Source organism: Lactuca virosa, chromosome 9 (assembly GCF_052849685.1).
Source record: "Lactuca virosa cultivar CGN04683 chromosome 9, Lactuca_virosa_CGN04683_v6, whole genome shotgun sequence".
NCBI lineage: Eukaryota > Viridiplantae > Streptophyta > Magnoliopsida > Asterales > Asteraceae > Lactuca > Lactuca virosa.
The window spans coordinates 234,781,103-234,925,281 of NC_136434.1; positions in this window are offsets into that span (position 1 = coordinate 234,781,103).

Consider the following 144,179-nt stretch of genomic DNA (forward strand, 5'->3'; position numbering starts at 1 on the left):
CACACCCCCAAACCGATACGGCGGAAACGTTCGGGGGCGGAGGACGTCAAGTACAATATCATCACAAATGTATAATAGTAATCCAAGCAACAACAACCATTGTATTGATAATATAGTGTTTACATTGTATTCGAAACATAGCTTGAATGACTCCAAATGTATATAGTAAAAACTAAGACTAGAAGCTATTATACTCCGTCTTCTTGAAAACTTGTGCGTGTACCTGCCTACTGGTTTCCTGAGAATACAAGTAATTTTGAAAGAGTATCAACATTTAAGTTGGTGAGTTCATAAGCATTTTGTTTTAGAAAACGAGTTCCTTGTTCATTGAAAATGTTCGTATGTTCCTCCAGAAAATCGTATATATTTTCTTAGTAAAATGGAATGTAGCCTTAGTCCCTTCAGACCAAAATGTATAATTGTTATCGTATTCTTAAGTAGTAAGATTACGTAGATTTTTAATCTATATAAAATCCATTTGGATGTATGATTTTCGAAATGAAAGTTATTCTGTTTTAGAAATAGTGCAATGTAGTTTTATGATGATGCAACCCTTATGTATGCATGCTCCCGGGTAAAAGTTACTTCAGATATGTAAGTTCCTGTGTTATGAAATAGTGTACTCCTAGAAAGACTTATAGCTTCCTTCTAAAATCCAGTGTATATAAGTTATATAAAAATCAAGATCGAATAAACCGTCGAATTTAATGGGTCAGCCCTAAGCCCACAGCCAAACAAGGAACAAGATCTAAGACGGACCCAGTCATTTCCAAGTCAATCGTGTCTAAATTTTATATAACTCTGCCGTATACACGTAGCAATTATGGACGGAATCTAACAATCCTAGACGGAATGTAGTCTTAACTACCCTAAGACCTATAGGTGTGAATGTTTGTTCGTGAAAATAGTATATTGTAGTAGTACATAGATAAAACTTCTCTCTTTATAAATGTAGTGTATGGTCAAGAAAAATCCAATATTTTCCTTATAAACTGAGTTGTAGTCTTGAGACCCAAGACCGAAATGTACAAATATTTTCCATACTTATGATAGTAAGTGCAGTTTTAAATAAATAAAACCCTTATGAATGTAAGAATCCCCGTAAACTATATGTGTCGTTGTTTCCCTATGTGAGTTATTATAACCGTGCAATTGACATAATAATGCCTGTTACGACGTTCTTCAGGCGTCAAAATGTTTTGATATTTGTCACCCTAGACTTGCCGGTCTAGCTGTTGTAAGCAGCTTAGGTGCGGGATTGTCAGTCCCAATATAGATCTATACACAAGTATCACGCTATCCCTACAAGAGATTATGGTTATAATACAGGACTTAACCAGTACTCTAAAGAGTACAATAAAGTAGAGTCTCACAAATTTGATTCAACGTATGTGTCGTTGTTTCCCTATATGAGTTATTATAACCATGCAATTGACATAATAATGCCTGTTACGACGTTCTTCAGGCATCGGAATGTTTTGACATTTGTCACCCTAGACTTGCCGGTCTAGCTGTTGTAAGTAGCTTAGGTGCGGGATTGTCAGTCCCAATATAGATCTATACACAAGTATCACGCTCTCCCTACAAGAGATTATGGTTATAATACAAACCAGTACTCTAAAGAGTATAACGAAGTAGAGTCTCACAATTTTGATTCAACGAGTTTACGTGTAGTGTGAATGAAAACCCATTTTTGTAGTGCAAGTGAAACCTTCCTTAGTATGTTCGTAGTGTTAGTGTACCCTAAACTATACCTATTATAGTTTACCATATGTGTACCTTCCTTAGTATGTTCGTAGTGTTAATGTACCATAATTACACCTATTATAGTGTATCATATGTGTACCTTCCTTAGTATGTTCGTAGTGTTAGGGTACTATAAAATATACTTATTATGGTTTATCATATGTGTTGGTAATGATGAAAGACCCTTATGTGAATGTCTATTTTTGTTTCATCGAAGTAAACTAACATGAAATACAATCCACATTGTAGCTATTTATTGCTATACACTTTGCTCAACATGTTACAAAGTGTCAATGAGTTTATAAACTATTTTACTAGTTTTAACTTTTCTATCACTGTTATTAAAAAAATCATAGAAAAATCACTGTAATACGAAAACTGAATCCGTAAACTCTAGGAATTCAGAAGATGTGTCTAGTTTGTTCATAATTTTTATTATGATTTTTAGTGATCTCTAACTAGTATGAAAATGTCCATATTCACAGACTGGTCCGAAATCATTTATGAAATGATAGGCAGTTTTGTAAAAATCGCCATAAATTGTACAAAAATCGTATGAATCTGTGCAGCTAGTCATTAGAAAGGTATAAACCTGAAATAAATGCATATTGAACAGTTTTGAAAAATATTAAGTTTAAGATGGTCAAAACAATTCGTGAATAGACCATAACTTTTCTGTTGAAAGCTGTTGATTTAGTTTAGAATATGTTTTGGGTGTTGTAACTTGTATTCCCACCCTAAAACTAGAAGAAAACATGAAAATGTAGGGGTATGAACTCACCTTTTGTGATTTCTTGTGGAGGAAGGTTTAAGAAGGGGAGTTTCAAGTTAAGAACACTTGAAGGATGCTTGAAGATTTGAAGATCCTAAGAACAAATATGTCGATATTTGTATGAATGCTCCATGATTTGTATGATGAAGTGTAGAATATTTAGGAGCTAAATGAAGAAACTTAACAAGAATGGAGGAAAACTCAAGAATACTCCTTGTCCAGAAGATCGTAATCTGAGAGAGAGAGAGAGAGAGAGAGAGAGAGAGAGAGAGAGAGAGAGAGAGAGAAATGTGTTTTTGGTGAAGGTAAATGAGACTTTGAGTGTAAATAATAAAGATCCCTTGGGTGGATTTGGTTAAGGCAAATTTGAGGGAGTGTTGGGAGGGTTGAAAAAGGACAATGATTTAACTAGGTAGTGTGTGAATAGTGATGTAAAATGGGTGATTATTTTATGCATAAAATAATATGAGCCTCAAACGTTATTCTATGAAAATGTGATCTGACTCTTCAAGTTTGGCATAAAATAGGAGTTTACAGGGTTTAAGTCATGAAAAAGGCGAGTTTGAGGAAGTTCCCGGCGTCAAAGACTCCTAAAATTGCAAAAAGGTCCGAAATGGTCAAAAATCCGGAATGGGGTCCGAGTCTGTGAGGGTTTCGGGGTCAAGAAGTCATTTCCGGAGTAAAAAGATGAGTTCCGAAGTTGGCCTTCATGTTTCAGAGTCGAATCAGCACAATCCGGAGTCAGGAGTGTCAGGAGTGTCCGGAGTCAGAAGCGTCCGTCTGGAGTCAGGAGTGTCCGGATGTCAGGAGCGTTCATCCGGAGTCAGGAGTGTCAGGAGTGTCCGGAGTCAGGAGCATCTGTCCGGAGTCAGGAGTGTCAGGAGTGTCCGTAGTCAGGAGTGTCCGTCTTGAGTCAGGAGTGTCAGGAGCGTCCGGAGTCAGGAGCGTTCGTACGGAGTGTCAGGAGTGTCCGGAGTCAGGAGTGTTCGTCCAGAGTCAGGAGTGTCCCGAGTCAGGAGCAAAATTGTCCGGTTCTTGAGTAGGTGTTCCGATTCAAGAGGGTTCCGGACCAAGAGGGTCCTTTTGGTTTTTCTCCTTTGGTTTTGAGCTGTTTTCAACAAAGGAAGGGGTTGGGATAGTACGGCTGTTTATAAAAAGTAGAGAGAGATCTGGGAGAGATTTGGGACAGATTTAGGAGAGAGAGAGAGATAGAGGGGGAGAGATTGAGAGAGACTTTGTTTGTGACTTTTGTTAGTGTTTGGACCCGTAATGCATAGTTTGTTAACCACATTATGCCTTGTTATGAGTGTTATTCACCCCCGAAGGGTACGTAATAGTGTTTTATCTAGTCGTTACATCACTCACCCTGATTAGGGTTTAGATTTTTCTGATCATTCGACACTTCCGAGTGATACTTTGTATTAAGATAGAGAGTTGTACACTAGTAAATGTAGAGTAAGTCCTATCATACAAGTATTAGTTGAGTTTACCGGTTTGACTCGTTGACTTTATTTGACTTTGACTTGACCAGAAATTGACGGTTGTCATAGGCGGTGTTGCAGGTGTTAACACATCGTTATGGGCATTCCACATCGACAAAAATGGGGGTTAACAACTATTCTTGTGATAGGTTAACACCGGTTTATTAATTAAGAGAAACACCTTTTAATGTATGACTTTAATTCAACTGAAGGATTGTTGATTCACCAACTTTAATTCAAATTAAAGCTTGGGTAGTCTAGAATTACAATTACGAAGATGCAAATTAAAGACTATCTAATTATATTAGCTAACATACAAAAAAAACTTTTAATAGAAAGTCTGTGTACAATCAACCAATAATCATGGCGTGTAAGAGATTAAGACGTGGATATATATTAACAAACTAGCCCATACTAACATATGACAAGGGTAGTGTATGACAACTCATCTCGTGTCAATATCGAAAGGAGTAACCAATGTCAACAACGATTGACTTTATTATGTGTGACTAAATATAAACAAAATCATGATAATTGATTAAACATGTAACTAAATGTAAACAACAGTTATGACAATTGATTAATTTGTTTTGTTAAAACTATAGTTGTTACTATAGGTATTTTATTGTGATAGATTATTTTTGCATGATTAAATTGTTTTGTTAAAAATCAACTAAATCGAGTTTATCTACGCGTGCCATTCGATAATTACCTTTGTTTGTTAAAAATATAGTACTATATTCCTCACCATCGTCTTCATATACATCTAAATAACTTTTTGGAGATTTCATGACCACGATCGAGTTTTTCTTATTAGCATGGTCTTTTAGAGAAACTATAGGTCGTCCTTGTGAGACCAATATGGACGGTCATCCTTATGCCATAATGTATCAAGTTCAACCAAGATGTAGTCAAGACGATCTTTTTTAACCTTTTTTTTTTATCATGAACCCAATCACACTTTAATAGAGGAATTTTTTGATATGATAATGTAGAACACATACCTCTTGTAGAACACCATAATAAAAGGCCTTGTCATAGGATACAAATCTTATATAAATGTATTTCGTGGGACATGCACAATTATACGAAATCTGTAATACTTTGGGTAACGTTACCGTAACTGGATTTTATACGAAAGAGGTAGCCATTGGTGTGATATACACCATATTTCATAACGTTGTATTGTGGGACATGAGAAACCCACCTTATATCCACTGAAATACTATTTATATCGATCACTATCTCTCACTAACTGAAATATCGAATGCCAACATAAGGGGTTGATCGATCAATTATTGTTTTGTTCAACCTATTGACAAATTCAAGGAAAATTTTAAAAATTCTTTCGAAACATAACTTAACTTGGATCATTTTGTACCTCATCTTTTAATCACCGCCCAAACTCTTCATTGTGCTCTTTCTCTAGCCATACTTTTCGTGTACAAGTTTATTTAATTTTCAGAACTACCAAGTGTCTCCTATATGTACAGTGATGAAAAGGAAAGTTCGAAGATAATTCTATTTGAATTAGTGAACCATATGGGTTAAACACTTATTACAGATGGCTATATATGGTTGTTTCTTTTTCAGCCAATGTCGACAACATAAGTAAATGGGTTAAGACAATATGCATGGCTTAATATATTATGACCCTAATATACTTTATGTATACATCAATATGCTAATGTATTATACAGGTATCCATATTATGGACTTAACATAGTTATCCGTATTACGTAATTAATTTTCTTTACATCTATCTAAATTAGCTGCTTAATATAATAATGTATTAATAAATTAAGCTCTTAATTTGGATAGTTGTATAAAATAATAGATAATTAATCAAACAAATAATAAACATACAAGTACTATTTAATATATATACAACTCCACTTTAGGTGTATTTTGCAATAGAAATAAATCTATTTTATTGAAGAGTTCTAGACAAACTTCAACCACATAACGAATTGATAGTGATATTCTGTTATTATCAATTATATTATGCTTATTCATAGAACATGTAAAGTGACCAAAGATATCCGATGGTGGTTTTTATATGAAGTTGAACTCATCCTACAAAGTGAACTTATCAAATATTAAAGTGATCCGACAAACATATTCTATTCGAGGAGTTGGCCAATCCGATATTTCAAGATTTTTTGTCTTTTATTGTGTCTTAGATAAGGTAACAAGATCAACATGATATCAAATGTCACTTGTATGATTTTTGATGATCAAACTTTTTAATGTACCTTTATTCCTTTTGGGTCTTAGCAAGATTGTGTATTCCCTATATAAAGGCAAATAAACATCCTTGAATTATGTACCTTTTTATGAACACTTTTGATCAATACCACATCATATCAAATTTCTCTTAAAACATTAATTCTGATGTGTCCCCAATTATAGATATTTTATGGACATTTTATGCACTTTTATAGATGTTTCCATATTAAAAATAGATCAAAAAGTACTTAATTCCTTCATGTTTGTATTTTGCTGGTAAAATGTGTGCATTGTTTAAAAAGAAGCTGAAAATGTCTTAAAAATAAATAGAATGCATGAAATTCGAGAATATATTGGAATTTATCCCATGCGCCACAAAAAGAAGGAAAACACATCTAAGAGATCTAGATCGGAGAATACGCTGAAGCTGTCCCACACACCATGGAGATCCTTGCACAAGTCATGTATTTTACGAAGTATGTAAATACAATGAGAATTTTGACCTAATTAATACATTACACACCAGAAGAAGATACAACGCCAAAAAGGTAGAAGGGGTTGGCCAAGAAGGGCTGTTTTGACTTTTGATAGTACATAGGCTATATCAGCTGGTAGGATGATATATACATAGAGATCTAAAAATCAAGAGAAGAATCACTAGGTTATCAAATTGTTTACTTTTTTTTTATCTTTAATCAGTCTACTATATGATCTCTTACATGTTCTTTTTCATGATTTGGGATCAAACCCTATGAGTATTTGATATTTATCAAAACCAATTTTTAATGTTGATTGCAATTTGGTTATTGAGATTTGTTTAATTATTACGAATGCTTGATTTAGGATCCATGCATATTAATATTGGTAGTTGTAACGCCTGTGTTTCTAGGCTAAGCATTAATAGTATGATGTAATAGTTAGGGTCGACAGTTGTAACCTATTTTGAAGTAATAAAGAGAAATTATTTGAATATTATGTGATTTATGTGATTTTGTGTGCATTATACTTATTTATAATGATGTAATAAAATAATAATAAAAATAAACGTCAAAAATAAAATAATAGATAGACCAAATATCTATGAAGAAAGTTGAAGTAGTCGTAACAAGGATTTCGGGGATATAAGGAACGCTGACATCCGACTTGTAACGAAGAAGTATGGTCTGTCAAAGTTTTGCGGCAAAACCGACACGACACCCTGAATCGTAAGAAGTGAGTTTGCGATAAAATACTTTTTAGCCTTAATGATCTAAACGAAAGTCATAATATACATTAAACCGAGAGCGTGCATAAAAAGAATGTCCAAATCTGACTTCGTATGAAAAAGTTATGATTTTTCTAAGATTTAGCATAGTAGTGCACAGCCTGGAATTCGAATTTTAGATCGACCGATTGTTAGCCGATAAAATCTAAACGAGAATCAAATATCTCGTTAATAAGAACTCAACTATATATAGACAGACGAAAACGGACGTCGGATGACAAAGTTATGAATTTTTAACGGACTTTACCTGTCCAGGCCTGTTAAAATATAACTTTAAAAATAAAGTCAAAATTAGCCAACTGAGTCTAAAGAAAAGTTGTAGAGTATGTCGCCACCTACGCGTGGATATAAAGAACGTCGAAAACGAAGCTTGTATGCGAAAGTTACGGAATTTAGAAGTCGGAAATAGGCTGATGCGAGGAGGGTGACGCAGATTAATCTGGACCATTGCTTGCTCCCCACGGCCTCGCTTCGGATGACTGACAGCTGCCCCGTCGTACGCGCAGCGTACTCCGAGGACTACGCCCAGCGTAGTCCAAGGCGAGCTACTATAAATAGGTGCGAGGTTCTCCTCAATTCTTCACACCTTCACCCTTCTTTCTCTCTCAACACTCCAAAAATATCCCTCCCATTTCCAAGTACTTCCTAAGTGCTAGAGGCGAGTCCCGGAGTGCCAAAAGGCTCCGAGAAGAAGATCTTTCGGCTCGGAAGTTCTGCCCCCGCAAAGCCCGGTTCCTAGCCAAACCTCCTTGTAAGTAAGTTATACCTACCCTACTTTAAGTATAGCTTATGTTTAAGTTCAATATCGTTATTATGAACCTATAAACAATATATGTATTATAAAATATAATATACAAAGTCTTATTATAATATCTTTTAACTACTCGCGGTACGGGTATTCTGGTTTGAAGGGCCGCATAGGGTTGTTGGATTTCAGAAGTGTTTAAATGCCAAAATGGTCTTACCCTCCGGTGTTTCATGTCTAGCACTTGTTTGTACATAGTGGTTGAAAAGTATTATTTAACCCTTATAAAACTATATCGCTCGTAAATAGTCGTAATGAATATTAGACTAAAATCTAGCGGTAATGATACTAGGTTTCATCGAAGGAAAATAGAATTGTTAGAAGCGAAGCGTTGCCCGAGTTTGGAATCATAACTTTAACAAGTGAGTGCGTAGTTACTTTCATCTTACACATAGATATGAAGTATTTATCATAAATTACATGCTATGTATGCATATTATCTGTGTACTTGATATTTTTGTTGGATGAACAAAATATACATGTTTTATTTGATTTAAACTATGTATATGTATTTTATACCTATAATTATGATGGGTAAAGATGGGTAGATGATATAGATGATGAAATAAATGATGAGAGGCCTCGATGTTTAAGATGATCCAGTCATCTATCTGAGTATAGATGACGACCATGGACTATTCTAGATAGTCTAGTGGAACGTTGGTAGGCTCGTAACCTGTAGGTGTTTTTGAACTAAGTGTTCACCAGGTGTACTCCATCCCCTCATGGTTGCCTTATTTGACATGTAATTCTAAGGAATCCCCTAAGCAGTGTTGTCATCCCAATGAAAATACTTAGGCTACGTCCCTACCTTTAGGTGCTTTAGGGGCAGAAAGTGAGGATAACGGGAATGCGTAATCAGGTTATTTGATTTGATGAAATTAATAAACTTAATTATTATGGGTTGAAAACCCTATGTGCTCACCAGGCTCCCAATCCTGACCCACTCAGTTTCTTTTATACAGGTAGTGGCAAGAGAGCACAGGAGTGATGGTCTGATGAGAGATCAACGGATTATAGCCCACTAGAATATTGGATGTTGTAAGGCCTATGTTGTTTCTATTTATGATTTTGATCTGTATTGACAATGACATGCCAAGGTTTTTAATATAATGAAAATATATTTCTTCGGAAATGCTTTGATAAATTCTTTATCATATTTTTGGGAACAAATTCCGGAAATATATCTTCAAAAGTATACTCTGATTTTCAAATAAAGCATAAACGAATTGGTCTTTTCTGGCCATGAAATTGGGGATGTCACAGTTGGTATCAGAGCATTAGTTTAAGCGAACTAGGAATTTGTAGGATTTGTAGACTTAAACTTAGAATGGTAAGCGATGATTATGAGATGAGTGTCTACTATATTTTAGACATGAGCACCAGCTTATTTTAGGAAAGATGCCTGAACTGCTTTTATGTGCTAAATGACTTATGTTATAGCTATAAAGATGCCTTATATGCTATTATTTGATCAGATCTATGGTCTGTTGCTAACCGGATCTGGAAACTTTTTATGTTCAGATTTCTAAACGTTCGACTACGATATTAGAACTGACATCTAACTTTTCAGAGTGGCAAGGAGGATTTAAACGTCTATCGTAAATAAAGATCTAAATTCACCTACTTTGGTGTATAGATCAACATGGCGAGAACCTAAAGCGGATTCGGAAATGCTAATGGAAATTCTAATCAGTAGCCTATGATTTAGCGTGCATCGGAAGTAGTAGCTGCACTTGAGCCAATCACAATGGCAGGAGTCCACGCAATAATTAGGGATATGATGGCCGACCAAAGAAAGGAGATGCGACATATGTTGCATGACAGTGATGAACCTAATGTACGCATCGTACAACCTGACCTATCAGACGAAGGAAACTATAGTCAGAATGTTAGTTAAGTTGAGCCATGAGTGGGTAGAAGAATCCACCCCAATGGAGGAAATGATGGACGTGGGTGCAAGTACAAGGATTTCATGACATCCAAACCACCAAGTCTTTCTGGAAGCCCAACACTGGTGGAAGTCATGGATTGGATCTCCAATATGGATATGATGTTTGAAAGTTGCGACTGCAGCAACAAACAGAAAATCGCCCTCTCGGTTACACTATTAAAGTCAGGAGTACTGAGCTGGTGGAAGTTGCTAGCTGATACCATGCCCAAGGGAGAAGCTAGCAAGATGTATTCGGAAGACTTTTTGGTAAAACTGAAAATGCAGTACTTCCCAGAGCAGGATCTGCTGGAGATCAACAACGAATTTCAGAACCTAAAAAAGGGAAGAATGAGCATCACCGACTATGCAGCAAGTTTTACGGAGAATATGAAGCTTGTTCCTTACCTAATTCTGACTGAACTCTCCAAGGTCAACAAGTTTTCTAATGGATTGCCAGTGGACTTCGATCCGATGGTCAAGCAAACAACCACTTTGAAAGCCGCCATCTGGGCAGCTAAGAATGTTGAGACGCAGATAAGGGAGAAGGGTCTGGAGAGAGCTGAGGTTGGCAAGAAACGGAAGTTTGATGGATCTTCAAGGTCCAACAAGAAAAGAAAATTATCGAAGTCTGGTTCCAAGAAGTTTGGAGGAGGAGGAGGTGAAGCAAGATGGTGCGAGAAGTGCAAGAAGAAGTACTCTGGAAAATGTAGCAAGGAGGTGACTTGTTACAAGTGTGGGAAGACTGGACATTACGCCAATGAGTGTATACTCAGTAAGAGGGTATGTTGTGGGTGCAATGAATAAGGGAACATTGCTAAGGATTTCACGAAAAAGAAAGAGGCGGAAAGGCCTAACATTCTATTGAGGCCAAAGGCGAGAGCATTGTAGATGACCCTAGAAGCAGCAAGGGATGAAGCAGATGTCGCTTCAGGTACCTTTCTTGTAAATGGATTAGCTGCCAATATATTGTTTTATTCGGGAGCAAATTAATCCTTTATATCGCACAAATTTGGTGGAAGACTATCATTGTCTGTAGATAAACTTGATCATGCTCTAGTTGTAGAAGTTGCCAGTGGCAAATTCATAACTGTTATCAATTGTATTAAAAACATCATCATCGACTTGAATGGGAATAAATTCCATGAGGAGTTATTGCTCATTGAGTGGAACGGTTTCAACATTGTACTGGGAATGGATTGGCTTAGTGCAAACGATGCCGAAATACTATACAGGAAGAAGATGGTGATAGTAAACCCACCTGGAAAAGAGTTATTTATGGTGTATGGGGACAAACGCAGAGTAAATTCTGGAATCATCTCCTTGATGAAAGCCAGAAAATATTTGTCTAAAGGATGTACATCATACTTGGTTTTGTGATTGATGCAAAGAAGGAGAAGAAAGAGATACATAGAATACCAGTGGTGTGCGAGTATCCAAAAGTCTTTCCCGAAGATCTTCCTGTATTGCCCCCTGATAGACAAGTGGAGTTTCGAATAGACTTGTTGCTACGATCGACACCAATAGCAAAAGCACCATACCGGTTAGCACCGACGGAGATGAAGGAGCTTATGATGCAACTTTAGGAGTTGTTGGACAACGGTTTCATTAGACCTAGTTCATCACCCTGGGGAGCTTCAGTGTTATTCGTAAAGAAGAAGGATGGAAGCATGAGGATGTGCAAAGACTATAGGGAGCTGAACAAGGCAACAATGAAGAACAAGTATCCATTGGCAAGGATTGATGACCTGTTCGATCAGCTGCAAGGTTCGAGCTATTTCTCAAAGATCGATCTCAGGAAAGGATATCATCAGTTGTAGGTGAGAGAACAAGATATTGAGAAGACCGCATTCAGAACGAGACACGGACAATATGAGTTCTTGGTTATGTCATTTGGACTAACCAATGCTCCAGAAACATTTTATGGATTTGATGAATAGGGTTTATAAACCATTCCTCGATAAATTTGTGATAGTGTTCATAGATGACATTCTGATTTACTCAAAGAGCCAGCAGGAGCATAGCAAGCACCTCTGAGAAGTATTAGAAGCTCTGAAGAAAGAGAAGTTGTATGCAACATTCTCCGAATGTGATTTCTGGATTCGAGAAGTCCAATTCTTGAGTCATGTGGTTAACCAAGAGGGAATAGTGGTTGACCCATCAAAGATTGAAGCTGTGATGAAATGGGAACGACCAAAAAGTCCCATCAAGATTCAAAGCTTTCTGGGATTAGCTGGATATTAACGAAGGTTTATCCAAGGTTTTTCTTCAATAGCTGCAACATTGACAACTTTGACCCATAAAGGAGCTACATATACATGGAGTGAGAAACATGAAGAAGCATTCGAGAAATTAAAGAAGAAGTTGTGTGAATGACCGATTCTTTCTTTATCTGACAGATTTGAATACTTCGTAGTCTATAGCGATGCATCTGGAATTGGGTTAGGTTGTGTTCTGACCTAGTGAGATAAGGTGATAGCATATGCATCTCGACAATTGAAAGAGCACGAGAAGAACTACCCCACCCATGTTCTAGAGTTGGCAGCGGTAGTATTTGCATTGAAGATATGGAGGCATTATCTTTATGGCACGAAGTGCAAGCTCTTCGCTAATCATTAAAGTATCTAGTATCTCTTTGATCAAAATGAATTGAATATGACGTAACGACGCGGGCTAGAGTTACTCAAGGATTATGACTGCGAGATACTTTACCACTGTGGTAAGCAAATATCGTAGCTGATGCTCTAAGTCGAAAAGTAAATCTGAAAAGAAAAAGGCCAAGAGCGTTCAGAATATAAGTTGTCTCAACGATTGTGGAAAGCATCAAGAATGCTCAGGAAGAAGTTTTGGAGAAAAATGAACGAAAGGAAGAACGTTTAGGCAAAACGTTGGTATTCGGTACAAATAGTCAAGGATTGAATGTATTCCAAGATAGGATTTGGGTGCCTAAGGTGGGAGGAATATGGGATCTTCTGATGGAAGAAGCTCACAAGACCATGCACTCAATTCATGCCGGCAACACTAAGATGTATAGGGATCTAAAACCTTACTATTGGTGGCTGACGATGAAGCTTGATGTTGCAAAGTATGTGGCAGAGTGTGTAACATGTGCGAGAGTTAAAGCACAACATCAAAAACCGTATGGGAGATAGAACCTTTACCCGTAACCATGGGTAAATGGGAAGACATCCCCATCGATTTTGTGACTAAACTGCCCAGGACGAAGAACGGTCACGACATGATTTGGGTAGTCATGGATCGGTTCACAAAGAGTGCACACTTCAGAGCTTCCAATGAGAGATGGTCTATGGATAAGCTTGCAAATGCTTACGTGAAGGAGGTAGTGAGACTTCACGGTGTTCCTTTAACGATTGTATCAGATCGTGATAGTCGTTTCACATCATGATTTCGAAGTAGTCTACAAGAGTAAATGGGTACGAAGTTGTGTTTAAGTATAGCCTACCATCCGCAGACTGATGGTCAGAGCGAAAGAACGATTCAAACACTAAAGATATGCTAAGAGCATGTACCCTAGAATTTCAAGGTAACTGGGATGAGGTTTTACTCCTGGTAGAGTTTTCCTACAGCTGTAACATCCATAAAATTCAAGCCAATTTCAAACTTTTTAAACATTTCAAAACCAATGATTATTACAAAACTTGTTTTCAAAATAGTATAGTGTCAGAGTATCCCAGAATCAAATAATAAAACAATAGGAGGTGCACGATAACGCCTTTGCCTTCCCGCCATCATCAGAAGTACTTAAAACAAAATCAACAATTGTAAGCCCAAAGGTTAGTGAGTTCCCCCAAAATACCAACGCCATACAAATATAACCATATCATATAAACAAACACAACATGCATAATAAGCCGTCAGTCTGACTGGACCGCCTCACAGGCCATCAGTCTATCTGGCCCACTCTCCGTACCATCATCACGTCTGTACCGCCTCTCAGGGCCTTCAGCCTATCCGGACCACTCACCGGGCCTTCGGCCTGACTAGTATGCCATAACCGGGTCTGCTGTCTATCCGGTCTGCTCTGGGTATCTTGGCCTACAGCACAAAGCAGGACCTGACTCAACCTAATTCCCCAAACCAACAAACATGTGCACATAAATATCATACACTAGCATGCAAGTACAAATAGTCATACAGATCTAGCAGATCACTATGGTAACCATCCTATAACCAGGATACCGATGTAACTGATCAATAACATAGCAACCATCCTATAACCAGGATACCGATCTCTAACATAGCAACGATTCTATACCCAGGATACCGATCTAACAGATCACTAATATAGCAACCATCCAATAACTAGGATGTAAATCATAAAGGGCCGACCTTGGTGTCGTAGACCCTGTTGATATAGTGAGAAGAACTCACCTCACAAGTGTCGAACTGTAACGATAAGATCAAACTCCCGACTCACTGTCACGAACTCAACCACCTATAACCACCATAGGACCAAGTCCATCAGAATCCCAATTTACCAAAATACCCTCAAAAGTCCAACTGGTCAACCCTTGGTCAAAGTAAAAGTCAAAGGTCAAAGTCAACAGTCCATGTTGACCCGACTCATCGAGTGTAGCTAGCAACTCGTCGAGTTCCTTAAGAACTCAGGAAGGCATAAAACCCAAACTGACTCGCTGAGTTTCCATCCAACTCGTCAAGTCCATGCGTGTCCAGATGTCGGGGAAAATCCTAACTGACTCGTCGAGTCCTCTTAGTGTGTCACAACTTTCAATTTTAAACCTAGCAAAGCCTAAACCCTAACCTAGCACAAATGAATCTACATTGCACTCCTTGTTGCATTGTAGCCTCTATAGCTATTAGGGCTTGTTTATAAGCTGAATATCTAAGCCTAGATATAAACCTAAGTTAATTTAGGTTAGCTTAATGTAATATAAATCAAGGATAAAGGGGTTAAAACATAAATATACTCCATAGATAAGAGAATTCGGTCCATAATCCAAGGAAAAAAAAGGGAATTCGGTCATGAAAAGGAATTAAACCATAAATTCGGTTTTTGGAATCTTTTCCAAATGTTATTTTCGGCCACTAAATCATTCCAAGAAGTGTGTTCGGTCAAGGTAAGACCGAATTCTCCCCAAAGATGGCCCATTAAGACCTAATTCTCCTAAGGCCCAATCCACTAAGACCGATTTCCCATTCCTTTATATATGTGTTCGACCGAATTCAATTTCATTTCCCCACTTTGCACACCGAGTCCTTGCCAAATTTTCTCTCAAAACTCATAAGTTTATGCCCAGAAGATCTTCAAATCTTCATAACTTTATCAAGAACACACCTAGAACACCAAGAACGCCAAGAACATTCAACCAAATCTTCAAATCTTCAAGCCTTGGCCGGAAACACCATATCCCCACCGAAAACCCAATTTTCCACCGAATTTACACTTCAACAATTCCAATAATTCCAAATTAATTTTGTAAGTATTATTTACATAATTAATTATTTAACCCATTATTTAAATCAATTTATTATTAATTTAAATGCAACGTCAAACATAATTATTTTTAGGATATGACCACCATTACGTATTCTAGTCCGAGGAGCATTCGCAATCACTTTGAGTCCGATCAAGCACGCACACTAGAGGTGAGTTCATACCCCCTACGTTTTCAATATTTTTCAATGATTTTAGGGGGGGGGGGGGAATATACGTACAACACAATTAAATTTGTGTAAACATTCAAACGATTTCAATGATTTCAATGGTTAACAAACAATTTCAAATGTCTATAAACTATTTCAAACAGTTGCAACCATCATTCTTACAATAACATACTTTTATATATAAATCTTGTTATTTATATAAACACGAGTACAATCCTTTTAATCGTTTGTAATATGCTGAGCAAAGGAAAACTTTTTAGAATAAACACATTTCCAATGGATCATTTTTATAAACTATAGTAGGTGTAGCTTATGGAACACCGACATCATATTTACAAAATACAGAGATACAAAACAAACAAACACATAAACTATAATTGGTATAGTTTATGGAACATAAGTAACCTCTTACCAAGTACAAGTTTTATCACAGTAACGAACATATAAACTATATTAGGTATAGTTTATGGAACATGTAAACAAACATTCATTTCAAAGGATTTTCTAATATTCTATACTTAACCGTCGATATAGCTTTGTGAGATAACGTCTTCAAGTACTTATTTTAAGTGCCATCAAAAGTCATGACCTTAATAATCAGAGTCTCCTGGAGGGAGAGCGTGAGATTTGTGTATAGATCTATACGGGATTGACAACCCCGCACCCTGACTGATAGCTACAGTTGGAACGGAAGTTCAGGGGTGACAAATGTCATGAGCGATTTTCGACGCCTGAAGAACGTCGAGTCGGGCCATCCGTCATATTATGTATGGTTATGAGAACTCACAATTTGGTATCAGTAGTACGATTAGTGTATGAATATATAAACAAACTTCACATAGTTTTATTATTTATAAAACTACACAAAGGGCTTTACGAACCAGTAGGATCTAAAGGACTCTTATTGTTAACTCTAAGGTTTCTTGGTTTATATATCAGGGTTATATATAGATACTATCCGATAGGTAGTGGGATGGGTGCTTTCCGCCTTACTTCCTGTTCCTTGTTTGGTTGTGGGCTTAGAGCAAATACATTCAATCAAATGTCCGTTTGATCTTGGGGATATATAATTCATATGCACTAAGTAATCATAGGAGGAACAGATATGGGTCATACCAACGCGTACCTATATAACATACCTTTTTCTAGATCAGAACTTACAACTATGGGAAACATATATCAAAGCACTTTTATCAAATAACCGAATAACAAGTATACGAATCTAGCGTACATCAACATGCAAACATTTTGGTCTTAGGGTTTAAGACAAATTCTTAAGTAAATTAAGTATGGTATTTATACTTGAACTTTTCCGTTTGGAACATTAGAGACAACAATTCAATTTTATGGAAAATATAGGATTTTCCAGGGTCAACATCATTATTTTACAAGCAAACTGTTTACCATTTAACTTACGAACTATCATTGTTAATTCTATGATTCCTTAAGTTTGTGCATCCAGGTTATATATGAAGAATATCCGCAAGGCAGTGAAATGTGTGGTTTCCGCCTCATTTCCTGTTCGTTGTTTGGTTGTGGGCTTAGGGCAGATCTACACATTCAACTGTCCGTTCGATATTGGTTTATATATAGCTAGTATAAATTAAGTGGTTACAGAAGGAACTGGCATCATTCATCACATCAGAAAATATAGGATTTTCTGGAGGAAAACATTTACATTTTCAAAGAACAAAGAACATACTTTCCAAAACAAAATGCTTATGAACTCACCAACTTTAATGTTGACACTCTTTCAAAAACCAATTGTATTCTCAGGACACTAGTAGACAGGTACACGCACCGGGTTCCTAGAAGATGGAGCATAGTAGCTTCAAGTCTTTACTTTGCTATTTACTTTTGGAGTCAATCATATGTGATTCGAATACAATGTAAACATTTTAATATCAATACAATGGTTGTTGTTGCTTTAATTACTATTATACAATTGTTGTGATACTGTACATGACGTCTGATGTGTATTGAATACACTAGTTTTAATCCTACTAACTTAGACACAAAATAAATACACGAAAGGCAGTGTACCTATCGATTAGTAATTAGTTCAAGCAAGTAGGGTATCGAACACAGGGAACGGTAAACAATTAAAATAAATGCTAATATTATCTAAATATAACAAGTAACAGAAAGGGGATTTTCTATAGTTTGGCAAGACTAGAAACTTAAGCAATCAAATAACACGCAAACTAAGCAACTAACAGCTAAAGCAAATAAACAATCAACTAAATTCAATAATGGAGAAGACTTCTGTTTAGGTTCGATTCATTTACTTCTATGGTTGATTTTATGGCAAGTGCAATGGATTAATACTTATTGGTTACCGATTAAAGTGATTAGATTCACATTCGCTATTACCAATCCTTAGAAAACAAATTAATTTAAGCAGTGATCAAGTGATTAAACTAATGAATTTCCTAGTTAATTATTCGGGTTAAATAAGACTTGTAATTAGCTAATCAAATTACTAATTCAATTAACCTCTTGTTGATGGTTTGTCACACAAGCTCACACATTAATTTACCCACTTTCTAGTTAATCCTAGTTTCACGTTCGTTAATCCTAGGCACATAACAATGTTTTCACATAAATCACATGAGTTAAGCAATTAAGAGATGTTCATGCAGCTTAATTACTTGATAATTAACAGAAAATAGTTATGGTTAATGCATAAGGTTCTTTAACAAGCTTAATAAAACCAAATTCACCAATAAACAATTAATCCAACCACAAATCAATCCATAGTCATAAATTCATCTACCCTAAACAGAAGATATGAGTTTTAACTCATGATTACAGCAGAAAGTAACTCAAAAACGAAATCAATTGATGCAAACATAGTTTAAACAAAAGATTAAGTAAAGAGTAACCTAAATTGGCTTTGATCTTCTCAAAATTGGAATCTAAGTTGAAATCTCGAAAACCACAGCTTCTAAGAACCCTTCTGGCCTCTAAAAATCGTCCATAGCTTCCCCCATTAGTTAGGGTTCGAATGAGAAGAGTTTCTATATATACATTCTGAAAACAGGGGCTACTCGGCGAGTCCATCACTTAAAATCCCGTGTACAGCAAGGCAAAGTCAAGAATCGCAAAACTTCTGACCAACTCGTCGAGTTGATGGCCTACTCGTCGAGTCCGTTTGGAATCAACATTTTCTCAAAACATGAAAGTCGTCCTAAATTGTGTCTAGTTTTCAGAACATTTTGAATCTCGTCAATCAGAGTTATGGTTCATGAGATATGGCCAAAACACTGACGAGGGGTCAAGCTGTCCAGCAACATCCTTCTTTTTTCAAAATCCAAGATCCAAGCTTCCAATTGCTAAATCCGCTTCCTTTTCCTTTCGAGCATGTCTTTGTTGCTGAAAATGAAATATTTAAGCTAATTAAGCACCTTTGGTTCATTATTTGAGATAAAATTAACATAAAGTATTAAGATCATGCATGATTTTTATGACTAAATAAGCCCATATCAACGTCCTCCGCCCCCGAACGTTTCCGTCGTTCCGGTTTGGGGGTGTGACATATTGACTCGCCGAGTTCATGCATAATCAAATACGTGAAATCTTCATCCGACTCGCCGAGTCGGCTATACGAATCGTCGAGTTTATGCAGTCCATTTCTGATACAAACATTTTTAAGCTACTCCAAATCTCAAACTTGTAGATCTAGCTTCCTAAGGCACAGATTCCACATAAAGTTGCAAACCTTACATGCATGCAAGGTGTTAAAGGCTTAGAATACCAAAACCAAGTCTAGAATGAGGTTTAGGGCATGGTGAGGGTTAATACTAGATCAATTTAATATCTTTCCGAATTTGGGACCTAGAGGAGTCCAGATCTGAGACCATATCTTCTGGACAAGTTCAAATCTGAGAATGACCCCATTTTGCCACAAAAATTACCATGTTCATGCATGAGAGAAGATCTAAGAAATGGAAAGCCAAGGTAAAGGCTTTTTACCTTCAAATAAATGTCAAAATGAAGTGGATGTTGGACCTACAGGCTCCTTCTCGTTCCAAGCTTCTAAGTCTTCAAATCTCTTCAAGAAATGCACCAAAACACACTCTTTTAGCCTCACACACTAAAAAAATGGAGAGTTAGCTTGCTAGGGTTTGTTTCTGGACAATAGGCTGGTAAGGGAGGATGCGGAGAGGATTTAAGGTTCTTTAAATAGGGGGCAAACCCTAAAAATTAGGGTTTCCATGCACAACCTCTACTCGTCGAGTCGGGGTCCTTCGACTCGTCGAGTAAGAGTCAAAAACCACGCGGGATGACTAGGTTCGACACGACGAGTTGGGGCCTCCAACTCGTCGAGTTCCTTCAATAAAATGAATAAGAAGCTTTTAAAATATACCTGGGAGTCAGGGTGTTACAACAACAATAGTTACCATTCGAGCATCAAGATGGCAACTTATCAAGCCTTGTAAGGACATAAGTGTCATACGCCGTCTTGTTGTCTTGAGGCCGGAGAGAAGCAGTTTATGGGCCCCGAGATAGTCCATCAGACTGCTGAAAAGTTAAAAGTAATTAGAGAAAGGATCTTAGCAGCTCAGGATCGCCAAAATAGCTATGCTGACAAGAAACGATGACCGATGACATTTGAAGTTGGAGATTCGGTATTACTCAAAGTCTCACCGTGGAAGGGACTTACACGATTTGGAAATAGAGGAAAGTTGACTTCAAGGTTTATTGCACCATTCAAGGTTCTTCATAGGATTGGGAACCAAGCTTAAAAGCTGGAATTGCCATAAGAACTAGATGGAGTTCATAACAATTTCCATTTGTGTTATTTGAGGAAGTTTATGGGAGAAATTCTGGATATAATTCCACTTTCGGAGTTAAGGACGGATGAAAATAAGAGACTAATCGAAGAGCCTGAGGAAATTGTTGATCGTAAGACAAAGAAATTACGACGCAAGATGGTCGACTTAGTGTTTGTGCAATGGAAACATACGAATGGGCCGAACCTTAACTGGGAAAGAGAGAGTGACATGATGAGTCGCTATCTACATCTGTTTGCTGATGCATGATTCCAAGACGGAATCATCCTAAGGAGGAGAGAATTATAACGCCCGTGTTTCTAGGCTAAGCGTTAATAGTATGATGTAATAGTTAGGGTAGACAACTGTAACCTATTTTGATGTAATAAAGAGGAATTATTTGAATATTATGTGATTTATGTGATTTTGTGTGCATTATACTTATTTATAACGATGTAATAAAATAATAATAAAAATAAGCATAAAAAATAAAATAATATATATACCCAATATCTATGAAGAAAGTTGAGGTAGTCGCAACAAGGGTTTCGTGGATATAAGGAACGCTGAAATCTGACTTATAACGAAGAAGTTACGGTCTGTCGAAGTTTTGCGGCAAAACCGACACGACACCGGCAATCGTACAAAGTGAGTTTGTGATAAAATACTTTTTAGCCTTAAAAATCTAAAAAAAAAGTCGTAGTATACGTTAAACCGAAAGCATGCATAAAAAGAACGTCCAAATCTGACTTCGTATGAAGAAGTTATGATTTTTCTAAGATTTAGCACACAGCAGTGCACAACCCAAAATTCGAATTTTAGATCGACCAATTTTTAGCGGAAGCAATCTAAACGAGAATCAACGATCTTGTTAATAAGAACTCAACAATATAAAGACAGACGAAAACGAACGTCAGATGACAAAGTTATGAATTTTTAACAGACTTTACGTGTCCAGGCCTGTTAAAATATAACATTAAAAATAAATTCAAATTTAGCTAACAGAGTCTAAACTAAAGTTGTAGAGTACATCACCACCTACGCGTGGATATAAAGAATGTTGAAAACAGAGATCGTATGCAAAATTTACGAAATATAAAAATCGGAAATAGGCTACTGCGAGGAAGGAGGGTGACGTGGCTTAATCTGGACCATTTCTTGCTCCCCACGGCCTCGCTTCGGATGACTGACAGCTGCCCCCTCATACGCGCATTGTAGCCTCGTACGCACAGCGTACTCCGAGGAGTACGCCCAGCATAGTCCGAGGCCAGCTCCTATAAATAGGTGTGAGGTTCTCCTCAATTCTTCACACCTTCACCCTTCTTTCTCTCTCAAGACTCCAAAAGTATCCCTCCCCTTCCCTAGTACTTCCTAAGTGTTAGAGGCGAGTCCCGGAGCGCGAGAAGGCTCCGAGAAGAAGAGCTTTCTGCTCAGAAGTTCTTTCCCATAGAGCCCGGTTCCTAGCCAAACCACCTAGTAAGTAAGTTATGCTTACCCTACTTTAAGTATAACTTATGTTTAAGTTCAATATCGTTATTATGAACCTATAAACAATCTATGTATTATAAAATATAATATACAAAGTGTTATTATAATATCTTTTAATTACTCGCGGTACGAGGAATCTGGTTTGAAGGGCCGCATAGGGTTGTTGGATTTCAGAAGTACTTAAATGCCAAAATGGGCCTGCCCTCCGGTGTTTCATGTCTGGCCCCTGTCTGTACATAGTGGTTGAAAAGTATTGTTTCACACTTATCAAACGATATCACTCGTAAATATTCGCAATAAATATTAGACTAAAATCTAGCGGTAATGATACTAGGTTTCGTCGAAGGAAAGTAGAATTGTTAGAAGTGAAGCACTGCCCGAGTTTGGAATCATCACTTTAACAAGCGAGTGCATAGTTACTTTCATCTTACACACAGATATGAAGTATTTATTATAAATTACATGCTATGTGTTAGAAAATCGGGATAATAATAGCCTTGGAAATTCTGAGAATTGTGTATACACTTTCAGATTAAAGTATTTGGGTGGTACTCCCAACCTTTAATCGGATAAGACTCAGAAATGAGAACAAGAACAGAAAATCTGGGCGTTATGAATTTCATATGTACCATCAAATGAAGACAAAAATTAGTTAAGTAAGTATTCCATCAGAAAACTGTCATCAGACAGTTGTATGTCTGAAAAATGTTACAAAAAACAGTTTGATGTCTGAAAACTGTTACTAATCTGGGTTATTTATATAAGGGTCATAACAAAGTCAAAAAATCTGGGTTACTAATCGACCCCAGCCCGGGGCTCTGCCCCTTGGACCCCGCCAGGGGCTGCCACCCCTTGGACCCCGCTCCCAGGGGCGCTGCCCCTGGACCGCCGTTCGTTTAGGGAATTCTCCCCCTAAATAACAATATACTTTAAATCTTGAATGAACTTAAACAAGTGTGCACTCCGCACCTTCCTTACTTGTTTAATATTCATCAAGATTGAATTTTGGTCAACAAGTCAATCCATTACACATAAATACACATTGATGATACAAAATCACCAATAAACCTCCCCCATTTAAGTGTAATCTTGATTAACTTAAACAAAACATAACAACAACAAACTGATGCATAAATGAAATTTCGTGACGATTGAATTTCACATTAGTATATTATTCAATCCAAATATTCAAATATCAGGGTGTCACTAAGGATTGGACCCTTTCTATCCATAATGAATACATGAAGATAATACACACAACAATTTACATTCTCATAAATTCTAACTTGACACTATATTTTACTAGCTTGTGTCCCATCCTTTAATAAGCATATTAAAGCCAAGTCCTAACTTCTTGAAGCAGCTACACTTCATGCTTATATAGGTAGTCATTTTATTCTTGCACCTGCAAATGCATTTTTTCAAAAGAACTATTAAGAATATAAATTCAATCTCTTTTACTTGCAGTACTGAACACATACCTTGGGATGATGATAATAATGTGTTCCAATCTTCAAATATCAAGCTTTCCACATTGAATTCAGCATCTAATATTACATTAGATGGGAATTGGGTATCTCAATATAAAAGATTTTAAGTGGACTTTAAACCCATCCCTACAACCGCCTTGTGCACAAGATCTCTTGCTAACCCTTTGGTTAGATGATCAGCTAAATTCAACTGAGTTCTTACAAACTCCACAGATATCACACCAGTCATGATGAGCTCACGAATCATGCTATGTCTAACACCTAAATGTCTAGACTTTCCATTGTACACTTGACTATAAGCCTTAGCCAAGGTTGCAGCACTATCACATCTGATAGAAATGGTAGATATCGGTTTGGGCCATAATGGAATTTCATAAATCAAATTCCTTAGCCACTCAGCTTCTTTACCAACAGCAGACAATGCAATAAACCCAGACTCCATGGTTGAGTTAGTAATACAAGTCTATTTCTTAGATGCCCAAGAAATGGCTCCTCCTCCAAGAAGAAATACCCAACCACTTGTAGAATAGTGATCTTCTAAGTTGGTAATCCAGCTGGCATATGAATAACCTTCCAAAACAGAAGGATATCCACTATAAGTCAACCATAATTCTTGGTTCCTTTCAAATACTTGAATACTCTATTCACTGCTTGCCAATGATGTGTACTATGATTACTAGTATATCTACTAAGCTTTCCCACAGCAAAAGCTATATCAGGCCTAATACTAATCATGGCATACATAAGACAACCAATTGCTCTTGAATATTCAAGTTGAGACACTGGAGATCCTTTATTTGGTAGAAGCTTAAGATTAGGATCTATAGGAGTGCTTACAGGAGAATAAGTCTCAAAGTTAAACTTTTTCAATATCTTCTCAATGTAATGAGATTGAGAAATTGAAATTCCATTGTTCTCTTTTCTAATTCTTATACCAAGAATTACCTCAGCCTCCCCCATGTCTTTTATATCAAAACTAGATGATAAGAATTTCTTGGTTTTATCAACTTCACCTTGATTGGTACCAAAAATTAACATATCATCAACATATAAACAAATTATAACTCCTTTACCATAAGAATCAAAATTGCTATATATACATTTATCTGCCCGGTTTAATGCAAAACCATTAGACAATATCACATCATCAAACTTTTGATGCCATTGTTTTGGTGCTTGTTTCAAACCATCTAATGATTTCTTCAACTTGCACACCTTATGTTCATTACCAGGCATCACAAACCCTTCAGGTTGTTTCATGTAAATTTCCTCATCCAAGTCCCCATTTAAGAATGCAGTTTTCACATCCATTTGGTTAATCACAAGCTTATGTATAGCTGCAAGAGCTAACAACAATCTAATTTTGGAAATTCTAGCAACAGGAGCATAAGTATCAAAGAAGTCAGTGCCTTCCTTTTGTCTAAAGCCTTGGATAACCAACCTGGATTTATACTTATCTATTGTTCCATCCACCTTCATTTTCCTTTTGAGGATCCACCTACTTCCCAATGCCTTTTAACCAGGAGGTAAATCAGATAATTCCCAAGTATTGTTATGCATGCTAGAATCAATTTCATCCCGAATTGCTTCTTTCCAGAAATGAACATCCCTAGAAGCCATAGCTTCACTAAAAGTCTTTGGATCCTCCTTAATATTAAAACAATATTGATGTTGACATATAGTCTCATACCTTGTTCCTTCAACTAGATAAAGTTGAAAATCAGATCCAAAAGGCTTAGCTTTTCTAGCTCTTGTGCTTTTCCTAGGTTCGGGTACAGAACTTGCACCACCAGAAACATCATCAAATTGAGTAGTACTCTTGCTGGAAGATTGATGAATCATGTCCCCTGGTCTAGGTATAGATGTAAATCTTTCTTCATCAAAGATATCATCTCTTGACTCTATCACTGTGTTTACAGACACATAGTCATTAGATTCTAAAACATAGATTCTATATGCTTTGGAATGCTCATCATAACCAATAAAGATACAATCTACACCTCTCTCACCCAATGTTTTCCTTTTAGGTTCAGTGAGCCTTACAACTTCTCTACAGCCCCAAACTTTGAGATAACTCAAATTTGGTACCTTTTTACACCAAAGTTCATAAGGAGTATTCTTACTCCTTTTATTTGGAATTCTGTTCAAGATGTAACATGCAGTTAACATTGCCTCACCCTAAAACCCTTCACTTAAACAAGAATATGACAACATGGAATTAACCATTTCTTTCAAAGTCCTATTCTTCCTTTTAGCTACACCATTTTGTTGTTGTATATATGGAGCTGTGGTTTGATGTATTATTCCAGTTGATTCAAAATAAACAGGATCATAATACTCACCACCTCTATCAGTACACAATACTTTTATTAATTTATTTTTTTGAAGCTCAACTTGTTGTTTATAAATTTTAAATGTATCAAGTGCTTCATCCTTAGAATGTAGCAAATAGACATACCAATATCTAGATGCATCATCAATAAAAGTAATAACATACTTTTTGTTTCCAAGGGAAGGTGTTGCATGGAAATCACATAAATCACTATGTATAAGATCCAACACCTTGCTTTCCCTAACAACATCTTTGAAAGGTTGTCTAGTGATTTTAGTTAGCATGCATGTTTTACATTTTTCATTATTTTGCATATCAAAAGTAGGAATTAAACTGATTTTAGACATGTCTTTTAATTTATTGTAATGAATGTGTCCTAGTCTAGCATGCCATAATTCAGATTTATTAAAATTATTGCTAGTACTACTAGAAGCCATGCAAACAGAATTATCACTAAAACGATAATGAATATTAAGCCTAATCATTCCATTACATACATAGCCAAATCCAATAAAAGAACCATGTCTTGACAAGATATACTTGTCACTTTCTAACACTTGTTTGTAACCACAATTATTTAATACAATTTCAAACACGAGATTATTACGAATCCCTCGAACATATAAAACATTGTTCAAACACAAACACTTTCCAGAAGTAAAGTAAAGTAAAACATATCCTAAACCCTTGATTGGTTCAGTTGCAACATTTCCCATTTTCACCACAGATCCATCTTCAATTGGTTTACATTTCTTGAACCAACGAAGATCCTTACATATATGGCTTGTTGCTCCCGAATCAACCCACCATGCAACATCATCATCTTGCACATAAAATGCTTCAGAAATCACAGAAATATAATTCGGAACATATTTAGAATTCTGCATGGAAACATAAAATCTGACCTTGTTGCTTTTCTGGATCCTTGGATCCACTTGGTCCAGTACCATCCTTATTCACTTTGCGAAGACGACAATCTTTCTTGAAGTGACCCGGTTTGTTACAATTCCTACAAACCAACTTAGCCTTCTTGTTGGAAGACTTGTCATCCTTTCCTTTAAACTTCCTTTTCCCATTAGACTTCTTGGGATTCTTTGAACTTTCTCCTTCCACCATGTTCACAGAAGAGGAACCAACTTGGTTCTTGCCTTTAGGATTATTGTCAAGTTCTTGAGTCCTTATGGACTCTTCAATCCTTAAATGGCTTCCAAGTTGAGTTAAAGTCAATTCCTCTTTGTTATGTTTCAGATTGTGTTTAAAATCCTTCCAGGAAGGGGGTAATTTGTCAATGATCATAGCCACAGAAATGGCTTCATCCATTTTCAAAGTGTGTTGAGAAAATTGTCCCAGAATCCTTAACATTTCATGGAATTGTTCCATAACAGGCCTGGAGTCAATCATCCTGTAACCCATAAAGTTACTAAGAAGAAACTTCTTACTAGAAGCATCTTCAGCCATGTACTTGGATTCAAGAGAATCCTACAGTTCTTTTTCAGATTCGAAATTTTGATAGATATCAAAAAGAGAGTCAGTCATACCATTGAGAATATGACCACGACATATGTAATCATCATTTTCCCACTTTGATCTTCTTCTTGTTGCCTCCAAAGGTTCATCTTCAACAGATTCTGGTAAAACTAGCATGGGTATACTAAGAACATACACCACTTTCAAAGTGGTAAGGAGAAACTTCATCTTCTTCTACCATCTACGAAAATCTTACCCTTCAAACTTGTTCAGTTTTTCAAACTTACGTGTCATTTCCTTCACATAATCACCACTTGCCATGATCACATAAATACTTTAATCTTTGTTAGAAAATCGGGATAATAATAGCCTTGGAAATTCTTAGAATTATGTATACACTTTCAGATTAAAGTATTTGGGTGGTACTCCCAACCTTTAATCAGATAAGACTCAGAAATGAGAACAAGAACAGAAAATCTGGGCGTTAGGAATTTTGTATGTACCATCAAATGAAGACCAAAATTAGTTAAGTAAGTTTTCCATCAGAAAACTGTCATCAAACAGTTGTATGTCTGAAAACTGTTACAAGAAACAGTTTGATGTCTGAAAACTGTTACTAATTTGGGTTATTTATATAAGGGTCAAAACAAAGTCAAAAAACCGGGTTTATTTCCAAAAATTATGATTTCTGATGAATTTTTAATATAGCAATATAACCCAAATAAGAAACCTTGCCATCTCATCACATGTACACCCTTAGACAGTCCCACTTCGGCGACAATTAACTGATGGGTTCCCACTGGAACAATAGTCACTCGGTACTCCACTTGCCATCTCACAACTCGAGTCTCAACATGACCAAAATTAGGACATCATACTCGGGTACCTCGGTATACCATCACAACATCTCACGATGTCTTGCCTCAACCACCGATCTTCCACTCACGCAACTCGTAACCTCGAAATACTCTAATCTCACAAATTGAAACACAGAGGAATCGTCAATGACTGAAAACACATTGACGGAAATCCGAAGCTCTATCCCCTGCATATCACAACCCATATGAAACTACTCATACCGACTCTGAAATTGGTTGCTAAATCAACTGCTGCCCCTCCTGGAGTATAGATCACAATCTATACTTAAACCTGCAAATCTCAGCTATTGCACCCTGACCTCAGCGACCCAACTACCTCGAACTAAACATTTGCAAACCCGAAAAAATCCCTGGCCACAGTAAATTCTCTGACCAACGGCCACCTGCCGTGGATTCACTCATCCTTTCTTAAGCACATACACATACATCATCTCGCTTTGTACCTGTGATGAGAAAAGTGCCTTGCCTTTCCAAAAATTCAGCTCGACCCCAGCCAGGGGCTCTACCCCTTGGACCCCGCTCCCAAGGGCGCTGCCCCCGGACCCCCATTCGTTTAGGGGCTTCGCCCCTAAATAACAGTCTACTTGAAATCTTGAATGAACTTAAACAAGTGTGCACTCCGCACGTTCCTTGTTTAATATTCATCAAGATTAAATTTTGGTCAACAAGTCAATCCATTACACTTAAATACACATTGATGATACAAAATCACCAATACTATGTGTGTATATTATCTGTGTACTTGATATTTATGCTGGATGAACAAAATATATATTTGATTTAAACTGTATATGTATTTTATACCTATAATTATGATGGGTGGAGATGGGTAGATGATATAGATGATGAAATAAATGATGAGAGGCCTTGACGTTTAAGATTATCCAGTCATCTAGCGGAGTATAGATGACGACCACAGACTATGCTAGACAGTCTGGTGGAACGCTGGCAGGCTCGCAACCTGTAGGTGTTTTTGAACTAAGTGTTCACCAGGTGTACTCCATCCCCTCATGGTTGCCTTATTTGACATGTAATTCTAAGGAATCCCCTAAGCAGTGTTGTCATCCCAATGAAAATACTTAGGCTAGGTCCCTACCTTTAGGTGCTTTAGGGGCAGAAAGTGAGGATAACGAGAATGCGTAATCAGGTTATTTGATTTGATGAAATTAATAAACTTAATTATTATGGGTTGAAAACCCTATGTGCTCACCAGACTCCCAAGCCTGACCCACTCAGTTTCTTGTATATAGGTAGTGTCAAGAGAGCACATGAGTGATGGTCTGATGAGAGATCAATAGATTATAGGCCACTAGAATAATAGATGTTGTAAGGCCTATGTTGTTTCTGTTTATGCTTTTGATCTGTATTGATAATGACATCTCGATGTTTTTAATATAATGAAAATACATTTCTTCAGAAATGCTTTGATAAATTCTTTATCATATTTTTGGGAACAAATTCCGCAAATATTTCTTCAAAAGTATACTTTGATTTTCAAACAAAGCATAATCAAATCGGTCTTTTCTGGCTGTGAAATTGGGGATGTCACAGTAGTTTATGTCTATGTAGCTGAGTTCATTCTCTTCTGACTGAGTTCAGATTATGTTACTAGACTCGACTTCTTAGTTAACAATTAGGATATCCTAACTTGACTTATTGAGGCATAAGCAAATCTGATAGGAGGGTACAACCCTAGTTTAAACATAAAACTTCTAATTTAATATTCATGATCATACTATTCATTTAGATAATTTTAATGGTTGCCATGTCCTATGGGAGCAATCATACCAATTAAGTCATCCATCATATAAATTAATATAATAGATCTAGTAAAGTTATCCTTGCTGGTAGATAACATAAAAACATATGATTAAAGAAATTGAGTTTGAATTAATTAATTTAGGAATTAGTGAACAACATACCAATATCCAGTTAAAGGAAACCTTCACTAGAATAAGGAATTCACGCAATCTTCACTAGAATAAGGAATTCACACAACCTATGAATTAATTAATTTAGGAATTAGATAACATACAAACATATGATTAGAGAAAGTGGAGAGGAGGAGAGAAAATTAGAAATTCACACACCAAGAAAGATGAGAATAACTAGCTTGTTATGCTCTTTACTATTAAGCCTTTATCTCATGGGTCTTTGAACTTTAAGATCCATGCAACCTATGATTTTGATTATAAAAAAGAAAGAGATTTTGTAAAAATCTCTCATTCTTTTATAATTTATAAACCTTTATCCAGTTAGCTAAAAGACAAACGTCTTTCTAGTCCAAAAAGATGAACATGGCATAATAAATCATACTTTATGATATATTATGATTTGATATGATACTTAATATTTAAAATTAATATTTCCATGAAATAAGTAATTTCAAATTAATTACATGATATATATCTATTTATCAGGAATCAAATGCTTATAAATAATATATTTTTGCGTCAAGTTGTTGTCAGTGTGACCCTTTAGGATCATATATTATGTAGCAATATAATTCTATAATGACTCTTGGGCATATGGATCTTTCAATCTTCCATTTGTAAAAGTCTCATAATTGACTGATATAGACAGTGGTGAATGTCTAGCATTATTTCACTACCCTCAGTAATATATGACTTAGTACCATTCTATCAACATCAAATTCCCAAAAGCACAGAGCTTCAATTGATGCATAATGTAAGTTTATCAATTATCCCTTTGTTACATACATCATGTTGAACATGAGACTTGGATCGCAACCAATCCCATTTAGTGTTTAACTTTGGGTAACGCGTGTTAGATGTGTAACTCTCAACATATAAGAGGAACAAATTCCAAGTTGACTATATAAGCCTCATGCATAGTTCACACCATACCTGGAAATGGATTTTATAACTGCCCGGTTAAGGATCAAAATTTGACCATATCTAAGCACAACACTCTATACACTTAAGTCTTACTATGTATCTCATGTGTTCAGGATACAAAGATAGTACGTTTTAATCTAGTATCACTCCTAACTACGATCTATGAGATGATCTTGATGTGGGTCGGTTCAATACTAGTTCTCTGACAAGTACCTATGAAGCTTGGTTACAACTACTTGCTTACTTTCATATGGTGAGAGTCAACCAATCCAATTCACATTATTCTTACTTCATATCTGCCCCCACAACTACAACCCACTATGAACATTTAAAATACTAAGATTATTCATGGATTAAACATGTAGTGATGTGATGATCATATCCCAATATATCAAATAAAATATAGTAGTTTTTGTCTTAATGCTCCAATATCCAAATACTAAATTCAAATCAAAACCCCATTTTTAGGATAATTAAGTCCTATAGCTGAAGTGTGACCAATCATACTTAGCTTAAAGGAAAGGACCTTATTAATGGGTTCGACTAAATTTAATTTATGTGATTTATGTGAATTATGTGAATACTATCATCTGCATATTTGACTTAACTCTAGGTATATTTAATTATTCTGGAGAATATGATTGGTGTTCTTTCGTGAAATATTGTCTCTTAGTTTCATTAAATATACCCTCAAAGTCACAAAGATTTCTATGTGATCCTTGAATGGAAAAAATCAACATAGTTTTTCAATGAACTCATTCATCAAATCATATATGATTTGAACTTATGAAGTAGCAATGTATTCTTATTTAGTGGATTGTGTAATTATGTTTTTCTTGGACCTCATTCCTACAAAACTTACTCTTCATTCCATAGTGAAGTTATAATCAAATTATAATTCATAATTATACATATTAGTTTTGAAGTCAACATTATATATAGCTCTTTACATAAAGATCTTCTTATAAAATGATTATCTCATCTTCATTCTCTTAGTTCTTCTAAAGTAATATTAGAATGTTCTCAAAGTCATCCAGTTATCTAACCATGTATCCAATAGGTTTCTTATGATATGTTCATGACAAAATCATATACCTATGTCCTAGGTCCTATTCTTGAGACAAACTCAAAAATGGTGTCATGTGACAATGCCAAGAATCCTCCAAATGAATCTCTTATCTTGACCTCTTTCAAGAAAAATTTAATTCATGCAAAAGAATTTATCACTTTTATCATCCATCTTTATATGTCTCTATATATTTACATTCCAAGAATGTATCTTGTCATTCCAAAGTCTTTAATTTTAGAAACACTTTATGAGTCAAGGTGCAACAACCATGCATATTCATAATACAATTTGAAATGATTAAGTATGTCTCATTCATAAGAGATTAGTAATCTCACTATCCTCCCACTAGTTCATATTAAACACACATGTTCTTTACATTATTATCTAAAAGCATACCATGTGTCTTCATATTAAAATTACTATTCTAACCATGAGATGTTTTCTTTATATCCATAAATGGATCTTAAGCATTACACATTTTATTAGCAGAACATGGATTAAGAAAACCTCCAGGCTAAGATGTGACAACCTGAAACTTTTTCCGTTAACATTAGCTCGACTCCGTTAAATAAATTTTGAATTTTTATTTAATTACATCAAATTCTTATGATTTGGAAAATCAATTAAGTTATATAATTAAAATTTTCTTTTATGAGTCGGAACCAAAATCACGCGAAAACCCGAGTTACTTAGAAAATCAACGAACATCGGCCTGACTGGTGTTCACGGCCGTGAACCCGATCACGGCCGTAAACCCGTTCACGGCTGGTGGCCCCACCACCAACCATGAAACCGTTGGATTAGTTTCTAAGCCCATAACTATAATTGGTATGTACTCGACCCGACTTGGCATGGTCCATTTGGTTTGCACTTCACCGGAACAATTTATATGGATAGTCTTTTGAGAATAGTATGTTTATGATTTATATTAATATATTATACGTTCTAATATATTAATATGGAATCATATTATTTAATAAGTATTGATCAAGAACTAATTTAGAATTAATTTAGTAATTAAATATGGACTCTTATATATATGGAATGGGCCAAGTTCATTTAGGTTGGGCTAAGCTTTCATGGATAGTCCATGGAGTGTTTAACCCATGGATCCTATGGAAATGAAAGGTCATGGGTATTAAGGTTTACATGAATGTAACCCTAATCCTCCATACTATATAAAGAGGTCCTTGGAACCTGAAATTGGCACTAGTATATGAATACAAAGGGTGGGCCGATTTCTAGTAGTGCTTACTATTCTCTCAAGTTTTCCAAGGTGTTTTTGGTGATTTGTGATTCCACTTGAGGCTTCCACACTATTGGGATGAAACCTTGGAATAAGGTATGTCATCTAACTAGGCTTTTGTAGTATAGTTGCTTCTTATTATGCTATTTAGGATGAAACCTTGGAATATTGAATATTTTCATGTATAATAGAGAAAACATAGATCCAAGGTTTATAGGGTTGCATGTACACCATAGGAGTGTTAGAATGCTCAAAACCCATCAGTGGTATCAGAGCCTAGGCTTGTTTTCTTTTATACTTGATGCAAATTGCTGAAAATCGAAGTTTGTATGTTGTCTGGTCAGTTGACTCGCCGAGTCCGTAAAGGGACTCGACGAGTCCATGCCTAAATTCATCCAACTCGTCGAGTTGGTTCATGCACTCGACGAGTTGGACCCCCTGACAACATATCTTCGAGTTTTAAGGCTGGAATTGGTCTAGAATCATTACCTTAAAATGTTTTGGACTTATAAAACCTGTTTTTGATGTGGTAATGATTATGGTAAACCAATTTCAAAGTTGTTATCAAAATTTCAATCTTTATGTGTGTTTATGTAATTCTTGAAATTGTTGATATGATTGTTCATACACTTATGAGTTTTGGTAGATCATAGGAATTATTTGAAAAAGTGTTTGTTAGTTAATTCTTGATCTAAATGTGCTTTAATAGAGTCCATAATTTGTCCTCAAGTTATGGATTACCAAAAGACATTTCTTTTAAAGATCCATTAAAATGCATAGGTTACAAAAGTTGAAGAGTCTTTTTGTTTTATGAACTCCATAACTTGTCCTCAAGTTATGGATGTTCAAGAGTATCTTCATTAAAGTTTTTAAAACCTTAATTAAACTCATAAGTTATGAAAATCCAAAAGTTTTTTGAATAGTTCAAAACTTGCCCTCGAGTTTTGGAATTTGTAAAGTCTCACACACACTTTAATTCCAAACCCTAGAGTTTTAAAAGTTAAAATTCAACCCTTATACTTTATAGTATTATAAGTTAATATATATATATATATATATATATATATATATATATATATATATATATATATATATATATATATATATATATATATATATATATAAGAGAAAATCAGGCTTACCGTTAGTAGGCCTCATTTACGAAGCCGGTCTATAAGGGGGGTATAAGGTTGTTGCCTATAAAATGGCAACTTAATGGGTGTCCACTCTCACCCACCGCTTCCTTGACTGGTGGAGGGTCGTTAGCCTAACGGGTAGGACAAGGACTATAATTATCCCTTCATTAAAAGTATTAATGATAGATACTAAGTAACTAAACTCTTATAAATTCCCAATCTTAGTTACTTAGGAAAATGTGAATTTGGTGCTAACCCATGAAATTACACGTTGCACTTTGCTTAAGTCGTTAGCGGAGCGTGTGTGATTAACCGACACACTAACCTGGATTTAACAAGGTAGGCAAATGGTAACTTAATGTTTATCATAGGATCGGTGGAGCGCGTGTGGATAACCGACACATCGATTATGTGATAAATATTAAGGGTACCAAGTATATTTGCATGGTTATTCACACCTTGTTTTGTGTTCCTCGGCATCCCAGTCACAAAACCTGAGAGGGCATAATCGAGATTGAAACATGCCATTAAAAAGTTCAATGAATCTCAAAAGATCTAGGAATTTCAAATCCGATTAAAAACCTAATAAATTATTTCGTTTTTTCTTGGTGGAAATTGGTGAATCGTCATTCGCCTACCTTCAAATATTTTATAGCTTGAATTACGGCATCCCTCTTCCAAGTTATAAAAGTATTGTGTTGGGTCCTAGCCTTAATATTTCATATTGGGTGTTATATTAAGGACTTAAATCAACTAATTTGAATATCTCCCATTGTAGATGTCTGGTTCAGACAACTATGATCTTCCCAAAATCCATAGGAACAAGCTTTCCTAATGAAGATGATGTCCCATGGTTGGTTCATGGAAATCATACTTCTCTTCCTCCACCTCCTCCAATTGTTCTCCCTAACCCACAAGTTCTTGAAAAGTTCAAGGTCACTCAAGCCCTATTGGCAACCAAGGTCTATGTGTGCTCACATCTTGGAGATAAAGTCACATATTGACAAGCCGGGAGAGTTGGGTGTCAAAGTCTTGAGAAAGTTGGTTGTTCAATCACTTTCTAAGTCACATAGTGAGTTTCCTTTGGGACTACTATGAAACAGACTATGACATGACCCTTAATGATCTTTATCTATTTGCTAGGTGCTGCTGAATCAACAATGATTTGGAGCACTGGTAAAGAAAATTTGATTAGAAGATCAACTTCCCAAACTACCATGGAAATTGACAATGGTAACATTGGAAATCCAGGAAAGCTTTCTCTTCCCAATGGAAAGGGATCGGTCATAGTCAACTTGGTTGACCAAATGGTAAAGAGAAAGGCTATGTCTGATATAGTCTCGTGTACCATTCCCAAAGGGTCCATATGTTTCTATTGCCAAAGGAAGGGGCATTGGTTGCGAAGCTTCCCTAACTACCTGAAATTTCTGAGAGTAGGTCAAGTCAAAATGTTTGACTCTGCTTCATGTAAGTTCACTATCTAACTCTGTTAAGTTCCTATTTGAAGATTCTTAATACATTTTGATGTATGTCAGGATCAAGCAAAGGGAATGAAACTTAAAGTAAGAGCAAGCTTACTCTGATCGCGAAGATGGATTTCGATCGCATGGTTCGGTGATCAGAATTTTTGAGTTGTTGCTTAAGAGTTGTGATAGAATGCTTACTAATAGATAACAACATAGTTTTCATATGCATTTGCATTGTACGGATAAGTTTTCCACAAGTTTTAAATAAAAGAAAAGTTTTGTTTTTATTTATTTTAAATATCCTTACAGTGACATTTGTGAAAAATTGTTGTTTATATGATTCCATTGATAGCAATATTGGAAAATGGATTTGATTCTTTCGTTTGTGGTAGTATCATAATTTACCAAATAAGGAAAGATTCTCGTCACCCAAGTTTCATTTGGATAGAAACATGGAATCATGCAAGTTGTAGTGTATGATGAATGAGAATTTTCATCTTTGGAAAAATTAAGACTAATTCCTTGTTCACATGTATATGTGAGTCAAGTGAAGGCCTAAGGGATCGAGTATACATTCTTGTGCACTGGTCAAGTCCACCACAACAGGTCGACAAGACTATTCGTCATGATTTACTAAAGTTTAGTAAATATGGTTATACTTACGAGTTTAAGTATAATTCTGAATCATTGGAAAAGTTTCAATGTATGGCAGAACGAATGAGAAGAATCAAATTAGGCAGAAAGATAAAAGTTTCTCCAATCTTAAAAGATGGGAGAGTACTTTAGTATCATGTTTTATGATTATCTTAGTGATTATGAAACCATATCACAATTGATTCTCTAAGGAAATCTTAGTGCATTTGTTTGGCTAAGAAGAGAAATCGTGAATTGTAGAAATGGTTAAATCAAGAAGATGAGTCATACTTCGTTCCAAAAAATATCTTAGAGTCATACTCCAAGATTGTAATTTGAGTGACACATCTTAAAGAAGGTTTATTAACACTTGTCAAATGTAGAGTAAAAGGTTTTCTACTCTTGTATATTTGAAATTGGTAAGTTGTGATGTTTTGGATAAAACAAAGACAAACTAAGGCCAATTGTGTGAAGTGTTTGTCTTGATAAGAATCCGCACTATCTCTTGAATATTTATTTGTCAAAGGATTGGGTCTTGGCAAGAGATTCTTATATGTCAAGAGGATAGTGGGAGTCTTAAAGATCTTGAAAAAAGCTTCAAGATCTAATGAAGAATAAAAACCATGTAGTTTATCAGTAGCACACGACTTGAGGTTTATAACCTATCGTGTTGACATATTCCATTTCTGTGCCCATTCCAGTTAAAGTTGGCTTTGCATATGAGTTCTGAGTGTTCTCAGTTTGTTTCATAACAACTTGGAAGCAATGGCAGGCCCTTGTGCTGCCAGGTGGCAAGAAGTTAAGACTGCACAAGTTCAATCCATATGTGTTTGGATTTGTCACTAATCTTGTCTTGTGATTATGGTTTTGACAAATTCACATGGATAGGAACACATACACCATAAAATCTAAGTGTCATAAGGTTTCTTTTCGATTCATGAAAATGATGGTGAGGAAACACTTTCACTAAGTAGATTTTAAATTGAAATTTCAATTATGATATTTGTAGTCTCAAAGTCGTTAGTGGAGCGTGTATGGTTAACCGGCACACTAACATGGACTTGTGAGAAATGGCAAAGGTCTAAATAATTGAGACTATGATTACGACATCCCTTTTCATAGTTCTGGAAATTGTTTAGACACACATGTGAGCTATCTAAGGAAAGGTGTACGATTTTGATAAAGTTTTATCAAAGCATCTCGTATCGCAAATCTGAACTTTGGTAAGAAAGTCAATAAAGTATTGATTTCTAGAAGTCCAGCTGATTTCTGAGTACATGTCAAAGCTAGTGGGAGCATAAGTGTTATGCTAATAATCATCATGCAAGTGGGAGTATGATAATTATAATAAGTGTTGCTAGTTAGCAATGTTAATTATAGAAAACAAAAGTTTCAATTGGGAAAAAGTTGTTTTGCTATAATTAAGGGAGAGGAAATTATACTTCATTTCAAATCTAAAAGCTTAGATCGTGAGATTTTAATCAAATTTAGTCAAGTATATATATGAATGTTATGTTGGAATGGTTCAACATAAGGAAATTCTATATATGGGAACATTATTTGCGTTCTAAAATTCGATTATGATTACGGCATCCCGTTTCATAATCTGAATTATGAGAACTTGGCAAATAGAAATAGAAACATTATAGCAAAAGACTTGTCTAGTATCATGTCTTTATGTGATACATCATGAATTGCGTCGCATATGCTTCGGATATAGGGTCGATTGCATGTGCTATAATATTCATCTATTCTAAATTTTTCCAAATGCCTAGAGCATTAAGAGGGAAAAAGTACTAGAACTAGACATGACTAATTTGATTAAGCAATTGTCGAGGACAATCTAAGGTTTACCAAAGATTGGTTGCTCAGGGACAGTTGGAAGTATAGTGTTAATTTTTGAAAGACCATATTGACATATTCTGAAGAGGCAACTCTTATTCAGAAGTGATAGTCAAAATGGGAATGTGGAAATGTTCCCACAGGGGGAAGTTATTCATTAAATCTGTGTAAGATTAGGAAACTTAATGCAAGAAGGATGTTCAAAGCAATGTACTTTGAATTTGAGACTTCGTTTCCATGGAATGAGCTCCATCGGAATACTCTGTAATGACTGTTGACGAGTCTTTATGACTTTGTGCATAGTCATTACGAGAGGATCAATGCATATAAGTTTAGAATCTAACAGATTTCAGTAAATGCCAGGAATTTGGAATTCTTTCATTTGCGGTAAGGATTTGGGATTGTGATATGCGAATCATTGGAATTATGTTCAATCGTATTTCACAAAGTAAAAGATCATAGACAAACTTAGTGTGCATACTTGGTGTATGGCATAACTAATGTTTGGAAAAACATAGTGTGCATACTTGGTGTATGGCATGACTAGTGTTTAGAAAACATAGTGTACATGCTTGGAGCATGGGACAACTATTGTTTTAATTCAAGTATAAAGTAAATGGGTTTGTAGTTGAAGAAGACCGAATCTGTTTTCTCGAACCATCGCATCAGAGCGATGACTCCACCCTTCCCATTAAAGGAAATGAGTTTGCAGTTCAAGAAGTCCTTGTACGAACACTCCCTTGGATGTCCGTGAGAATATCTGGGGTTGGCTAAGTGGGTACCGCTACCAGATCCGAAGGTACCACTTTCGCCGAAGTGAGCTAGAGCAGTTGCCACTACGGAGGATATCGTTGCTTGGAGAGCAGCAGGATCGAATTGTGGCGGAGGTAGTGGCGGTTGAGTTGGAGTTATCGAAGTAGCGCGTCTGTTTGATCTGCGAGGAGGCATCTTTGCTAAAGGAATACAAAGATGAGATGGAATAAGTCTATAGCAGTGGATATAAGCCGAAAACTGAAAGACAAGGTTATCCTAGTTCTGAGTGTATCGGGTCGTGACTTCCACAGGGTTCTGGAAACAATTCATAAAAGAGTCTATACCAAATAAACTTTATGAATCAGAAGTGGCTATCCTCGAATGAATATATGTGACCTGAATAACTGTTACCAGTTGCATGTAAAGAAAATAATCCTAACACATAATGTGAGCAGTGTTTCCACTAACCCATTAAGTTAATCAAGATTATTATTTATTAGTGTGACGCATAAGACGTTTTGGTTACTTCGGTTGATCATTCTTTGAAAACTTCTCATGAACTTGCTCTTGTTCCTCCTTGACTCTCCTGTCGACTGCTATGAGGAAGTGGTTACATCTATCTGGGTTTGTCGTGCGAGAATGGAAGTGTCTAAAGAATCTATGAGATTTAAATGAAACATTATGGGGTGATCCTTACAGAGTCCTTCTATAATTGCACAATGTATACAACTTGTATATAATTTAAGATGAAATAGACCTTCGAATAATTGATCATATTCCAAAACCACAACCAAACAAGGAACAGGTAGTGAAGCGTAGATCACAAATTCTAAGTCTATAAAATCTCAATTATATAAAACCTTGGGAGTATACACTCCGAAATTATAGACCTATCCGTAAGGGTCTTTTAAATTATCACGTAAGTTGTTGATATAGTGCCTAAAATACTCCTATAGTATTTTAATGTAATGTACTTGGTATGTTTTAAACTTGTTATCGTGTTATAGTATCATAAAATACTCCCATAGTATCTTATCCCTATTTTCTAATCTAGAATTCCCTTGAATAGAGTTAGGTAAGTTTTAAGACTGTTGCAACACCACATCACTCCCAAACACAGGTCGGTCACATCTCGAATGAATATAGTTGATCAGGCTATATTGATCCTAGCTATGATTACATAACTGTCCAGGTTTGACCGCAGTGTTCAACCTTTAAATACTTCTGTTATGTTCTTCTTGTGATACTTGTTCTAGTATGTATATATGTATAAGCTCGTATGTATACTTTTATAAGGTATTGTTATATATTAGAAATATATTATTATCCAGAGCACTTCGGCCCCATTGTATTTATAGTTGTATATCTTTTATCGGTTGATATACTTAGTTCACTATAAACAATGCTCTGATACCAATCTGTCACACCCCCAAACCGGAACGGCGGAAACGTTCGAGGGTGGAGGACGTCATGTTTAGTATCACAAGACATGCATCATAGTAATCAAAGTAATAAACAACCATTTCATTAGAAAGAAAGTGTTTACAAAGTATGTGTTCACATAACATAGACCACAAAGTAAATAACAAAATAAGACATGAAGCTATACTGCTCCATCTTCTGAATCCCGGTGCGCGTACCTGTCTACTGGTCTCCTGAGAATACAAGTTATTTTCAAAGAGTAGATCAGCATTTAAGCTGGTGAGTTCATAAGATTTTAGTGATGTAAGTAAGTTGTAAGACAGTTGAAAGTTCTGTTTAGAAAAGTTCGCCTGTTCCTCCAGAAAATCCTATATTTCCTGCTTTGATGAAAGATAAGTAAAAATGACTCTACAATCCCTTTCTATGAGTACTAAATGGATACAAGTTATATAAAACCCAGAGTAAACAAACAATTGGTTGTGTGTATCTGCCCTAAGTCCACAACCAAACAAGGAACAGGAAATGAGGCGGAAGGCACACATCCCATTGTTTGTTAGATCATCGTTGTATATAACCCTGGCGTATTCACTTGGTACTTACGGAGTTAACTGTAATATTTCCTTTATATTTGATGAAAAGATTATTTAAGAAAACCCTTATTTATTTTAGTAAAAATGGTAACCACAGTGGTTCCTTCTATAATCACTTAGTTTATACTAGCTATATATAATCTAATATCGAACAGATAGTTAATTGTGTGAATCTGCCCTAAGCCCACAACCAAACAAGGAACGGGAAATGAGGCAGAAAGCACACATCCAACTACCTATCGGGTATTAATTATAGATAACTCTGATGTATAAACTAAGGTATTATAGAATTAACCACCTAAGGTCCTTTAAGTTTATACTGGTTTAATAAAATGGATTAAACCCTTACTGGTAAGTTTCTATTTTTGAATACCAAGTGTTCCATTTGAAAAGTATGTTTTGTACTAGAAAACTGTGCATGGAATTAGTGTCCTATGAACTGACCCATACCTGGTACCCCTTATGATTACTTGGTGTATACAGAACATATATATAGCTAAGATCGGAGAGATAGTAGGCTGGGTGAATCTACTCTAAGCCCACAACCAAACAAGGAACAGGAAATGAAGCGGAAAGCACACATCCTACTACTACCTATCGGATCCGATTAATATATATTCCTGATATATAAACTAAGGAATCATAAAGTTAGCATTATAGGCCCCTTTCTACTGAATGTACTTGACTCGACTGTTCTATTTGTCGCTTGAAAAGATGTAAGTTTTCCCTAGTTTATAACTATCTTAACTCGAAAATAGTTTGCATTAACTTTCAAGTGGAACTGTCACAATATGAAAGTAATGGGAAAAATGAAAGTATACAGTTGTCTTTTAAATTGACATACTGAAGTACTTGTTCATGTTACTAGTATGTTATGAGTTTTGTATATATTCATTCGTTTTATTTATAAATATCCGGTACTTTGTAGATGTACCCCTTTATAAATAAATCTGGTACTTTGTAGATGTACCCCATATATATATAAATCATGGCATATTGTAGATGCACCATATATATATATATATATATATATATATATATATATATATATATATATATATATATATATATATATATATATATATATATAACCATTATACTACTTTTATTATCACCTTTTGTTTAGAACAATGAGTTAGTGATACGTTCCCTTCCTAGGTTACAGGGAATCCTTAGTATAATTAATTTAATCATGATTTGTTCTTCTGTTATAGAATCTTAGTATGTTCTCTTTGTATAGTGTATAGTATGTCTCTCTGTTGTATTGTATCTACCTCCCTGATTCTCTTTATAGTATGTTCTAGCATCTAGTATGAACTGAACCCCTAAACTATACCTACTATAGTTTACTAGTATGTTTACTTGAACTGTTATTGAAAAGACTCATTTATGTACTAAGTTATGATTGTACTTTAAAAACGGAGTATTATAAACTATAAGGTAACATAACTTAAGAAGAGTTTTTGAAATGTTTTGATCACTTATAAAAGACGTAAGTAATCTTTTGAAAGATGTTTATAACAAACATTTACACAATTATCATTGTGTTCAACTTGTATTCCCCCCCCCCCCTAAAAGCATTTAAAACAGTTTAAAAGATTCATTATAGGGGTATGAACTCACCTTACGTGGGTGATTGAAACGAATATGCGTGCAAGGATGAGAAGTTCCACGAATGAAGTCCTGAGACACAAACGAGTCCTAAATGACATATAATGGCATATATTGGCATGAATATAGTGTTTAGAAGCAACCACATGCAAGGAAACACCTTTAGGGACTAGGAAACACTTGGACCAAGTGTTAGAATCACATGTGATTAATCTAAGGGGAGTGTACGGCCACTAAATGGAGTGTGCGGCCATGGGTGTACGACCATGGAGTGTACAGCCGTACACTCATGGTAACAAGTGCACAAAATGGTCTTCTAATGATAAGGAAGCTTGTGGGACAATTGATCATCTAGTGTTGAAGCTAGGTTTGCACTTTGGAGGCCCTTTAGGGGTGTTTTGAGGGGTGTACGACCACACATAGGTGTACGGCTGTACATTCCTTATGATCTTGAGTTTTGGTCGGTTTTAGGGTGTTAATCAAGTGTTCCTAACATGTATTAAGCATAGGGAAGGAGTACTTACGATCTGGAGGCTCAAAAGGGTTCACAATCACCAAGAACAAGTGTGTGTTCTTGGTGTTCTTGGTGAGATTTGAAGATCTAGTCAAAAGATGATTTCCATGGATGAAATTAAAGGGTGATTACGTGATTAAGAAGGATAACAACAAATCAAACGGAAGAAAGGCTTACATTCTTGAAGATCGGGGTGAAAAGCTCGATGATAGTTGAGAGAGAAATCGATGTTCTTGACTTGGAAACTGAGGAAATGGCTTAGAAATGAAAGGATAACACTCTTATGGAGGGGGTGTACGGCCAACATGGGTGTACGGCCGCACACACATGTGTGTACGGCCGCACACTCATGTGTACGGCCGTACACTCCCTCTAATGGAGTGTTCGACTCGATTCGACGCGAAGAACTTACGCAACTCAATCCTATACCCAATGCTTAAATGTACTGAGCTTAGAACCCTTAAACAGACTCTAAACAAGGCTAAAAGATAGCAGAAACGACTCTGACACTCGGTTGGATTGAATGGCTGAACTTACAAGGCAAAGATTTTCGGGTTGTCACATACTTAGTATATACATCAGGGTGATATGAAATAAATATCTGACATGCAGTGGGATGTGTGATTTCTGCCTCATTTCCTGTTCCTTGTTTGGTTGTGGGCTTAGGGCAGAATCACCTAATCGACTGTCTGTTCGATTTAGATTTATATTGCTCGTATGTACTAAGTGATCACAGGAGAGTATTAACAACACTTTCAGTATGCAGAACAATACATCTTCGACTAGCTTTATTTTAAGTAATAAAACTATTGTACATTACTGGTGGTATCCAGGGTTTTCAAACAGAACAATGCTTTAACAACATAAGTTTAGAAAATACTTATACTTTTCAGTGTTGGAACAGTTAAGACAACAACTTACACTTAGGGAAAATATAGGATTTTCCAGGACAAACATCAGTATTTTACAAACAATCGGTTTATCATGTAACTAACGAATATTCATTGCTAATTCTATAATTCCTTAGTTTATGCATCCGGGCTACATATGAAGAATATCCGATAGACCGTAGAATGTGTGGTTCCGCCTCATTTCCTGTTCCTTGTTTGGTTGTCGACTTAGGGCAGATCCACACAATCAACCGTCTGTTCGATATTGGTTTATACGTAGCTAGTATGAACTAAGTGGTCATAGAATGAACTAGTATTATCACAACTTTTACTAAGAAAATATTGGATTTTCTTGAGGAACACTTTCAACAGATTTCATAGGACCAATACATTCAACTTGTAAGTACCTAGTGAATACTTCAGGGTTATGTACATTAGGATCTGACAATCAGTGGAATGTGTGGTTTCCGCCTCATTTCCTGTTCCTTGTTTGGTTGTGGGCTTGGGGCAGAACCACACAATCGATTGTTTGTTCGATCTGGATTGTATATGATTTGTATACACAAGTACTCGCAGAAGGAACGTGTATGAATCATTTTACTTAAACATTCATTACATCAGAAAATATAAGGTTTTCTGGAGAAACTCAACGCACTTTTCAAGAACATAGAACTTGTTTTCTAAAACAAAACGCTTATGAACTCACCAGCTTAATACTGATACTCTTTCAAAACTTATTTGTATTCTCAGGACACTAGTAGACAGGTACATGCACCGGGTTCAAGAAGATGGAGCATAGTAGCTTTGAGTCTTTGTTTGTTATTTACTTTTGGGAGTCAGTGTTATATGTTTTGAATGCAATGTAAACATTATACTATTAATACAATGGTTATTGTTGCTTTGATTACTATTATTCAATGGTTGTGATACTATACATGACGTCCTCCACCCCTGAACATTTCCGCCATTCCGGTTTGGGGGTGTGACAGATTGGTATCAGAGCATTGTTTATAGTGAACTCAGTATATCAACCAGTAAAAGATATACAACTATAAATACAATGGGGGCCGAAGTGCTCTGACTAAAAGTATACTTTTAAAATATAAGTATTTTACGAGAAGTATACGAATAAGCATACATACTAATAACAAGTATCACAAGGAGAACAAAATAAAAGTATTTGGATGTTAGACACTACAGTCAAACCTATTCAGTTATGTAGTCATATCTGGAATAAATATAACCTGATCAACTATATTTATTTGAGATACGACCAACATGTGTTTGGGAGTGATAGTGGTGTTGCAACGAGTCTAAAACATACCTAACTCTATATACAAAGGATCTCTAGAACAAAACATAAAGATAAAATACTATAGGAGTATTTTAGGGACTATAACAAACTTATGTGAAAGCTAAAACACCCTTAATGACAGGTCTATAGTTGTAAAGTGCATGCTTCCAGAGTTATATATAATTGGGATCTTATAGGCTTAGAATTGGTGATCTTCGCTCTACTACCTGTTCCTTGTTTGGTTGTGGTTTTAGAGTAGGATTACCTATTCGAAGGTCTATTTGATCTTGATTATATACAACTTGCATGCACTGCTTGATTATAGGAGGACCCAGTTTGGATCATTAATAACTTCAGAAGAAATGTTTTATTAAATCTAATAAGATTCTTTAGACATCCCCATTCTCGCACGAACAATCTAGATAAAGATGGCCACTTCACTACAACCATCAACAGAGGAGTCAAGGAGGAATAAGAGAGGATTCATAAAGTGGATTCTGAGGAAGAATCGTACGAGGAGTCAAATCTCCCATCAGGAAGTGGTGGAGATCAGTGTTCGAACCAAAATCATGAACTATCGAGAATAGGAAAACCATAAGAAAGTCCAGAGACAACAAATCCCCATAGCTGAATTCAGGGCCATCATAACTAGGACATAAAACATAGGAAACCACTCTTGAGGTGCGCAAAGTGGTAGGGCACCCTATACATCACATTAATAATTAACTAACTAATGTAATTTAGTGAGTTAGTGATTACACTGCTCACACTATGTGTTAGGCTTATCGCATTTATCATAACAACTAGTAACAATAAACCAGGTCACAGAACTTCACAAAGAGGGTAGTCATTATCAAAAATTCATAAGTCTAATTTTGCATAGACCTCTGTTATGAATTGCTTCAAGAGCCAGAACATGATACACTCAGAACTAAGATAACCTCGATTCAAATAGCACTCGACTTGTAACCACTAGGGGCTTACCTTTGTTTCATCTTTTAAACCTTATGGCAGAAAGATGTCACCGAAGAAGTCGAACAAAAACAAAAACAACGCACCACCGCCACCACCTCCACAGTGTGACCCGGTTCTCTTTCAGGCGGCAGTAACAGCCGCAGTGACAGCTGTCATGACTCAAATCAACGCGTGGGGTACCGGTGGATCGGGTAGCGGTACCAACAGCTCTAACCACAGACACACAAGGGAGTGCTCATATAAAGACTTCATGACTTGTGTACCGAAATCCTTCGATGGAAGTGGGGGAGTCATCGCCCTAATGCGATGGTTCGAGAAGACAAAGTCGATTTTCGAATTATGTGCATGCCCAGAAGGGAGAAAAGTGAAGTTTGATGCCAGCACCTTCTCTGACAGAACCCTTACATGGTGGAATAGCCATGTCCAGTCGCTTACTCTACCAGCGGCAAACGCTGTGAGTTGGGAAAACCTAAAAGAAATGATGTTGGAAGAGTACTGCACGAGGGGCAAAATACAGAAACTAGAGCAAGAGCTGTGGAATCTTACCATGGCAGGCTTAGACATAGCAGCCTACACCGATAGATTCAGCGATTTAGCGGCACTATGCCCTGGGATGGTTACCCCGGAGAGCAGGAAAGTAGTGAGATACATTTGGGGGCTACCTTCTCCAATCTAAGGAAACGTGCTAGCAACTAAACCCCTTACGTCTGACAGAGCCAAACGTCTGGCTCGAACACTGGTGGACCATGGAATCCGCCAAGGCATAATGGATCCCGTTCCTGAGTCAACCAAAGGGTGTGATGATAAACAAAAACCCGGGAGCGGAAAGAAAAGACAATCAACACAAGAGCCCTCCGATGGACAACAGAGGAGTGCGGCCTATGCTGCCACGACCACAGCCACACCAGCACCCTCCAGTCGTTATGTTGGAACCCTCCCTAAATGTAATAAGTGCAACTTTCATCATACCGGAAGGTGTCGGAAGATGTATTGCAAGAACTGTCTCAAAAGGGGACACATCATCCGTTTTCATAGGGCACCGGCACGACCAATCTCTCAGGTCCCATTTGAGGAAGTAAGTCAGACGTGATACGAATGTGGCGAAACGGGGCACTTTAGGAGAGATTGTCAATTGGCCAGAAACCCTGGTGAAGAGGGAAGAGTGCTGATGATCACTGCAGGAGAGTCTACCGCGGAACCACCTGAGAAAAGCGGTACGTTTCCCAACTCGAAACATTTCTCAAACTTATATTTTCATGAAAACCGTCACCAACTAGATCCTAACTATAGAAATTTCTTCCTCGTCCAAAAAAAGCACATAGTCTATGTAAAAACTAGATACCCTTTCAGGTAAGCTATAATGACTTGGTGTAAACATTTGGGCCATATATAATTAAGAACCTATAGACTTAGAGTGCGTGATTCCGCCTTGTTTCCTATTCCTTATCTGGTTGTAGATTTAGGGCAGAGTCACTCAGTCGACTGTCTTCTGAGTCTTAATTATATATGACCTGTAGACACCAAGCGATTATAGAGGGACCAGATAGGGATCATAACATTAAGTATCAATATCATCCATCAGAACAATTCTACAGTTAGAACACACTTAATACAGTACAAAACATTCACAGTAGTAATATCAAGGGTTAAAACAGAAGGCACTAGAAAGTACAAGTAGAACGCACTATCGAATACTCGCGGAATGCACTATCGCTCTAACCAATGTTTCTTTCAAATCGGCCTAACATTTGTTTCTCTAAAGAGTTCCGATGTTGTCATTCGTCATGAATTGGCGTGGTGCTCACCATACCAATTTCACGTGCTCTGAAAATCTTTCACCGTACCGACCGAATAACGTAACACTCGTCATTCATAACGACAAACCCAAAATAGACCTCAAAATCGTCTCTCGTATTCTAAACTCCGAAGTACCCAAGCGAAGGGCATTTTACCCTCCGAAACCTCCCGAAGCATCCTCAACAGACCATTTGGAAATACCATTTGCACAACAAGTCAAGTTCAAGCACAGAGGCTAGGGACAGATACGATTAGCCTACCAATGTTAAGTGTATACGCTAGGGTAGTATATAATTAAGATTATATAAACTTAGGATGTGTGATTCCGCCCTATCTCCTGTTCCTCGTATGGTTGTGGACCTGGGGCAGAGCCACCCATCCGACCGTCTTAACAATCTTAATTATATACGACTTGTGTACACAAGGCGATGATAGATAAACCAGGTATGAGTCCCACCATGAACTTTAGGGCAAGAGCTGCTCAGGACTACGAATGGACATCCTACCAGTTGAATGAACATAGTCAAGCAAGTCAAATCCACACTCTCCATAGATCAGAATAGCAAATCCGACAGTGAAGATCCGCTGGAACTCCCAGCGAGAATGCGAATTCACTGAAGAGCGCAAAGATTAACTAGAACCAAAGTACCCATCTCTTTTCCTTATCCTTAACCAACCACTCAGAATCCGAATTTCGGGACGAAATTCCCTCTATCGAGGGGATGATGTGATAACCCGAAACTTTTCCCGTTAACACTAGCTCGACTCCGTTAAATAAATTTTAAATTTTTATTTAATTCCGTCAAATTATTATGATTTGGAAAATCAATTAAGTTATATAATTGAATTTTATTTTATGAGTCGGAACCAAAATCATGCGAAAACCCGAGTTACTTCGAAAATCAACGAAAATCGGTATGACTGGTGTTCACGGACGTGAACCCGATCACGGCCTTAAACCCGTTCACGGCTGGTGGCCCCACCACCGACCATGAAACCCCCTATATATATGTGACCCCTACTTCATTTATACTTTTCTGGCCGCGAACACCCTCTCTCTCTCTAAAAGTCATCACCCGAAAACACAAGATTTCTCTTCATCTATCACTTGATCCGCCTTGGAACTCGTTTTGGAGCATCAAAACCTCCGTTTTTCATCAAATCAAGTGTTGTTGTTCTTGAGTTCACGGCCGTGAACCCTTCAAATCTTCATATTCACCAAGAACAGGCCGTGAAGCCTTCAAACCTTCAAAGACTGTGAACCCTTCAAGGGCAGTGAACCGTTCACGGCCGAGAACAGTTCACGGCCGTAATCCCCTTCACGGCCGTACACCTTCCCAAGTCGGAATCTTGGCTGTAAACCCACTTGTTCCACTTCGATCGAGTCTCGGTAAACCCTTCCAGTCTCGCTGTCCAGCACGTGCACATAAAACACAGTGAGTTCATATCCCCATATTTTCCGATGCTTTTTAATGTTTTTAAGGGGGGGGGGGGAGGGGAAATACAAGTAAAAGCACAAGTAATCTTGTGTTTAAAAAAAATATAATTTGGTTATTATATTTTCCTATCATTAGCACACATTGAACATAGAACTTACTAAACATGACAACTACTAGACTTGCGGACAGTTTTACAAACACGTTAAGATACAAAACGTTACTAGCACAAATTTCAAACAAGGAAACAAACTTATGAATTATGGAATAAAGGTATTACTTTTATAAGGATTCATGTTAATAACAAAAAGGGGTTTTTCATAGTATTATTCGTGAATTCGTTGAGAGAACTACATTATGAGACACGACTTCTGTGAAGTCTACACCTTAGGAACCAGAGTCTCCTGGAGGGAGAGTGTGAGTTTGTTTATAGATCTATACGGGAGTAACAATCCTGCACCCCGACTATTAGCTACAGTCATCATGGGGTGACAAACGTCATTTCAGTTTACGACGTCCGAAGTACGTCGTAGTGTTATCGTCCATTAGCATGGTTATAAGAACTCACTGGGGAAACATCGACGCGTTCACGTAATAATATACTTAGCAAACAGTCATCAGGGTTAATATTTATGTGATTACTTAGTATATACATCAGGGTGATATGAAATCAATATCTGACATGCAGTGAGATGTGTGATTTTCGCCTCATTTCATGTTCCTTGTTTGGTTTTGGGCTTAGGGAAGAATCACCTAATGGACTGTCTGTTCGATTTAGATTTATATTGCTCGTATGTACTAAGTGATCACAGGAGAGTATTAACAACACTTTCAGTATGCAGAACAATACATCTTCGACTAGCTTTATTTTAAGTAATAAAACTACTATACATTACTGGTGGTAGCCAGGGTTTTCAAGCATAACAATTCTTTAACAACATAAGTTTAGAAAATACTTATACTTTTCAGTTTTGGAACAGTTAATACAACAACTTACACTTAGGGAAAATATAGGATTTTCCAGGACAAACATTAATATTTTACAAACAATTGGTTTATCATGTAACTAACGGATATTCATTGTTAATTCTATTATTCCTTAGTTTATGCATCCGGGCTACATATGAAGAATATCCGATAAACCATAGAATCTGTGGTTCTGCCTCATTTCCTGTTCCTTGTTTGGTTGTCGGCTAAGGGCAGATCCACACAATCAACAGTCTGTTCGATATTGGTTTATACGTAGCTAGTATGAACTAAGTGGTCATAGAATGAACTAGTATTATCACAACTTTTACTAAGAAAATATTGGATTTTCTTGAGGAACACTTTCAACATATTTCATAGGACCAATACATTCAACTTGTAAGTACCTAGTGAATACTTCAAGGTTATGTACATTAGGATCTGACAATCAGTGGAATGTGTGGTTTCCGCCTCATTTCCTGTTCCTTGTTTGGTTGTGGGCTTGGGGCAGAACCACACAATCGATTGTTTGTATATGATTTGTATACACTAAGTACTTGCAGAAGGAACTTGTATGAATCATTTTACTTAAACATTCATTACATCAGAAAATATAAGGTTTTGTGGAGAAAGTCAACGCACTTTTCAAGAACATAGAACCTGTTTTCTAAAACAAAATGGTTATGAACTCACCAGCTTAATGCTGATACTCTTTCAAAACTTATTTGTATTCTCAGGACACTAGTAGACAGGTACACGCACCGGGTTCTAGAAGATGGAGCATAGTAGCTTGGAGTCTTTGTTTGTTATTTACTTTCGGGAGTCGGTGTTATATGTTTTGAATGCAATGTAAACATTATACTATTAATACAATAGTTGTTGTTGCTTTGATTACTATTATTCAATGGTTGTGATATTATACATGACGTCCTCCACCTCTGAAAGTTTCTGTCGTTCCGGTTTGGGGTGTGACATAAGATTTATAGATATCACCAAGTAGATGTCTATTAATAAAAACGATCTTTCTTGAAATCTTTTTTCTATATCTCATATTAAGAATATGAAGTTATAGTAAATAATATCCTTGTTGATCTAATCATAACTACTTCTGAAAATGTTTGATCATAGTCAATGACATGACTATGATAAAGACCATAGTCAATGACACAAGTATGAGAAAGTCCTTTTATAACAAGCCTTGAAAAGTATGTATGATATCCATACTTGCTGTAGCAAGGAAGATTAATAAAGCCCATACTTGATTATTATACATGGATTATATCTCAATGTTCTTGATTCTAAGTCATTTAACACATTCAAGATCTGATATAGCATTTTGGTCGTTGTTACATTTTCCAGAAAAGATCATGAACAACTCATCAATGAGAGATTCCACATTCCTCTAGTAATAGCTGATTTCTACCAATAATAAAAACAATTTGTGTTTGTGAATAGCTATTATACAAGATCAATAATTCCTTGTTGAAACTATTGTCAACAAGTGATACATCAGGCTATGGTTCTTGAGCTTCTTTAATTTCCATATACGTCCTACTTGCTTTGTCATTAGAAACTTCCTTTATGCTAACACAACCTTCATAGGAAAAAGAGAGCTTTTTCTTCGTGGGTGTGTACAAAATAATCTAAATTCACTTTTAGAATATTCTACAAACATTTAATTAGTTTGTGTTTGTATTCAAGATATAATTAATAGTGATAGAAATAAAATCCAAAAAAGATTAAACGAGGATCCTTTATTATCAGTAAGGCTTTAGATGGTATTACTGATTTATATTACTACTTTATATTTGAAAACTTCAACAAATGCTTCACAATTATGTTTTAACATGTAAAATATAATTATAACTACTATAGTTGTTAATAAAGTAGATCTGATATCTTGTGCTTAATCTTAGACATTCAATAGAAGGGAAGTCATACATCATAATGTATAGTTCCTTAATAATTATTTTCTCATAGTTTAGTAAAAATACCATTAGGAATCTTTTATATATAAATAAGATTCACATATGTCTAATAAACTACATTATTTTCTATCAAAGATCCCTTCTTGAATTTAGAATATGTTTATTTCATTTATTTAATAAAGATAACAATGTCATAAATAAGTTTGATTTAAAACAAGTTTAATTCAAAAGTTCTTGTATATATAACTTAATTATATTTATTAAAATATTGATATTACTTTATAACTCTATTAAGAGATCTAGTCTCATATATAAAAGTTAATCATTTCATAACATGAATATGATCGTTATGAAAAACGATCAAGTAAATAATCAAATATTTAAATAAAATAACCGAGACATATATTTAGACATGCTAAATTTAAAGCATACATTGTTCTAAAACATTGTTATATATTACAAGTAATTTATGTTCTAAGCATAAATTATAAACTAAACTCTAAGAATGTAGTTCAAACTTGCTTGTGCTCAGCTGGTTCTTCTTATGTAAATATCTGCAAGCCAATTACAAATATTAGATTAACATTAAGTACCAAGTACTTGAGTGTTATATGAAAAGTATGAGTTCTATCTTGTAGATACTTAAAGTACTAGTCTCTCTAGACTTTCTTATCAGAGAAGAGGATCAGTTCCTTTTCCAGTGTCTAGTTTCTCCACAAAAAGAAACAAGATCCATCTACGTCGGCCTCTTAGATCACACAAACTAACTCTTTTCATCCTTGCATAATTCCTTTGTTTGAACTAGTTTAAAACAAATACCATTGTATTTAATTAAATATTGTTTAACCTGTTATAACATCGGATATCTATATATATATATATATATATATATATATATATATATATATATATATATATATATATATATATATATATATAAATTATCCATGACTTCTTGGAAATCTAGGATAACTTGTTTCTAGTATGATGTTAGAAGCATCTTCAGCATGATGCCTTTACTAGGTATCATGTTTAGATGTATTCCTCAAAGAAGGTTGTTTAGGACTAGGACCTTTAAATTTATACAATTTTATATCTCCCATAATATTGTCTCTCAGGACATGAACTCATTCATTGAAGTTGTATCTATTGAACGTCATTGTTTTATTAAGTAATATAAAGAAAATAACAATTCATGGTTATGAGAATGGACTATTATATATCCACAAAATTTTAACAAAAATCATTTAGTATTTTCAATATTTAATCTTTAATAATTAATACCCTTTTAGTTTCCATAAACTTTAATTTTTAAAGTCTAGGATCCAAGTTGTAAAACAAATAAATGGTTAGGTATCATTTATCCCATTCATTTGAATCCAATCTGGTAGATATCATTTATCAATTACATTCTACTATATAATTCTAAAATTATGGAATCGCTAATAACAAATTTAATTAAACATGTTTGATCTCATCAATGCTTCGAAACTCTCTTGCTTAGGTATCCATTATCACAAAAGATTTCCAATCAAATCATCCAATTCGAAAAACTTGTGTAATCGGCCTATAGCATGGTTATAGAAATCGCGAAAACACCACGGTCATCAAAAGATAACGCTAACCGTTTAAGTATCCTTTTTCCCATTATTGCAAACAAGAGATGTGCGAATGTTCTTGAAAATGGATTCCTTAGATTTGATGTTTTAAGGGGTCTTTGATGTTTTTATAATTCTAGTTTATAAAACATATTATATCATTTTTATTGCATGCATCCAATAAACCATGATATACTATTATAAAATATTATTTAATGTAAAATCACTTTTTAAGATTGTAAATCTGGTTTTATAAAATTGACACGATAAACATTTAATAGCTAGTATTAAGTTCTATGTTTAAGCGCTTAGAACATTTATAAACCTTTTAATAAAACTTCCTTTTATAAAATAAGGTTTGGACTTTGATAAGTATATAAAATCTCTATTTTAAACTTATATTAATTTTAATCCCGAAATATTACCGGTTACTAGTTTTAATAAATAAATCTTGTTTTATCTTAAAACTATTTTTTCATCTTATGTTAAAAAGGTAAATTTCGTCAAAACCAAACCCCTTTGTGATGTTTATTTATGTTCGAATATTATTTTGCATTTTAGAAACAAGTTAATCAACCAAAACATAATAATAACAACATAAAATTGAACAACACAAACATGAAAAACATATATGCATAAACCAACCATCTAATGAAATTTTGTGAGCCATCACAAAATGTCAAGTCCATTCCTAAATGGACATTTAAAGGGAACAAAAACTTCTACTAATGTTGTTGTAGAAGCTCCCATTGAGAAAAACATCCATTGCTTGCAAAAATTGAAAAGCTTCTTGATGGATAATATTTCAGCAACATGCAACACTTTTCAGAAAAGGTTGCAGAAAGTGTTGCATTAGGATCAGTTGCTCAAAATGAATCTGCCAACAACACGTTTTGCAACAGTTTGCAGAAAGGTTCCATTTTTCCCTGAAACTTCCCTGCACACTTTAAAGTTGCGAAAATCGCCTTTTGGTCTTCAAAAAACGGCTTCATCTTCATTTCTTGTTACATTTTTGTACAAAATAAATGATTTTTAAAACTAATCTATTACTTACAAAAAAAAACTAATTTATTTACTTATTACATACTATATGAATAAATAAATATTATAACCATTTTTCAACAAATAAACATATGCAACAACACAATGGTCATTGGCTAGTTTCTGCACATTATAAATATATACATACTTAAAATTATATAAAACAACTATTTGGTTTTATAAAACAACTTTTTTTACAAAAAAAATGCACGTAAATTTTTGTCACCATAAATAACAACTATAAAGTTGTTAAAGAAAATATGTATTTATTTTTCTTGCAAAGAGAAAACCATCCATGTTGTAACATCCTGGAATTTAGGTTATAGACTATGAACGGTCAATTTACAAATCTCTTTGTAATTTGACTCATTGAGTTTTAATACATCTAATGTAAAATAAAACGGTTTATTTCAAATATTATAAGACACTGGATATATCTTACTTCCAAATGTGTAAACTGTCAAAAGAATCAAACAGCTCAAACTACAACCCTAGTTATTGCGTCTGAAAAACTGAAAATTCATGTTAGACAACTGTGAGCAAAGCAATCATTAAAACCTCATAGTACATGTTCCCCTATTTCTGAAAATATAAAGAACGTCCAAGACGGATTTCGTATGCAAAAGTTACGACAGGTTTAAAGAAAACAAACAGTAAAACAATGACTTTCTTTAATCGCGTAAAACTGAATCGATCTGCGAGACACTTGCACACCTCCGATGGAAATTCCGATAGTGATTTTGGAATTAGGCTATGGCCTAATATTTAAATTATTAGTCAAAATATTTTTAGCAAAAAGATTTGCAAAAGTCGAAAAATCGAGTGTTCTGGTTATTTAGACATGAAACTTTAAATGCAATTTCTCGGAGTTTCTTAACTCGGAAAATTAACCTGTTCGGGTTTTTCAAATCCTTGAACCCGGATTTATCTAACGGAATTTTTGGAAAACTTTCTCGACATCGGGATCTCGATACACCAAAACAAGATGGTTTTGGGCAATTAAGGAGAGTGTGACCTCATTGTGGGGCCCACATATCATGAAAGAAGCAAAAAATTTATGATATTAGGCCTCTCCTTTTCCTCTGCTACATTTTCTTCCTTCCCACAATAATCTTAGGTGGTGTACACTCCTTTCCAAAGAGTACAATGCATGGGTTGACGTATGGTCTCAAAAGGGCTATGTGTGTCTATTTTACCCTATAAATAAGATTCATTCGACATCCTCAATCCTCACAATTCATCATCTCTTTTACCCTTTATCTCTAAGTTTATATCTCTCTAGATCACCACCTTATAACCCCTCCCCTTGATCAAGATCACCACCTCAGCCTTCCCTTCACCTTCCCCCTATCCTCCCCTTACTGTTTTCTGCCAAGAAAAAGGAAGATAAACATGGAGCCACCATGTTGCCACCCTACTGCTACCACACACCACCCTACTGCCACCATCGTCCAAACTCATCTCCGGTGGAGCTACTACTATGTGGATACCTTGGAAGACTTCTCCCACCCTTCCCACTTTCTCCCCTCCATTCTTCTTCATCAGAAAGAAGCAAAAATCGGCAGCAGGAGGTTGTCGGACTCCTCCTATCACCACCAAAAAACCCCACTGCCACCCTCTACCACCGTGTACCAACACCTACCCTGACTCCTGCTATTTCATTTTAAGGACTCCTCCATTCTCAACCTTCGAATGTGACCTTTTTTTGTAAACCACCGGAGATCGTAACGATCGTGTTTCATTTTTCTCTTTTTTTTCTTCTTTTGTCGTTGCGTGTTAACAAACGAATAGGAATAGGAGGAGGAGGAGGAGGAGGACCTCCTCCACTTTTCAAACATATTTTTGAAATTAATTCAACTTCCCCAATTTTGAAATATGTTACAAATCAAGTCCAAAGCCTTTAAAACCTCCAACTAATAAGTTCACAATTCACCCTCTTTCAAAACTCCTTTACAAATCAAATCCAAGCCTTCAAACTTCAATTAAACTTATCAATAATATCCCCTCCCTTCGAAAATTCCTACAAACAGGTCCCAAGGTGTTCCAAACATTAATTTAATATATATAGTTCCTACCCCAGTTTGAAAAACTTTTTGCAAACCGAGTCCAAACCTCCCAAACTCCATTTTCAAATGTTCAAAATCTATCCTATCTCAAAAAGTTTTACAAAACAAAACAAATGACCGCAAACTTCATTTCTAAATTATTTCAAACAACCCTCCTTGAAATTTTCTTTCAAAACAAGTCCAAATCAATTATAATTTTATTTTATCTATATAGTTTAAACACTCCTTTGAAATTTATTTACAAAATAAGTAATAAAAATATAAACGTTTATTTTAAATATTTAAAATAACCCCTCACTTGGAAATAGTTAACAAACTTAGTACCATTTAATTTATTTAAGTTAATAAAGAAACCTTATGCTTTAGTTAAATTACCAAATAACCCTCCAAATGTTAATTTAAATTAAAATTTCCAAGGAAACTAAATTAATCACAGAGGTTCGTGTTCATGGAAACACATCTCGGTTCTCACATCAAATACTCGAAACGACCCCATAACCACACTTTAAGGTGAGTGTTACAGCCACTTTTTATATATTCCGGGGTAGAATACATGTACTACTTGTGTTAGATAATAAAAAAATACATATAAAATATCATTATTTTACGTAAAAACTATAACTAGTTTATAAATTATTGGTTTAGCTTTTATATGTTACGAACACATAAACTACTTTTAAGCTTCAATATTTTCATATGTTATGTTGTTAAAATAAGAAAATCTTTAAAAATAACATATACCTTTTTACTACAAAATCCTATGATTTTTATGTGACATTATGTGTCATAAAATGCATGTCATAAAACTTTGTAGTATTCCTAAGGATTTCAACTATACATGCATATGTACAAAGTTTATACAGGAATCATACTTAGTTAATAAAAGTTAGTGCCTTATACTATACATGCACACCAATTATGCTCGACTTTTATAAACTCTATACGATTCATTATGCCTAGAACTTATCCATTTTTAAGTAAGGGCTGAGAGCTATTTATAACTTAGTTAAGGGCTTTATAATGAGACATTATTCATTAGCTAAAGTCTAAACACTTAGCATGCTCATGCTACCATAACCGTTAATCTTTGAAGTGAGATACATATGTATAGATCTATATGGGGTTGACATCCTCACATGTGGTTGCTAGCTACAACCTCGACCGATTAATCGAATCGGGTGATAAGTGTCTACTGTCGTTACTACGGCATCCAATGATGAGTTGTAGCAGGGTACATTCAGCCACATAGCTCAGTTATAGAACCCACTATAAAAATTAACTCGACTCTCTCTCTCTCTTTCTCTCTCTCTCTCTCTCTCTCTCTCTCTCTCTCTCTCTTACTACAACACATAAACTTGATTCTGTCAAAATCGTTTTAAGCATGGATTTACTTATACCAAGACACCTTTTGGTTTTTCAAAGTTTATTTAAATATGCTTTACTTATAAAGAAAATACTTTTTGAACGCTTTTAAAAGTATCCTTACTACTATCGCCAAAAACCTATAACTCTTACCAACCTTGTGTTGACCCTCAAAACTACATGTATTCTCAAGGAATCAGTAATCAAGCAAATTCAGACAACGGATAGTCATGGATTTCAGGGTATCTAGTTTACGACTTTTTGTTATGCCTGCCTACATGTTTAAGGAAATTCATATATTATACTATTATATGTAAGAACCGTGTATTCAAACATCAAGATGGAATACAAATGTTGTTTTGTTTATTGTTGTGCTTGTGCTATATATTCAGTTTACCTATGATCCATGAACTTAGTCGCACAGCCCGACATGTTCCGCCGCCTCGGGCGGGGGTGTGAAAGATTGGTATCAGTGCCAGGTTCGCTATAGAGAACTCGTATCCTCGAAAGAGGAAATAAAACTATAGCAACAAGCTCCTAATAAAAGTATTATTATCTATTAAACTACTTCTTGGCTACGTACGGTACAGGGAATCTGGTTTGAAGGGCCGCATAGGGTTACAGTATTCAAAATAGCTTAATTTCTAAAATGATCATGTCCTCTGGTGTTTCCTATCTGGGCCTCGTCTGTACATATATATTAGTCTTGGAGTACAAAAAAATTAATAATACTACAAACCCCACCAACACTAATATATAAGAGTTATATATAGACTCTGACCCGCGATGAGAACACTTAATAAAATTGTAAACATCAATTCAACTAAAACTACCCACTCAACCCTTTAGGTCAAACACCTCAACTAAGGTTAGTTTCATACATAAGCCATACCATAAATAAACCTGGAACACACGCCTATGTTATTTATGGTTGGGCCGGTGCACAGCCAACCTTGAGCAAGGAGTTTGACAGAATACAACGGTTGAAAATTTTAGAGATTGAAGAATTTTCTCAAGATTCGGTGCAGATACCTAGTACCTTAGAAACTTTATATCAACCCCAAAATAACGTATACATTTGAAATCATAAAAATACTTAAAATCTGGGATAACGTTCATATTTTCCTAGTTCACCTAAATCCGAAGAAGCAATAGCTCTGCTACCTTCATAGCAGAGAAACCCATAAGTTCCCAGTAAATCATTCAATAGTCTCCCAACTTCTCTCTCCTATAGATGAAAAAGATTTCAATTTTCTCTATTATTTGAAATACGAAGGATTTCAGTTCCCTCCCTATTAATTGGAAATCTAGAGGATTTATGAATCAGTCACCTTTCCCCTATCGTTAGGAAATCGGTAGGATTTCAAGAATCAATCTCACTCTATAATTTGGAAACCTACAGGATTCTAGGAACAAATTATACTAATACACTATCATACAATACAACTCCTACATACTTGTCTATGATTAAGTAGTATAAACAAATTACATGTGTTTTTTTCTAAACATTTAGGATAAAGGCCCCTTGAAGAAATCTACAAGTTCACCCACCACCATTATTTCAAATGGACTCAACACTAATCAAAACCCTGAATGCACAAGGGATTGCCACAACCTTAGCTATGTATGAGGCTGCCCGAAACGAATCTTCCATGAACAGTGGAAATAGTGGCAGTATCCCAATATTTAACAAAAACAACCCCAGATCATGTTCATTCAAGGATTTCTTAGCCTACCAACCCCAATCCTTACGGATGGAGCCATTGGTCTATCCCGATGGATAGAGTTGATGGAAGCAGTGTTTTGCATCAGCTCTTGCGCTAATGGCTGTCGTGTTAAGTATGCCACTTGTATGCTAATAGATTCTGCCCTGACTTGGTGGAATAACCATACCAAGTCTATAGGAATCGATGCAACCTATGCCATTACTTGGGAATCCCTAAAACATATGTTGATTGAGGAGTATTGTCCTTGACAAGAAATTCAGGCCCTAGAATAAGAATTGTTGAACCTTACTATGAAAGAGTCGGAGGTGACTGCTTTCACCTCCCGATTTAACTACCTCTCCAACCTCTGCCCGGGTATAGTAAACTCAGAATACAAAATGATTGAAATGTACATTTGGGGGATAACTCCCCCACTTCAAGGTCCGGTTGCTACATTCAGATCCACTACCTTTAATAGTGCTAAACAATTGGCCTATCATTTGACAGAACAATATCTCCATCCGAGTACCACGAACCAACAGTCGGAATAGAATCGGACAGAGGGTATGAAATGGAAGTACCACGACGAGTCCAAAGGGAACTTCAAACTCCTAATCTCAAATCAGAACCTATCACTGTCTACAACGAAACACAAACACTCCCACTCCGTCCAAATCCTACTCTGGGACTTTACCCATTGTACCAAGTGCAATTTTCACCATGTCAGAAATTGCATGGTCTGCAACAATTGTAACTTAAGAGGTCACACTTCTAAGTTCTGCAGAAAGACAACAACTACTACAACCTCAACCACTGCTACAGGAAAAATATGTAACTACTATAAATGCAACCAACTTGGACACTTCAAGAAGGATTGCCCTAAGCTGAAGAATCAGGGTGACAAAGGAAGAACATAGTAATTGATGCATGAGATGCTCCCCACGACCCAGTTATGGTTACTGGTATGTTTAATATCAACAATATTTATGCTTCCTTATGATTTGATATTGATTACGATATAAGCTTTATTGACCATAGTTTTAGAAACGCGATAAAACATAAATTTTGCAACTTAATAAAACTTACACAATAGAAATGGCAATCAGCTAAATAGAAAACACTTTAGAAATACTCACCAATTTCCTTCTCACTCTCAACAACCACGTCTTTCACGACGACCTAATGGCTATGACCATTGGAAATTTGATGTGATCATCAAAATGGATTGGTCATCACCTCATTCTACGGAGGTTCAATAATATGAAAAAACCGTTCGACTACCTCTACCCAACAACAAAACCCTCATGATATGCGAAGATAAAAACATGTACTAGTTGTGTTAAATAATAAAAAAATACACATAAAGTATTGTTATTTTATATAAAAACTATAACTAGTTTAGAAATTATTGGTTTAACTTTTGTAACATCCCGTTATTTTCAATATAATAAAAGTCAACTTAAATCTTAATCTATCTTAAATAGGTTAGATGAATGTTTTATAAGTGTTTACACCTTGTATTCAAGGTGATTCATGTTCAAGAAGGGAATTAATTAAAAACCGAGAAATCTCACATCTTTCTTCTTTCATTCCCTTCGGACCGCAACCTCGCAGTCATGAACGAGGCCGTGATCAGGCTTCGGCCGTGAGCAGCCTTTGGGCCGTGTACGAGGTTCACGGCCGTGAACCCTTCGGACCGTGAACCCTTGCATATATATATATATATATATATATATATATATATATATATATATATATATATATATATGTATATATATATATATATATGTATATATATATATATATGTATATATATATATATATGTATATATATATATATATATATATATATATATATATATATATATGTTTTAGCTGATTTTTACTTCATTTCTACACTTTCAAACGAAATTCCAACCTTTTTATCTCAAGTATAATCAACCAAGAACAACCTCTCTCCTCAAGAACATGCCAAATTCATCCCTTCTCATCATATTTCGCAACAATCACTAGTTCTTCATAACATCTAACAGGTATCATTTCTTGATCTTGTTATCACTTCAAGAACATCCTTCAATCTTCATATACTAGGCTGAAATCCGTTAATTTCACTAGTTTTCATGAAGAACACGAAGAACATCCATTTGAAAACCTTTGAATCTTCTTAGAAACTTGCTTAGGATCTTCAGGTGTTCTTCATTCATCAAGAACACAGGGTCGTGAATACCATCAGGGCCGTGAACACCTCATTGGCCGAGAACCCTCCTGGTCGTGAACTCAATTCAGCCTCCATTTTAGCTTCTAACACTCCTATTTGTAAGTTATACTTACAAATTAGTCCAAATTTCAATCATTCCTATGATTATATTCGTTAATTGGATGCATATATACTATAAAATTTGCTATATAGGACTTGTTTTGCTACGGGATTTCACTTGTGGAAATAAACGTCCTATATCAAATCATCAATAGAATCACCCTTTAAAAGGTGAGTACATACCCCTACATTTTTATGATTTTTAACTATTTTAGGGGGGAATACAAGTGAAACACAATGAAATTGTGTTAATATCTCAAAAGATTTTTAAATGTTTTAGTATATTTTAAATTGTTATAATTGTTAGAATTACATATTTATATCTGTGTAAATTATATAATTTGGATTCTGAAGATTTAGAATATGTAATTTAACCCCATTTCATGTTCCTTGTTTGGTTGTGGGCTTGGGGTAAAGTTACTTAATCGAAAATCTAATTAATCACAATTATATAAATATTACATTTATATAAATATAAAATGGTTTTCAAACTGTTTGATACTACATGAGTACAAACAGAGAATTTCATAGAATAACAGTATTATAGATTCTTACAGTAAAACAAACAACTAAACTATAATAGGTATAGTTTAGAGGACTCATTAATTAGTTTCAAGTTTCAAAATACATAAAAGGAAAACAAACATAGTACATAACGGAAAACAAACAGAGGATAACTAGTAGAGAACAAACCGATTACATTACTAAAAACAAAATTATAAATCATATTTTATACAGTATATGAAAACTTACTTACAGTGTATTTATTACATAGTAACCTTTCAATGTTCTACGCATAATCATCAATATAGCATTTGTGAGACTACCTTCATGTTCTTTTCCAAGTACCAAAAAAGTCCTGAAACTATAACCAGAATCTCCTTGAGTGGGAGAGTGACACTTGTGTATAGATATATACGGGACTGACAATCCTGCACCAGAGCTGCTTGCAATAGCTAGGTCGACAGACCTGTGGTGACAAATGTTGTAACTTTTGCGACGCCTGAAGAACGTCGTGTTCAGGCCATCATAAGTCATCTAGTATGGTTATAATAACTCACACTTTGATATTGAACAAAATGATTAGTGTATGAATAAGTAACACTTCACATAGTTTTATTTAATTATAAGACTATAATACAGTATTTTACAAGTATAAATACAGATTACCATTTCAATACAGAGAAAACATATTTTTCATGGTTTTGTGAGAACCAAACTATATTTTACAAATTCATAGTACATAAAGTATCATACTGTAACATCACAATTTCCAAGCCCAAAATCTTTTTTAAAAATAAGTAATTCTCAACATAGTTTACAAAAACATTTCCCATGCCATATCATTTGCAATCAAAACTATAACAATGTGTCTGAAATCAAAATGTCAAAGTAAAATCAATCAGACTACAATCCCAGAAAACTCCATGCAGAAATCATGTGTGTGTGTGCGATGCGTTGCTACACTGCCGGCTCCTTCCCCTTAGACGAAGAGGTACCTGAAACCAAAACTAAAACTGTAAGCACAAAGCTTAGTGAGTTCCCCCCATCATACCACATACCATACAGACATATCATATTCATATTGCCGGGCAATTCTGGGGTGCCCGACCTACCCAGTACGACCATTCTGGGGTGCCGACCAACCCGTGTCAAGCCATTCTGGGGTGCTGACCTACCCATGTCAATCCATTCTGGGGTGCTGACCTACCCTTCGGTCCTGACAACCGAACCTCGGGGACTATTCCACCCCCTACTGCTACTATCACATATATCATAACGTAAACATACTGTCAGACGTTTCTGGGGTGTCCGACCTACCCTTCGGTCCTAACAACCGAACTTGGGGACTATACCCTCCCTATTACCACTATCACATATAACATATCATGCCAGCATATAATCATATCATCACATACTTGTCAGACATATCTGGGGTGTCTGACCTACCCTCCGGTCCTAACAACCGGACTCTACTACTGTCACATATACATATCATGCCAGCATATAACATATCAGGTAGTAGCAAACCTAGATGAATATCACAAAGACAATCATCCAATCATACAACTCCTACTGGTGGGCCGGCATTGTGGCCGTAGACCCACCGCTACTGGAAGGTAACTCACCTCGAACGAGTAGCTGCTGATAATCTGTGCGGGAAATCTCTGTCTGCTGCTGCTCCGGAAGTCCTCCGGCTATAATCCCCACAAAACACTTAATCAGAGTCTGATATCTATTCTTAGGGTAAAATAACCATTTTACCCCTAACCAAGTCCAAATCAAAGTCAAAGTCAACTTCCAGTTGACCCGACTCGCCGAGTTGGGCCGCCAACTCGTCGAGTCCCTATCTCTTCAACTGACCTCATCCACGACTCTACTCGTCGAGTTTAGCAACGACTCGAAGAGTTCTCCTTCTAACACCACCCCGGATGAACCATCATCCGACTCGCCGAGTTGTATGAACAACTCGTCGAGTCCATCTTCATCCTATGAACACGTCCTGTCCTCGGCTCGCCGAGTTGTATGAACAACTCCTCGAGTTCATCTTCAAGAGTTCGGAGATTGCCTTGGACTCGCCGAGTCGACTCATGCACTCGCCGAGTCCTATGAACTCCAGGACTATGGCTTATCCCGATACGTTTGGGTCACTCTCCTGGACCCTCTAAAACCTTTCTTTCACTCAACTGGGTCTCTTGGACCATAATAGAAAAAGAAGTCAAGCCTCGGACACGCCGAGTCCCAAGGATGACTCGCCGAGTCGATACAGTCCCAAGTCTATTCCTTCGATTTCTGGTCCACAACTCTTGTCCAAATGATAGATCTAGGCCCCTAAACTCGATCTAGCACGTAAAGTTACGAACTTTACGTACAAGTATGGGACTTTGAGCCAAAAAGGCTCTAAAAGAGGCTCTTAAGTTGCATGGGGGCTTCCATGGGTGCAAAAGAAGCCCTTTTCTGCCTTGTAACTCTTCCATGGGCCTAGATCCGAAGCCTCAACCCCCAACCATGCTTGCAATCATGGTTGGTTACCAAGAATGGCTTATAAAAGCCCTAAATCTCCCCAAAAAGGGATCAAACGAATAAGCAAGCAAGGTACAGACTTTATACCTTTCAAACACTGCAAATGATGCACCAAACTCGAATCCTTCAGTCTCCTCTTGATCCTTCTATGCCCTTCCTTCTTCCTTGTGATCAAAAACCCACAAAATCACTCAAAAGCCTTAGATCTTGCACCAAAACACTTAGGGTTTGCTATGGAGGGTTTCTGGAAGCATAAAGGGGCGATGGAGGCTGTATAAGGTTGTTTAAATAGGGTGCAAACCCTCAGATTAGGGTTTTGTCCAGACAGAGCCTACTCGTCGAGTCCAGGACCCGACTCGACGAGTCCCATACTTAAATCCCGCGTCTCATCTCGCTTCTACTCGGCGAGTTGGGCCTTCAACTCGCCGAGTCCCAGGCCAAAAATGCAAAATTACTTAAATAAAATACATAACAGGAACCAGGTGCTACAAATCTCCCCCACTTATTTTAGACTTCGTCCTCGAAGTCTGCTGCTCGTTCCTGGAAAAGTTCTGGGTAATGCTCCATCATCTCATCCACCGGCTCCCAAGTCCATTCCGAGCCCTTCCGGTGCTGCCATTGCACCTTTACCAGCTCGACCCTCTTGTTCCTCAGATCCTTCAACTTCCGGTCGAGAATCGCTACATGCCGCTCGATGTAATTCAGGCTGTCATCGACCTGAATATCCTCTAATAGTACCACTGCCGAGTCGTCCACCAAACATTTTCGTAACTGGGAGACGTGAAAAGTGCTATGAATCTGACTAAGTTCGGCTGGCAGATCCAACCTATATGCCACCTTGCCCACCCGGGCTATAACCCTGAAGGGTCCAATATACCTGGGACCCAACTTGCCTTGCTTCCTGAATCGGATGACGCCCTTCCATGGCGGCACCTTCAGGAGAACCATATCTCCGACCTGAAACTCTAGGTCCGATCGGCGCTTGTCGGCATAACTTTTCTGCCGACTTTGAGCAGTCTGAAGTCTGATCCGAACCTGCTGAATCCTCTCTGTCGTCTTGAGCACCACTTCGGTGCTCCCCATGACCCTCTGGCCAACCTCACCCCAACATATCGGGGTTCTTTACTTCCTCCTATATAACATCTCGAAGGGAGGACGGTCAATACTCGCATGATAGCTATTATTATACGAGAACTCCGCCAACGGAAGGTAGGTATCACAGCTACCTTCGAAGTCTAAAACACATGCCCGCAGCATATCCTCTAGCGTCTGGATGGTCCGCTCGCTCTGACCATCCGTCTGCGGGTGAAAGGCGGTGCTAAAATGCAGACGAGTACCCAGCTCGTCATGAAACTTCTTCCAAAACCTGGAAGTGAACCGCACATCCCTGTCGGAAATCACTGAAACTGGCACTCCGTGCTGAGCTACCACCTCTCGAATATAGATGTCGGCCAACTTTTCGGCCGAAATGCTCTCCTGGATCGGTATGAAATGGGCACTCTTGGTCAACCGATCCACGATTACCCAAATCGAATCCATTCCCCGTGCAGTCTTGGGAAGCTTGGTAATGAAATCCATGGTAATATCTTCCCATTTCCACAAGGAAATATCTAACGGTTGCATCTTGCCGTGTGGCCTCTGGTGCTCGGCCTTGACCTTCCTGCAGGTCAAGCACCGCTCCACATACCATGCTACGTTCCGCTTCATGCATGGCCACCAATAATCAGGACAAAGATCTCTATACATCTTCGTCGCTCCGGGATGGATAGAAAATCTGGATTTGTGTGCCTCCTCCATCAGGATCTAGCGCACGCCTCCATGATAAGGGACCCACACCCTACGGTGAAGAGTCAATAACCCTCGGCTATCATAGTCGAAGGAGGAAACCTGGCCCACTATACGCTCACTCTTCCGATGTTCCTCCTTCATAGCCTCCTGCTGAGCCTACCGGGTCCGCTCCAACAGTGGAGTTACCACTGTCATCCTCAGACATATGTCCCTGATTGGCGCTGCCTTACGGCTAAGCGCATCGGCCATGACATTCGCCTTCCCCGGGTGGTAGAGGATCTCGCAATCATAATCCTTCACCACATCCAGCCACCGATGCTGCCTCATGTTCAGGTTCGGATGATCAATGAGGTACCTCAAACTCTTGTGGTCCGTGTAAATGGTACAACGAACACCATACATGTAATGACGCCAAATCTTGAGGGCAAAAACAACAACCCTCAGCTCCAAATCATGCGTCGGGTAATTCGCCTCATGAGGCTTCAGCTGCCTCGAAGCGTACGCAATAACAGGCCCTCTCTACATCAGTACCGCGCCCAAACCTGAGATGGACGCATCACAATATACCACAAAATCCTCCATGCCCTCTGGCAGGGCTAAGATTGGCGCCTCGCACAATCTCTATCTCAGTGTCTCGAATGCGGCCTGCTGCTCAGGCCCCCAGCGAAAGACCACGACTTTCCTCGTCAGCCTGGTCAGGGGCACGACTATCTTGGAGAAGTCCTGAATGAATCTCCGATAGTATCCTGCCAATCCCAGAAAGCTCCGAATCTCAGATGGAGATCTCGGAACTTCCCACCTCATCACGGCCTCAACCTTGGCCGGGTCCACTGATATCCCGTTATGGTTGACAAGGTGCCCGAGAAACTGCACCTTGCGCAACCAGAACTCACACATGGAGAACTTAGCATACAAGCTCTCCCTTCTCAAAGTCTCCAGAACCTCTCGCAGATGCTCCTCATGCTGCTCTCGCGTCTTGGAGTAAACCAAGATATCATCAATAAACACTATCACAGACCGGTCTAACATCGGTCTACACACGCGGTTCATGAGGTCCATGAACGCGGCAGGAGCATTGGTGAGCCTGCAAGGCATCACCACAAACTCATAGTGGCCATAGCGCGTCCGGAACGCAGTCTTCTGTACATCCTCCTCTCTGACCCTCATCAGATGATACCCTGATCGCAAATCAATCTTGGAGAACCAACACGCTCCCTGTAGCTGGTCAAAGAGGTCATCAATCCTCGGGAGTGGGTAACGTTTCTTCACCGTTACCTTATTCAGCTCCCTATAATCTATACACATCTGATGCGACCCGTCCTTCTTCTTCACAAATAGAATCGGGGCTCCCCAGGGTGAACTGCTCGGTCTAATGAAACCCTTGTCTAACAGCTCCTGCAACTGTGTAGACAACTCCTGCATCTCAGGAGGAGCCAACCGATACGGTGCCTTGGCTATCGGAGCCGCACCAGGGACTAGTTCAATCCTGAACTCTACCTGCCTCTCCGGAGGTATCCCAGGCAACTCCTCGGGCAATACGTCCGCAAACTCTCGTACCACGGGCACATCGCTCACCATTGCCTTACCTATCACCCAGGTATCCATCACATAGGCAACAAATCCTGTGCAACCCTGCTGAAGGTAACGCCTAGCTCTCGCTGCTGAACATAAAGCTGGTCCTTGATGTGGGCTCTCGCCCTGAATCACCAGCTCTCCCCCACATGGGGTCCTGATCCGCACCAACTGCTGTGCACAGTCAATCACTGCCCCATTGGGGCTTAGCCAATCCATACCGATAATAACCTTGTTCCCCCGCAAAGGTATGGGAACCAGATCTACGAGACAACGCTCCTCAAACAGTCGTAGGACGCAATCTCGGTAGACCTCTGATGCTCGCACTGACCGGTCGTCCGCAATCTCGACCTCTAGAGGGCAATCCAACGTGCCCGACGACTCAGGGAACTTCTTGCTAAGCGTAAGAGAGACAAACGATCGGGTAGGACCCGAATCAAACAATACCTGAACTGGGATACCGTTCACATGGAACGATCCTAAACAGACCACATACATAACATATCAAGATCACAGCGCCATAAAACAAAAGCATAAGAAAGGAATCATACCCGTCACTACATCAGGTGCAGCGCGTGCCTCCTCGGCTGTCAACTGAAATGATCGGCTCCGCACCACTGGAGCCTCTGTCTTGGCCTTCCGGCCATCTGCAACCCGCGCTGTCGCTAAAACCAGCGCCGCTGCTGGCGCTGCTGCTGACGCTGCTGTCAATCTCGGGCAATTGGCCTTTTTGTGGCCCTCTGATTGCAATGGAAGCAAATCAGGTCTGTCATATGTACTGTGGGGGCGGGGGCAGTACAATCCCTTCCAAAGTGCCCCGTCTTGCCGCACTTGTAGCAGCCTGACGATCCTGCTCTACAAGCTCCCTCATGCGGCCTGCCGCACTTCCTGCAGCGGCTCTAGCCCGGCTGGCCCTTCGACCTAACGTCGGATCCCTTGGGTTTCTTCCCCGAAACCCCTATAACCTGCTCAGACTCAGCTTTCCTCTTCCTCACATGCTCCAAATCGAGCTCCCTCTCCCGCATCCTGGCAATCATGGACTCCAGGGTCGGGCAGGCAGAGTAGCTGACATGCTCCTGAATATCAGCACTCAACATATCATGGTAGCGAGTCTTCCGCATCTCCTCATCCCCCGCATACTGGGGTACCAACAATGCTCTCTCCCGGAACTTGGCGGTGATCTCCGCCACAGTCTCCGTAGTCTGCCTCATATCCAAAAACTCTCTGGCCAGCTGCTGAAGCTCTACAGCCGGCGCAAACTCAGCTCTGAATCTGGTCACGAAATCTGACCACGTCATAGCCTCGACGGCTGGGGCTCCCAATGAGTCCCCAATCGACTCCCAGCAATCTCTAGCTCTATCCCTCAAACATCCTGCAGCAAAGCGGACCTTTGACCCTTCCGGGCAGAAGCTCGTCAACTCCGCAGACTCAATGTCTGCGATCCATCTCCTGGCAGCGATGGGGTCTTTCACCCCGTGATAATCCAGCGCACCACTCCCACGGAAGTCCTTAAAGGATAGTGTGCGCGTACTCGTCTGGCTAAATGCCATATCACTCCTGAATGCCCGGAGGCGATCCTCCATCAGCTCAACAATCCCCTCCTTGATCGACCCAAAAATGACCGGGGTCGACTCATGAATGCCTCTCGTGATCTCAGACGCGATGAACTCGCGCAGCCCGTCATCAACATGCTCGGATCCTGCACCCGAGCCTGATCCTGATCCTGATCCGGAACCTCCTGCTCCATGTCGCGTGGTCACCATACTGAAAAACACACGCATAAATGTCAGGATCATACATACTCTCGAGAGGTCTAACACACTCTCCAAGTTTCCCGGTTCTGTCTCAACCTTCCTTGATTCGAGTACGGATCCTCTGCTTCCAGTAGTACGTGCCCATACTACCTTCCACATCTATCCGTACTTTCCTCAAGGACTGTCTCGACTTCACCAGGTCCCTTAACCAATATCCCTTTCCATCTAGTCTCATTCCAGGCTTTCCTGGGGCACTCTCTGACCTACTCTCCACCATCAGCTGCACTAGGAGTCCCTACTTCCCTTCCCTAACTAGCTTGCGAGTACTGTTAAATATCCGCTCACTAGTTAGTTAAAGTTAGCCAGGACCCCTTAAGCACAAAGCAAGCAGCATTCGTGCATCGAGTAACCGCATCAGGCATAACCTAATCAGGCTATCCTACTGCTGACTAAACAGTCCTAGCGAACAACTTATACAACAGGCATATAAGGAATCCTTCCTAGATCCTTGGCCCTACTCTAGCATGCAGTTCTCAGAATCATATACATCAGGCATAGAAGGCATCCTCCTAGATCCTTAGCCCTAATCTAGCATGTAGTTCTCATAATCATATATCATATAACTTATTATAACAAGTATGGGTATCTTGGGGGAAAACTTACTTGAGCTCGGCTGGTCGCACGCATCACACACCTTGTTCTTTCTCAAAACCCTTTGACTCAGATTTTAGAAAACCATTTTCTTTGTAAAAATCTTTTAAATCCCTCGGTTTGAGTCCAGACACTCCCGAGGGTGTGTCCGAATCCCTCAAACCAGGGCTCTGATACCAACTTGTAACATCCCAATTTCCAAGCCCAATTTTTTTTTTAAAAATAAGTAATTCTCAACATAGTTTACCAAAACATTTCCCATGGCATATCATTTGCAATCAAAACTATAACAATGTGTCTGAAATCAAAATGTCAAAGTAAAATCAATCAGAGTACAATCCCAGAAAACTCCATGCGGAAATCATGTCTGTGAGTGTGATGCGCTGCTACACTGCCGACTCCTTCCCCTTAGACGAAGAGGTACCTGAAACCAAAACTAAAACTGTAAACACAAAGCTTAGTGACTTCCCCCATCATACCACATACCATACAGACATATCACATTCATACTGCCGGGCAATTCTGGGGCGCCCGACCTACCCAGTACGGCCATTCTGGGGTACCGACCTACCCGTGTCAAGCCATTCTGGGGTGCTGGCCTACCCATGTCAAGCCATTCTGGGGTGCTGACCTACCCTTCGGTCCTAACAACCGAACCTCGGGGACTATTCCACCCCCTACTGCTACTATCACATATATCATAACGTAAACATACTGTCAGACGTTTCTGGGGTATCCGACCTACCCTTCGGTCCTAACAACCGAACTTGGGGACTATACCCTCCCTACTACCACTATCACATATAACATATCATGCCAGCATATAATCATATCATCACATACTTGTCATACATATCCGGGGTGTCTGACCTACCCTCCGGTCCTAACAACCGGACTCTACTACTGTCACATATACATATCATGCTAGCATATAACATATCGGGTAGTAGCAAACCTAGATGAATATCAGAAAGACAATCATCCAATCATACAACTCCTACTGGTGGGCCGGCATTGTGGCCGTAGACCCACCGCTACTGGAAGGTAACTCACCTCGAACGAGTAGCTGCTGATAATATGTGCGGGAAATCTATGTCTGCTGCTGCTCCGGAAGTCCTCCGGCTATAATCCCCACAAAACACTTAATCAGAGTCGGATATCTATTCTTAGGGTAAAATAACCATTTTACCCCTGACCAAGTCCAAATCAAAGTCAAAGTCAACTTCCAGTTGACCCGACTCGCCGAGTTGGGCCGCCAACTCGTCGAGTCCCTATCTCTTCAACTAACCTCATCCACGACACTACTCGTCGAGTTTAGCAACGACTCGACGAGTTCTCCTTCTAACACCACCCCGGATGAACCTTCATCCGACTCGCCGAGTTGTATGAACAACTCGTCGAGTCCATCTTCATCCTATGAACACGTCCTGTCCTCGGCTCGCCGAGTTGTATGAACAACTCGTCGAGTTCATCTTTAAGAGTCGGGAGATTGCCTTGGACTCGCCGAGTCGACTCATGCACTCGCCGAGTCCTATGAACTCCAGGACTATGGCTTATCCCGATACATTTGGGTCACTCTCCTGGACCCTCTAAAACCTTTCTTTCACTCAACTGGGTCTCTTGGACCATAACAGAAAAAGAAGTCAAGCCTTGGACTCGCCGAGTCCCAAGGATGACTCGCCGAGTCGATACAGTCCCAAGTCTATTCCTTCGATTTCTGGTGTACAACTCTTGTCCAAATGATAGATTTAGGCCCCTAAACTCGATCTAGCACGTAAAGTTACGAACTTTACGTACATGCATGGGACTTTGAGCCAAAAGGCTCTAAAAGAGGCTCTTAAGTTGCATGGGGGCTTCCATGGGTGCAAAAGAAGCCCTTTTCTGCCTTGTAACTCTTCCATGGGCCTAGATCCGAAGCCTCAACCCCCAACCATGCTTGCAATCATGGTTGGTTACCAAGAATGGCTTATAAAAGCCCTAAATCTCCCCAAAAAGGGATCAAACGAATAAGCAAGCAAGGTACAGACTTTATACCTTTCAAATACTGCAAATGATGCACCAAACTCGAATCCTTCAGTCTCCTCTTGATCCTTCTATGCCCTTCCTTCTTCCTTGTGATCAAAAACCCACAAAATCACTCAAAAGCCTTAGATCTTTCACCAAAACACTTAGGGTTTGCTATGGAGGGTTTCTGGGAGCATAAAGGGGCGATGGAGGCTGTATAAGGTTGTTTAAATAGGGTGCAAACCCTCAGATTAGGGTTTTGTCCAGACAGAGCCTACTCGTCGAGTCCAGGACCCGACTCGACGAGTCCCATACTTAAATCCCGCGTCTCATCTCGCTTCTACTCGGCGAGTTGGGCCTTCAACTCGCCGAGTCCCAGGCCAAAAATGCAAAATTACTTAAATAAAATACATACCAGGAACCAGGTGCTACACATACATTTTTCTTACGATAACATAGCAGAAAATATAGGATTTTCTGGGAAAAACATATTTACTTTATCAATGAACAAGAAAAAAGATTTCAGTTATAAACATACTTATGAACTCACCAACTTAATTGTTGACACCTTTTCAAAAAATACTTGTATTCTCAGGGAAACAGTAATACACCTACAACCACAACTTTTGTGAAGACGGAGATCTATAAACTCGTGTCTTTTAAACTTGTACTTTTGAGTTCATATACATTATGTTTTGAACACAGTTGTAAAACTTATAACTTTTTAAATACAATGGTTGTTGTTGTACTTTGATTACTATTATGCATTGTTGTGATACTATACATAAAGTCCTCCACCCCCGAATGTTTTCGCCGTCCTGGTTTGGGGGTGTGACAACTTTTATATATTACGAACACATAAACTAGTTTTCAACTTCAATATTTTCATATGTTATGCTGTTAAAATAACACAACTTTTTTAACTAACATACGCCTTTTTACTACGACCCCTATTATTTTTACATGACATTGTGTTTCATAAAATGCATGTCGTAAACTGTTGTAGTATTCCTAAGGATTTGAACTATACATGCATATGTAGAAAGTTTATACAAGAAACATACTTAGTTTATAAAATCTAGTGCCTTATACAATACATGCATACCAATTATGCTCGACTTCTATAAACTCTATACGATTCATTAAGCCTAGAACTTATCCACTTTTAAGTTTGGGCTAATAGTTATCCATACCTTAGTTATGGCCTTTATAGTGAGACATTATTCATTAGCTATTGTATAAACACTTATCATACCCACACTACTATAATCGTTAATCTTCGGAGCGAGATATATATTAATAGATATATATGGGGTAAAAATCCCCACCTACGGTTGCTAGCTACAACCTCGACCGATCAGTCGAAGTGGGTGATAAGTATATACTATCGTGACTACGACGTCCAATGAAGCATTGTAGTAGGGTACATTCAGCCACATAGTTCGGTTATAGAACTCACTATAAACATTAACTTGAATCTTTCTCTCTCTCTCTCTCTCTCTCTCTCTCTCTCTCTTACTACAGCTCATAAACTTGATTCTTTCAAAACCATTTTAAGCATGGATTTACTTATACCAAGTCACCTTTTGGTTTTTCAAAGTATATTTAAATATGGTTTACTTATATAGAAAATAATTTTTGAATGCTTTTAAAAGTATCCTTACTATTGTCGGCAGAAAACCTGTAACTCTCACCAACCTTGTGTTAACCCTCAAAACTAGATGTATTCTCAGGGAACCAATAATCAAGAAAACTCAGACGATGGATAGTCAAGGATTTCAGGGTATCTAGTTTACTACTTTTTGTTATATTTGCCTACTTGTTTAAGGAAATTCATATATTATACTATTATCTACAAGAACCATGTATTCAAACATCAAGATGGAATACAAATGTCGTGTTGTTTATTGTTGTACCATTTTCTATATATATTCAGTTTACTTGTGATCCATGAACTTAGTCGCACAGTCCGGCATGTTCTGCCGCCTCGTTCGGGGTGTAACACATGTTTTCCAAAAACAATGATTTCATCAATTTAACAAAAATCTAACTAAGCTTGCAAAAAATGGCTCTAATACCAATCGTTAGGATTATATTCAAAAATTGTTACATAAACACAAACCTAGCAACGAAAGACGTTAATTTTGAAATAAATATAACTAGTTTTATTACCACTAAAAGGCCATTTTGCATGATATAGAAATTTCAAAGAGAAGAACTTAATAATAAAGAGATTATGGTGCAGAATTTAAGTTAATCTCATGGATATTTGATAAATCTCAACAATGAAAGATACCAGAATGATAAAGGAACCATAACAACAACATGCATCATTAAACATAAGAAAGTTAAAGAAATACTTGTTGAATCATAACAATGTATGAAGTCAAGCATGAGGTATTAAGTGATGAACAACAAATTATGAATGATAAGAAGACTCGTATTTCAAAGTGATAAGGTTACAGAGAAGATGGAATCAGACACACATTCTATCGATACTAAGATTGTCTATTTATAGAAGAAAATAATACAAGTCCACAATCAGATCATACAAAAAGTGACCCTGACTTAAACGGCCATGCTTTCCATGTGTGAGACTGGCAACACCAACCTAACACACAAAGTCAGAAAATGTGATCATTACTTTACTGACATTGCGGTAACCACAAAAGACAAAAGTTCCTTAGAACACTTTGCACTGCCTCACTTATCTTTGGTCTGTTAAGTCTTCAGTCAAAACAATATAACTCCTCGTTATCACTTGTCATCAAAAAAATTCGTTACTTAAGCCATTAAAGTCTTTGTATCACTAATACAATCCATAGTTTTCGAGGGTCACTTACATGTATCAACAGAAACATTAAATAAAACCAAGAAGAAGAAATCCTTAAGACCTTTGAAGACTTTGGTTCCTTTTGGCAATTATGAAGTTGATGAAGATGACTTTAAGCTCCAAGGAAGAAGCTCTCTTGAAGTATACATCAACATTTTACCAACTTGATAAGATGCTAGTTGTTGAGAGAAGAACTTAATGACAAAGAGATTATGGTGCATAATTTAAATTAATCTCGTGGATCTTAATCAAGCTCAACAATCATAAGTTAGCGGAATTATAGAGGAAACATAGCAACAAAATACATCAATAAATATAAGCAAGTTAAAGACATATGTGTTGAATCATAACTCATGTAAACTCTTCGGCAAGTCCCCTTTCTCTTCTTTAGTCCACTATTAGCACTCCAACATACCAAACCAAACAACTCTTCGTTATATCTTCTCAAAACATCTTCTCGCTACTTTATCAAGTCTTCGTATCACAATGATCACTTTAGCTTCCGAGGGTCACTTCATATATCAATAATTTCCCCTAATTGAACTTATAACTATTCTTCATCACTTTTCAAGTTTGAAAAACTTGATCAAGAGCCACCAGAACATTTGTTGGGTTTTAAGCACTATAACACACCTATGGTGCACATGCAACCCTAGATGCTTTGGATCTATGTTTTCTCTAATTATACATGCATTTTCAATTTTCCAAAGCATACATCCTAACTAGAATACAATGGAGTATATACAATATAAAAACTCATTATTAGATGAATACATCTTGATGTAGTTGTAGTTCTCGGCCTTAGAAAGCTTTAGCACCTTAAGTGTGATGCCTCTAATGTGTCACAAACACCAAATGCAAGAGAAGGCTTAAGAGAATAAGCTAGTTAGTACAAAATCAATATCAAATTCTAAGAATGATAGGTGCAACCGATTTTGGCTATAGGGGATTCCTTTTATAGTGTGACAAATGCTGGGGTTACATTTTTGCAAACCCTAATGGACCATGACCTTTCATATTACTTAGGCTCCATGGGTTAAACCTCCATGGACTATCACATTGGTTTAGCCCTTCCTAATTAACCATGGATCATTGGCCCACACTATAAGAATCATTGATTTACTTAATCAGTCCTCATATATTTAATTAGTCTCTTTTGATCACTAAATTAATTCCAAATTAATTCTTGATCAATACTAATTAAATAATATGATTTCTCAATTAATATATTATACTTATAATATATTAATAAATCACAAATAGCCTTATTCTCAAAAGTCCATTCTATCAAAAGTGAAGGCAACCCAAAAGGACCATGCTACAATCGGGTCAAGTACATCCCAGTTATAGTTATGGGCTTAGACACTAAATCCAACAGTCTCCCACTTGGATAAGTCTAATAACTATAACTGTCAATGCAACTTCAGGATCCGATTAGCAATTGTAGCTTTCAAAAGCCGTTGTCGACTCTGACCCACTTAGTGACGCGTCCTTTAGATAAGGGATCATATATTCCTCTGTTCTCAAGATATCATGCAGACAAATACATGGAACATAGTCATACTTATTGTCATGCAGTTTGTTTCCCGATTTCCGATTTGTCTGACATAGAACATAACTAAACACATCAATTTAGTTATGATCGGGCCCGACACATAAGTCAAAACAAAATCATCGAGGGGCCCAAGATATCGCTTTTAATCCTCTTAGGATAAAAGGAATAGATAAACTTCGACATTATATGCTTGTACTAACTACACATTAAATCATGCACAACGATATGTTTTATAACATCAAGTTATTGATGCGTTTTCATATCATCAATGCACAACCAACTCATAGTCAACGTCTCATATATCTTATTTTGAAGACTATATGATATTATCGTCTCACAATCACTCGTGATAAATTCCATGAAGTGATTCAGGTGAGCGTGGGTTTAATCCAATACTCAAATCTTATTTCAAGAGCACTCATGAACGTTGTAGCATACTTTTGCCATGTCTAACACCTTAGACAATGTACAAGCCAAATTCATGACAGTCTAACCTCATAACCTACTTCCAAAGTATGATCGACTGTGGATAGCTTGAATAACCTAGTTACTCGGGAATTCAAAACATGCAAAGTGAAACACAAGAATAATCGAATCCAATATGGTCTCAAAACTTTTGAATCTAAATAAAACACCTTTTATTTAATCACCATATTGAGTGCACATTATTCATTGTATAATGTTTCAATTTAATCAACTTAATACTTGAATTGAAACAATAGTCATCCCATGCTCCAAGCATGCACACTATGTTTACATATGGTCCTTACTTTGTGAAATAGATCAATTGTAAACATTTCAAATGACACTCATTTCACAATTCCAAATCCTTATCGTAAGTGTGAGAATACCAAGTTCTTGCCACTTACTGTAATCTGTTAGATTCTAAGCTTATATGCAGTGATCCTTTTGTGATGACTATGTACACAAGTCACAAAGACTTTGCCAATTACAAAACGTTCCATTGGACTATCCTTCTTGCATAAAAGTTTCTAAGTTACTCATAGATTCTTGATATCCAACTCCCATTATGGAACCTTTTCCATAATTGCCATATGACTATCCATTCTAAATAGAATCCTATCTATTCAGAATTATATCAATATGGTCCATTCATTACTATACTTCCAACTATCCATAAGCAACCAATCCTTAGCGAACCTTAGATTGTCCTTGACAGTTGTTTAACCACTTTAGTCATATCTGGTTCTAGTCCTTTTTCCCTCTTAATGCCCTAGGCATTTGGAAAATTAGAACAGGAGAATATTATAGCACATACAATCGATCCTATATCTGAAGCATATGGGACACGATTCATAACCTGATACTTTACCAGTCTCTTGCTATAACATTTCCATATATAGAATTTCCTTATGTCGAATCTTTTCAACATAACATTCACATATATATCCTTGACTAATTTGATTAAAATCTCAATCTAAGCTTTTAGATTCAAAAAGAAGTATAATTTCCTCTCCCTTAATTATAGCTAAACAACTTTTCAAACTCTGCAACTCTTCAAATTTAAACTTTTGTTTTCTATAATTAACATTGCTAACTTGCAATACTTACTATAATGATTATGCTCCCACTAGCATAACAATTATTTCTTTAATAGCATAACACTTATGCTCCCACTAGCTTTGACATGTACTCAGAAATATCTGGACTTCTAGAAATCAATACTTGTTAATTTTCTTACTAAAGTTCAGATTTCTGATACAAGATGCTTCGATAAGACTTTATCTAGGCTTCTCAAACTCATACACCTTTCCTTATATAGCTCACATGTGTGTCTAAACAATTTTAGAACTTACAGCAATAAGTCTCAAATGTTTAGACCTTTTACTATTTCTTACAATTCGAACTATGAAGAGGGATGTTGTAATCATAATCGAATTTGAGAATGCAAATATCACAACTGTTATCTCCTTAAAATTTACTTAGTTAAAATGTTTCCTCACAATCATTTTCATGAAGCGGAGAGAAACCTGTCACACCCCAAAACCGGAACGGCGGAAACGTTCTGGGGTGGAGGACGTCATGTTTAGTGTCACAAGACATGTATCATAGTAATCAAAGTAATGAACAACCATTTCATTAGAAAGAAAATGTTTACAATGTGTGTGTTCATGAAACATAGAATACATAAGAAAATAACAAACAAGACTTGGAGCTATACTGCTCCATCTTCTGAATTCCCAGCACGAGTACCTGTCTACTAGGCTCCTGAGAATACAAGTTATTTGAAAGAGTTGATCAACAATTAAGCTGGTGAGTTCATAAGATTTTAGTGATGTAAGTAAGTTGTAAAATGTTGTGGTAAACTGCTGTTGAAAATGTAGTTGAAAAATGTAGTAAGTTGTAAGTTCTGTTTAGAAAGGTTCGCCTGTTCCTCTTAGAAAATCCTATATTTTCTACTTTGATGAAAGATACGTAAAAATGATCCTACAATCCTTTCTGTGAGTACTAAATGGATACAAGTGATATAAAACTCAGAGTAAACAAGCAATCTACTGTGCGCATCTGCCCTAAACTCACAACCAATTAAGGTACAGGGAGTAAGGCGGATAGCACACATTCCATTGGTTGTTAGATCATTGTTGTATATAACTCTGGCGTGTTCACTTGTTACTCATGGAGTTAATTGTAATGGTTCTTTTATATTTAATGAAAAGATTTCTTATAATGAAATGATGACCACAGTGATTACTTCTATAATCACTTAGGTTATACTGGCTACATATGATCTGATATCGGATAGAGAGTTAACTGGGTGAATCTGCCCTAAGCCCACGACCAAACAAGGAACAGGAAGTAAGGCGGAAAGCACACATCCAACTATCTATTGGGTATCAATGATATATAGCCATGATGTATAAACTAATGTATTATAGAGTTAATCACTTAAGGTCCTTTAAGTTTATATTGGTTTAATAAAATGGATTAAACCTTTAACTGGTAAGTTTCTAGTTTTGTATACTCAAAGTTCTGATTTGGAAAGTGTGTTCTGTACTAGAAAACTGTGCATTGACTATGTGTCCTATGATTTGACCCATACCTGGTACCCTTATGATGACTCAATGTATACTGGACATATATATCTAGAATCGAATAGATCATAGACTGGGAGAATCTGCTCCAAGCCCACAACCAAACAAGGAACAGGAAATGAAGCGGAGAGCACACATCATATTACCTGTCGGATCCTATTGATATATATGTATCCTTTGATGTATACATTAAGGAATCATAAGGTTAGCATTATGGTCCTTTCTACTAAACGTAGCCTTCTACCAAGGCATCAAATGTTATGTATGTTTGTTTCTTGTATTAGTGTGTATTTACCCAAGTGAGACTCTCATTAACTAAATAAAGTTTAAACATTAATGAATACGTGAGACGTTCACAAAGTAAATGTAATAGGGAAAATAATGTTTACCTCAGCAGTGACACTGCTGGCTATAAAGTAATAAAATACAGACTTCAGGTAGTATTAAATGGACAATACACCTCGGGAGTCTTAAGTAATAAATACAGACTCCAGGTAGTATTAAATGTGCAATACACCTCGGGGAGTCTAAAATAGCCTTTAGTCCTAAGTTGGTTAATTAAAGGTTTAATGTGAACTCGTATGTAACTGAGAGGATATATTATTATATTTTATCACCTCGTGTCTGCTAACCCAGATACGTGTAATCGTACTAAAGTTAACGCAAACTCGGAAAGATATATTATTAAGTTTATCACCTCGTGCCTGCTAGTCCTGGTACGTGAAATCGTACCAGTATCAATGCAAACCCGGAAAGATATATTAACGTGATTTTTCCCGGTACTTAGTATGGTGTGCTTTTCCCTGGTACTTAGTGTGCTTTTCCCTGGTACTTAGTGTACTTTTCCCTGGTACTGGTTGTGCCTTTCCCTGGTACTAGGTGTGCTCTTCCCTGGTACTTAGTATGGTATGTTTCTCTCTATACTAGTTATAGTATATTTTCCTTTTGTACTTGTTATAGTATGTTCTCCTCTGTACTTGTTATAGTATGTTCTCCTCTATACTTGTTATAGTATGTTTCTCTATGTATCTGTTATAGTATGAACAGAACCCTTAAACTATACATATTATAGTTTACTAGTAATGTACTTGAACTGTTGTTAAAAATACTCGTTTTACTATCAAGTTATGCTTGTACTTTAAAACGGAGTTTTGTTAAACTATAAAGTAACATAACTTTAAAAGAGTTTTTGAAATGTTTTGATCACTTATATAAGACAAAAGCAATATTTTGAAAGATGTATATAGTAAACATTTACACAATTATCATTGTGTTCAACTTGTATTCCCCCCCTTAAAACATTTAAAACAGTTAAAAGATTCATTACGGGGTATGACCTCACCTGATGTGGGTGATTCAATGAATACGCGTGTAAGGATGAGAAGTTCCACGAGTGAAGTCCCGAGACACAACAAGTCCTAAATTATATACATTGGCATATATTGACATAAATATAGTGCTTGGAAGCAACCAAATGCAAGGAAGCGCCTCACGGGACTAGGAAACACTTTGACCAAGTGTTGGAATCACATGTGATTGCCCTAAAGGGTGTTTAAGGCCATGGTTTGGTGTTTACGGCCATGTGTTTACGGCCAAGGGAGTTTACGGCCGTAAACTCATGGTCAAAGATGCATATGAGGGTGTTTGAAGGCTAGGGAAGCTTGAGGGAATTTTGCCCTACATAATGATGTGAAAGACCCACTCAATGGAGAGTGTTGATGAGTTTACGGCCCAGGGGAGTTTACTCCTGGCCGTAAACTCTAGGGTCTTAAAGGTAAGGAGTCTCAAGGGTTCAAGTGTTCTAAGGCTTAGCAAGGGTCTAGAAGTGTTTAAGGTCCAAGACTTGACCATAAATGGAGTTTACGGCCAAGGGTGTTTACTCTTGGTCCGTAAACTCTCTAATGATGAGTTGGGTGATGATTCAAGGTCTTACAAAGAACATGGGAGTGTTCTAGCTTCAAATCCAAGCCTTAGGAAGAGTTTATGGCCAAAATGATACCTTTATAGGAGTTTACGGCCTTGGGAGATGGCTTGGCCGTAAACTCCTTTTGGTCCTTCATTCTTGATGATTTCAAGGTCCTAAGCACGAACCTTAACTGGATATCAAGTGTAGGGAAGAGTACTTGCGATATAGAGGCTTGAAAGGGTCGATTTTGGCCAAGAACACTAGTGTGTGTTCTTGGTGTTCTTGGTGAAACTTGAAGATCTAAGAAAAGTTGATTTCCATGGATGAAATCAAAGAGTGTAACTAGGAGATGAAGTGTAACAACAAATCAAGGAAAGAACACTTACGTTTTTGATGATCTAAGATGATGAACTCGATGATACTTGAGAGGATTTGGAGTGTTCTTGAGGTTGGAATGCAAGAAATGGCTAGAAATGACCAAGGGCCATATATATGGACTTAAGTTTACGGCCACATGAGTTTACGGCCGTAAACTCATTGGCTTTGTGGCCGTGAACTCCTTATGATGAGGGTAAGGCCCTAATGTTTGCACAGTGTCTCTAGCAGGTACATTCTAACACTTATTCCTTAAGTGTACTAGGCTTAAAACTCCTTAGAATGACCTTTAACCAGGCTAGAACTCATTACCAATGAGTCTGACACTCAGTTGAGTTGACTGACTGAGCTTAAAAAGCAAAAAAATTTCGGGTTGTCGCAAAACCTTTGTCACTTAGATTTTATGGTGTATGTGTTCCTATCCTTGTGAATTTGTCATAACGATAATCACAAGATAGGGTTAGTGAAAAATACACACTCATATGGACCCAACTTGTTCAATATTAATTTCTTGCCACCTGACAGCTCAAGGGCCTACCATTGCTTCCAAGTTGTTATGCAAAAAATTGAGAACTCATAAAACTCACATGCATAGTCAACTTCAACTCGAATGGGCACAGAAACAAGAATATGTCAACACGATAGGTTACAAACCTCTAGTCGTGTGCTAGTGATTAAAAATGGGTTTACTCTTGATTAGTTCTCGAAACTTTTCAAGATCTTTAAGACTCCCACTGACCTCTTGACATATAAGATTCTCTTCGTCAAGAAACATTACTTGACAACAAATATGCAAGAGTTAGTGCGGTTTCATATCAAGACAAACACTTCTGACAATCGGTCTTAGTTGATCTTTGTTTTATCCAAAACATGACAACTACCAATATCAAATGTACAAGAGTAGAAAACATTTTACTCTACATTTGATAAGTGTTATAAACCTTTCTTAAGACATGTCACTCAAAACACAATCTTGGAGTATGACTCTAAGACTTGATTTTGGAACGAAGCATGACTCACCTTAATTGATTTAACCATTTCAACAATTCATGATTCCTCTTCTTAGCCATACAATTTCACTAAGATGTCCTTAGAGGATCAATTGTGATATGGTTCCATAATCATAAGGATGATCATAAAACATGATATTCAAGTACTCTCCCTTCTTTTTAGATTGGAGAAACGTTTATCTTTCTGCCTAATTTGATTCTTCTTATTCGTTCTGCTATACATTGAAACTTTTTCAATGATTCATAATTACACTTAAACTTGTAAGCATAACCATATTTACTAAGCTTTTAGTAAATCATGACGAATAGTCTTATCGTTCTTTGTGGTGGACCTGACCAGTGCACAACCAAGTGTACCTGATCCCCTAGTCCTTCACTTGACTCGCATTTACATGTGAACAAGGAATTAGTCTTAATTTACCAAAGATGAAAGTTCTCATTCATCACACAATACAACTTGCATGATTCCAAGTTTCTTTAGCAGACAATTGAACCTTGGGTGATGTGAATCTTTCCTTATTTGATAAATTTAGACGCTACCACAACCGAAAGAATCAAATCCATATTGATAAAATAGAAACATACAAACATCAATTTTTACAAATGCCATTGCAAGGAAATATAAATAAGATAAAAATCCAAAATTTTATTTATTTATAAAAGGTGCGGCAAAACTTTTCCTTACAATGCAATTACAAGTGAAAACTATGTTACTACATATTTCTAAGCAATCTTTCACAACTCCTAAGCAGCAGCTCAAAAATCTGATCATCGAACCATGCAATTGAAATCCATCTCTTCGCAATCAGACTCAGCATGCTTTTTCTTTAAGCTTCCTTTCTTTTCTTCGATCCTACAAAATATCAAAATGTAATCTTATCATATCATACATTAAGAATCTCCAAATAGGAACTTAATAGAGTTAGATAGCAGACTTACCTGAAGCGGAGTCATACATTTTGACGTTACCATCTCTTAGATCTCTCAGGTAGTCAGGGGAGCTTCGCAACCAATGTCCCATCTATTGGCAATAGAAGCAAACATATTCTTTTGGAATGGTACACGGGACAATCTCATACTTAGCATTTCCCTTTCCTTTGGAAAGAGAAGTCTTTTCTGGACTTCCAATGTTTCCATTGTCAATGTCCATGGAAGTTTGGGAAGTGGATCTTCCATTCAATTTTGCATTACCTGTGCGCCAAATCATTGCTGATTCAGCAGCAATTAGCAAATAGGTAAGATCGATAAGGGACATGTCGCGGTCTGTCATATAGTAATCTTTAATGAACTCACCATATGACTTAGGAAGTGATTGAAGAACCAAGTCAACAGCCAACTTCCTTGACACAACGACTCCTAATATTCCTATCCTGTCAATGTGTGACTTCATCTCCAAGACATGTGCACACACAGACCTTCCATCATGGTGTTTGCTAGCCAATAGGGCTTGAGTCACCTTAAACTTTTCAAGTCTTTGAACTTGTGGGTTAGGGAGAATTATTGGAGGAGGTGGAGGAAGTGAAGTATGATATTGTGGAATATCATCTTCATGTGGAAAGCTTTTTCCATTGGATTCAGAAAGACCATAGTTGTCTGAACTAGACATCTACAATGGGAGAAATTCAAGTTAGTTGATTTATGTCCTTAATATAACACCCAAAATGAAATATTAAGGCTAGGACCCAACACAATATTCTACAATTCGGAAGCGGGATGCCGTAATCCAATTGTAAAATAATTGAAGGTAGGTAAATGACGATTTACCAATTTCCACCATGAAAAATGAAAAATGAATTTTAGGTTTTAAATGAATTGAAATTCCTATATCTTTTGAGATTCATTGAACTTTTCAATGGCATGTTTAAATCTCGATTGTGCCCTTCAAGTTTGTGACTGGGATGTCGAGGATCATAAACAAGGTGTGAATAACCATGCAAATGTGCTTGGTACTCTTAATGTTACAAACCACCTAATTAATGTGCTGGTTAACCACACACGCTCCATTGATCTATGATTAACATCAACCTACCCTTTGCCACACTTTCCAGTCCTAGATTAGTGTGTCGGTTAACCACACACGCTCCACTAATGACTTAGCAAGTTGCAAAGTGCAATTTCATGGAATAGCACCATTTTCATATTTTTTCCTCAAGTAACTAAGATTGGGAATTTAATAAAAGTTTAGTTACTTTATAATTGTCATTATACTTTTAACGGGAATTATTATCCTATCCTACTCGTTCGGCTAACGACCCTCCGCCAGTCAAGGAAGCGGTGGGTGAGAGTGGACACCCATTAAACTGTCATTTTATAGGCAGTAACCTTATACCCCCCCCCCCCTTTATAGACCGGCTTCGTGAATGAGGCCTACTAACGGTAAGACTAACTTGTCTATACATACATACATATATATATATATATATATATATATATATATATATGTATATAATTAAACTTTTAATATTATAATAGTATAGGGGTGTATTTTACACATTTAAAATACTTGGTGGTTTAATCTATTAATAAATTAAACTTTTAATTTAATTAATCTTAAACCATGTTATTATGGATTTATTAAACTTCTCTTTTAATTAAACACTTTAACTAATTTAATAAAGTCCATAAGGTGTAATTGAATTATTCAAAGCATCTAGGTTATTAAAAATTCAAAATTAAAACTATTCAATTAATTTTTAAGTTATGAACCCAAGAGATGCATCTTTTGAAACCTTTCAATTACTTGATGTTTTAGAATTCAATATTACATATTTTTGAGACTTTTCAAATACCAAAACTTGAGGGCAAGTATTGTAACTCTTGGAAAACCTTTGAGTTCCAAATTTGATGACACATTTTTGTAACTCCTTAAAACCTTTGAGTTCCAAAACTTTGATGGAAAATTTGTAACTCTCCAACACTCTTGATCTCCATAATTTATGAGTTAATCTTATTTTAATGGATTAAACTTTTCATGTTCCATAACTTGAGGACAAGTTATGGAACTCATTCAAAGACATTTAGATCAATTCCAACAAATAAAATTATCATATAATTCATGATTGATCTAATCTAACTCATAGCAAAGCAATTCAAATCAAATAATACAAATAATATCTTATTATCTTAAAATTTGATAATTGTCCTTTAATTGGATGAGGATCATCATTACCAAATCAGAAAATACATTTTTTATGATTACAAAACAGTTTGTGGTAATGATCATTAACCAATTCTGGCGAAGAACTCGAATTTCTGCAACCAGAGCCATCAACTCGACGAGTGCATGATCCTGTCTCGTCGAGTTGCCCTTTTACTGAGTGGACTCGTCGATTCAGCCAAGGGAATCGGCGAGTTCATCAGTCAGAGGCCATAAAATCGATTTTTTTTTCAACTTTGAAAATTAACAAGCATCAAATATAACAGAAAACAATCCTAGTCTCTGATACCACTATTGGGTTTTAAGCACTATAACACTCCTATGGTGCACATGCAACCCTAGATGCTTTGGATCTATGTTTTCTCTAATTATACATGCATTTTCAATTTTCCAAAGCATAAATCCTAACTAGCATACAATGGAGGATATACAATACAAAAACTCATTATTAGATGAATACATCTTGATGTAGTTGTACTTCTCGGCCTTAGAAAGCTTTGGCACCTCAAGTGTGATGCCTCTAATGTTTCACAAACACCAAATTCAAGAGAAGGCTTGAGAGAATAAGCTAGTTATCACAAAATCAATATCAAACTCTTAGAATGATAAGTGCAACCGATTTTGGCTCTAGGGGATTCCTTTTATAGTGTGAAAAATGCTAGGGTTACATCTTTGCAAACCCTAATGCACCATGACCTTTCATATTACTTAGGCTCCATGGGTTAAACCTCCATGGACTATCCATGGATTATCACATTGGTTTAGCCCATCCTAACTAACCATGGATCATTGGCCCACACTTTAAGAATCATTGATTTACTTAATCAGTCCCCGTATATTTAATTAGTCTCTTTTAATCACTAAACTAATTCCAAATTAATTCTCGATCAATACTAATTAAATAATATGATTTCTCAATTAATATATTATACTTATAATATATTAATAAATCACGAAGAGCCTTATTCTCAAAAGTCCATCGTATCAGATTGCACTAGTGAAGGCAACCCAAAATGTTCATGCTACAATCAGGTCAAGTACATCTCAGTTATAGTTATGGGCTTAGACACTAAATCCAACAACTTTCACACAACAAACAACCATTTGATTATTCTCGTGATCTCAAATTTCACTTCGTCGGTAGTTTATTTCAACTTTTCAGTGAATTTGAGGATGTATTAAAGTTGCTTCTTATTGCATCTGTGAAATGATTTTACGAGAAAGAAGTTCTTCTCGGTGTCCTTGCCGATTCCAACGATGATGCCAAGATTAGGGTTGTTCGGCACCGCAATTCATCTCTTGAATGCCTTTAGTGATGTGGGATACTCAAACGATATAATTTCAAATTGATTTGCAATGATTGGATAAATTTTGTAACGCCCGTAGATCCGGGCTAGTCAATTTAGAGATAATAGGGGTCCAAAACGACTTTTTGACAAAAGATTATTTAGAATAAATAATCTTAACCTAGTTGTAGAATACGTCTCAAGGGTTTCGTACATATAAAGAACGTTGAAATCCAAGTTATAACGAAGAAGTTATGGTACGTCGAAGTTTTATGGCAAAACCGGCACGACACCGGGAGACGTAAATAGTGAATTTACGATGGAGGACTTTTTAGCCGTAGAAATATAAACAAAAGTTGTAGTATACATTACACCGAGAACATACAAAAAAAGAACGCCCAAATCTGACTTCGTATGAGGAAGTTATGAATTTTCTAAGATTTGGCTTAGGAGTGCACAGCCCGAAACTCGAATTTTACATCGAGCGGTTTTTGGCCTACGCGACCTAGATGAGAAATTAAGATCTCATTAATAGGAACTCAACAGTAAAAAGACAGACGAAAACAGAGTCCGTATGTAGAAGTTATGAATTTTACGCAGACATTTAACAGTATAATCTCCTTGTACTGTTAAATTTAAGATCGATCGAGAATTAGCCGACGAAGTCAAAATGAAAGTTGTAGATCTTATTTTTACCTACGCGTGGATATAAATAACGTCAAAAAAGGAGGTCGTATGTGAATGTTACGGATTTTAGAAGTCGGAAGTGTGCTGTGCGAAAATGGGTGATGTGGCACAATCTTGGCCATTGCTTTCTCCCCAAATCTTGCCACTAGATGGTGACATGTGGCACGAAGTTCAGCCATTTTTCACCCTATAAATAGAACTCTCCCACCCTCATTTTCTTCACACCTTTCCCATTCTTTCTTCCCTTTACTCTCTCTCTAGAACCTCTCTCTAGCCCCGAAACCCCCCGAAAAGCCTAAGGAACCTCCCTAGCACGAGCCGGAAACCCCGGAGTGCTCGACGGCTCCGAGAAGAAGAGCTTTTCGGCTTGGGAACGCTGCTCCAAGCAAAGCCCGGTTTTCTATAAAACCCGCTGTAAGTGAGCTACGCCTACGCTATTTTTAATATAGCTTTTATTTAATTATAGTAACGTTATTAGGAACTTATAATAAGTACTTGAGCTATTATTATGGGTTATATAAGTATTGTTTAACGCTTATATAATAGTAATAATAGCTAGACTATTAATTAGTCTCGGCAAATAATAGACTAAACTCTAGTGGTAATAATACTAGGTTTCGTCGAAGGAAATTATTTTTTTAAGAAGCGAAGCGTTGTATGAGTTCAGAATCACCACCTTTTCAAGTGAGTGCATAGTTACTTTCATCTTACACATAGATATGAAGTATTTTAAATAAATTATGTGCTATGAGTGCATATTATCTGTATACTTGCTATCTATGCTGGATGAACGATTTTATACATGTTTTAAATGATTTAAACTGTATATATATATCTATGAGAATATGTTGGGTAAAACATGGGTAGATGTAATAGATGGAATATGAGTTGGATGATGAGTTGAGAGGTGTTATAGACCACGAGGTGAGTGTGAGAGGTGGATGATGTGAGAAGCCTTTCCCAAATGATGGCCCCGTAATCTAGCAGAGTATGGATGACAACCACGGACTATTTTAGACAGTCCAGTGGAACACTGGCAGGCTCGCAACATGTAGGTGTTGTGAACGATGTGTTCACCGGTGTACTCTAAAAACCAATTGACATGTATTGCGAGTGGACTCTCAAAAACGATACTGTCAATAAACGAGATAACCCTAGAAGCTGTGCTCGAAGGACAATACTGGTAGCTGCGCCTCACATAGAATGTCACAATTCTGGCAGCTGCGCCTAAGTGATAGAACTAGCAGCTGTGCTTGACAGTTGTGTCATTGACAACGATGGACTTCATGCCGATTCCTTAGGATGATCCTTAGGAATGAATGAACGAGTAATAATTGATTCTTAGGGTAGATCCTTAAGAGTAAAGAAGATAATGGGGATGGGTAATTGGGTTGATTGTTTGATGTTTAAACATAATAATTATATTATTGTGGGTTGAAAAGCCTATGTACTCACCAGGTTTCCCAACCTGACCCACTCAGTTTATTTGTATCACAGGTGTCGATATGAAGTTACATTATACTGAGAGATTTAAAAGAGATGTAGATCACTAGTGTAAATGAATGTAAGTTCTGTTTATGCTTATGTTTCTGTATTAACGATGACATCCCAAATGTTTTAAAATGAATAAAAATACATTTCTTCGGAAATGCTTTGATAACTTATTTATCATCTTTTTCTGGGAACAAATTCCGCAAGATTTTTATTAAAAAAAGTACTCTGATTTTTATAAAGCATAAACAAAATCGGTCTTTTCTGTCCGTGAAAATTGGGATGTCACAGTTGGTATCAGAGCATTAGTTTAAGCGAACTAGGAATATGGATTTATTTCTAGACTTAAACTTAGAATGCTAAGCGATGATTGTGAGATGTGAGCACTAGCTTATTTAGGAAAGTATGCCTAATATGCTTTATGTGCTAAATGATTTATGCCTCATATGTTGTTATTTGTTCGGATCTATGGTCTGTTGCCGACCGGATCTGGAAACCTTATGTGTTTAGGATTCTAAACGTACGACTACGATATTAGAACTAACATGTAAACGTTTCGGAGTGATAAGGACGATTTAAACGACTATCCTAAATAAAGATCTAGATTCACCTTATTCGGTGTATAGATCAAAATGGCAAGAACCCGTAGTGGAGCTGGGAATGCTAATGGGAACAGAAACCAACCCCCAGTGATTGAGCAAATACCGGTTGTGGTAGCCGCTGCTGAGCCAATAACCATGGCCGGAGTACAAGCGATGATCCAAATGATGTTGGATCGTCAAATGGAGGAAACAAGGCGTTTACTTCAACAAAAATCGAGAGGAACTTACGGTGCCTATTGAACAGCCCGAGCTCAGTGATGGGCAGTCAGAAGGAGGGAACTACAGTGGGACGGTTGGTCGAGCCGACCCACCGATAGTTAGACAAAACAATCAGGATGGAGGAAATGACGGACATGGATGCAAGTACAAGGATTTCATGGCATCAAAACCCCCAAGTCTTTCTGGAAGCCCAACACCGGTGGAAGTTATGGACTGGATCTCCGAGATGGAGACAATGCTTGAGAGTTGCGAGTGTAGCAACAAACAGAAGACCTCTCTCACGATCCCTCTGTTAAAGTCTGGAATACTGAGCTGGTGGAAGCTACTAGCTAACACGATGCCCAAGGGAGAAGCAAGCAAGATGTCTTGGGAAGATTTCATGGTGCAACTGAAAATGCAGTACTGCTCTGAGCAGGATCTCCTAGAGATCAACAATGAGTTTCAAAATCTGAAGAAGGGAAGGATGAGTGTCATTGAGTATGCTGCAAGTTTTACGGAGAAGATGAAGCTTGTTCCTTACCTAGTTCCAACTGAGCTCTCCAAGGTCAACAAGTTTGCCCGTGGATTACCAGCGGACTTTGGTCCAATGGTCAAGCAAGCAACCACTTTGAAAGCCGCCATCTGGGCAGCCAGGAATGTTGAGACTCAGATTAGGGAAAAGGGTCTGGAGAAAGCTGAAGTTGGCGAGAAGAGGAAGTTTGAAGGATCTTCAAGGTCCAACAAGGAGACCAAATTCCTGAAGTCTGGAGGAGGAAGAGGAAGTGAAGCAAGATGGTGCGAGAAGTGCAAAAAGAAACACTCTGGAAAATGCGGTGAGAAGGTGACTTGTTTCAAGTGTGGAAAGCATGGGCATTCCGCCAACGAGTGTACATTCAACAAAAGGGTATGTTGTAACATGTAACGAGGAAGGTCACTTCAAGCAAGACTGCCCAAAGAGAGAAGGGGCTACAAAGCTAAATGTGCTGCCAAAGCCAAAGGCGAGAGCATTTCAAATGATCCTTGACGAAGCAGATAACAATGCAAGGATTCAGGAGTGAAGGCTTAATATCCAAAGATCGAGTTATGAAGTAACCAAGGGATAGTATCGTATAATGTAACCTGTTAGAGGCATAGTATAGGGTGAACTCGAACACCTATGTAATAGTTTCAAGAAATAATAAAGCCTTCGTTTTGTTATCTGGTGTGTTAAACTGTTATGTGATTTTCTTGTATGGTGACTTGGGGACTGCGATACAATACTTGGGACGAGTATGAGTAGGTGTGAAAGGTAGTAGATGCATATACTACCGGAAGCACAGGACTCACGCTTGGATCAGGGAAAGTCACAAGGTTACCGAGGAGCTAGTAGTTGATTCCGTTTTGTTCATGTATGTCATTACCATTGTTTCGGTAATGACTAAGAAGATGATTGTTATTCCGACCCTAGTGGTCATATCAAATCGAGTCCGACTATGATGAGTATGTTACGAGGTTCAGAGAACCAAGTTCGATGTAGCATCTGACTTAAGCCGAAAGATTGAAATGAAAGATAATCAAAGTGCTCAGTACAGGTATCACGACAGTTGCTTGTAGCTAGAAATGCTACCTTTTAAGATGTGATAAGAACATGAAGGAAGGTATAGTCTGTTCCGGAATTTGACTCTAAAAGACCTGAGTCTAAGCATTGCAACATACGATGAGAGGTCATTAGAAGATGACCTATCGGTCTATTATGATAATCGAAGGAAGAAACTTATCTCAAGTTTGTTAAATAAGGAGTCTCCAATAAAGATGAAGATCGTGACATGAAGATCATGATTGGAAGTTTAACATGAGATAGAGAGCGGATGCAAGATCGAGCACCACCTGTAGTCAAGGAGTCTAAGAGTTAGATATTCGTTCGAAGAAACATCAAAGTTACGGTTATTACTTAGGATGAAGAGATAACCTATGGAGTCATCATGTGAGTCCAGTTTCGTTGATGATTCCGGGACGTAATCATCCTAAGGGGGAGATAATTGTAACGCCCGTAGATCCGGGCTAGTCAATTTAGAGATAATAGGGGTCGAAAACGACTTTTTGACAAAAGATTATTTAGAATAAATAATCTTAACCAAGTTGTAGAATACGTCTCAAGGGTTTCGTACATATAAAGAACGTTGAAATCCAAGTTATAACGAAGAAGTTATGGTACGTCGAAGTTTTATGGCAAAACTGGCACGACACTGGGAGACGTAAATAGTGAATTTACAATGGAGGACTTTTTAGCCGTAGAAATATAAACAAAAGTTGTAGTATACGTTAAACCGAGAACATACAAAAAAAGAACGTCCAAATCTGACTTCGTATGAGGAACTTATGAATTTTCTAAGATTTGGCTTAGCAGTGCACAGCCCGAAACTCGAATTTTACATCGAGTGGTTTTTGGCCTATGCGGCCTAAATGAGAAATTAAGATCTCTCTAATAGGAACTCAACGGTAAAAAGACAGACGAAAACAGAGTCCGTATATAGAAGTTATGAATTTTACGCAGACATTTAACAGTATAATCTCCTTGTACTGTTAAATTTAAGATCGGTCGACAATTAGCCGACGGAGTCAAAATGAAAGTTGTAGATATTATTTTTACCTACGCGTGGATATAAAGCACGTCAAAAACGGAGGTCTTATGTGAAAGTTACGGATTTTAGAAGTCGGAAGTGTGTTGTGCGAAAATGGGTGATGTGGCACAATCTTGGCCATTGCTTTCTCCCCAAATCTTGCCACTAGATGGTGACATGTGGCACCAAGTTCAGCCATTTTTCACCCTATAAATAGAACTCTCCCACCCTCATTTTCTTCACACCTTTCCCATTCTTTCTTCCCTTTACTCTCTCTCTAGAACCTCTCTCTAACCCCGAAACCCCCCGAAAAGCCTAAGGAACCTCCCTAGCACGAGGCGGAAGCCCCGGAGTGCTCGACGGCTCCAAGAAGAAGAGCTTTTCGGCTTGGGAACGCTGCTCCAAGCAAAGCCCGGTTTTCTATAAAACCCACTGTAAGTGAGCTACGCCTACGCTATTTTTAATATAGTTTTTATTTAATTATAGTAACGTTATTAGGAACTTATAATAAGTATGTGGGCTATTATTATGGGTTATATAAGTATTGTTTAACGCTTGTATAATAGTAATAATAGCTAGACTATTAATTAGTCTCGGCAAATAATAGACTAAACTCTAGTGGTAATAATACTAGGTTTCGTCGAAGGAAATTATTTTTTTAAGAAGCGAAGCGCTGTATGAGTTCAGAATCACCACCTTTTCAAGTGAGTGCATAGTTACTTTCATCTTACACATAGATATGAAGTATTTTAAATAAATTACGTGCTATGAGTGCATATTATCTGTATACTTGCTATCTATGCTGGATGAACGATTTTATACATGTTTTAAATGATTTAAACTGTATATATATATATCTATGAGAATATGTTGGGTAAAACATGGGTAGATGTAATAGATGGAATATGAGTTGGATGATGAGTTGAGAGGTGTTATAGACCACGAGGTGAGTGTGAGAGGTGGATGATGTGAGAAGCCTTTCCCAAATGATGGCCCCGTAATCTAGCAGAGTATGGATGACAACCACGGACTATTTTAGACAGTCCAGTGGAACACTGGCAGGCTCGCAACATGTAGGTGTTGTGAACGATGCGTTCACCGGTGTACTCTAAAAACCAATTGACATGTATTGCGAGTGGACTCTCAAAAACGATACTGTCAATAAACGAGATAACCCTAGCAGCTGTGCTCGAAGGACAATACTGGTAGCTGCGCCTCACATAGAATGTCACAATTCTGGCAGCTGCGCCTAAGTGATAGAACTAGCAGCTGTGCTTGACAGTTGTGTCATTGACAACGATGGACTTCATGCCGATTCCTTAGGATGATCCTTAGGAATGAATGAACGAGTAATAATTGATTCTTAGGGTAGATCCTTAAGAGTAAAGAAGATAATGGGGATGGGTAATTGGGTTGATTGTTTGATGTTTAAACATAATAATTATATTATTGTGGGTTGAAAAGCCTATGTACTCACCAGGTTTCCCAACCTGACCCACTCAGTTTATTTTTATCACAGGTGTCGATATGAAGTTACATTATACTGAGAGATTTAAAAGAGATGTAGATTACTAGTGTAAATGAATGTAAGTTCTGTTTATGCTTATGTTTCTGTATTAACGATGACATCCCAAATGTTTTAAAATGAATAAAAATACATTTCTTCGGAAATGCTTTGATAACTTATTTATCATGTTTTTCTGGGAACAAATTCCGCAAGATTTTTATTAAAAAAAGTACTCTGATTTTTATAAAGCATAAACAAAATCGGTCTTTTCTGTCCGTGAAAATTGGGATGTCACAGTTGGTATCAGAGCATTAGTTTAAGCGAACTAGGAATATGGATTTATTTCTAGACTTAAACTTAGAATGCTAAGCGATGATTGTGAGATGTGAGCACTAGCTTATTTAGGAAAGTATGCCTAATATGCTTTATGTGCTAAATGATTTATGCCTCATATGTTGTTATTTGTTCGGATCTATGGTCTTTTGCCGACCGGATCTGGAAACCTTATGTGTTTAGGATTCTAAACGTACGACTACGATATTAGAACTAACATGTAAACGACTATCCTAAATAAAGATCTAGATTCACCTTATTCGGTGTATAGATCAAAATGGCAAGAACCCGCAGTGGAGCTGGGAATGCTAATGGGAACAGAAACCAACCCTCAGTGATTGAGCAAATACCGGTTGTGGTAGCCGCTGCTGAGCCAATAACCATGGCCGGAGTACAAGCGATGATCCAAATGATGTTGGATCGTCAAATGGAGGAAACAAGGCGTTTACTTCAACAAAAATCGAGAGGAACTTACGGTGCCTATTGAACGGCCCGAGCTCAGTGATGGGCAGTCAGAAGGAGGGAACTACAGTGGGACGGTTGGTCGAGCCGACCCACCGATAGTTAGACAAAACAATCAGGATGGAGGAAATGACGGACATGGATGCAAGTACAAGGATTTCATGGCATCAAAACCCCCAAGTCTTTCTGGAAGCCCAACACCGGTGGAAGTTATGGACTGGATCTCCGAGATGGAGACAATGCTTGAGAGTTGCGAGTGTAGCAACAAACAGAAGACCTCTCTCACGATCCCTCTGTTAAAGTCTGGAATGCTGAGCTGGTGGAAGCTACTAGCTAACACGATGCCCAAGGGAGAAGCAAACAAGATGTCTTGGGAAGATTTCATGGTGCAACTGAAAATGCAGTACTGCTCTGAGCAGGATCTCCTAGAGATCAACAATCAGTTTCAAAATCTGAAGAAGGGAAGGATGAGTGTCACTGAGTATGCTGCAAGTTTTACGGAGAAGATGAAGCTTGTTCCTTACCTAGTTCCAACTAAGCTCTCCAAGGTCAACAAGTTTGCCCATGGATTATCAGCGGACTTTGGTCCAATGATCAAGCAAGCAACCACTTTGAAAGCCGCCATCTGGGCAGCCAGGAATGTTGAGACTCAGATTAGGGAAAAGGGTCTGGAGAAAGCTGAAGTTGGCGAGAAGACGAAGTTTGAAGGATCTTCAAGGTCCAACAAGGAGACCAAATTCCTGAAGTCTGGAGGAGGAAGAGGAAGTGAAGCAAGATGGTGCGAGAAGTGCAAAAAGAAACACTCTGGAAAATGCGGTGAGAAGGTGACTTGTTTCAAGTGTGGAAAGCATGGGCATTACGCCAACGAGTGTACATTCAACAAAAGGGTATGTTGTAACATGTAACGAGGAAGGTCACTTCAAGCAAGACTGCCCAAAGAGAGAAGGGGCTACAAAGCTAAATGTGCTGCCAAAGCCAAAGGCGAGAGCATTTCAAATGATCCTTGACGAAGCAGATAACAATGCAAGGATTCAGGAGTGAAGGCTTAATATCCAAAGATCGAGTTATGAAGTAACCAAGGGATAGTATCGTATAATGTAACCTGTTAGAGGCATAGTATAGGGTGAACTCGAACACCTATGTAATAGTTTCAAGAAATAATAAAGCCTTCGTTTTGTTATCTGGTGTGTTAAACTGTTATGTGATTTTCTTGTATGGTGACTTGGGGACTGCGATACACTACTTGGGACGAGTATGAGTAGGTGTGAAAGGTAGTAGATGCATATACTACCGGAAGCACAGGACTCACGCTTGGATCAGGGAAAGTCACAAGGTTACCGAGAAGCTAGTAGTTGATTCCGTTTTGTTCATGTATGTCATTACCATTGTTTCGGTAATGACTAAGAAGATCATTGTTATTCCGACCCTAGTGGTCATATCAAATCGAGTCCGACTATGATGAGTATGTTACGAGGTTCAGAGAACCAAGTTCGATGTAGCATCTGACTTAAGCCGAAAGATTGAAATGAAAGATAATCAAAGCGCTCAGTACAGGTATCACGACAGTTGCTTGTAGCTAGAAATGCTACCTTTTAAGATGTCATAAGAACATGAAGGAAGGTATAGTCTGTTCCAGAATTTGACTCTAAAAGACCTGAGTCTAAGCATTGCAACATACGATGAGAGGTCATTAGAACATGACCTATCGGTCTATTATGATAATCGAAGGAAGAAACTTATCTCAAGTTTGTTAAATAAGGAGTCTCCAATAAAGATGAAGATCGTGACATGAAGATCATGATTGGAAGTTTAACATGAGATAGAGAGCGGATGCAAGATCGAGCACCACCTGTAGTCAAGGAGTCTAAGAGTTAGATATTCGTTCGAAGAAACATCAAAGTTACGGTTATTACTTAGGATGAAGAGATAACCTATGGAGTCATCATGTGAGTCCAGTTTCGTTGACGATTCCGGGACGTAATCATCCTAAGGGGGAGATAATTGTAACGCCCGTAGATCCGAGCTAGTCAATTTAGAGATAATAGGGGTCGAAAACGACTTTTTGACAAAAGATTATTTAGAATAAATAATCTTAACCAAGTTGTAGAATACGTCTCAAGGGTTTCGTACATATAAAGAACGTTGAAATCCAAGTTATAACGAAGAAGTTATGGTACGTCGAAGTTTTATGGCAAAACCGGCACGACACCGGGAGACGTAAATAGTGAATTTACAATGGAGGACTTTTTAGCCGTAGAAATATAAACAAAAGTTGTAGTATACGTTAAACCGAGAACATACAAAAAAAGAATGCCCAAATCTGACTTCGTATGAGGAAGTTATGAATTTTCTAAGATTTGGCTTAGCAGTGCACAGCCCGAAACTCAAATTTTACATCGAGTGGTTTTTGGCCTACGCGGCCTAAATGAGAAATTAAGATCTCTCTAATAGGAACTAAACGGTAAAAAGACAGACGAAAACAGAGTCCGTATATAGAAGTTATGAATTTTACGCAGACATTTAACAGTATAATCTCCTTGTACTGTTAAATTTAAGATCGGTCGACAATTAGCCAACGGAGTCAAAATGAAAGTTGTAGATATTAATTTTACCTACGCGTGGATATAAAGCACGTCAAAAACGGAGGTCGTATGTGAAAGTTACGGATTTTAGAAGTCGGAAGTGTGTTGTGCGAAAATGGGTGATGTGGCACAATCTTGGCCATTGCTTTCTCCCCAAATCTTGCCACTAGATGGTGACATGTGGCACCAAGTTCAGCCATTTTTCACCCTATAAATAGAACTCTCCCACCCTTATTTTCTTCACACCTTTCCCATTCATTCTTCCCTTTACTCTCTCTCTAGAACCTCTCTCTAACCCCGAAACCCCCCGAAAAGCCTAAGGAACCTCCCTAGCACGAGGCGGAAGCCCCGGAGTGCTCGACGGCTCCAAGAAGAAGAGCTTTTCGGCTTGGGAACGCTGCTCCAAGCAAAGCCCGGTTTTCTATAAAACCCGCTGTAAGTGAGCTACGCCTACGCTATTTTTAATATAGCTTTTATTTAATTATAGTAACGTTATTAGGAACTTATAATAAGTACTTGGGCTATTATTATGGGTTATATAAGTATTGTTTAACGCTTATATAATAGTAATAATAGCTAGACTATTAATTAGTCTTGGCAAATAATAGACTAAACTCTAGTGGTAATAATACTAGGTTTCGTCGAAGGAAATTATTTTTTTAAGAAGCGAAGCGTTGTATGAGTTCAGAATCACCACCTTTTCAAGTGAGTGCATAGTTACTTTCATCTTACACATAGATATGAAGTATTTTAAATAAATTACGTGCTATGAGTGCATATTATCTGTATACTTGCTATCTATGCTGGATGAACGATTTTATACATGTTTTAAATGATTTAAACTGTATATATATATCTATGAGAATATGTTGGGTAAAACATGGGTAGATGTAATAGATGGAATATGAGTTGGATGATGAGTTGAGAGGTGTTATAGACCACGAGGTGAGTGTGAGAGGTGGATGATGTGAGAAGCCTTTCCCAAATGATGGCCCCGTAATCTAGCAGAGTATGGATGACAACCACAGACTATTTTAGACAGTCCAGTAGAACACTGGCAGGCTCGCAACATGTAGGTGTTGTGAACGATGTGTTCACCGGTGTACTCTAAAAACCAATTGACATGTATTGCGAGTGGACTCTCAAAAACGATACTGTCAATAAACGAGATAACCCTAGCAGCTGTGCTCGAAGGACAATACTGGTAGCTGCGCCTCACATATAATGTCACAATTCTGGCAGCTGCGCCTAAGTGATAGAACTAGCAGCTGTGCTTGACAGTTGTGTCATTGACAACGATGGACTTCATGCCGATTCCTTAGGATGATCCTTAGGAATGAATGAACGAGTAATAATTGATTCTTAGGGTAGATCCTTAAGAGTAAAGAAGATAATGGGGATGGGTAATTGGGTTGATTGTTTGATGTTTAAACATAATAATTATATTATTGTGGGTTGAAAAGCCTATGTACTCACCAGGTTTCCCAACCTGACCCACTCAGTTTATTTGTATCACAAGTGTCGATATGAAGTTACATTATACTGAGAGATTTAAAAGAGATGTAGATTACTAGTGTAAATGAATGTAAGTTCTGTTTATGCTTATGTTTCTGTATTAACGATGACATCCCAAATGTTTTTAAATGAATAAAAATACATTTCTTCGGAAATGCTTTGATAACTTATTTATCATGTTTTTCTGGGAACAAATTCCGCAAGATTTTTATTAAAAAAAGTACTCTGATTTTTATAAAGCATAAACAAAATCGGTCTTTTCTGTCCGTGAAAATTGGGATGTCACAGTTGGTATCAGAGCATTAGTTTAAGCGAACTAGGAATATGGATTTATTTCTAGACTTAAACTTAGAATGCTAAGCGATGATTATGAGATGTGAGCACTAGCTTATTTAGGAAAGTATGCCTAATATGCTTTATGTGCTAAATGATTTATGCCTCATATGTTGTTATTTGTTCGGATCTATGGTCTGTTGCCGACCGGATCTGGAAACCTTATGTGTTTAGGATTCTAAACGTACGACTACGATATTAGAACTAACATGTAAACGACTATCCTAAATAAAGATCTAGATTCACCTTATTCGGTGTATAGATCAAAATGGCAAGAACCCGCAGTGGAGCTGGGAATGCTAATGGGAACAGAAACCAACCCTCAGTGATTGAGCAAATACCGGTTGTGGTAGCCGCTGCTGAGCCAATAACCATGGCCGGAGTACAAGCGATGATCCAAATGATGTTGGATCGTCAAATGGAGGAAACAAGGCGTTTACTTCAACAAAAATCGAGAGGAACTTACGGTGCCTATTGAACAGCCCGAGCTCAGTGATGGGCAGTCAGAAGGAGGGAACTACAGTGGGACGGTTGGTCGAGCCGACCCACCGATAGTTAGACAAAACAATCAGGATGGAGGAAATGACGGACATGGATGCAAGTACAAGGATTTCATGGCATCAAAACCCCCAAGTCTTTCTGGAAGCCCAACACCGGTCGAAGTTATGGACTGGATCTCCGAGATGGAGACAATGCTTGAGAGTTGCGAGTGTAGCAACAAACAGAAGACCTCTCTCACGATCCCTCTGTTAAAGTCTGGAATACTGAGCTGGTGGAAGCTACTAGCTAACACGATGCCCAAGGGAGAAGCAAGCAAGATGTCTTGGGAAGATTTCATGGTGCAACTGAAAATGCAGTACTGCTCTGAGCAGGATCTCCTAGAGATCAACAATGAGTTTCAAAATCTGAAGAAGGGAAGGATGAGTGTCACTGAGTATGCTGCAAGTTTTACGGAGAAGATGAAGCTTGTTCCTTACCTAGTTCCAACTAAGCTCTCCAAGGTCAACAAGTTTGCCCATGGATTACCAGCGGACTTTGGTCCAATGGTCAAGCAAGCAACCACTTTGAAAGTCGCCATCTGGGCAGCCAGGAATGTTGAGACTCAGATTAGGGAAAAGGGTCTGGAGAAAGCTGAAGTTGGCGAGAAGAGGAAGTTTAAAGGATCTTCAAGGTCCAACAAGGAGACCAAATTCCTGAAGTCTGGAGGAGGAAGAGGAAGTGAAGCAAGATGGTGCGAGAAGTGCAAAAAGAAACACTCTGGAAAATGCGGTGAGAAGGTGACTTGTTTCAAGTGTGGAAAGCATGGGCATTACGCCAACGAGTGTACATTCAACAAAAGGGTATGTTGTAACATGTAACGAGGAAGGTCACTTCAAGCAAGACTGCCCAAAGAGAGAAGGGGCTACAAAGCTAAATGTGCTGCCAAAGCCAAAGGCGAGAGCATTTCAAATGATCCTTGACGAAGCAGATAACAATGCAAGGATTCAGGAGTGAAGGCTTAATATCCAAAGATCGAGTTATGAAGTAACCAAGGGATAGTATCGTATAATGTAACCTGTTAGAGGCATAGTATAGGGTGAACTCGAACACCTATGTAATAGTTTCAAGAAATAATAAAGCCTTCGTTTTGTTATCTGGTGTGTTAAACTGTTATGTGATTTTCTTGTATGGTGACTTGGGGACTGCGATACAATACTTGGGACGAGTATGAGTAGGTGTGAAAGGTAGTAGATGCATATACTACCGGAAGCACAGGACTCACGCTTGGATCAGGGAAAGTCACAAGGTTACCGAGAAGCTAGTAGTTGATTCCGTTTTGTTCATGTATGTCATTACCATTGTTTCGGTAATGACTAAGAAGATGATTGTTATTCCGACCCTAGTGGTCATATCAAATCGAGTCCGACTATGATGAGTATGTTACGAGGTTCAGAGAACCAAGTTCGATGTAGCATCTGACTTAAGCCGAAAGATTGAAATGAAAGATAATCAAAGCGCTCAGTACAGGTATCACGACAGTTGCTTGTAGCTACAAATGCTACCTTTTAAGATGTGATAAGAACATGAAGGAAGGTATAGTCTGTTCCGGAATTTGACTCTAAAAGACCTGAGTCTAAGCATTGCAACATACGATGAGAGGTCATTAGAACATGACCTATCGGTCTATTATGATAATCGAAGGAAGAAACTTATCTCAAGTTTGTTAAATAAGGAGTCTCCAATAAAGATGAAGATCGTGACATGAAGATCATGATTGGAAGTTTAACATGAGATAGAGAGCGGATGCAAGATCGAGCACCACCTGTAGTCAAGGAGTCTAAGAGTTAGATATTCGTTCGAAGAAACATCAAAGTTACGGTTATTACTTCGGATGAAGAGATAACCTATGGAGTCATCATGTGAGTCCAGTTTCGTTGATGATTCCGGGACGTAATCATCCTAAGGGGGAGATAATTGTAGCGCCCGTAGATCCGGGCTAGTCAATTTAGAGATAATAGGGGTCGAAAACGACTTTTTGACAAAAGACTATTTAGAATAAATAATCTTAACCAAGTTGTAGAATACGTCTCAAGGGTTTCGTACATATAAAGAACGTTGAAATCCAAGTTATAACGAAGAAGTTATGGTACGTCGAAGTTTTATGGCAAAACCGGCACGACACCGGGAGACGTAAATAGTGAATTTACAATGGAGGACTTTTTAGCCGTAGAAATATAAACAAAAGTTGTAGTATACGTTAAACCGAGAACATACAAAAAAAGAACGCCCAAATCTGACTTCGTATGAGGAAGTTATGAATTTTCTAAGATTTGGCTTAGCAGTGCACAGCCCGAAACTCGAATTTTACATCGAGTGGTTTTTGGCCTACGCGGCCTAAATGAGAAATTAAGATCTCTCTAATAGGAACTCAACGGTAAAAAGACAGACGAAAACAGAGTCCGTATATAGAAGTTATGAATTTTACGCAGACATTTAACAGTATAATCTTCGTGTACTGTTAAATTTAAGATCGGTCGACAATTAGCCGACGGAGTCAAAATGAAAGTTGTAGATATTATTTTTACCTACGCGTGGATATAAAGCACGTCAAAAAAGGAGGTCGTATGTGAAAGTTACGGATTTTAGAAGTCGGAAGTGTGTTGTGCGAAAATGGGTGATGTGGCACAATCTTGGCCATTGCTTTCTCCCCAAATCTTGCCACTAGATGGTGACATGTGGCACCAAGTTCAGCCATTTTTCACCCTATAAATAGAACTCTCCCACCCTCATTTTCTTCACACCTTTCCCATTCTTTCTTCCCTTTACTCTCTCTCTAGAACCTCTCTCTAACCCCGAAACCCCCCGAAAAGCCTAAGGAACCTCCCTAGCACGAGGCGGAAGCCCCGGAGTGCTCGACGGCTCCAAGAAGAAGAGCTTTTCGGCTTGGGAACGCTGCTCCAAGCAAAGCCCGGTTTTCTATAAAACCCGCTGTAAGTGAGCTACGCCTACGCTATTTTTAATATAGCTTTTATTTAATTATAGTAACGTTATTAGGAACTTATAATAAGTACTTGGGCTATTATTATGGGTTATATAAGTATTGTTTAACGCTTATATAATAGTAATAATAGCTACACTATTAATTAGTCTCGGCAAATAATAGACTAAACTCTAGTAGTAATAATACTAGGTTTCGTCGAAGGAAATTATTTTTTTAAGAAGCGAAGCGTTGTATGAGTTCAGAATCACCACCTTTTCAAGTGAGTGCATAGTTACTTTCATCTTACACATAGATATGAAGTATTTTAAATAAATTACGTGCTATGAGTGCATATTATCTATATACTTGCTATCTATGCTGGATGAACGATTTTATACATGTTTTAAATGATTTAAACTGTATATATATATATCTATGAGAATATGTTGGGTAAAACATGGGTAGATGTAATAGATGGAATATGAGTTGGATGATGAGTTGAGAGGTGTTATAGACCACGAGGTGAGTGTGAGAGGTGGATGATGTGAGAAGCCTTTCCCAAATGATGGCCCCGTAATCTAGCAGAGTATGGATGACAACCACGGACTATTTTAGACAGTCCAGTGGAACACTGGCAGGCTCGCAACATGTAGGTGTTGTGAACGATGTGTTCACCGGTGTACTCTAAAAACCAATTGACATGTATTGCGAGTGGACTCTCAAAAACGATACTGTCAATAAACGAGATAACCCTAGCAGCTGTGCTCGAAGGACAATACTGGTAGCTGCGCCTCACATAGAATGTCACAATTCTGGCAGCTGCGCCTAAGTGATAGAACTAGCAGCTGTGCTTGACAGTTGTGTCATTGACAACGATGGACTTCATGCCGATTCCTTAGGATGATCCTTAGGAATGAATGAACGAGTAATAATTGATTCTTAGGGTAGATCCTTAAGAGTAAAGAAGATAATGGGGATGGGTAATTGGGTTGATTGTTTGATGTTTAAACATAATAATTATATTATTGTGGGTTGAAAAGCCTATGTACTCACCAGGTTTCCCAACCTGACCCACTCAGTTTATTTGTATCACAAGTGTCGATATGAAGTTACATTATACTGAGAGATTTAAAGAGATGTAGATCACTAGTGTAAATGAATGTAAGTTCTGTTTATGCTTATGTTTCTGTATTAACGATGACATCCCAAATGTTTTAAAATGAATAAAAATACATTTCTTCGGAAATGCTTTGATAACTTATTTATCATGTTTTTCTGGGAACAAATTCCGCAAGATTTTTATTAAAAAAAGTACTCTGATTTTTATAAAGCATAAACAAAATCGGTCTTTTCTGTCCGTGAAAATTGGGATGTCACAGTTGGTATCAGAGCATTAGTTTAAGCGAACTAGGAATATGGATTTATTTCTAGACTTAAGCTTAGAATGCTAAGCGATGATTGTGAGATGTGAGCACTAGCTTATTTAGGAAAGTATGCCTAATATGCTTTATGTGCTAAATGATTTATGCCTCATATGTTGTTATTTGTTCGGATCTATGGTCTGTTGCCGACCGGATCTGGAAACCTTATGTGTTTAGGATTCTAAACGTACGACTACGATATTAGAACTAACATGTAAACGACTATCCTAAATAAAGATCTAGATTCACCTTATTCGGTGTATAGATCAAAATGGCAAGAACCCGCAGTGGAGCTGGGAATGCTAATGGGAACAGAAACCAACCCTCAGTGATTGAGCAAATACCGGTTGTGGTAGCCGCTGCTGAGCCAATAACCATGGCCGGAGTACAAGCGATGATCCAAATGATGTTGGATCGTCAAATGGAGGAAACAAGGCGTTTACTTCAACAAAAATCGAGAGGAACTTACGGTGCCTATTGAACAGCCCGAGCTCAGTGATGGGCAGTCAGAAGGAGGGAACTACAGTGGGACGGTTGGTCGAGCCGACCCACCGATAGTTAGACAAAACAATCAGGATGGAGGAAATGACGGACATGGATGCAAGTACAAGGATTTCATGGCATCAAAACCCCCAAGTCTTTCTGGAAGCCCAACACCAGTGGAAGTTATGGACTGGATCTCCGAGATGGAGACAATGCTTGAGAGTTGCGAGTGTAGCAACAAACAGAAGACCTCTCTCACGATCCCTCTGTTAAAGTCTGGAATACTGAGCTGGTGGAAGCTACTAGCTAACACGATGCCCAAGGGAGAAGCAAGCAAGATGTCTTGGGAAGATTTCATGGTGCAACTGAAAATGCAGTACTGCTCTGAGCAGGATCTCCTAGAGATCAACAATGAGTTTCAAAATCTGAAGAAGGGAAGGATGAGTGTCACTGAGTATGCTGCAAGTTTTACGGAGAAGATGAAGCTTGTTCCTTACCTAGTTCCAACTAAGCTCTCCAAGGTCAACAAGTTTGCCCATGGATTACCAGCGGACTTTGGTCCAATGGTCAAGCAAGCAACCACTTTGAAAGCCACCATCTGGGCAGCCAGGAATGTTGAGACTCAGATTAGGGAAAAGGGTCTGGAGAAAGCTGAAGTTGGCGAGAAGAGGAAGTTTGAAGGATCTTCAAGGTCCAACAAGGAGACCAAATTCCTGAAGTCTGGAGGAGGAAGAGGAAGTGAAGCAAGATGGTGCGAGAAGTGCAAAAAGAAACACTCTGGAAAATACGGTGAGAAGGTGACTTGTTTCAAGTGTGGAAAGCATGGGCATTACGCCAACGAGTGTACATTCAACAAAAGGGTATGTTGTAACATGTAATGAGGAAGGTCACTTCAAGCAAGACTGCCCAAAGAGAGAAGGGGCTACAAAGCTAAATGTGCTGCCAAAGCCAAAGGCGAGAGCATTTCAAATGATCCTTGACGAAGCAGATAACAATGCAAGGATTCAGGAGTGAAGGCTTAATATCCAAAGATCGAGTTATGAAGTAACCAAGGGATAGTATCGTATAATGTAACCTGTTAGAGGCATAGTATAGGGTGAACTCGAACACCTATGTAATAGTTTCAAGAAATAATAAAGCCTTCGTTTTGTTATCTGGTGTGTTAAACTGTTATGTGATTTTCTTGTATGGTGACTTGGGGACTGCGATACAATACTTGGGACGAGTATGAGTAGGTGTGAAAGCTAGTAGATGCATATACTACCGGAAGCACAGGACTCACGCTTGGATCAGGGAAAGTCACAAGGTTACCGAGAAGCTAGTAGTTGATTCCGTTTTGTTCATGTATGTCATTACCATTGTTTCGGTAATGACTAAGAAGATGATTGTTATTCCGACCCTAGTGGTCATATCAAATCGAGTCCGACTATGATGAGTATGTTACGAGGTTCAGAGAACCAAGTTCGATGTAGCATCTGACTTAAGCCGAAAGATTGAAATGAAAGATAATCAAAGCGTTCAGTACAGGTATCACGACAGTTGCTTGTAGCTAGAAATGCAACCTTTTAAGATGTGATAAGAACATGAAGGAAGGTATAGTCTGTTCCGGAATTTGACTCTAAAAGACCTGAGTCTAAGCATTGCAACATACGATGAGAGGTCATTAGAACATGACCTATCGGTCTATTATGATAATCGAAGGAAGAAACTTATCTCAAGTTTGTTAAATAAGGAGTCTCCAATAAAGATGAAGATCGTGACATGAAGATCATGATTGGAAGTTTAACATGAGATAGAGAGCGGATGCAAGATCGAGCACCACCTGTAGTCAAGGAGTCTAAGAGTTAGATATTCGTTCGAAGAAACATCAAAGTTACGGTTATTACTTAGGATGAAGAGATAACCTATGGAGTCATCATGTGAGTCCAGTTTCGTTGATGATTCCGGGACGTAATCATCCTAAGGGGGAGATAATTGTAGCGCCCGTAGATCCGGGCTAGTCAATTTAGAGATAATAGGGGTCGAAAACGACTTTTTGACAAAAGATTATTTAGAATAAATAATCTTAACCAAGTTGTAGAATACGTCTCAAGGGTTTCGTACATATAAAGAACGTTGAAATCCAAGTTATAACGAAGAAGTTATGGTACGTCGAAGTTTTATGGCAAAACCGGCACGACACCGGGAGACGTAAATAGTGAATTTACAATGGAGGACTTTTTAGCCGTAGAAATATAAACAAAAGTTGTAGTATACGTTAAACCGAGAACATACAAAAAAAGAACGCCCAAATCTGACTTCGTATGAGGAAGTTATGAATTTTCTAAGATTTGGCTTAGCAGTGCACAGCCCGAAACTCGAATTTTACATCGAGTGGTTTTTGGCCTACGCGGCCTAAATGAGAAATTAAGATCTCTCTAATAGGAACTCAACGGTAAAAAGACAGACGAAAACAGAGTCCGTATATAGAAGTTATGAATTTTACGCAGACATTTAACAGTATAATCTCCGTGTACTGTTAAATTTAAGATCGGTCGACAATTAGCCGACGGAGTCAAAATGAAAGTTGTAGACATTATTTTTACCTACGCGTGGATATAAAGCACGTCAAAAACGGAGGTCGTATGTGAAAGTTACGGATTTTAGAAGTCGGAAGTGTGTTGTGCGAAAATGGGTGATGTGGCACAATCTTGGCCATTGCTTTCTCCCCAAATCTTGCCACTAGATGGTGACATGTGGCACCAAGTTCAGCCATTTTTCACCCTATAAATAGAACTCTCCCACCCTCATTTTCTTCACACTTTTCCCATTCTTTCTTCCCTTTACTCTCTCTCTAGAACCTCTCTCTAACCCTGAAACCCCCCGAAAAGCCTAAGGAACCTCCCTAGCACGAGGCGGAAGCCCCGGAGTGCTCGACGGCTCCAAGAAGAAGAGCTTTTCGGCTTGGGAACGCTGCTCCAAGCAAAGCCCGGTTTTCTATAAAACCCGCTGTAAGTGAGCTACGCCTACGCTATTTTTAATATAGCTTTTATTTAATTATAGTAACGTTATTAGGAACTTATAATAAGTACTTGGGCTATTATTATGGGTTATATAAGTATTGTTTAACGCTTATATAATAGTAATAATAGCTAGACTATTAATTAGTCTCGGCAAATAATAGACTAAACTCTAGTGGTAATAATACTAGGTTTCGTCGAAGGAAATTATTTTTTTAAGAAGCGAAGCGCTGTATGAGTTCAGAATCACCACCTTTTCAAGTGAGTGCATAGTTACTTTCATCTTACACATAGATATGAAGTATTTTAAATAAATTACGTGCTATGAGTGCATATTATCTGTATACTTGCTATCTATGCTGGATGAACGATTTTATACATGTTTTAAATGATTTAAACTGTATATATATATCTATGAGAATATGTTGGGTAAAACATGGGTAGATGTAATAGATGGAATATGAGTTGGATGATGAGTTGAGAGGTGTTATAGACCACGAGGTGAGTGTGAGAGGTGGATGATGTGAGAAGCCTTTCCCAAATGATGGCCCCGTAATCTAGCAGAGTATGGATGACAACCACGGACTATTTTAGACAGTCCAGTGGAACACTGGCAGGCTCGCAACATGTAGGTGTTGTGAACGATGTGTTCACCTGTGTACTCTAAAAACCAATTGACATGTATTGCGAGTGGACTCTCAAAAACGATACTGTCAATAAACGAGATAACCCTAGCAGCTGTGCTCGAAGGACAATACTGGTAGCTGCGCCTCACATAGAATGTCACAATTCTGGCAGCTGCGCCTAAGTGATAGAACTAGCAGCTGTGCTTGACAGTTGTGTCATTGACAACGATGGACTTCATGCCGATTCCTTAGGATGATCCTTAGGAATGAATGAACGAGTAATAATTGATTCTTAGGGTAGATCCTTAAGAGTAAAGAAGATAATGGGGATGGGTAATTGGGTTGATTGTTTGATGTTTAAACATAATAATTATATTATTGTGGGTTGAAAAGCCTATGTACTCACCAGGTTTCCCAACCTGACCCACTCAGTTTATTTGTATCACAGGTGTCGATATGAAGTTACATTATACTGAGAGATTTAAAAGAGATGTAGATCACTAGTGTAAATGAATGTAAGTTCTGTTTATGCTTATGTTTCTGTATTAACGATGACATCCCAAATGTTTTAAAATGAATAAAAATACATTTCTTCGGAAATGCTTTGATAACTTATTTATCATGTTTTTCTGGGAACAAATTCCGCAAGATTTTTATTATAAAAAGTACTCTGATTTTTATAAAGCATAAACAAAATCGGTCTTTTCTGTCCGTGAAAATTGGGATGTCACAGTTGGTATCAGAGCATTAGTTTAAGCGAACTAGGAATATGGATTTATTTTCTAGACTTAAACTTAGAATGCTAAGCGATGATTGTGAGATGTGAGCACTAGCTTATTTAGGAAAGTATGCCTAATATGCTTTATGTGCTAAATGATTTATGCCTCATATGTTGTTATTTGTTCGGATCTATGGTCTGTTGCCGACCGGATCTGGAAACCTTATGTGTTTAGGATTCTAAACGTACGACTACGATATTAGAACTAACATGTAAACGACTATCCTAAATAAAGATCTAGATTCACCTTATTCGGTGTATAGATCAAAATGGCAAGAACCCGCAGTGGAGCTGGGAATGCTAATGGGAACAGAAACCAACCCTCAGTGATTGAGCAAATATCGGTTGTGGTAGCCGCTGCTGAGCCAATAACCATGGCCGGAGTACAAGCGATGATCCAAATGATGTTGGATCGTCAAATGGAGGAAACAAGGCGTTTACTTCAACAAAAATTGAGAGGAACTTACGGTGCCTATTGAACAGCCCGAGCTCAGTGATGGGCAGTCAGAAGGAGGGAACTACAGTGGGACGGTTGGTCGAGCCGACCCACCGATAGTCAGACAAAACAATCAGGATGGAGGAAATGACGGACATGGATGCAAGTACAAGGATTTCATGGCATCAAAACCCCCAAGTCTTTCTGGAAGCCCAACACCGGTGGAAGTTATGGACTGGATCTCCGAGATGGAGACAATGCTTGAGAGTTGCGAGTGTAGCAACAAACAGAAGACCTCTCTCACGATCCCTCTGTTAAAGTCTGGAATACTGAGCTGGTGGAAGCTACTAGCTAACACGATGCCCAAGGGAGAAGCAAGCAAGATGTCTTGGGAAGATTTCATGGTGCAACTGAAAATGCAGTACTGCTCTGAGCAAGATCTCCTAGAGATCAACAATGAGTTTCAAAATCTGAAGAAGGGAAGGATGAGTGTCAATGAGTATGTTGCATGTTTTACGGAGAAGATGAAGCTTGTTCCTTACCTAGTTCCAACTGAGCTCTCCAAGGTCAACAAGTTTGCCCATGGATTACCAGCGGACTTTGGTCCAATGGTCAAGCAAGCAACCACTTTGAAAGCCGCCATCTGGGCAGCCAGGAATGTTGAGACTCAGATTAGGGAAAAGGGTCTGGAGAAAGCTGAAGTTGGCGAGAAGAGGAAGTTTGAAGGATCTTCAAGGTCCAACAAGGAGACCAAATTCCTGAAGTCTGGAGGAGGAAGAGGAAGTGAAGCAAGATGGTGCGAGAAGTGCAAAAAGAAACACTCTGGAAAATGCGGTGAGAAGGTGACTTGTTTCAAGTGTGGAAAGCATGGGCATTACGCCAACGAGTGTACATTCAACAAAAGGGTATGTTGTAACATGTAACGAGGAAGGTCACTTCAAGCAAGACTGCCCAAAGAGAGAAGGGGCTACAAAGCTAAATGTGCTGCCAAAGCCAAAGGCGAGAGCATTTCAAATGATCCTTGACGAAGCAGATAACAATGCAAGGATTCAGGAGTGAAGGCTTAATATCCAAAGATCGAGTTATGAAGTAACCAAGGGATAGTATCGTATAATGTAACCTGTTAGAGGCATAGTATAGGGTGAACTCGAACACCTATGTAATAGTTTCAAGAAATAATAAAGCCTTCGTTTTGTTATCTGGTGTGTTAAACTGTTATGTGATTTTCTTGTATGGTGACTTGGGGACTGCGATACACTACTTGGGACGAGTATGAGTAGGTGTGAAAGGTAGTAGATGCATATACTACCGGAAGCACAGGACTCATGCTTGGATCAGGGAAAGTCACAAGGTTACCGAGAAGCTAGTAGTTGATTCCGTTTTGTTCATGTATGTCATTACCATTGTTTCGGTAATGACTAAGAAGATGATTGTTATTCCGACCCTAGTGGTCATATCAAATCGAGTCTGACTATGATGAGTATGTTACGAGGTTCAGAGAACCAAGTTCGATGTAGCATCTGACTTAAGCCGAAAGATTGAAATGAAAGATAATCAAAGCGCTCAGTACAGGTATCACGACAGTTGCTTGTAGCTAGAAATGCTACCTTTTAAGATGTGATAAGAACATGAAGGAAGGTATAGTCTGTTCCGGAATTTGACTCTAAAAGACCTGAGTCTAAGCATTGCAACATACGATGAGAGGTCATTAGAACATGACCTATCGGTCTATTATGATAATCGAAGGAAGAAACTTATCTCAAGTTTGTTAAATAAGGAGTCTCCAATAAAGATGAAGATCGTGACATGAAGATCATGATTGGAAGTTTAACATGAGATAGAGAGCGGATGCAAGATCAAGCACCACCTGTAGTCAAGGAGTCTAAGAGTTAGATATTCGTTCGAAGAAACATCAAAGTTATGGTTATTACTTAGGATGAAGAGATAACCTATGGAGTCATCATGTGAGTCCAGTTTCGTTGATGATTCCGGGACGTAATCATCCTAAGGGGGAGATAATTGTAACGCCCGTAGATCCGGGCTAGTCAATTTAGAGATAATAGGGGTCGAAAACGACTTTTTGACAAAAGATTATTTAGAATAAATAATCTTAACCAAGTTGTAGAATACGTCTCAAGGGTTTCGTACATATAAAGAACGTTGAAATCCAAGTTATAACGAAGAAGTTATGGTACGTCGAAGTTTTATGGCAAAACCGGCACGACAACGGGAGACGTAAATAGTGAATTTATGATGGAGGACTTTTTAGCCTTAGAAATATAAACAAAAGTTGTAGTATACGTTAAACCGAGAACATACAAAAAAAGAACGCCCAAATCTGACTTCGTATGAGGAAGTTATGAATTTTCTAAGATTTGGCTTAGCAGTGCACAGCCCGAAACTCGAATTTTACATCGAGCGGTTTTTGGCCTACGCGACCTAAATGAGAAATTAAGATCTCTCTAATAGGAACTCAACGGTAAAAAGACAGACGAAAACAGACTCCGTATGTAGAAGTTATGAATTTTACGCAGACATTTAACAGTATAATCTCCTTGTACTGTTAAATTTAAGATCGGTCGACAATTAGCCGACGGAGTAAAAATGAAAGTTGTAGATCTTATTTTTACCTACGCGTGGATATAAAGCACATCAAAAACGGAGGTCGTGTGTGAAAGTTACGGATTTTAGAAGTCGGAAGTGTGCTGTGCGAAAATGGGTGATGTGGCACAATCTTGGCCATTGCTTTCTCCCCAAATCTTGCCACTAGATGGTGACATGTGGCACCAAGTTCAGCCATTTTTCACCCTATAAATAGAACTCTCCCACCCTCATTTTCTTCACACCTTTCACATTCTTTCTTCCCTTTACTCTCTCTCTAGAACCTCTCTTTAGCCCCGAAACCCCCCGAAAAGCCTAAGGAACCTCCCTAGCACGAGGCGGAAGCCCCGGAGTGCTCGACGGCTCCGAGAAGAAGAGCTTTTCGGCTTGGGAACGCTGCTCCAAGAAAAGCCCGGTTTTCTATAAAACCCGCTGTAAGTGAGCTACGCCTACGCTATTTTTAATATAGCTTTTATTTAATTATAGTAATGTTATTAGGAACTTATAATAAGTACTTGGGCTATTATTATGGGTTATATAAGTATTGTTTAACGCTTATATAATAGTAATAATAGCTAGACTATTAATTAGTCTCGGAAAATAATAGACTAAACTCTAGTGGTAATAATACTAGGTTTCGTCGAAGGAAATTATTTTTTTTAAGAAGCGAATCGCTGTCTGAGTTCAGAATCACCACCTTTTCAAGTGAGTGGATAGTTACTTTCATCTTACACATAGATATGAAGTATTTTAAATAAATTACGTGCTATGTGTGCATATTATCTGTATACTTGCTATCTATGCTGGATGAACGATTTTATACATGTTTTAAATGATTTAAACTGTATATATATCTACGAGAATATGTTGGGTAAAACATGGGTAGATGTAATAGATGGAATATGAGTTGGATGATGAGTTGAGATGTGTTATAGACCACGAGGTGAGTGCGAGAGGGGGACGATGTGAGAAGCCTTTCCCAAATGATGGCCCTGTCATCTAGCAGAGTATGGATGACAACCACGGACTATTCTAGACAGTCCAGTGGAACACTGGCAGGCTCGCAACCTGTAGAAGTTGTGAATGATGTGTTCACCGGTGTACTCTAAAAACCCATTGACTTGTATTGCGAGTGGAATCTCGAAAAGGATACTGTCAATAAATGAGATAACCCTAGCAGTTGTGCTCGAAGGACAATACTGGTAGCTGCGCCTCACATAGAATGTCACAATTCTGGCAACTGCGCCTAAGTTATAGAACTAGCAGCTGTGCTTGAAAGATGTGTCATTGACAACGATGGACTTCGTGCCGATTCCTTAGGATGATCCTTAGGAATGAATGAACGAGGAATAATTGATTCTTAGGGTAGATCCTTAAGAGTAAAGAAGATAATGGGGATGGGTAATTGGGTTGATTGTTTGATGTTTAAACATAATAATTATATTATTGTGGGTTGAAAACCCTATGTACTCACCAGGTTTCCCAACCTGACCCACTCAGTTTATTTGTATCACAGGTGTCGATATGAAGTTACATTACAATGAGAGATTTAAAAGAGATGTAGATCACTAGTGTAAATGAATGTAAGTTCTGTTTATGCTTATGTTTCTGTATTAACGATGACATCCCAAATGTTTTAAAATGAATAAAAATACATTTCTTCGGAAATGCTTTGATAAGGTATTTATCATGTTTTTCTGGGAACAAATTCCGCAAGATTTTTATTAAAAGAAGTACTCTGATTTTTATAAAGCATCAACAAAATCGGTCTTTTCTGGCCGTGAAAATGGGGATGTCACAAATTTTGGCATCAATTTTGGCAAACTCACATAAGAAAGATCTAAGGAAATTACATGCTCTCCCGTATGCAAGCTTCATCTTATGGTGTTTTAAATTTTGAAGCTAAACACCCTATCGATTAAGAAGATTTCTTCTAGATTCATTGCAAAAAAAATTGCATGTGTTCGATAGTATTTTTTAACGAAACGTGAGAGTGTGTACTGGTAGAAAGTTATGTTTTGGTCGAATTCATCATTTGACCAAATGTCCTCAATCTTCTTCTGGTGTTTTTTATGGAATTTCCATAATCTTTCAAATTCCATGGGCATTCTTCACGCATCTGGAATCCTTTGGTCGAATTCATCAAAGACTTGAAAGAATCGAGCACTGGGAGATAAAGAAATATCCCATAACCCATCAGTTTGAGGTGTAAATAGATCAGATGTGGGAAATAATCTTCATCCACAAGCTTCCTGAAAGGATTCATAAAAGATTCAATAATAGATGCATTAAATGTAGTGTCAAATCTTTGAGCTTTCCATATCTCTTCGACAATCTTGGCTACTCTCCAGTCAGTTTTCTTTGTCTGGTGACCGGAGTGTAAGTGGATTGGTCTTCTAACATGACTTCGCCTTGATTTTCTTTAGGAGACGATGTTTCTTTGGGGGACTGTGGTGGAGTAGGAGTTTTCTTTGCAGGGGTGTTGGACATTTGCGAGGAGGAGTTCAATTTCTTTGGGGAGATGGAATTTTTTTAGAGGAGGAGTTGGATTTGTTTTGGGATAGGGTGACTTTGAGATTTTTCTAGAAGAGCATACTTCAACTGGAGCTTTTCCCCCTTTTGGGGAAGAAGTCTTGAACTTCTCCTCAAACATGGCTTTCAAATCTTCAAGTTTCTTGAAGTTCTTAGAAAGGTTAATCAGAATTTGGCAACTAATATCATTTCTCATCGTCAGGCTTGGATTCTTGATGTAGTTGTAGATATCCTTAGTGACTGCAAGGATATCATCAATGGTTTCCCTTCCCGTAACAGCTCTTCTTAAGCCTCATATCGTTGTCTATAGTTCAGGATACCTAACTTTGTAAGCTTTATGGGTCTCATCGATCAAGTACCGTGTTTTTTGTTCTTGTTCTTCATTCACCTTCACAAGCTTTTATTTCAACTTCTTAACCTCTTTTATGCACACCTCTTCTTTCTTCATGAAATTCGTATGATCTTATTGATGTTGGACATCCAACTCTCTAATACCACTTTATGTGTGAAGAATCATACAATCAGCATTGAACTTCTCCTTGGTTTCCATCTCCTGAAATCGTTGCTCCAAATACTCTAGTGTGGTAGTAGCGGGGGTCTATGGTAACTGAGCAGTAGAAATTGTAGTGAGAAATTGATCAATCTTCCATTTTCATTTTGGAATTCCTTCCTTGATACCAATGGCTTATTTTTCTTCTTTGGCTTAGGCTTAGAAGTGGAGTCTCGAGATCCACGTCTTCGTCAATGAACATTTGGAAGTCATTGTTGAAGCCCTGTTTTTTCTACTTTGTTATCTTCACCATAAAAATCAAAACCAAACATAGGCTTATCACTAAGTTGAACCTCAGTTCCATCATTATCTTCATTTGAATCACCATCTTTCGTTGGTTTTCTTGCAGCTTTCGTTGCTCCAGCTTCATTTCCAGATCCTTCTTGAGCTCTTCACATCGTTTATTATGTCATTTCTACCCAGTTGCTGGCTGTTTTCAAGTCATGCATAGTTTTAGCATTTATGAGGAAGTTATCCCAGTAGACAACAACTTGACAATTTTCTTCTTCTTTTCGTTGTTGTTGTTGAGTCTGTCTTGCTTTTCTTGCTCGTAGAGCTCTCTTGAATTCTTACAACTTCTATTGATGTGACTCTATGCTTGGTTGATACCGGGTCCAACTATCATTTGAAAAGTAACCATCAAAACTAGTTATGACCGGGGTCTCCCCCGGTTTCACGGTTCCTCGCATAATGGTGATCATCGTCACTACAAGAAAAATAGCCTTTTACGACGCACAAACCACGACACTCATTGATTTATGTTACGCAAAAGAGAGTGACATTAAAAAAGTGTCATCTCTTCAAAAAATTTAAGGATTTAGGTCACGCATTATTGCGTGCCCTTAAATTAGTGTCTCATGTAAAAAAATAAAAAACACGGAGGGCACTTTATCCAAAACGTGTGTGCTCTGTGAATGTCGCTTTATATTTTTTGTAAGAAACGCGCGTATCCCTTTAGAGGGAAAATGAAATCCCCAAATTTTTTAAACCCCCGCCTTCTTCTCCCTCGTCTCCACCCCGACCACGACCCCGACCCTCACCCACATCCACCGCCTCCAATCCTCGTTGCCTCCTCTAGCCTCAGACTGTGCGTATTGTTCATCTTATAACAAAATCGTAAGGGATTTAGGGTTTTTTCAAAAGGATTTTCTCTGCAAAGTTCGCTACATCTACTCACTTCCGCTCACCTCTTACCTCCGGAGACCTCCGCTCAACTCTTCCCACCGGCGACCTCGAGCTCATCTCACCTCACCGAGACTGTGACGACTGATCAATTTTACAAGCCTTCGTTTAAGAGCCAACCATTTACGACTCCTCACGCTCACAAGAATATGATTTAGGGCTCATTACATTATACCTATGTCAAACTTACAAGGAGATTAAGGGCTTTGCGACTTATCCATGTCGCCATCTATGAACTAGTGAAGCCCTATATAGGTCTGATTCAAGCATCGTTTAAGGTATAGGTAGCCTTTCCTCCTCCACAAATCAACGTGCATGTTGTCTTCGTTGTTCCTCCCATCAGGTAAGTTGATGGTCGCTCATTCTCGACCATCTGTATTCTCTCTCTCTCTCTCTCTCTCTCTCTATATATATATATATATATATATATATATATATATATATATATATATATATATATATATATATATTCTTCTCCATTCTCCCTTTTCTGTTGAATGAGGTTTCTCTGTTGAGAAAACTTCAATTGATTCCATAAATTAGAGGTCCACTGGAAGTCGATCTTATTTCCAAGAGATATGATGACAGGTTTCAAGAAAAAAGATGGGACGAAAAAAACAACATCTGATGTTGAAAGGTTGTATTCATTTTTTGATGTTGCATTAGAGAACAATCTGCTATCTCTTTTGATTCTCTATGCAATTTCGTAAGTGTGTATAAGTGTTCATAAACAATGATGTTTCTATAGATCTTTTTGAACAAATTGGTTTTGGGATTGTGGCTTGTGGCTTGTATAAAACATTTTACTAATGTAATTTGGTTATGGATGTCTTGCTTATGTGTAAATGCAGGTTCTTCCACCTCCTAATGTGACTGGAGCTCTACACATTGGTCATGCTTTAACTGATGCTATCCATGTTAATATTTTAAAGAACTCTTACATTAGGACATATGCAACAATTATTGTGTAATTACTGTTTTATGTTTCTCAACATCAGCTCATGGATAGGATGTTTGATGAATTTGCAAATCTCTGGATGAAAATGAAGATTCAAGTTAGATAGATATGTTAATAATAATTAATAGGTGTTATTGTATTTGTAAGATAGATATGTTAATAATAATTAATAGGTGTTATTGTAATTTGGTGAACCAGTGGGACCATCTAGACTAGTACATAGGCATAGGAGAAGGAGAAAGACATTTGATAGAAACAATAAAGATTGTTCTGATGTAATATCACAAGTAGAAGATAAAAGTAACAATTGTGAAAACCAGAAAGGTGAAGAATCTATAATAAGGTGTAGCTCTACTTCTTCGGTAGAATCCAATTCCAGTTCACTGAATATGTTGTCAGATCGTGTTGCCAGACAAAGGGTTTCAGATGAGATTGAAGGGACTTCAGGATGGAAGCTTTCCAACTGTCCTTGGAATTTACAAGTAACATCAAGATCTCCTGGATCTCTTACATGTTTCATGCCAGATGATATTCCAGGTGTCACTTCTCCCATGGTATACATTGGCATGTTATTCAGCTGGTTTGCATGGCATGTTGAAGATCATGAGCTTCATAGCTTAAATTTCCTCCACATTGGCTCTCCCAAGACTTGGTATGCAGTCCCTGGGGATTATGCATTCACTTTTAAGGAAGTAATCCGTTCAAAGGCTTATGGTGGAGGTGTAGATCGGTTAGGTATGTAAAATGCTTACTCTAGATTATATCATTGGCATTGCAATGCATCTAAAAAGAGTTGCTATAATATGCATCTCTCACCTTCTTAAAGCATTTCTAAGACAAAAAAATGAACTTATATAATGACTATTTGTCAACATGGAATGCCTAGGGCTTCAAATTACTTCTTTAGCAATTCATAAAGCTCCTGCCATTTTTTTAACAGCTTCTCTAACACTCTTGGGCGAAAAGACTACCCTTCTATCACTTGAAACTGTTGTTGCATCTGGCATTCCATGTTGCAGATGTGTTATTTCTTTGTTCAAAATCCATGCTTTTATGCCTTGCAGTTCACATTGTCAACTTCCTTTGGAAAATCTCAAACTAATTGTGTAAAACATATTGTGGTAAATTTGGGACATTCTACTGAAAATTTCTTCAGTTTCATGCTTGCATGTTAGTACAGAACCCTGGTGAATTTGTAGTGACCTTTCCAAGGGCTTACCACATAGGATTCAGCCATGGTAATGTTTTGCAGATTTTTTTTTTGTGGTTTGATATATTGTGACAACCCGAAATTTCTATTCTGTACAACCATTCACTTCAATAGAAGTCAGTCTTGTTTCTGCTAACTTTTGAGCTGTTTAGAGTCCGTTTGAGTATTCTAAAGCCTAGTACTGCAAGAGATAACTGGAGAGAGGAAACTCTAGGGTATATTGTGCATCAATAAAGTCTAAAAACTCCAAGAGTTTGGAGTTTACGGCCCAAACATAGAGTTTACGGCCGTAAACTCTAAGGAGTATAAATATGACACTTAGTCATTTTATACACTTTTTTTACCATTTCAAGCTTAGAAACTCATTCTCTCTCAAGTAGCATCCGATTTTCCTTCTTGATCTTCAACTTTGAAAGTGTTTCTTGCCTTAATTAGTTGATATCCTTCATCATCTAGTGATCTTACATGATTTCATCCATGAAATCTCTTCATTTTGATAGATCTTCAAGTGTTCTTCATTTCACCAAGAACACACACTAGTGTTCTTGGACTTTAAACACCCTTACAAGCTTCTATATTGTAAGTACTCTTACCTTAGCTTGTTATAGGCTTGATACACTTGTTAAGCAACTAGAAAACCTCAAGAAACATAAGATCATAAGTGTTTACGGCCAAGGCAATCTCCTTGGGCCGTAAACTCTAATGAAAGGGCCATTGTGAGCCCTAGTCCCTTACTAAGCCTTGGATACAAGTCTAGATCACCTCCTTGTGGAGTATAGGAGATTAAGCAAACAAAAGAACCAAGCACACATGATTTTACAGCCGTAAACTCATGAGGAATGGTCCACGGTCCGTAAACTCAAAAAGGTGGTGCAATGGTGCCACAATTACTTCCTAAGGCTTGGACTTGATCATAGTATGCTTAACCCTGACTTGTTAGACCTTAAAACACCAAATGGTAGAAGTTACCATGGGTTTACGGTCGTAAACCCATTAGGACCGTAAACCCTAAACCGTAAACTCATGGAGAGTTTACCCTTGAACCGTAAACTCAAAAGCAAAGCCCTACAACCCTTAGATGCAATCCTTGGTACTTATAGAACTTGAATCAAAGGGTTTTCCATGTTTTAGGGTGTCTTAACTTGGTTAATTAGTTGCTAAATGACTAATTTGTTACATATATGTGTCTTTATATGTTAAATAGGATCCGTGTGTGTGTTCAAGTCTTCACTTGACACTTAGCATCCTATACCATCCGTTCTTCCAAACCACTCACTACAGGTGAGTTCATACCCTTAATCTATCTTTTAAATGATTTTAAATGCTTTTATGGGGGGGAATACAAGTTGAAACATTATAGTTATTACACCAATCACATGTGATTAATAACTATCAAACAAAGGATTTGCTATTCAATTAGCTGTTTTAACAAACGAAACTACTTCAAATGGTTATCAAATACTTTTACATGTTAAATACTTTTTATTCAAACTCTTTTGAACTTATACTTGTTCAAATTCATATCTATATAGATATAGTTATATAAGTAGGATTGAAAGGACTTAGGACTGATAGCTTGCTTTACTTCATGTTCCTTGTTTGGTTGTGGACTTAGGGTATCGGTTATTTATCCGAAGGTCGTTTGAATCTTAGTTATATATTATGTATATGTGTATAGATATAAAGGTTCCTTCATTTAGTTCAATACCTTTGGGTAGCAAAGGTATACAAACATGTTCATTTATACAAACAACATTGCTAGTAAACTATAATAGGTATAGTTTAGGAAGTTACTAATATTATTGCTAGAACAGTGAAACATACAATGAGTCAGTTCATACATGAGTCAATACATACTATGATGAGAAACAAACATAACATACAGATAGAGAAACTATGATGAGAAATAAACATAACATATAGATAGATAATACTATGATGAGAAACAAACATAACGCACTATGATGAGAAACAAACAATAACACACAGAGAGAACATACATACATACTAGACAGAGAGAGAACATACAATACAGCTAGTACACGCATTACATATACAAGAACACTACTACAGTTATGTGAGCCACGTAACGGGGCATGGCATCACCTGTCATGGCTCGTTTTGTATCCAGAATCTCCTTAAGTGGAGAGCGTTGGGTTTGTGTATAGATCTATACTGGATTGACTATCCTACACCTTGCTGCTCGCTACAGTGGGACTTGCAAGTCTACGGGTGCCAAACGTCATTCCTTCCGACGTCTTTCTTCGTCGTGTTTTTTGTCGGTAGTATGGTACAGGCATATCACATGGTACTTTAAATAACAATTGGTTTAAGGTATTTATTACAGCAGTAGTTACTTAATACAACACTACAGTACTATTTTATTTCCCCATTGCATTCACTTTGTGATCTTCACACAATGAACTGTAATGTAAACACTATATTTTTGGATAATGATAGTCAGATTTTGGGAAAATACATACTCTTACAAGTGTCTTACATACAAACATTTGATGCCTTGGTAGAAGGCTACTTTTAGTAGAAAACATAGGGTTTTCTAGGAGATTCAAACATTTACAAACTTATACATCAAGTACTTACAAACACCTTCATACAAACACAGACACTAAAATACTTATGATCTCACCAGCTTTAAAGCTGATCAACTCTTTCACAATAACTTGTATTCTCAGGTCACCAGTAGACAGGTACCGGTGCCAGGTTTTGAGAAGATGGAGCTCGTTCAAGACTCATCTTTTATTTTGATTTACATTTTTGGTGTCTATTAAACTTCACAGAACATACTTGTATTAAATTATATTATTAATGCAATGGATGATGTTGTTGCTTGTTTACTACTATGCATTGTTGTGATACTGTACATGACGTCCTCCGCCCCCGAACGTTTCCGTCGTTCCGGTTTTGGGGTGTGACAGATTGGTATCAGAGCTTTGTTTATAGTGAATCGAGTATATCAACCCATAAAAGATATACAAACTATAAACACAACGGGATTAAAATACTCTGACCAAGAGTTTATACTTTTAAATAATAAAATATTTAACCAAGTATACATACCTGCATTCATACTAAAATCAGTGTCACTAGGACAGAACAAAAGTATTACGATTGTTGGGCAACACAATTAGACTTAGAGACATATAGTCAACCCTGGGAAGATATAGCCTGATCAACTATATTATCCGAGGAGTGACTAGCATGTGCCTAAGGATGGTTGTGAGGTTGCAACAAGTCTAAAAACTTACCAACACTACTACAATGAAAACAATAGAACAAAACATAAACTTAAAATACTATAGGAGTATTTTGTGTTACTATAATTACTTATCTGAGAATTAAAAATCTTTATCAGTAGGTCAATAATTGCTAAGTGGATACGCTAAGGTTATATGTAACTAGGATGTCATAGACTTAGAATCTGTGATCTTTGCTTTACTTCCTGTTCCTTGTTTGGTTGTGGACTTAGAGTTAGGGTCACTTATTCTAAGGTCTATCCTGTTTTGAGTACATATAACTGGTATGCACTAAACAAGTGTTGAAGTAACTGATAAAGATCATATTATAATTATCTAATTAGTGCGTCTATTTAGTTATATCTTATACCCCTTTTCTCGCGTAGATATCATGGCTGGATTCCATCTTCCCGGAGATCCATACTATCCCAACAACGGCAATGTTGGATGGCTTGAAGAAGAGCCAGAAGATGATCATCCAATCCCTTTGGATGATCACTATGCTGAAGGCTTTTCTGATGGTTCTGACTCAGAACCTGAAGTCAACAACCTACCCCCAGTAGCTCCAAACCCAAACCCTCGTCCAGCATTTCAAGGACTCACACCTTTGTAGGCCACAAACTTGAACAGATGGAGTCAGGAACAGGGTCAACCCATTCCCTACAATGGGGACCGAAGCTTTTACAACCTAAACGAGGGAGGTTCGGCTGACCAAGTCCTGCCCATCATGGTCCGTAGGATCGCTCGGAACACCGAGCAAGGTCGAGCAACTATCGACCGAGTGGTGGAGATTGACGCCAACTCTGGCGTTAACACGGTCCGCATTCGCCAACTCGAGGTAGCTATGGAAAGGGTTAGGATAACCAATGGCAACAGCTAGCTGCATCCCAAGCTGAAGTCAGGGAACTTCGAGCTCAGCAAGTAAGATCTGAAAGGTGCATGAGGGACATAGAACGCCTTCTGTCAGAGTCAAGAACTCACTCTAGTAGTTCTCGTCGCAGATAGAGTCTCCTCGACTTCTCTTTTGGATATAACCTAGTTTATGTAAAAACTCTAGTCTAATTTCCTATCTTTGTTCAAACTTGGACCTGTTAGGTCTTGATTAGGTCGTAGTTCTGTCAAAATTTTCCCATTTTGGTTTGTTATAAGACCTACTTCTAGGTCATTTTTCCCGAACTTGTTACCTCTGTAATACCAGTATTATTGACAGATATCTAATCTCATGGAAATTATTATCCAAATGCTATCATCTTTTAGTACTGGATCTACATTCAATCGTGCTATTCAATTGTGCTGTTAGGCTATGAAGAGTTAGTCCATGAGTCACTCTCATCAATCATCCTTATTAAATTCTTATCAATATCTTCATCTTTCTAAACCTATAGTTAAAAGATGCCTCCACGCCGATCAACGAGACGCGATCCTCCGGTAACTGCAACACCACCTACTCCTCAAATCGATACGGCAGCTCTAAATGTTGCAGTAGCTGCGGCTGTGGCAACAGCCATGGCTCAATATCATTCTTCCGGTTCCACTGGAGGAGGAACACCGGTCCAGTCTACTCATGGTGAAATCCCTGTGCGCTTGAGAGAGTGCTCCTACAAGGACTTCACCAACTGCAAGCCACTGTCCTTTAAAGGGATTGGCGGAGTCATTACCCTCTCGCAATGGTTCGAGAAAACCGAATCGGTTTTCAAAATCTGCAACTGTCCAGAAGGGGGCAAGGTCAAGTTCGCTGCTTGCACCTTCGAGGCAAAAGCTCTGACATGGTGGAATAGCCATGTCAAGTCACTATCTCTAGTAGTGGCAAATGTCATGGGCTTGGAAGCTCTGAGAGAGCTAATGATTAAAGAATACTGCCCGAGGGGCGAAATCCAGAAACTAGAGCAAGAACTGTGGAGCCTAACCATGAAGGGCTCCGACATAGTCTCCTACACCGCCAGATTCTGCGAGCTGGTGGCCCTCTGTCCCAACATGGTTCGAACAGAGGGAAAGAAAATAGAGAGGTACATCTGGGGGCTGGTGCCTCCATTTCAGGGGAATGTGTTAGCTTCAAACCCCACTACCTTCGACAGTGCCAAGCGGTTGGCACAGCGGCTTATTGACCATAGGGTCCGTACCCCATCAGCAAAAACCACCCTAGCCATCTCGGAACCCTCCAAATCCGCCGATAACAAGCGGAAGTTCTGGGATGACAAGAAGAAGAAGAAGGCTGCCAAAAACCAGCAGGTCGTGGCAGTACATGCTGCAATAGCACCTGCCGCTGCTGCTCCGGTAAAGCAGTACGCTGGAAGTTTGCCTAAGTGCAACAAATGCAACTTCCACCACGTCGGAGCCTGCCGGGAAATGCAGTGTACAAACTGCAATAGGAAGGGGCACACTGCTCATTTCTGCAAAGCTCCGGCGAGGCCAATCAACCAAGTCCCCGGTGCTGCAGTGGGCCAAGCTTGCTACAATTGTGGCGAAGTGGGCCACTACAAAAGGAATTGCCCAAAGGCAGGGATCACCAGGGGAGTAGGAAGAGTTCTGGCTATAGGCCATGAGGAAGCGGTTGCCGACCCCACAGTGGTCACTGGTACGTTTCTCTTCGATAACTCTTATGCATGCATACTGTTTGATAGTGGAGCGGAGAGGAGTTTCGTGAACCAAAAATTTGCTCATTTACTTAAGCAAAAATCACGAGCACTTAAAGAACCGTTCACTGTAGAAATGGCTAATGGGAAGACAGAGAGCACTAGCAGTATATTCATAGGATGTACTCTAACTTTATATAGCCATTCATTTTCGATCGACCTCATGCCGGTCTCAATTAAAAGTTTCGACGTCATTATCGGCATGGATTGGTTGAGTTTGCATCGTGCCGACATCATGTGTTACGAAAAGGCTGTTCGGCTTAATCTGCCGTCTGACGAAACTCTGGTAATTTATGGCGACAAACCCGGCACGAACCTTCGTATCATCTCAAGCATCCAAGCCCAGAAATTCTTGCGAAAGGAATGTCGCGCATTCCTTGCTCATGTTGTCGATGTGAGTCATGAAACGAAATCTATTAAGAACATTCCAGTAGTAAGTGATTTTCCCGACATTTTTCCAGAAGAACTCCCGGGATTACCTCCGCAACGTCAAGTCGAGTTCAGAATCGACTTAGTTCCAGGGGCTACCCCCGTAGCCAAATCGCCCTATCGTCTAGCACCTGCAGAGATGCAAGAACTGTCCGGTCAACTTAACGAACTGCTCAGCAAGGGCTTTATAAGACCAAGCCTCTCACCCTGGGGAGCTCCAGTCTTGTTCGTCAAGAAGAAAGACGGATCGTTTCGTATGTGCATCGACTACAGGGAGCTCAACAAACTGACCATCAAGAATCGTTATCCTCTGCCTCGTATTGACGATTTATTTGATCAACTGCAAGGGGCGAACTTCTTTTCAAAAATCGATCTAAGATCCGGGTATCACCAACTACGAGTGCTAGGGGAGGATGTCCCGAAGACAGCCTTCTGAACTCGTTATGGGCACTACGAATTCGTAGTGATGCCTTCGGATTAACAAACATGCCCGCAGTATTCATGGATTTAATGAATAGGGTGTGTCGTCCTTACTTGGATCAGTTCGTCATCGTCTTCATCGATGACATACTTATCTACTCTCGTAGTAAGGAAGAGCATGGTCAACATCTGCGGCTAGTCTTAGAAACGCTGCGTTCGAAGAAGCTCTATGCGAAGTTCTCGAAATGTGAATTTTGGATCTGACGACTCGAGTTCTTAGGGCACGTGGTTAGCAAAGAGGGAATACACGTGGACCCTTCCAAAATCAAAGCCATTGAGAGCTGGTCAGCACCGAAGACGCCTACCGAAATTCGTCAATTTCTAGGCCTCGCTGGCTACTATCGCAGGTTCATTCAGAACTTCTCCCGCATTGCGAAACCTCTTACAACACTGACCCAGAAGGGTGTAGCCTTTGAATGGGAAGAGAAGCAGGAGAGAGCGTTCCAAACGCTCAAGCGAGCCTTGTGCACCGCACCAATACTATCCCTCCCCGAAGGGATAGAAGACTTCGTTGTCTATTGCGATGCATCAAATCAAGGGCTCGGCTGTGTTCTGATGCAACGAGGTAAGGTCATCGCCTATGCCTCGAGACAGCTGAAGACACACGACGTCAACTACACCACACACGATCTTGAACTAGGAGCAGTTGTGTTTGCTCTGAAGATCTGGAGACACTACCTGTATGGTACAAAAAGCACTATCTTTACAGACCACAAAAGCCTACAACACATATTCGACCAGAAGGAGCTCAACATGAGACAACGACGGTGGGTCGAGCTACTCAGTGATTACGAATGCGAAATTCGTTATCATCCGGGTAAAGCCAATGTAGTAGCTGACGCCCTAAGTCGGAAAGAATACTCTGGTCGTAGAGTCAAATCATTGACTATGACTATCCATTCATAATTTTCCACACAAATTAAGGAGGCTCAGCTCGACGCTTTGAAACCTAAAAATGTGGCGAGTGAATCCCTGAGAGGGATGGATAAGAACTTGGAAGTCAAAGGTGGCGGAGCCTTATATTTCATGGATCGGATCTGGACACCGAAACACGGTGGTTTCAGAGACTTGGTCATGACCGAGGCGCACAACACTCGTTATTCCGTCCACCCAGGTTCAGATAAGATGTATCTGGATCTTAAAAAGCTATACTGGTGGCCTAACATGAAAGCAGAGATTGCTACCTTCGTAAGTAAATGCCTTAGTTGCGCCAAGGTCAAGGTCGAATACCAGAAACCCCCAGGTCTTCTACAACAGCCTGAGATACCAGAGTGGAAGTGGGAGCGGATCACTATGGACTTCATAACCAAGTTGCCCAAGACAACGGGTGGAATTGATACCATATGGGTCATCGTCGACAGATTGACCAAGTTCGCACACTTCCTGCCTATCAAAGAGACAGACAAGATGGAGAAGCTTACAAGAACCTACATTCGGGAGATTGTACGACTGCACGGTGTTCCCATATCCATTATCTCTGATAGAGATAGTAGATTCACTTCGAGGTTCTGGCAGTCGCTACAAAGTTCCCTAGGAACTAGGCTGGACATGAGTACAGCCTACCATCCACAGACCGACGGACAAAGTGAGAGGACTATCCAAACCTTGGAAGATATGTTGCGAGCCTGTGCGATTGACTTTGGGAAAGCATGGGATACTCATTTACCTCTTGTCGATTTTCCTACAACGATAGTTATCACACGAGCATAAAGGCTGCGCCATTTGAAGCCCTCTATGGCCGAAAGTGCAGATCCCCTCTATGCTGGGCTGAGGTGGGTGACACCCAGTTAGCTAAAGGACGAGTTCCTGACAGCACTCTCACAGGTCGGAGATCATACGGGAAACGACAGAGAAAATCATTCAGATTCGCGAACGATTGAAAGCCTCTAGAGACCGACAGAAAAGCTACGCAGATAAACGAAGGAAACCGTTGGAATTCCAGGTGGGAGACTGTGTTCTATTAAAGGTCTCACCCTGGAAGGGCTTAATACGCTTTGGAAAGCGTGGAAAGCTAAATCCAAGATACTGTTGGGTTTTGAGCATTCTAACACTCCAAAGTGTACATGCAACCCTAAATACCTTGGATCTATGTTTTCTCTATTATACATGCAAATATGATTATCCAAGGTATTATCCTAACTAGCATATCAAAACATTGATACTAGGATACTAAAATAGATAGAATACATACCTTGTTGTTGTTGCTTGACTCCATGAAGCTTGAGAGCCTAGTGCCCCAAGTGTGACACCTCAAATGGTTCACACAACATCATGAACTCTTGGAATAACCATGAGAAGAAGACATACATGTTCAAATCGGCTAGCCCTCAAAATATGTATCACTAGTGCCCATTTCTTGAACTAAAGGGGTTCTTATATAGTGTGGCTATTAGGGTTACACCATGTAACTCATGACTTTACCCATTCCTTATGCTCCATGGGTTTTAACCTCCATGGAGTATCCATGGATCACCACATGGGTTAAACCCAACATAAAGGAATCTTCGATCATAAGCCCACATATATAAGAATGAATGATTTACACAATCAATCCCCATATATTTAATTAGTCTCTTTTTGATCACTAAATTAAGTCCAAATTAATTCTTGATCAATACTAATTAAATAACATGATTTCATATTAATATATTAGAACTTATAATAAATTAATATGTCACAAAATGTCTTTTCCTCATAAACGGTCTATCCAAATGTTCTGATGCCATGCAACCCAAATGGACCATGCCGAGTCGGGTCAAGTATATACCAATTATAGTTATGGACTTAGACACTAATCCAACAGTCTCCCAGTTGGATAATTCTAAAACTATTATTGCGTATGACTTCAGGAACCAACTGGCAATCGTAGCTCTCGAAAGCCGCTGTCAAACTCTGACCTTGTAGATGAACTCTGACCTTTGTCAATGACTTGTCCATTAGATAAGGGATCATATATTCCTCCATTCTAGATATCATATGGACTGAGACATGGATTATAATCATTCTCTCTGTCCATTTGTTGTTTCCCGATTTCCGATTTATGACGACTGACTAATTGAACAAATCAAATCAGTCCTGGCTCGGCCGAGCACTTCCATTTGTCATCATCAAATCATCGAGGGGCCCACAGATATCGCTTTTATCCCGAAGGTAAAAGGAATGGATAAACTTCGACTCATATGGCTTGTTCTACTACTTGTTGAATCATACACAAAGGCACGTTTTATAACACCGAGTTACCGAATGCGTTTTCGTGCAATCAATGTACAACCAACTCATAGTAACAACTCATATCTCTAGGTTTGAAGAATATAAGATATTATCGTCTCATGATCACTCGTGATAAAATCCATGAAGTGATTCCAATGAGCGCGGGTTGAATCCAATACTCAGAACTTATGAGCACTCATGAGTGTTGTAGCCCCTTGTCCAACATCTTAGACCTCTACAAGCCAACCCATGACAGTCTTGATTCATATATACTTCCAACATATGACCGACTGTGGATAGTTTGAATAACTTAGTCAATCAGGAAGAACGACCTAGTTATTCTGGAAGTCAAAACATGCAAAATGAAACACAATAATAATAGACTCTAATATGGTATCAAAACCTATGAACATAAATAAAACACCTTTTATTTATCACCATATGATTACACATTATTCATTGTATACTGTTTCAGCTATCAACTTTATTCTTGAATTTAAAACAATAGTTGTCCCATGCTCCAAGCATGTACACTATGTTTTCAAAACACTAGTCATGCCATACACCAAGTATGCATACTATGTTTGTCTATGATCTTCACTTTGTGAATTAGATCAATTGAACATAACTCCAATGATCCTCTTTCACAGTCCCAAATCCTTACTGCAAATGCAAGAATTCCAAATTCATGCCATTTACTGAAATCTGTTAGATTCTAAACTTATATGCATTGATCCTCCTGTAATGATTATGCACAGAGTCAGAAAGACTTGACAACAACCATTATAGAGCATTCCAAGGAGATCAACTCCTTGGAAACATCCTTCTTGCATTAAGTTTCCTAATCTTACACAGATTGAATAATTTCCAACTTTGAAACATTTCCATATTCCATTTTGACTATCACTTCTGAACAAGAGTTGCCTCCTTACAGATTATGTCAATATGGTCCTTCCAGAATTAACACTATACTTCCAACTGTCCTTGAGCAACCAATCTTTGGTAAACCTTAGATTGTCCTCGACAATTGCTTAATCCTTTTAGTCATATCCAGTTCTAGACCTTTTCCCTTCTTAATGCCCCAGGCATTTGGAAAATTTTAGAAAGGATAAATATAGCACATGTAATCGATCCTATATACGAAGCATATGGGACACGAGTCATGATGTCTCACATAAAGACTAAACCAGTCTTTTGCTATAAAATTTCCATTTCTATTTGCCAAGTTCTCATAATTCAGATTATGAAAAGGGATGTCGTAATCATAATCGAATTGTAGAACGCAAATAATGGACCCATATATAGAATTTCCTTATGTTGAGTCATTCCAACATGAAATTCATATATATATCCTTGACTAAATACGACTTAAAACCTCAATCTAAGCTTTTAGAATTGAAATATTGAAATGAAGTATAATTTCCTCTCCCTTAGTTATAGCAAAACAACTTTTTCAACCCCTGCAGCCTCACAAATTGAAACTTTTGTTTTCTATAATTAACATTGCTAACTTGCAATCTTTATCATAATTATCATGCTCCCACTAACATGATGATTATTAGCATAACACTCATGCTCCCACTAGCTTTGACATGTAATCAGAAATCAGCTGGACTTCTAGAAATCAATACTTTATTGACTTTCTTACCAAAGTTCAGATTTCTGATACTATATTGCTTTGATAAAACTTTATCAATATCATACACCTTATCTTAGATAGCTCACAGGTGTGTCTAAACAATTTTAAGAACTATGAAAAGGGATGCCGTAATCATAGTCTCGATTGTTTAGACCTTTACCACTTCTCACAAGTCCATGTTAGTGTGCTGGTTAACCACACACGCTCCACTAACGACTTTGAGAATGCAAATATCACAATTGCTATCTAGCTAAAATCTACTTAGTGAAAGTGTTTCCTCACCATCATTTTCATGAATCGGAGAGAAACCTTATGACACTTAGATTTTATGGTGTATGAGTTCCTATCCATATGAATTTTGTCAAAACCATAATCACAAGACAAGGTTACTGACAAATCCACACTTATATGGATTAAACTTGTGCAATCTTAAATTCTTGCCATTTGGCAGCTTAAGGGCCTGCCATTGCTTCCAAGTAGCTGTGCAACCAATTGAGAACTCTCAGAACTCCTATGCAAAGCCAACTTGAATAGGCATAGACATGTCGACACGATAGGTTATAAACCTCAAGTCGTGTGCTAGTGAAGAACTTCAGGTTTTATTCTTGATTAGTTCTTGAGACTTTCAAGACCTTTAAGACTCCCACTGTCCTCTTGACATATAAGACTTTCTTGTCAGATATTCAAGAGATAGTGTGTATTCTAATCAAGACAAACACTTCACACAATTGGCCTTAGTTGGTCTTTGTTTTATCCAAAACATCACAACTTACCAATTTCAAATGTACAAGAGTAGAAAACTTTTACTCTTACATTTGACAAGTGTTTTAAACCTTCTTTAAGACATGTCACTCAAGTTACAATCTTAGAGTATAACTCTAAGAATTGTTTTTGGAACGAAGTATAAATCATCTTCTTGATTTAACCACTTCAACAATTCATAGCTCCTCTTCTTAGCTACCAGAATGCACTTAGAGGATGAATTGTGATAAGGTCTCTTAATCATTAAGATGATTATATAACATGATACTAAAGTACTCTCCCATCTTTTCAGATTTGAGAAACTTTTATCTTTCTGCCTAAGTTGATTCTTCTTATTCGCTCTGCCATACATTGAAACCTTTTCCAATGTCTCAGAATTACACTTACGCTTGTAAGTATAACCATATTTACTGAATTTTAGTAAATAATGACGAATAGTCTTAACGATTATTTGTGGTGGGTTTGATCAGTGCACAAGAATGTGTACTTGATCCTTTACTTGACTCACACATCCATGTGAACAAGTAGTTAGTCTTAATTTTTCCAATGCTTGAAAGTTCTTATTCATCATGCTATACAACTTGCATGATTCCAAGTTTCTATCCAACTGAAACTTAGGTGATGAGAATCTTTCCTTATTTGGTAAATTTAGACACTACCACAAATGAAAGAATCAAATTCATATTTCCACTCTTGCTCTTAATGGAATCTTATAAGCAACAAAAGTTTTCACAAATGCCATTGTAACGATATTTTAAAATAAATAAAATCAAAAAAAAAATTCTTTTATTTTAAAACTTTGCGGAAAAACTATCCTTACAATACAAAAGCACATGAAAACTTTGTTGTTATTTATTCCTAAGCAATATATCATAACTCTTAAGAAGTAGCTCAAGAATCCGATCTTCAAACTATGCGATAGAAATCCATCTATGCCATCAGATTCAGCATATTCTTTCTTTAAGTTTCTTCACTTTTTCTTTGATTCTTAAAACATCAACATGTGACCCAGTCACATCATGTATCAAGAATCTCAGAATAGAAACTTAGCAGAGTTAGATAGTGGACTTTACCCGAAGTAGAGTCAAACTTATTGACTTTAATATCCTTAGGTAAATTTGGCAGCTTCGCAACCAATGCCCCTTTCTTTGGCAATAGACCCTTGATAATGGGACTATCTCAGACTTAGCCGTTCTCTTTACCATTTGGTCAACCGAGTTGACTATGGCCGATCCATTTCCATTGGGAAGAGAGAGCTTTACTGGATATCCAATGTCATCATTGTCAATGTCCATAAAGTTTTAGGAAGTTGATCTTAGCAAATAGATAAGATCATTAAGGGTCTTGTCATAGTCTGTTTCATAGGAGTCCCAAAGGAACTCACTATGTGACTTAGAAAATAGTTGAGTCACCAACTTTCTCAAGACTTTGACACCCAACTCTCCTGGCTTGTCAATATCTGACTACATCTCCAAGATGTGATCACATATAGACCTTTGCTTGAGTGACCTTAAACTTTTCAAGAACTTGTGGGTTAGGGAGAATAATTGGAGGAGGTGAAAGAAGTATGATTTCCATGGGACATCATCTTCATTTAGGAAAGCTTGTTTCAAGAGATTTGGGAAGATCATCTTTTGGGAGATATTCAAGAGAGTTGATTTAAAGTCCTTAATATAACACCCAATATGAAATATTAAGGCTAGGACCCAACAACCTATTTATAACTGGAAGAGGGATGCAGTAATCCAAGTTATAAAATAGTTGAAGGTAGGTAAATGACGATTTACCAATTTCCACCATGAAAAACGAAATATAATTAAGTTTTAATTGGATTTGAAACTCCTAGATCTTTTGAGATACATTGAACTTTCAATGGCATGTTTGAATCTCGATTGTGCCCTCTCAAGTTTGTGACTGGGATGCCGATGATCACAAACAAGGTGTGAATAACCATACAAATTGACTTGGTACCCTCAACAATATTACCTAATCGATGTGCCGGTTAACCACACACGCTCCACCGATCTATAATAGAGTCAAGTTACCCTTTGCCACTCTTACTAGTCCTTATTAGTGTGCCGGTTAACCACACACGCTCCACTAATGACTTGGTAAGGTACAAAGTGTAATTTCATGGGTTAGCACCTTTTCACATTTTCCTAAGTAACTAAGATTGGGAATGTACAAGTGTTTAGTTACTTAGTATTTATCATTAATACTTTTAATGAAGGGAGAATTATAGTCCTTTCCTACCCGTTCGGCTAACGACCCTCCACCAGTCAAGGAAGCGGTGGGTGAGAGTGGACACCTATTAAACTGCCATTTTATAGGCAGTAACCTTATACCCCCCTTATAGACCGGCTTCGTGAATAAGGCCTACTAACGGTAAGATTGACTTTATCTTATACATATCTATATAATTAAAATTATAATAATAGTATAAGGGTTTGAATTTTAACTTTTAAAATTCTAAGGGCTAACTTGGAATTAAAGTATTCATAAGAGAAAACTTTTCAAATTCCAAAACTTGAGGGCAAGTTTTGAAACTATTCAAAACTAATTAATTCCATAACTTATGTGTTTAATTAGTTTTAATTAAAAAAACTCTTCAAGTTCCATAACTTGAGGATAAGTTATGGAAGACTTTAAACTAATAAAAGAATGTAACTTTTCTTTATTTTGTAACTTATGGAATTAATTAAGGTTACACATTTTATTACTTAATGAAGTGACTCTTGAACCTCCATAACTTGAGGACAAGACTCTTCATTTTTGTAACCATTACCAACTTTTATGAGTTTTATGAAACTTAAATGTGACTTTTCATATAACTTGAGGACAAGTTACAAAAACACATTTTAGAATCAACTTTTAGATTAAAATGGATTGAAAACACATAATCAATTAACTTTTCTATTAATCTAAGCAACTCATAAGAACAAGATAATTCAAATCAAACTTTTTCATGTAATTAGCCTAATCACTAAACTAATACAAAACATGAATCTATTGATCATTATCTTTGAAATTGGATTAGTATGAACATTACCACATCAAAAACAGGATTATAGGTTCAAAAACAGCTTATGGTAATGTTCCTAGTCCATTTCTAGCCAAAAAACTCGAAGATATGCTGTCAGGGGCTCCTACTCATCGAGTGTATCAACCTACTCGCCAACTAGGATGATTTTCTTCATGGACTCGGCGAGTTCATCAGTGGACTCGGCGAGTCCAGTGCCCAGAATGCCCGAAATTCGACTTTTTTAGCATTTTTCAGCAATTTGCATCAAGTATAATTGAAAACAAGCCTAGGCTCTGATACCACTGATGGGTTTTGAGCATTCTAACACTCCTAAGTGTACATGCAACCCTAAATACCTTGGATCTATGTTTTCTCTATTATACATGCAAATATGATTATCCAAGGTATTATCCTAACTAGCATATCAAAACATTAATACTAGGATACTAAAATAGATAGAATACATACCTTGTTGTTGTTGCTTGACTCCATGAAGCTTGAGAGCCTAGTGCCCCAAGTGTGACACCTCAAATGGTTCACACAACATCATGAACTCTTGGAATAACCATGAGAAGAAGACATACATGTTCAAATCGGCTAGCCCTCAAAATATGTATCACTAGTGCCCATTTCTTGAACTAAAGGGGTTCTTATATAGTGTGGCTATTAGGGTTACACCATGTAACTCATGACTTTACCCATTCCTTATGCTCCATGGGTTTTAACCTCCATGGAGTATCCATGGATCACCACATGGGTTAAACCCAACATAAAGGAATCTTCGATCATAAGCCCACATATATAAGAATGAATGATTTACACAATCAATCCCCATATATTTAATTAGTCTCTTTTTGATCACTAAATTAAGTCCAAATTAATTCTTGATCAATACTAATTAAATAACATGATTTCATATTAATATATTAGAACTTATAATATATTAATATGTCACAAAATGTCTTTTCCTCATAAACGGTCTATCCAAATGTTCCGATGCCATGCAACCCAAATGGACCATGCCGAGTCGGGTCAAGTACATACCAATTATAGTTATGGACTTAGACACTAATCCAACAGATACATAGGGCCTTTCGAGATTCTCGCTAGAATCGGCCCTGTAGCTTACAAAATTAACTTACCCCACGAACTCAGTAACATACATTCTACTTTCCACATCTCGAACTTGAAAAAGTGTCTGTCCGACGAGACTCTTGTAATCCCACTCGACGAGATCGAGATCAACGAGAGCCTCAACTTCGTGGAAGAACCTGTAGAGATCATGGACCGGGAGGTCAAGTAAACGAAAAAAAGCCGTATCCCGATAGTGAAGGTTCGCTGGAACGCCAAGCGAGGACCTGAATTCACTTGGGAGCGAGAGGATCAGATGAAACTGAAATATCCTCATCTTTTTACTTAGTTATTTGTAACTACTTATTTTCTTAAACTCTAATTTCGGGACGAAATTCCTTCAAACGGGGGGATGATGTGACAACCCGAAATTTCTATTCTGTACAACCATTCACTTCAATAGAAGTCAGTCTTGTTTCTGCTAACTTTTGAGCTGTTTAGAGTCCATTTGAGTGTTCTAAAGCCTAGTACTGCAAGAGATAACTGGAGAGAGGATACTCTCGGGTATATTGTGCATCAATAAAGTCTCAAAACTCCAAGAGTTTGGAGTTTACGGCCCAAACATAGAGTTTACGGCCGTAAACTCTAAGGAGTATAAATATGACACTTAGTCATTTTATACACTTTTTTACCATTTCAAGCTTAGAAACTCATTCTCTCTCAAGTAGCATCCGATTTTCCATCTTGATCTTCAACTTTGTAAGTGTTTCTTGCCTTAATTAGTTGATATCATTCATCATCTAGTGATCTTACATGATTTCATCCATGAAATCTCTTCATTTTGATAGATCTTCAAGTGTTCTTCATTTCACCAAGAACACCAAGAACACACACTAGTGTTCTTGGACTTTAAACACCCTTACAAACTTCTATATTGTAAGTACTCTTACCTTAGCTTGTTATAGGCTTGATACACTTGTTAAGAAACTAGAAAACCTCAAGAAACATAAGATCATAAGTGTTTACGGCCAAGGCAATCTCCTTGGGCCGTAAACTCTAATGAAAGGGCCTTGTGAGCCCTAGTCCCTTCCTAAGCCTTGGATACAAGTCTAGATCACCTCCTTGTGGAGTATAGGACCTTAAACAAACAAAAGAACCAAGCACACATGAGTTTACGGTCGTAAACTCATGAGGAATGGTCCACGGGCCGTAAACTCAAAAAGGTGGTGCAATGGTGCCACAATTACTTCCTAAGGCTTGGACTTGATCATAGTATGCTTAACCCTGACTTGTTAGACCTTAAAACACCAAATGGTAGAAGTTACCATGGGTTTATGGCCGTAAACCCATTAGGACCGTAAACCCTAAACCGTAAACTCATGGAGAGTTTACCCTTGAACCGTAAACTCAAAAGCAAAGCCCTACAACCCTTAGATGCAATCCTTGGTACTTATAGCACTTGAATCAAAGTGTTTTCCATGTTTTAGGGTGTCTTAACTTGGTTAATTAGTTGCTAAATGACTAATTGGTTACATATATGTGTCTTTATATGTTAAAAAGGATCTATGTGTGTGTGTTCAAGTCTTCACTTGACACTTAGCATCCTATACCATCCGTTCTTCCAAACCACTCACTATAGGTGAGTTCATACCCTTAATCTATCTTTTAAATTATTTTAAATGCTTTTATGGGGGGAATACAGGTTGAAACATTATAGTTATTCTATCAATCACATGTGATTAATAACTATCAAACAAAGGATTTGCTATTCAATTAGCTGTTTTCACAAACAAAACTACTTCAAATGGTTATCAAATACTTTTACATGTAAAATACTTTTTATTCAAACTCTTTTAAACTTATACTTGTTCAAATGCATATCTATATAGATATAGTTATATAAGTAGGATTGAAAGGACTTAGGACTGATAGCTTGCTTTACTTCCTGTTCCTTGTTTGGTTGTGGACTTAGGGTATCGGTTATTTGTTCGAAGGTCGTTTGAATCTTAGTTATATATTATGTATATGTGTATAGATGTAAAGGTTCCTTCATTCAGTTCAATACCTTTGGGTAGCAAAGGTATACAAACATGTTCATTTATACAAACAACATTGCTAGTAAACTATAATAGGTATAGTTTAGGAAGTTACTAATACTATTACTAGAACAGTGAAACATACAATGAGTCAGTTCATACATGAGTCAATACATACTATGATGAGAAACAAACATAACATACAGATAGAGAATACTATGATAAGAAATAAACATAACATATAGATAGAGAATACTATGATGAGAAACAAACATAACGCACTATGATGAGAAACAAACAATAACACACAGAGAGAACATACATACATACTAGACAGAGAGAGAACATACAATACAGCTAGTACACACATTACATATACAAGAACACTACTACAGTTATGTGAGCCACGTAACGGGGCATGGCATCGCCTGTCATGGCTCGTTTTGTATCCAGAATCTCCTTAAGTGGAGAGCGTTGAGTTTGTGTATAGATCTATACTGGATTGACTATCCTACACCTTGTTGCTCGCTACAGTGGGACTTGCAAGTCTACGGGTGCCAAATGTCATTCCTTCCGACGTCTTTCATCGTCGTGTTTTTTGTCGGTAGTATGGTACAGGCATATCACATGCTAATTTAAATAACAATTGGTTTAAGGTAGTTAGTACAGCAGTAGTTACTTAATACAACACTACAGTACTATTTTATTTCCCCATTGCATTCACTTTGTGATCTTCACACAATGAACAGTAATGTAAACACTATATTTTTGGATAATGATAGTCAGATTTTGGGAAAATACATATTCTTACAAGAGTCTTACATACAAACATTTGATGCCTTGGTAGAAGGCTACTTTTAGTAGAAAACATAGGGTTTTCTAGGAGATTCAAACATTTACAAACTTATACATCAAGTACTTACAAACACTTTCATACAAACACAGACACTAAAATACTTATGATCAACTCTTTCAAAATAACTTGTATTCTCAGGTCACCAGTAGACAGGTACCGGTGCCAGGTTTTGAGAAGACGGAGCTCGTTCAAGACTCATCTTTTATTTTGATTTACATTTTTGGTGTCTATTAAACTTCACAGAACACACTTGTATTAAATTATATTATTAATGCAATGGATGATGTTGTTGCTTGTTTACTACTATGCATTGTTGTGATACTGTACATGACGTCATCCACCCCCGAACGTTTCCGCCGTTCCGGTTTTGGGGTGTGACATATATTTATACTTTATAGACTCTAATATCAAACCATTGTCTTTAAAGGTTTCAATTGTGAGGAAGATGCTAACTTTGGAACCCCAAAGTGGCTTTCAGTAGCTAAAGAGGTTGCAGTGCGCAGAGCTGCCATGAATTTTCTTCCTATGCTTTCACATCAGCAGCTGCTTTACCTACTTACCATGTCATTTATTCCAAGGCGAGCTAGAAATCTTTCTAAGTCTTTTGACAAAGAAATCTTTCTAACTCTTTTGAAACTAACGTATTATATACTACTGTTTGTAGATTTTCTGAAAATTAAGGCACAAGTTTCAGCCATAGCAGACGAGATTGGTAGCATGTTTAGATATGAAGATGTTGAATTACATGATGCCAGCAGGGATGACTTGGAGATCCAACATACATGATACGGAACCTTCAAGAAACTGTTTTTACTAATCAACCTACAAATGTTGTTAAGTTGACAGATAGGATGTGGGCTAGACTTTTGGCTTCTACTAATCAACCTACAAATGTTGTTAAGTTGACTTTTCCACATATACATTGTTTTTGTTCTTTTCTAGGCTTTGTCAGCCTTGCAGTTCTTACTTAACAGGGTCTGGAACCTTCAAGAAACTGTTTCAAAGCTGGATTTGATACTAATGATGGCCAGGTAAAATACTTAATTTATTGGAAACAATTATGATTTACAATGATATAAGTAAAAAGACCAAATTGACACTCTTTTTGAATTCCATTGCAGTTCTTACTTAACAGGGTTTGGAACCTTCAATAAATACTTTGTGGTATTTATTGTGTTTGCAGAATATGATTGACGGGTTGGGGATTACAGGGTATGAAGGCACCTTCTGGAAGGTTTGTGAGATTACACTTTCAGTATTAAGGGAAAACAGAGAAACATTGATGAGTGTTCTCCAGACTTTCATCCATGATCCTCTTGTGTAGTGGACAAAAACTCATAAGTCTAGTGGAGTAGAATTCCAGAACCCTCATGCACAGGTTGGTTGCATCTTCCTTCTTTCTTTCTGTTATAAATAAAACGAGTTTTGCTTTTGCTTGAAAGTTGAAATAAAAAAAGGGTTACACTTTAATATGAAAAAAAGTTGGAAGTAGAATGCTATGGTGTGATAGAAAGAAGAAATGAAAGTAGATTGGTACATTTTCTCGGTTTCTGAAGATAAGATGCTAAAATAAATAGCTAAATCAAATTACAATGCTATAATTGGGTATAGGTTGCAACTGGTAGATTATTAAAGAAATGGCATGGTCACTATAGGCCTGTTACTTGCTTGGTCTTTTCTAATGATCAGTCAGTTTTGATTTCTGGATCTGAGGATGGAACTGTTAGTGTCTGGTCACTTCTGATGTATGTATAATTACTCATTTACCCTTTTACATTCATGAGTTGCAATTTTAGGGCTAATTACTATAATACATTTTCTTCATCTTGTGATCAGGATATGCGATACCCAAACTTTTTTACAATATAATATTGTTAAATTAATAATCTAATTCCAACTTTTTTCTTGTATTTGTAATAGTAAGGCTATATGCTCTTTGGGTTTTGCATTGGATGGATATCAATTGGTTGTTGGATCAGAGGATGGATGGAATAGATATCAATTAGTGTCAAGATAATTTCACTACCCGATTTAAATCTCATCACTGAAGAACATCTAGGTGGCGAAATAATACCACATTTTGTTCTTCTTTGTGCCTTTGAAGGGATATGATTTCCATCTCATCTTCATCTTTATCTTCATCTATGAGGGCACATTTGTAAAAAGTGTTTAATGTTTAATTACAGATACCTTAGTTGTTGTGTGCACTTAGGGATGGACATCTTTTGAACTTTTTACTCAACACAAGCACAGGAGAATTAACAGACAGGAAAAAGGTGTCACTTAGGAAAGAATTAAGAATGTTGTCACAGGCTGCAAGAGATGCTGGAGCCCTTAAAGAAGCTAAGGACAAACTGAAGAAGTGAGTTGAAGAGCTGACATGGAGATTAGACTTTGAAAAGCATATGAGGGTATATTTTTTTTATATTTCTTGTATCTAATTAGTTTGTAAATTTTTGTTACAACTTCTATTGATTTGTTTTATCTTTCCATGGAACGATTATTTGTATGACATTAAATTTTATGCAATGGATTGTATTTTTTGTATATGATATTTTATTTTGTATTATGAGACATTAAATACAAATTTAATTTGAAAATTAGTAAATCTATAAATAATTTTTTTTTAAACATTTAAAATTATGATACGTAAAAATATGTGTCGTCTTCATTTATGACATGGCCTTTCTTGACATGGGCTTTAATGATACGCAATGTGAGTCGTAAATGCACGTCGTAAGGTTACGACACGCAAATGCGTGTCATCTTCCTTTATGACAGGGCCTTCCTTGATACGCAATGCGTGTCGTAAACGCGCATCGTAAATGTGTGTCGTAATTGCGCGTCGTAAATGTGCGTCGTAAATAGACGACGCGCAAAAGTGTGTCGTCTCTCGTTATGACAGGGCCTTTCTTGACACGCATTTGTGCATCGTCTGATCGTTTTACGACACGCATTGCGCGTCGGAAAAGGTTGTTTTTCTAGTAGTGCATGCCTAATCTGATTGTGTGTATTATTGGTGGTATATGGTTTCCAGAACTTCCTAAGTCTCCTTGGTCTTGAACCAAGTTTAGGCTCAGTTTTGTTCTGGCTAGGGTCTCTGAAAAACAACCATGCAGTGCATTTTGTGTTTGTGGTGTATGTGTGATTGAAAGAAAGATGGAGTGCAGCTCCTCAAGAGTAAAAACGTTCAGTTGTTTAATCATGGGGAGCTTAGAACTTCTACGACTTCAGGTGTCTCTTGGAATCCTAAATGGGTTATGTTCCTATGAGGTTGATATACAACTTGTACACTTTCTGTAGTTGATTGGACGGATGAGGTTTCTCCAGGTGATTCAGCATTGAATCGAACTACACTTGGAGTCTTTTGAGAGACTCCAATGGATTTGGCTCGCTTTTGGCTAACCGGGGTAGGGAGCTTCAACTATCACTTATGAAGGAGATTTTCATAGTTGAGGGTATCAGGCTCTTCAGTATATTCAAGAATTGGTCCTTCAATGACAATGAGCTCTTGATCTTGATGGGGGTCTGCAATGTGATTTTGTTCTCCAGTAGGCCTTGGGTCTTCAATATTCATCTGGTCTTCGGTGTGCATAGGTATTGTGGTACTTTTCTTTACTCGGGTACCTTTATGTTGAATGCAGTGGCCTCTAAAAGTCTCCATCTAGAGTACCTAGCTGTGAATACAACTAATCTCTTTGATGATAACCTAGAAAAAGATATCGTCAAGAATAACCAAAAAGTGCAATTAGACCTGGTAAGAAAAAGCTGGTGTTCAAGAAGAATATATATATATATATATATATATATATATATATATATATATATATATATATATATATATATATATAGCATGAAGCAAACTTCTAAGTAGTGGTACTTAAAGTATAAAAACTTCATAAAGAGGAGTGGATTCCGAAGATGTGAGGTTAATCATGGTTGTTACTTGAAGAAGTTAAGCTCCTCCTACATCATCCTTGTATTGAATGTTGATGCCGAGTTCATTGATGGTTCGAACATATAGAAGATAAATGAGCTTAAGATGTGGCTTACTAGAGAGTTCAAGACAATGAACCAAGGAGCTACTAAGCTGAAGAATGTGATTAGTATGGTGAACACAACAGATGATTTCACTAAGGTGTTTACCACTGAAAAGTTGAAGTTAGGCATGGCTTCAGCTACCCTTCCAAGATTTTGAGGACAGGGGTTGGCATAGAGAGAGAGAGAGAGAAAAAAAGAGAGAAAAGATCGAGAAAAATGATGACGATTTTGAATGGTAGATGAAGTTATTCAATCTTTCAAGTGGGAGATGGTTGGGTTATAAAGTCTTGTCCAACATGGAGCACTTGGAACTCAATGCAGTACTTGGGATTCATGGAGCATCTGCCAAAGGAATGGATCATTAGAGAAGGGAATGGATCTCCTGAAAAAGGAATGGATATTCTAAAAGGGCG